This window comes from Sorex fumeus, unplaced genomic scaffold, assembly GCF_029834395.1.
Source record: "Sorex fumeus unplaced genomic scaffold, SorFum_2.1 ptg000082l, whole genome shotgun sequence".
Classification (NCBI taxonomy): domain Eukaryota; kingdom Metazoa; phylum Chordata; class Mammalia; order Eulipotyphla; family Soricidae; genus Sorex; species Sorex fumeus.
In genome coordinates, this window is record NW_026606139.1 from 218,953 (window position 1) to 329,647 (window position 110,695).

At 51.2% G+C, this 110,695-nt stretch overlaps 4 protein-coding genes across 5 annotated transcripts; 3 read left to right on the top strand and 1 right to left on the bottom strand.

Moving 5' to 3' along the window:
* Positions 1 to 4,714: 4,714 nt before the first annotated feature.
* CFAP144 (cilia and flagella associated protein 144) lies at positions 4,715 to 7,957 on the top strand. 2 transcript variants are annotated; one of them, XM_056130883.1, is made up of 4 exons: positions 4,715 to 5,410; positions 5,799 to 5,858; positions 6,886 to 6,986; positions 7,847 to 7,957. In XM_056130883.1, exons 1-4 carry the CDS (start codon positions 5,281 to 5,283, stop codon positions 7,955 to 7,957), a joined length of 402 nt encoding a protein of 133 aa, XP_055986858.1. In that variant the 5' UTR covers positions 4,715 to 5,280. The 2 variants fall into 2 exon arrangements, with proteins under 2 accessions (XP_055986858.1, XP_055986860.1); XM_056130885.1 differs by lacking the exon at positions 7,847 to 7,957 and adding an exon at positions 7,127 to 7,218.
* Positions 7,958 to 16,761: 8,804 nt separating this feature from the next.
* Positions 16,762 to 25,619, bottom strand: EBNA1BP2 (EBNA1 binding protein 2). Its single transcript, XM_056130881.1, has 9 exons — positions 25,484 to 25,619; positions 25,316 to 25,399; positions 24,972 to 25,141; positions 24,023 to 24,146; positions 22,464 to 22,553; positions 20,432 to 20,507; positions 20,106 to 20,199; positions 19,132 to 19,294; positions 16,762 to 19,008 (listed from the first exon to the last, which is right to left on the bottom strand). The coding sequence occupies exons 1-9, from the start codon at positions 25,547 to 25,549 to the stop codon at positions 18,958 to 18,960; spliced, it is 918 nt and encodes a 305-aa protein (XP_055986856.1). The 5' UTR covers positions 25,550 to 25,619; the 3' UTR covers positions 16,762 to 18,957.
* Positions 25,620 to 26,203: 584 nt separating this feature from the next.
* Positions 26,204 to 92,339, top strand: CFAP57 (cilia and flagella associated protein 57). Its single transcript, XM_056130892.1, has 22 exons — positions 26,204 to 26,360; positions 33,211 to 33,527; positions 36,664 to 36,950; positions 38,206 to 38,410; positions 40,571 to 40,723; positions 44,745 to 44,884; positions 45,703 to 45,868; positions 46,723 to 46,836; positions 51,822 to 52,034; positions 54,808 to 54,981; positions 58,252 to 58,413; positions 62,951 to 63,106; positions 64,635 to 64,728; positions 65,216 to 65,406; positions 66,480 to 66,653; positions 67,847 to 68,005; positions 70,091 to 70,234; positions 75,048 to 75,164; positions 76,415 to 76,549; positions 76,627 to 76,770; positions 83,775 to 83,907; positions 92,134 to 92,339. The coding sequence occupies exons 1-22, from the start codon at positions 26,204 to 26,206 to the stop codon at positions 92,337 to 92,339; spliced, it is 3,741 nt and encodes a 1,246-aa protein (XP_055986867.1).
* Positions 92,340 to 103,364: 11,025 nt separating this feature from the next.
* TMEM125 (transmembrane protein 125) lies at positions 103,365 to 104,120 on the top strand. The gene has a single exon (XM_056130882.1). It carries the CDS (start codon positions 103,402 to 103,404, stop codon positions 104,059 to 104,061), a length of 660 nt encoding a protein of 219 aa, XP_055986857.1. The 5' UTR covers positions 103,365 to 103,401; the 3' UTR covers positions 104,062 to 104,120.
* Positions 104,121 to 110,695: the final 6,575 nt, after the last annotated feature.

Consider the following 110,695-nt stretch of genomic DNA (forward strand, 5'->3'; position numbering starts at 1 on the left):
TAAGGGAACAGGAAGGAGTCACTGACTACTCCCAGGCCTATTCCTGCCTCAGCTGCCTTGCCTAGGTCCCACTTCTCCAAACATTTTTGGCCATAAATAACCTAGCCACCACCGAGGGACATAGAGAGAGCATCCCAACACACAGGGGCTCCGGTCCAGCCCCGCTTCTGCCCTCAGCCACTGCCTCTGCCCGCTTGAGCAGATACCCTAATCAGACCTGTCCTGGGAGCAGCAGAGGAAAGTCATAATGGACAATAGAGACACAGGATGATGTCACAGGGACAAAGGTACATCAAGCAGGTGCAGGGCCAGCTCGGGCTCATTCCCTCATTTGCACGAGAGGAGCCCCTAGCCAAAGCATTTCGTGGAAATGTCCAGGAAGCTCCCTCGCATTGTCCCCAATCTTCCCCGCCTTCTCCCGCCTCTTTTTGTTCCTACTGACACTCCTTCAACCCGCTGTCCTCCGCTTGGCCCCCAAACTGCGAAGCCTCAGCCTCAGCCTCAGCCTCAACCTCAACCTCAGCCTCAGCCTCGTCCCAAGACCCCCAAACCCCCTTCACCTACCCAGTCTACCCGCTTTCCTGAAATCTCCAAGACTTCCCTTTCCCAGGATCCTGGCCGCAGGACGGACCGTTCCAAAACTTCCTCCCATCTTCCCAAACCACCCTCTCGCCCGCCTACTCGTCTGCCTCCCCTTAAGCCTTACTCCCACGGATTGACCAGGAACCCTCGACCTCCCCCTCCTTACTACCGCCGCCCTAACTAGTTCCTCTCCCTCCATCCTCTGGAGACTGCTCATCCTCAACGAGACCAGGGTGAGTCAAACTGCAGGCCGAGAGCTACAGTGGGTGGGTGCGCGTGGCTGTTGCCAGAATCCCGGGTATCCAAGTGTGCACTGAGTTAGTGGTCCTAGTGTCGGCAGGCTGAGGCCAAACCAGCAAAGGCTGCGGCACACAGGCTCCCTATCAAGACCGACCCCTGACCACCTCACTCTTGGACCTCACGCTCCTTCCGTGCATCCTTTCTTGTCCCAGGACAGAGGCCGCGCCAGGTGCCAGTGACCCACGTGGAGCCGGTTCCTTAAAGCACCTGAGCTTTCTAGCTCCCGTCTACACCGTCGGCCCGAGGGAGCCACAGAGGACGCTGCTCCGACCATTCCTCAGCATCCCCCGAGAACATCACTGTGAGGGACAGGGGAGCGAGAGAAGTCGGAGGATTAGAAAGGTACGGCTCATGGGCTTCTGTGGATGGAAGCATGGCAGGTCACATGCTTCGGGTAAAGGAAGCACAGAGTAGCAGGGGCAGGGGAGGAGGAATCCCAGTGCTCCAGACACCCAGAGAGAGAATACATGGAAGCTGTGTGTGTGATTACCGGCTCCTCCATAATCAATTCCCCCTCTGCGCACTGTCTTCAAGGGCCTTGCCTGGGATTTTGTTGTCTCCTGCCCATAGAGAGAGGGGCCCTACTGTTGCCCCACCCAAGTCACGAAGCCCGAGCCCCTCGCAGACTGCTGCCAAACCAAGAGGACACTTAGACAAATGCGAAAGATAAAGGGGGTCATGTCCTGATCTACCCAGAGGTAGATACAGACCACCATCTCGCCCACCTACTTGTCTGCCTTCCCTTTCACCCTACTTCCAGGGATTAACTAGGAACCCTAGATCTCCCCCTCCTTACCAGTTCCTCTCCCTTCATCCTCTGCAGACTCTGCTGCTCACCCAGACCAACTGATTCCAGCTGCAACCACTCATACATAGATCAACCAGGTGTAGGTCGTTTGCCCAGATCTAGGGGAGGCAAGTTTTTAGTGACGTGGGGGTTATAGCTGTCAGCAGGCAGAGGCCAATATCACGGCAAAGGCTGCAGTATACCTGCCCCCCTCCCTTCTTTCCTGCTAACTACCTCATCTCTGATCTCAGCTTCTCAGGCCTGCTCTTCCAAGTCTGAGGCCGAACCAGGTGGCAGAGACTCCCCTTGATCTGCTTCCGTGAAGAGCTTTCCACTTTTCAGCTCCTGCTCGGCTGGCTCAAGGAAGCCACACAGGACTTTGCTCGGACCAGTCCTCAGTGTCCACCTGGAAGGACAGTATGAGGGACACGGGAGCGAGAGAAGTCGGAGGAGACAAACTGTTTATCTAATCTTCCTATGTGAAGGGTAAGTCCAGGACACATGCTCCACCTTAAGGGAGCACAGAATAGTGGGAGGAGCAGGGGAGGAGGAATCACAGTACTCCAGATGCCCAGGGCAAATGAAAGAGAGGAGCTCGAGGAGAAGAGGGGAGAGAGGAGAGAGGAGACATAGGCTTGTTTGTGTTTACCGGCTCCTCAAAGATATCCCCATCTGCACCATGACTTCAAGGTCAAATTTGAGGGTTAATTCCCTTGAGACTCCTTCAAAAAAGGGATGGGCCCTCCTTGATCCCATTTTATCCCTGAAGCTTGAGCCTCTCTGACTACTGCTATGCTAGGAAAATGACAGGTAGCTGAATTCAAAAGGACATGTCCTGATTCTCCCCAGCTGTGGCTTCTGAGGAAGAGGATGAATATTTAGGGTTCAAGGGCTCTCTAATTGATACCTAAGTACTCTCTACTGATACACAGATTTAATGCAATCTCAAAATCTTAACAGACTAGGGACAAAGCTCAAAAAGTTTGCTTTACTATGGTAAGACCCTACATTTGATCCACAACCCTTCCAAACAATTGAAACTCTAACCTTTTGAGAGAACCCTGATCATAAATAAATATTATAGCAAAGAGGCACTAATAACACAGGTTCTCTTAAGAGTTTCGGAATAATTTCTGCCTCATCTGAGAACATATTACAACAGTCACTGTAGTGAACATAATACTGGCAAACAAAGACTAATATGCAGGCATGACTAGAATCCAGGAAGGACAGTATGAGGGACACGGGAGCCTTAGTCTTTGAGTATCTAGGTTTCTTAGAATTATACACACCAATGGAAAAAATATTAAGCTTTTCTTAGACTACATCAAAAAACCAATTGTAGGATCAGGGAGTAATTACAAGGGGAGAGGCACCTCCTTTACATTTGGCCAACCATGGCCCCATGGTCCCTTGTCGTTGCTGGGAATTCACTGAACACCCCAGCACTACCAGGTCGCGTGGGTATCCTCAGCACCAAAATGTCCTAATAATACCACATCTTCAGGTCCTTGCATTGCATCTTCAGCCTGGTTAAAGATTGCCAAGTTTTCTGAGCATCTCTTGAGGTTCCCTATAATACCTCATAGTGACTTTAATGACCCTACTCTGAGACATAACAATTTTCACGGATTTTTTTTTTACTGAAGTATTTTTTAAATAGTTCCATTATCCAAATAAAATAATTTTGTGCCTGCTAAGGAGTCAGGCTTGGACCGGGGCGGGGGGGGGGGGGTGAGTCTTGGAAAACTGCAAGGTCACACTGGTGGTGGGATTGGTGTTATTGAATTGGTGCTATTGCTGTATTGAATACCTGTAATAACTATGAACAAATTTGTAAACCATGATGTTTAAGTTTGACAAAAGAAAAAGAGCGGGGGGTGAATATTTATTGCTCAGCCGTTCTAGTTTTTGCAACCCACAATATCTAAATGTGTGGCCTGGCTGTGATTTAACGTGCATTATGATGTCATAAGCACACTTCTGACAATATAATCTCACTAAGATCTTTGTAAGCTAAGAAAGTTTTAACTTTTTAATTTAAAAAATTAGGTGAATTTCATTAGGTGAATTTCTACATAATTCTTATTTGTTGTTACAAAATGTTTTTTTTATCTTGTTTTTTAAATAATTTCCATATTAGATAGGTAAAGGTAAAGGTAAAGGCCCTCCCGTTGATCGTCGATTTGCTCGAGCGGGCCCAGTAACGTCTCCATTGGAGACTTTGTTGTTACTGTGTCTGGCATCTGGCATTAGATGGGTATCTATATTGAAAAAAGTAATCCAGAAGTTTCAAGAAATATCTGCAACTCAGAAACTGGATGAGAAGCTAGTGGGACAGACCAGTAAGTTTTCCCGTGCTCCAGTATGTTTCCAAACAACTTTCATGGTGTTGTCTGAGGCCAACATGGCCTCAGGGTTTGGAAGAATGCAGATACCCTGGAATAATCAAAGGTGAGAAGAAGCAGAAGTAACTGGAAACCTAAGAATATGAAACTAGGTGGAGAGAAGGACCAGTTAAGGCAATTCTAGCCCCTTTCACTTTTGAACCTCCACCTCAGACTTGCCCTGTGGGGTCACTGAACTAGGTTGAAGAAAGATCAGTTTGACCAAATACTTAGATTCTTGCTAGTTGTCACAGTAATAATAGTGACACTCCTTTGAAAGCTGGTTCATTTTCTTTAAGTCTTAGGAAGGTAGTGAAGACATGGGGAGGCTGAGTCTTGGTAGGACCCAGCACAACCCATAGTGACACATAACAAAGGTGTTTCTCTAGCTTAATCGGTATGGAGAGTAGAGCTTGGTATCTGGTAGGTGCTTACTAAAACCAGCTGCTGCTCTACTTCACGAGGCTACTTTTAGGCTCCTTGGAATAACCACATGGGTACAGGTATCTAGTCACTTAAGAGAAAATGTTATGTGCCAGTGGTGGTGTCAGTCCTTGGGGCAGGAGAAATAAGTTGTTTTATGGATATGAAAATGTTGTGGAAATTGGCTTTGTGTGAAGTTAATTCATTGATGATAAAAATGTCTCAAGAAGTATATTCTATGCTGTCTTTGGCTCCTTAAAAAAAAATGTTCAAATGCTATGTCATCAAGTTAGGATGGAAAGGTGGTTTCTGTCTCTACTGCCATACAGATAGTATTAATTAAAATGTCTAATTTACTCTGAAAGCTCGGCTGCTGTAAGACACCTGGGACTTGGATCTGGGCCTCTAACACGGGAGACGTTTTGATCTTTCTGAATCTCTCATAGGAACTGAACGGCCACTGTGAGCTTCATCAACAATCCAGCACTTCCGGGCTGCCACCAGCCATTGTGTCCTTATTGGGCAGTGGAGGAGGGGTGTCCCAGTAACCAGGCAAGGTCTTGAGAAGCTTTGGGGGTCCTGGCGGTGGAGAGGCCTGCCAGGAGAAGTGAGCTCTCAGTGAGTTCAGATTTCTAGGACTTTGTTGCCTGCACACCACGTGGGTCTCTGTTGCCTAGAGACAACGTGGTACAAAGCAGCTACTTAGCAACATGGGACTTTGGAGAAGGCTTGAAGGCCTGGCACCAGCAAGCCTGGCCAGCAAGTGAGGGAGCAGGAACAGACAAAAGCGGGGACGAAGCCATGGCGGGACACCCGGGAAAGGTGGTCCAGGATGAGGTTAATAAGAATCAGATCTTGCGTGAACTTTACCTCAAGGAGCTCCGAACCCAGAAACTGTACACGGAGTATCATGTGAATCCTCTTCGCAAGGGTGAGGAGCTTGGCTGGGTTGTTCAGAGGTGAGAGTGGGGGAGCAGAGCGCCCTGGGAACAGGCAGTTACCTGGCTATGGGGCAGAGCACAGCGGAAGCCTCGCCATCACCCCATTTTCCTACTTTCGAGACTTTGGGAACTAGGGTTTACAGGGTGGGGGTGGTTCCACTCCCCACACGTTACATCAACTATGTTAGAGATGTTACAATAGACCCAGGTAGTGATTGTACGATTTTGTAATTGAAAAGTGTGTAGGTTTTTGGGAGGGGTTCCAGGAACTGAACCTGGGCCGACCACATAGAAGGCCAGTGCCCTGCCCATTATACCATCTCTCCAGCCCCAGGAGTTAGTGTTTAAATGGAATTTTGTGGTATTGTTGTTTTCCAGTTCACACAATTACTAGAAAGCCCATGTCTTGGCATGATGCGCAGGAGGAAGCAGCGGATGGTAAGTCCTGGGGATGAGAAAGATTTGATGGAAAAACCTAATCTATCCTCCAACCTCTCCTCTGCCCTGCTACCACCTTAGAGTAGAATCACTGGAAAAAGGGAGAGGTTTTCGGGTGCGGTGCTGGGGCCACAGTGCTCGGGGCTTACTCCTGGCTCTCTGCTCAGGGATCACTCCTGGTGGGCTCGAGGAACCTATGTGGTACCGGTGATCCTGCATGCAAGACAGTGCCTTACCACTGCACTCTCTTCTCAGCCTCAAACTTGTGAGGGCAAATGCTGAACTTAAGGCTTTTTCCAGTCCTTAATTTGTGAAGTTAAAGCCCTCTGGGCCGAGGCAGCTACACCTCTTCGAAGAGGGGTGCCCGCTCCATTCACCTGCTTCCTGTTCCTACTCCTGGGCAGAGCAGAACTCTGGTGGCTGAGCACTCTGGTGGCTCTTCCTGAGGGTGGCTCCTGGCTCCTGCTCAGTGTCCAGAAAGGCCCCTTCCCTCAGCCTCCTCAGCCCAGGCCACACGCCTCCACAGTTCCCTTCTCCCTCTGCCCGTAGAATCGAGGACAACACTTACAATTCAATCATGGAAAGGCTAGATCCGGCATGCTCACAGGCCCCCGATTATCTGAGCAGGGCAGGATGGGAGGAGCCTGTGAGGGATGCAGTATGTTCATTAAGTATACTCAGAACTCACAGGGTGGGGCCTTTTCAAAACACTTCAGACTTGTCAGTTGACTTATTAGTGTTTGTATACCAGGTTGGTTTGTATACTTGTACCCTCATGTACACACACACACACACACACACACACACACACACACACACAGAGGCCTCAAGCTCTCGAAGAGAAAGGCCTGTATCTGCCTGAGTTGAGTCTAACTCCAGGGCCCAGAATGAGGCTGTACAACAAAGTCTGTGTCCATTGGCCAGGGCACTCTGCCCCTGAAGAATAATGAGGCTGAGAAAAAAACCTAGCATTGTATTCTGGTGTCCCAAAGCCTGACTGGTACTAACTCACGCTCTTATCTCCCAGACATGTTTCTCCAGGTCATTCATGCCGCCCAGGAAGCAAGGAAGAAACACCAGGAGACGCGGACTGAAAGCCAAGAAATCGGGTGGGAGGCCAAGCCCTTGGTGAGTGGCTCCTTTACTGAGGCGGCTCAGAGTCATGACCCCTTGGCCTGGATTCCAGGAATCTCACCTAGAGAGTAATTTTCAAGTGTTCCTCTGTCCCACAATTGTCCTCATCTCTACACTTCTCTTCTCTGCCACAGGCCTTCCAGCCCATCTGCCCACCCCAGGCTGTGCCCCAGGGCTGCCTATGGAGACTGGAATAGAGGGCACAGAGCTTAGGTCTGACGGGGAAGAGAACATAGCCATTGCATCATCTGAAGAGGAGATTGCAGACAGAGGCAGGGAGTGGATGCCAGAAGGCGTCCCACCGCAGACAAAAGGAGGGGTGAATCCAAAGGGGAGACAGGCATGATGGGAGAGAAGAGGGACGGAGTCAAAAAAGAGAAGAGAGACGGGTTCTAAGTCAGCGAGTCGGGGAAGGGAGGAGAGCTTGAGAGGATGACCACGGCGAAGATGAAACGCATCCTTAGCAAACCGTTGTAAAACAGAAAAACTTCAACTGACTAGTCTTGAAGAGTTTCTTGAAGAGAAAAAGCCTGATGCTGTTTGCACTGGATCTGCTAGTTGAAAAATACTGCACGCTTCTGGCAGGCCCCTCCCGCCCTGCCCTGCTCAGATAACTGGGTGCCCCATCAGCATCATTATGAAATTGCAAAAGGTCGGTGAGCATGCCAGATCTGTCTTTTCTATTACTGAGTCGTAAAGGCTGTCCTCTGTTTCACAAATAAGGTTCCACAAGGAAAAATCCCTGGGAGTAGTCCCTGATTTGAGCACAAGTCCTTTCTTCAACCCCCAGTGCCCCTTCCCCTGCCCACCCCCTTCTCCACAAGTTACTTTCTGACACCAGTGTTCACCTCTAGGTCAACCCACATCGAGATGATCGCAGACTGAACCACTTCCGGGTCTACCAAGACATCACTCTTTACAAGGCTAAAATGTGGAGCCTAGGGGAAACTGATTACCACAAGTAGAATTGCTATCGGTGGTATCGACAGCAGCGGTGGACAATACATGTGTCCTGCCCAGAAAAATAAAGAGACTAGATCTGACTTCCTGAGTTTACATGTCTCGTGTCTGCACAAATCCACTAGTTATGCCTATTTGTTATAATTCAGAGAGATACCTTGGACACAGAAGGGGGAGCGAAGTCATAATGGGCCCGGGGATTACAGTGAACAGTGGGACTCTAACCCATTCAACAAATGATTCAAAACATGGGATTGCATTTACACTCTAAAACAGCATTCTAAAATGCCCATTGAAATTCCACAAGTTAATTTTTACTTATGTTTAAAATAAGATATAATTTACAGTGCTGGGGCGATAGCACAGCGGGTAGGGCGTTTGCCTTGCATGCAGCCAACATGGCCAACCCGAGTTCGATTCCTCTGCCCCCTCGGAGAGCCTGGCAAGCTACCGAGAGTATCTTGCCCGCACGGCAGAGCCTGGCAAGCTCCCCGTGACGTATTCGATATACCAGACACAGTAACAACAAAGTCTCCAACGGAGACGTTACTGGGCCCGCTCGAGCAAATCGATGATCAACAACGGGAGGGCCTTTACCTTTACCTTACAGTCATACATCAGAAAGGGAGACGAGGATATGGTGCCGCCAACAGGCCAACCTGTACGTGCGGGGCATGTGCATCAGCAGCCTGATGGTGCCTTCAGGTTTCCTGATACCCCAAAATTGCTGCTGTGCCTTTGTCCCGGCCCCAACAACTTGGGACCAAGCTTACCAAGAAATTAAAAGGTAAAAATTCAGGTCTGTGGGAGCCACACCCACCAACCACCTCCGGCTCAACTATGAAAGCTCATTTACTGGCCTTATTTCAGAGACCCACAGATAAGTCTCAAAAGAGACCAAAAGCTTCATGATACACTAACTCCAGCAGCTCTGCAGAGAAATGAGTTACGTCCCACTGCCCGCTGCCCTGCAGCTCCGCCATATTCTGTCGGGTCTGGTGATGGATCTGGATGGCCTCTCCCGATGGTCCTACGCAGACAAAAATCCACCTGAACATGGCTGAACAGACCAGGGTAAACTGGAGGGGGGGTGGGTTGGCCTGTGCCCGCCCAAGCAGAGCCCCTAGCAGCCACATGCTTCCCATAACCCAAAATCACTGCTATATCCCAGACCTGACTCCAGTGTCTCAGGACAGAGCTCGCCAAGATATAATCTGTTGAAAATTCTGGTATGTGGGTTTTGTGACTGAAATCTCCAAGCTTTCTCGGAGTTGAGATGGGCTACCTTCCCCCACTTCCTAAAACTCATGGAAGTACTGGCAGTCATCCCCACCCACACACACACACACCCGAACCAACTCCAGCACCACCGTGTAAGCTCTACTACCAGCCTTGCTTCAGAGACCTATAAAATCTCTCAAGAGATCAAAAGCCGCAGTTAATCTCAGACCCGCATGTGACTGAACAGACTGGGGTAAGTAGGATGGGGCAGGGTGGCCTGTGCCTGCCCAAGCAGATCCCCCAGCAGCCGCTTGCTTCCACAATCCAAAATCGCTGCCACACCCCTGGCCCGACTCCATCTCAGGATGGACCTCACCAAGACACCTGAACATGGCTGAACAGACCAGGGTAAACTGGAGGGGGGGTGGGTTGGCCTGTGCCCGCCCAAGCAGAGCCCCTAGCAGCCACTTGCTTCCATAACCCAAAATCACTGCTATATCCCAGACCTGACTCCAGTGTCTCAGGACGGAGCTCGACAAGATATAATCTGTTGAAAATTCCTCACCAATCTGCTGAAAATCTGGGTATGTGGGTTTTGTGACTGAAATCTCCAGGCTTCTTCGGGGTTGGGATGAACTACCTCCCCCCCTTCCCTGTACTTGGAAGCCTCAGCAGTCACAGCCATACCTCAAAGCTTCCACCCAGCTGAAGAGTTACTCCAGCCTTACCATTCCAATAAAAATATTGAATGCCCGGAACAAACACTATGACCTCTTAGCACCTGTGTTGCAAGCCATAAGGCACAAAAGGAAAAGGAGAGAGAGCAAGAAGGAAAGTGCCTCCCAAGGCACTGGGGACGGGGGTGGGAAATGTGCACTGATGGAAGGATGGGTGCTGGATCATTGTATGGCTGAAACCCATTTGTGAACAGCTTTGTAATGGTCTACCTCATGGATATCCAACTAAAAAAAGTTTTTTTTAAAGTAATGTGGAGTTCATGCCCAATTCAATTAGCTTAATCAATGGCTGAATAAATAGCAGTACTCCTACATTAAAAAAAAAAAGAAAAGAAGAAAGGGAGACAGATACATCACAAGGGAGCAAATTGTTTCTTTTCTTAGCTCAGGATCAGGGCACTTTCCTAGCATAGCAGATTGCTTTACATGAAACCCATGTAGTTAGGGAGCTGCAGAGTCAGCACAGATGGCTGCTCTTAAATTTCAGGGTCTGACACTGGCATTTTTTTTGGGGGGAGGGGGAGTCACACCCAAAAACACACACAGAAGTTACTCCTGACTCTTCACTCAGGAATTACTCCTGGCAGTGCTTGGGGGACCATGGGATGCTGGGAATCAAACCCAGGTCAGTCGGGTGCAAGGCAAAAGCCCTACCCGCTGTGCCATCGCTCCAGCCCCCGATACTGGCACTTTTAACGTTTACTTGGTCCATAAGTACATGGATGATGTTCTAAACTATTTTAAAAAAATAATAAATTCAAACCCTTACTCTTATAAACTGGTTTATATTATAAACTGGTTATAGCTCATAAACTGGAATTTCTTCAAAGATGGACGCTATTATCTTCTTTGCCTTTCCAAAGGATAATATGGGGTGGGGGGCAGAATCAGACAGGAACTCACAACAGAGATGAGAAACCTAGCAACCTAGAAGATGAAGGACATCTAGAAGAGCTGGTGGAAGGTGAAGAAACCAAAAGCTGCAAACGGAATGGTGAATATGTATCTCACCTGAGCTCTGGAAAGAGGTTCAGGATCTAAGAGCGGGCTGCATATCAGGAACCTGAGCACTCACTGGGAAGGTGATGAAGGGACCCCGCACCCTCACCCCGAGAGGCATCTGCAGATTTATTCATGGGCTAAGAAGAGAATTTGGGGACACTCAAATTGGGTAGGCCTAAGGTATCAAGTCAAAATAGAAAAACTCAAGAAACCTAGGTTGAATTGCTAGTGTCAACATGTCCCATTTTGTTCTGGGTTGGAAGCTGGACATTTCTCCCATGAAAAAAGTGGAAGTCCCCTCAAGACTCCCACACATACCAATTTAAAACTCCCCTCAGTGAAAGACAGAGGATGCTCTGGCTGGCGAGCATCTAAGTGCAAGGGAGAGCCACATGTGGACGAGACATGAAATGTAAGTGATCATGTAAGTGATCTGCTGCTCCCTGCCTAGCCAGTCTCCGAAGAGTCAGAGCGTCCAGCATCAACGTGCTGATGACTGCTAGTTCTCCTGTAACTGGACTTGCATTTTTTTCCAATTACTTTTCATCTCTTGGCCGCTTTTTGATCTTTGTTGGTCACTTTTAACTGTCCTCTCCAACCCCTCAACCCCTACACTGGGGATTCCAGTGGGGTGTCAGGATGGCCGCTGGGGAGTTGACTCTTAGTCTCACACTTTGCCGTGGGTGCTTTGTAAGCCACTGAACCATCAAACAAAACAAACACTGTCCTCCCGTTGAATGTTCATCGATTTGCTCGAGCGGGCCCAGTAACGTCTCCATTGGAGACTTTGTTGTTACTGTGTTTGGCATATCGAATACATCACGGGGAGCTTGCCAGGCTCTCCGAGAGGGGCGGAGGAATCGAACTCATGTCAGCCATGTTGGCTGCGTGCAAGGCAAACGCCCTACCGCTGTGCTATTGCTCCAGCCATGTGGATTATTCTTGCCTGGGATGTCAAACTGAAGGGCTGTCACGATCACCTCCCCTGAAATGGTGGCGGGCCTGGGGTTTGAATTCCTGCTTTGAGTTGGCCAGGTAGGCACTTTAAGCCACGGAACTGCCTTTCTAGGGCCCTCAAAAATCTATTTCGGTAATGCTCAGGTGAGGGCAACACAATTTCCCACTGATAACTATGTGAGCTGAGTAACGTTTAGAGAACACTTGGGGGCCGGGAAGGAAATTGGGGACACCAGTGGAGGGAAGTAGACACTGGCAATGCGAAGGCTTTGGAATATTGTACATCCGAAACTCAATGATGAATTACACTGCAACTCTGTATTCACAGTGACTCATTAACAATACTTAAAAAAAAAAAGTAAAATCACACATGCAGATAGATGTAAAGAATGACAGGTGCTGTTTAGGGAGCTGGGGTTTTCTCTTACCTTTCTTTGCATAAGCGGCTGGAGCGATAGCACAGCGGGTAGGGCGTTCGCCTTAAACGCGGCCAACAGGGCCGACCCGAGTTCGATTCCTCCGCCCCTCTCGGAGAGCCCGGCAAGCTAACGAGAGTATTCGATATGCCAGACACAGTAACAACAAAGTCTCCAATGGAGACGTTACTGGGCCCGCTCGAGCAAATCGACGATCAACGGGAGGGCCTTTACCTTTTCTTTGCATAAAATGATTCTTCTTTTAATTTTAGGCACCGTGGTTTACAAAACTGTTATTAGGAGAGTTTTATACATGAAACATTCTAGTACCGCACATTCCACTGTCCACTTCCCTCTCTCCCCCTGTCCACATGGTAAACTACTGAAGACCAGTCCTATTTCTGTTGTCTTTGGGCATTTGCTATTTTCCTGTTACTTTATGTATCATTTCTTTATATATCATGAGATCGTTCTGTCTCTCTTCTAACTTCATTCAACGTGATCCTCTCCAGATCCATCCCCGTGAAAGCAAATTGCATGATTTCTCCCTTTCTTATAGCCAAGTAGTATTCCATTGTACCGCAGTTTACATTGATTGACTTGTGTCTATTAAACTATCTTCACATCTCCAGGATGAATTCCACTTGGTTATTAGTGTATAATCATTTTGATGTGTAGCTGGATTCAGTTTGTTGATGTTTTGTTGAGGATCTTTGCATTTATGTTTATCAGGGATATAGGTCTACAGTTTTCCTCTTTTGTGATGTCTCTGCTTTTGGTAGCAGGGTAATGTCTGTCTCACAAACTGGGAGGATTCCTGTTTCTTCCGCTTCTGAAGAGGTTCATCAACTTCTAAAAGCCTGAAAAGGATCAGGAGCAGGTCTTCTTTAAAGGTCTGGAAGAACTCACAGTGGTATTTTATTTTATTTTTTGGCTTTTTGGGTCATACCCGGCGATGCACAGGGGTTACTACTGGCTTTGCACTCAGGAATCACTCCTGGCGGTGCTCAGGGGACCATATGGGATGCCGGGAATCGAACCCGGGTTGGCTGCATACAAGGCAAACGCCCTACCCCCTGTGCTATCACTCCAGCCCCACAGTGGTATTTTAAGTCACGTGAGGGGTAAGACTGCCAAAACCCTGACTGTGTCTTTCGTGGGCTGGAATGGTCAAGGAGAATGTTCTCGAGTTTTACATAGTATAACTGCAAAATTTTGTTTTGGGGCCACACCCAGCTGTGTTCGGGGTTTATTCTTGGCTTTATACTCAGGGATCACTCCTGACACGGTGTGCCAGGGATTAAGCCTGGGTTAGGCGTGTGCAAGGCAAGTGCCTTACCTGATGCACTCTCTCTCCAACCCTGTATCTATAAAATAAGTATTCCATTTGCTAATCTTTATGGACAAAAGGAAGGACTTGAAAAGCCCCAAATATTGCGTTCATAAACTAACTATAGCCTTATAGTGCTGCCAGTCTGCATTTTCTTGAAACTTATTGAAATTGGTGTCCTAAAACAAATTCCACATGAGGGTGTGGAGGCTTCCCCATACCGTCAATTTTTGGATATTAACAAGTTGCTGAAGGCAGGGACCTCATGGGAAGGGGGGCTTTGTGGGCCGTCCCCCACGCCCCACCGAGGTCGCCAGCTGCCCCCCACGAGCGGCTCTCCGGCACGGCCACGGCCCTGGAGGCACAAGGACTTAGCACAGAGAACCAGCCGCTTGGAGCAGAAAAGCAAATGGACTATGTGTTAAACCGCGCCACCAAGCCTGCCCGGAGGGGAAAGGGTGTTGACCGGCCCGCCCGCTCCTCTCTGGAAAGAAAGATGGCGGCCGCACGGGAGCCTTGTGGACAGCAGGTTTGAGCCGGGGTTGGCGGGAGCGGCAGGGACCTCACGGGAAGGGGGGCTTTGTGGGCTGTCCCCCACGCCCCACCGAGGTCGCCAGCTGCCCCCCACGAGCGGCTCTCCGGCACGGCCACGACTCCAGGGCACAGAAACCAATCTCTTAACTATCTAACTTTTAATAGAAATTCTTCCAGGGTCAATAAGTAAAATAGCAGAAATTCAAAACCGCGTGGCCGCTATTGCGGCCGCGCGGCATCATTTTATTCTTAAACCAAGTTGTAGAAAGCAAATCATTTCACAACGCTGTTTCAGCATGTCTGATGGGGGGGGGGGGGGTCGTAAACTCTAAACAATAATTGTGCATCTTCTATCGAAACAATCTATCTAGTCAAAGTAGATAGAGTATTAACTAGAACTCATCTGCCTCACAAGAATTGGGAGGGGTGGGAGGTGGGGGTCTATTGGGGTTCGGGGTTAAAAATAAGTATTAGTAAAGGGAAATGTGTTTGATATTTACATGACTGAGACCTAAACCCGAAAGCTCTGTAACTTTTCCCACAGTGATTCAATAAATAAATAAATTATAAAAAAAAAAAAAAGAAAAAAAAAAAAAACAAGTTGCTGAAGAATTCAACTCAATCCAAACACTGCTACTTGGAGATGCCATCAGATTTCACTTGCTGAGGGCTATCTCCCAAGACCACCCTCCACTCAGTCGCAAACCCAGTCTGTTAATTGTACTTCAGATATTGCCAGGAAATTCATGCTTGAGTTTGCTTTGGTTTTTGTTTTGATCAGGGAGATGGAAGGCTTGGGCCACACCTAGTGGTGATCAAGGATTACTCCTGGCCCTCTCAGGGTACCATATGGAGTGTCACAGATCAAACCTGGGTTGGCTATGTGCAAGGCAAACACCCTATGCACTAATAACTTTTCTAGAGTGGCTCACAGAATTCAGAAAGCCTATTCACAACCCCTTCAGCGAACCCACTTTGGCTACAACTGGGATCTGAAGGTGCTAGTAAATGACACTGGGGTACCGGGAATCCTGGCACTCCAGTGATGGGCAGGTTGGCAGCACCACCTATATTTAAAAAGGACAGTGTTAAGTCCTAGGCACTTCAGTGATAGCAAAGGTACAGTACATCGTACATCAAAACCACAAAAGTTAACACTATTTAACCATGTCACTGAACCACACAAGTAAAGCAGGTTTTCAACCATAAAACACAGCCTATTGGGAACAAAAGGTGTGGAAAAGGAGTGTGGAGTCTCTATCTTGTTTCCTCAAATCTTCACCTTCAAAAGCCCAGCTCCTAAAGGCCCTCCTTTTTCATTTTAGGGGCCTCATTATATAGGCACCCCTAATTCTATCACTCGCTATTAGTAACTGCCTTCAATCTCCAACCCCTCAGCAACCCCCCAGGTCTGAGGGCAGGAGTGGACACTGCACCCTTCAGTCACATGATTGTAATTGGGGAAACCAGCCCTGGTCCTGTGGAGTTTCCAAAAGTTCCTTCCTTACTCAAGACACCTTCCTCGGGCCTGGCACTGGACATTTCCAAGGTTTGGGGGTACTATGAACCAAGGAACTCCGGGTGACCAAACACATAACCTGTACATCAAAGTATCAAAGCTTTCTGCCACTGTGCAACCCTCTTCACCCCCAGACTTAGAACTCTCTGGAGTTCCAGAAGCAAAAGCAGACAAGCATGCGGCTTGCTATTTGGAGGCCGACAACCCCTTTACCGAAGGCACTTTGAAGCATTCTTTTAGCTTTGACTGGGCCAGGGAAGCATGTACTGATAAGGATCCCAGACTCCAAACTGGAAGCACTGGTCAGCGGGAGAATGTGCAAAAGAACCTCCTGGAAGCAACAAAATATATCGCTTCAAACCTGTGTTCATCAACAGTTGGCTAGATAAAAAAAATATATATATATATAGTAATGGGCCAGAGAGATAAAGTAAGGTTTTCGCATTGCATGAAGCCAACAAGAGCTTGCTAGGGCTTTAGGAGGGCTCACTATGGGTTGATCATTATACCACACTTGGCCTGGAGCACAGCCAAGAGTGATCCTAAGTGCAGAGTCAGAAGCAAAGCCCCAAACAAGCAAACAAAAAATAATGTAGTATCTATACATACTACAAACAAAAGATGATGCAGTAAATATATACAAAAGCATAAAAAGATGAAGCATAAAATGATTCATATTATGAATCATTCATAATATGAATGATTCTAGAGAGTATTATGTTTAATGAAATGTCAGAGGAAGACAAAAACGACATGATCTAACTCATATGTAACGTACATATAAATCCAACAAACATGAGCCAAATAAAACAAAAATAAACTTTTAGAGTACATGATTAAATCAGAGAGGGGGAATTGGGTGAGTAACCTGGGAAAACGGTCAACCACAGAGGCCAGAATGATAGTACAGCAGGTAGGATACTTGCCCTGCATGCAGCCAATCCGGGTTCAATCCCTGGCACCCCATAAGGTTCCCTTAGCATTCCACAAACTGCTGGGCACAGAGCCAGGAGTAAATCTTGAGCACTGCTGGGTGTGGCCCCAAAACCAGGGGGAGGGGAGTACCCGACATACACACAGTCAACCATATGACTAAGTACAGTATGGGATTTCATGGTGAAATTCATGTTGTCTAAATACATGGTTTATAATGACGCACACCTGTAATGCATGTTATACAGCACTGCTATTTTAATAAGAAAATTATTCAACAAACAGATTTCTCACTTTCTTAGAGTAAGAAACTGGAATGAAGAGGGTGTAGGTGAACGAACTTCCCACCCTAGCAACAAGAATGAAGTCCAATACATAATGTGACCAGCCAACTCACATCGCATTCCAGAAAACTGAGTACTTTTCAACTATGTCCCACCAACGCACATCAAACATTAAGGAAAGCCACCCCAGAAAATAAACAGACACAGACTCTGATGTGGTACACAATGTTCTATACAGCCAACTCAGGTTCAAACTCCAGCACCATACACGGTCCCCACCCCAGCCCCGTGTGGAGTGATCCCTGAGCACAGAGTCAGGAGCAAGCCCTGGAAACAGCTGGGCGTAACCTAAAAGCCCCCTTCCCCACTCACAAGAAAGGAAAACTTCCCTTGCCCGACATCAAATAGGAAGCGTACAGTAAGTGAGGTTTCCTGTGCGTCCCTGCCACTGTAATAGGCATGGCTCCTGTATCTTTGTTTTCATATTTCTAGGCAACTGTTAAAAAATAAAAAATGAAGAACAGGGTCAAATGCACAGAGTCTGGGGACATTCAAGGAAACAGGAGCTTTGGTTTTGTTTTGTTTTTTTTGAAAAAATAAACTGATTCATACTCTGGGAGAGATAGTTAGACTGGGCATCTAATAAGAGCATAAAAACGTGTAAGGCTCAGGATATAACTCAGCAGGGCACTGGAGATGCATTCCTGAAGGCCTGGTTTCAGAAAGAAAGAAGGGAAGAGTGGAAGGAGGGAGGAAAAAAGTAGAAAAGACAGAATAAAGAACGCACAGGAAAGAATGAGAAATGAGAACTAAAAAGTTTAATAAAATGACTAGAAAAAAAGAGATCTTTCTTAACTTAGAATATTATGAGATTCAAAATTTTACTAACACACATTTCAGAACTGCAGTAAATAACTAGGGGAGGGTTACCAACATCTGCCAGAAATGAAGAGCCTGGATCCTTCCAAATCCCCTAATAAAAGCAGATCTATTCCAAGGAGTATCTTGTAAAATTTGAGATTCCCTGGAAGACTGAAAGAGAGGCAAAATTTCAGAAAAAACTGAGAAATGGAATGGCACCAGCCTTACCAGTGGCCACCCTCTAAGCCACAAGGCCAAGTGGCACCTGTTGTCATTCTCAGAATATACATAGCAAAGTACAAGCAACTCCAAAATGCAAGATCAAAACATTCAACTATGTTCCTTTTCTTAGAAATATATTCGTGAATGGCACATAGCACCAAAAAAAAACACGACAAAAACAAAAAACCCAGTAAGTAAGGTAAGGCAGAAAAATATAGAATTTGACCCAAGTAATGGCATTAAAATTACACAGTGAATAAGACAATGGAAAGAAAAACAATGAAGAAAAAAATCATATATGCAAAAAAATACAAGGTGCTAAAGAAAATCTCATACTCTACCAAAAAGGTAAATTGATCAGAGTATTCATGATTCTGGGCGACAGCACAGATAGCACAGCGATAGCACAGTGGGTAAGGCATTTGCCTTACACGTGGCCGACCCAGGTTCGATTCCTCCGTCCCGCTCGGAGAGCCCGGCATGCTACCAAGAGTATCCCACCCGCACAGCAGAGCCTGGCAAGCTCCCCGTGGCGTATTTGATATGCCAAAAAGCAGTAACAAGTCTCACAATGGAGACATTACTGGTGCCCGCTTGAGCAAATCGATGAACAGTGCTACAGTGCTAGTCATAATTCTACATTATTTTCTACTTAAACAATCATGATATATACAGAATACTAACTTATCTACAATGCTTATACAACTATATGGAAGAATGAAGAAGAACAACTGTGGGGGTTACATGTCTAATATTCATTTGTCATTTGAAGGAGGCAATTTGGACTTAAAGTTTAAATTATTATTCAATAGAAACATTATTTCTAAATATTCAATTTTAAATTTTTAACCAACAGTGTAGTTTTTTGAAATCGTTATTTTTTGACAGTTAAAGAAAAAAAAGAAACCAATAAAATGGATGCCAACTATTACAGAATTCCAAGCCTTCATCTCTCTGTCTTGGTTCTTTATATACAAGATGCTGCTTACTCAGCGTGCTCTGCTCTTCATTTTTTCTCTTGTTCTTTTTCCAGGTCTCTTCTACAGAAAAAGAAAGGTCACATGTGGTCACAGAACACACTAGGCTTCTGCCCCAGGAGCAGGGTACAAGGAAAGGAAAAGGGAACAGAGTAAGAGCAGGGGGTCACCGAGCCCTTCACTTACATTGGATCCTTTCTTCCCAGGCCTCTTCAGGCCCTTGCCATGAGCTTTCTTGGCCCGGAAGCCGGATACATCATCATAACTCTCTCGCGTGTTCCACTTGGAGCCTTTCTTCTTTCCGCCAAAACCAAACTTTTGATTTTTATAGCGTCGTTTGGCATTGGGACTGCAAAAAAAGCGATCTTGCAGGTTAACCCAGTACCATAAACACCGAGGAAACTGAAAGACCAACAACATCCCTAGTCTTCCAAATACAGTTCCCAGAAGCTCACCCGTGGCCCTGTATTCTTAATCAACAAAGTCCCTAGGTGACATCGCCTTGTTACAGTCTTAAGCATTCGAGTAGGAAAACAAAGCTGAAACCAGGCAAGGATCCACATGTGGCCCATGCCTTCTGTCTTAACTTCAAAAAATATGACCTTATCTATTATTAGCACAGCGGGCAGGGCATTTGCCTTGCATGAAGCCGACCCGGCCTCGATTCCTCTGCCCCTCTCACAGAGCCCTGCAAGCTACCGAGAGTATCCCACCCGCACGTCAAAGCCTGGCAAGTTACCCGTGATGTATTCAATATGCCAAAAACAGTAACAACAAAGTCTCCAATGGAGACGTTACTGGGCCCACTCGAGCAAATCGATGAACAAGGGAGGACAGTGCAGTGCAATGCTAATCTTTAAAAGGCGCCTTCGGACTTCTCATTTTCATAGATGCAGAAACTAACTTGGGTCTCCTCACTTGCTCAAAGCCACCCTCTGAAGGAGTGGCAACTGCGGCCTGAAGTCCAGGCCAGTACTCGGCAACTTTTACTGAGCATCCACCTGAAATGTGCCTACTTCGGAAATCATCTTCCTTTAACTGTCTGCCTGATGCGGCTAAAAGGCACATGGCAGCTCTGGGAGTCCTGGAGGCAGACCCTGACATAACTATAGAATCGCCAGCCCTGCACACCCCCCGAATCAAACCCAAACCCTTCATACCCCTTCTTTGGCTGCTGGCCTTTAGTGCCCTCCTTCGGGTTCCGTGCGACAGGTTTCTGATCTCCCTCTAGGAAATCCAGTTTATCCGAGAAACCTGGGAGTGAAGAAGTTCTTGGATCAGTACCACCACGTTTAAAGAGCTTAAACCTCAAAAGAAGGCTGTTATGAAATACATCCATTTTAACAAGCAGGTTGTACTCCCCAGTCATTCCCAGAACCTAGGTCCAACTGTTCCAAACCAACAGGGTCCCAAGCCTTGCATCTGAATGAATTTTGAGGGAGTCTGTGCCAGCCAGTTCCCCCTGTGCTTGGAGAGACAAACTCACCTTTCTGGTATTTTTTAATGGTAGACATCATATGTGCTTTCTCCCGCTGCCTCTTCTGAAGGACCTCTGTTTGTACCTACGACAGAAACAGACTGTTGTTAGCACTCTCTAAGCGACAATACCGCCACTTAACACTCACTCTGTCCAACTATGCTAAGGCGCTAAGTACATTCTCTGTTCACCTTCACAGCAACCCACGAAGCAGAAATTCTCATTAGGGCCGAAAATGAAGCAGAGAGGCAAAGTATCACACCACTGTAACACAGGGACGAAGTATAGAACTGTGATGCTCACACAGACAGTTGGATTCCAAACTTGTACTCTGATTCCACTGCATAACCCTGCCACAAAACTGGAGCAAACCACGCCCAGTTCTGCATCCAATTCTCCTCCTCATCAGTGTGTGCACTGATACAACAGCTAATCTAGTGTTACAAGGCATGAAACTGCCAAGGGTTCTAGAGCTGCAATCCAGGATCAAAAAAATGTATTACGAAACAGACAGACAAAAATATGTATTAGATGGGGGCTGGAGCACAGGGGGTAGGAAGTTTGCCTTGCATGCGGCTGCCCCAGGTTCGATTCCCATAGGGTCTCCCAAGCACTGTTGGAGTAATTCCTGAGTGCATGAGCCAGGAGTAACCTCTGTGCATTGCCAGGTGTGACCCAAAAAGCCAAAGGAAAAAAGAAAAGTATTAGACAATTAGACCTGATGCCTGTGCCTGCTCTGAATACAAACTTTTTTTGGGTCATCACTGACTGCATAACATAGTATGACAACTACTTGCACAGTATTTACACTGTACTGGGCATTATAAGTAATCTAGAGATGACTCAAAGCACATTAACGGAACTCCCTGATTTATATGCAAAGCCTATGCCACTTTTAGGGACTTGAGAATCTGAGTATGCACTTATCTGGGGGGACTTGGAACCAATAATCAGACAACAAGAGCTATCTATATAAAAAAGACGACCTTCTTCCACCCCCGCCAAACAAAAACGGCTTTGACAACAAAAGATGACAAACATACTCTATGATAAGGTTCCTCTGTATCAACACTTCAAATAGGCAGCCCGATCCTCTATTGGGAAGTGCAGAACTTGTCCTGCACTTTAGAGGATATTCAACTGCTCTACCCACCCCCCACTCCCCCAACCCCCCCAATCTCCCCGCCACCCTACACCGTAAGCATCCTGCCTGCCAAGATACGACAACCGAAAATGTCTCCAGACGTTACCCAAGAACTAGTCACCTAAAGTTTCCTCAGATTAGAAGCAGTGGAAAGCAGGCCAAATTGAATTTATCTTTGCATCTGTTTAATAGGACGCCTAATCCAACCGCTCATGCCTTCAGGTTGATCTCAGTCACCCACCACGAGCCGGCCCTCTACAGAGCACAACATGCTCTCACTGCATTCTGCATGGAGCTCAGACAAAACTCCAACTGGGGACAGTAGCTCAACACCCCACATCAAGTTAAGCGTGATGGCCAAACTGCCAACGAAGTCGAGATGCCAAGCTGATCCTCCAAACTCGTTTCTTCCACAAAACCAAACTTTTCCTTGGATGTCCATAAAATAAACACAGAAACCAAGGAACATGTCACGGCCTGGCTCTCTGGTATCACAGGAGAACACAGGCAGTCAGAGCCCAGACACCAGGGGCATTCTCCTCTCAGGATCAGACAGCACGATGATCCTTCATCCTCAGCATCACTCCAGAAACCATGAGGAGGAAGGAAAGAGACAGACTCACAAAGATTCTAAAGCCCGGGAATCTGGGGACGGTACTGTGCTGTGAGGACAGATATGGAAGCCAGAGAACAGGCTTCGACTCTTCCGAAGTGTAAAGACGCAAACTAAAGGCAGAGTGGCGACTCACCTGTAGTGACCACAGTTCAGGGTTCACAAAGGTATTGAAGAAAAGACTGACACGTGATCCCCCAGAGCATGGAACCAGATCAGTGCACAGCAGTCTGGCCTGGCAAGCGCCCTCAGCCTTCTCTCCTCCCGTCCATCACCCTCCTCACCTTCTTTCCGTATTTCCGAAGTGCTCGCAGTTGCTTCGCCTTCTCGGATCTCTCCATGGCGACTTGCTTAGCCTGCAGCTTCAGTCGGATCTAAAACACAGGAAGGTCTGTTGGCGCATGTTATTTGAATCTGGGAAGGTCGCCCTTAAGGTAGGGTGCTACACTGCAGCTGGGGACAGAGAAACTCAGTTCTACAAACGGTGGTGGAAAACTTATGAATGGGCTTTACACCTGAGGACAACGCGCCCACAGGCTGAGCGCTTTGCACAAGACAGCAAGGGGACCAGCGTCACAGCTGGCACACCAAAGTCACCTTCCCTGCCTGTGGACTGTTAGCTCCTTTAGGTTTGTCTTTTTTGTTTTTGTTTTGGGGCCACATCTGGGCTCACTCCTGGCAGGGCTCAGGAGACCATATCTAGTGCCTGGGACAAAATCTGAGTCAGCTGCATGGAAGGCATCCTACCTGCGGGACTATCGCTCTGGCCCTGGACTGCTAGTTCTTTGAAACAAAAAGGTCTGTTTCAAAGCACAAATTAACTTCTGCAACTCTCAGTTCTCTTCTCCAAAAGGCCATAAACACAATCATAACCCAAATAGTGCCAGGAACCTTGCCTTTCCCCTCTCACATACATTTCAGTTACTGGACGAGCAAGTATGGGTTGAATGCATAGCTCGGCGCTAAAATAACTTCCCTAAATTCAACTGAGACCAGAGTTCACTACACTCTGAGATATTCAAATATATCTGGGATTTGATGCTGGCAATTATCAAATTCGGTGGAACTTGATTCCACAAATTCTTTTGTTTTCGGGGCGTTGTTTTGGTTTTGGGGCCACACCTGGCTATGGTCTGGGCTTAATCCTGGCTCTGTGTTCAGGAATCACTCCTGGCAGGGTTCGGGGGACAAAATGGGATGCCAGGACCAAGCAGATCGTGTGCAAAGCAAGTGATCTACCCTCTGTATTATCATTCTGTCCCCTAAACAACTCTAAACTACAGCTGAGATAGACGCGAACCTCTTGTTTTACTGCCGAGAAAACAGAAGTCAGCAGAAAATAACTGCCTACAAATTCTAAGTCTTCTACACAGCAGGTCACTAGGAAATGCAAAAGGCCATCCACAGTTCTAATAAAACATTCTCCCACTTGTTCAAATTAGGAAAAAGTCAACCTTACATTTATATGTATATAAGTGATACGTATATCACTTAGATACACATAAGTGATATGTGTATATAAGTATATATCACTTATACACTTGTATATATACTTGTTTATATACTTATACACTTATTATATAAGTATATACACTTGATATGTATATAAGCAACGTGTTTTTATGTATATAACTGAACTTACATTGTAAGTTCACTTACTGGTACTGACATATTTATGAAATTGACAGTGGAGAAAATAACTACCTTATTATTGTTCTAAATCCCTATTGAAAGGCTCACTTATACCTACTTCCTAAAAAGCACTCTAAGAGACAAACCAGATGAATCTACTTAAAAACAAAGTCTCAACTTTCCAGAGAAAGCCTTCACTGCTTCTTCTTACCTTCTGCATCTGCTGGTCAGTCTTGGCCATCTCCGCGAAATAATCAGTGGGCCGCTTGGTAGGAATTTTGAGCTGATGCAGACGGGGTAAGACTGCAAGCACTGCAGCTTGGGCCTGCCGGTAGCTGAAAACAAGGAGAGATGAGTCCTTACATTCCTTCTCTCTACCTCTCTCGAGTTATTATTCCAGGTCAGAAGGGCCTCAATAGCTGACCTCCACCAAGCACACGTAACATTGGAACAATTTCTCATTTATGTGGCATCCAGAAAACACAGAATTGCATATTCTTTTTTTAGAGGGGATGGGAGGATTCCTAAGAACAAATTAGCAGTTTGAGAGTCTGCCCAGAGATATAACTCTTTTTTTTTTTTTATGTAGGAGTATTGTTATTTATTCAACCATTGATTAGGCTGATTGAATTGGGCATGAACTCCACGAGACAGAACTCTTAACGTACAAACTAACACCAATTATGAATTTTAACACAGTCGCTCCAAGTCCATACAAAAACGCTTCCATCAGCAAATTTTTGTCCTAATAACTGGATGTGCACATCATACAAAAACCTAATTATTGGGGCTGGAGAGATAGCACAGCGGGTAGGGCGTCTGCTGTGCACGCCGCAGACCCGGGTTCAATTCCCAGCAATCCCATGTGAGCACCGCCAGGAGTAACTCCTGAGTGCAGAGCCAGAAGTAACCCTGCGCATTGCCAGGTGTGACCCAAAAAGCAAAAAAAAAAAAAAAAAAAAAAACCAAAACCACCAAAAACCTAATGATTTCAAAATCAACTGGATTCTGGCTTAGGACGATGGATCCAGGAGCTCTTCTCTTCACCAGGGCCAACGGATCCCGGCCCCTTCGAGGCCGCCTTCCTTCCTCCCGGGCTCGCTCTGCCCGGGCGGGCACGGGAGTCCCCAGACCCCTCTCCCACCCGGAGCCGAACACACAAGCTCATCTCCCGCTGGAAGTCGTCCTCTGGGTCAACAGCTTTCGGATCCTTGCTCTGCGGCGTCGACTGCGGCTCGCTGATTTCCGGCACCGGCCCCAGGGTCACGTCCAGCCTTTCGACCCACTCCAGATCCCGCTTGAATTCGGCCAGACAACGCTTCAGGCCGCTCTGGGGCAAGGAGACGGCGCTCTCAGAAGGGGGACACCGCCAGGCTCTCCCTCCAACGGGCAGACACCCGCCCCCAGCCAGCCCGAGCCCCCAACCCCCGCCGGTCCAGGGCCCCGGGCGCCCTCCCTGGGACACGTTCCTGGCGCGCAGCCCCCGTCTTCAGCCCGGGCTCACCACATCGTTCACCGCCTTCTTCGGCCCCTCCAGAACGACGTTGAGGCCGGGTTTCAGCAGTCCCTGGGAAAACGCATCCTGCAACTGCAGGACACGAGCCACGGTCAAGACCCAGCCCGTCCGGGCCCCTCGCCCGCGCCCGCGCCCGCGCGCTCGGCCCAGACCCACCTCTTGGTCCGCGACAAGAGACTCCTCGGACTCCGAGTCGGAGCCTGAGAGCGGGGGAGTGTCCATCACGCTGCCCGCTGCCCGCTGGCCGCCCCGCTGGGGCTCTCCTGGCCGCCGTTCGCGCACGTGGCGCACACCAACAGCCGCAAACTCCGGCGCTCTCAACGGTCCCGTCGGGACTTCCGCTTCCGGTCGGAGCCCCGCGCTTCCTGTTTGCGGTCGCCATAGCAACGGTGCCGGCGTGGAAAGCGTCCGGGTGGCTCCGGATCTGTAGGGGTTAGAGGCTCCGGATTAAGAGCGATCTGACTCCGAGAAAGGAAGCGAAGGGTGAGCAGGAATTCCTGGGACGGCGAGGGAGAGGCGGAACCGCAGGGAGTGGGAGCCTGGGTGGGGGGACGGCGCCGAAGGCGCGGGGGCGGGAGGAGGCGTGGCCCGGGGCGGAGCCAGGCAAGGAGGGGCGGGGCGGGCGGAGAGGGGCGGGGCCACGTGGGCGGGGCGGAGCCAGGCAGGGAGGGCGGGGCCAGAGAGGGGCGGGGCCACGAGGGTGGGGCGGGGCCGGGGCGGGGCCAGGCGGGCCGGGGCGGGGAGGAGAGGGGCGGGGCCACGAGGGTGGGGCGGGGCCGGGGCGGGGCAAGACCTTAGTGGCTCAGCCCAGGCGTTGCTCTTCCCCGCCCTCACCTGCAGCATCTTTCTCCGAGGAGAAGTCCTGGGCGCGGGACTATGTCGACCGTGGTAGCTCAGTCTCTGCATGTCTTTGGTCTTCGAGCCCATGTGACCAACAATGTCTTCTTCTTCGATGAGCAGATCGTTATATTTCCTTCAGGGAATTACTGTGTGAAGTACAATGTGGATCAGAAATGGCAAAAATTCATTCCAGGTAAAAACGAGCACTACGGAATACTTTTCATTACGACACACCCATATCAACCCAAATGTCAAGTAGAATCCCATAATCCCAAAGCAAAGATGGAAAAATAATGTTTTAGCTAATTCGAGTATACATGGAGATTTACAAATGCAGAGGAAATAAATGACTGCTTGTATTTTTTAATATATATGTATTAGCTCATCGTACATGCACAGTTATGAATCACAGGTAAAATGGAGCTTGTACGATAATACAGCGTTTAGGGTGCTTGCCTTGCACATGGTCAACCCGTGTTCAATTCCTGGTATCCCGTATGGTTCTTAGAGCGCCCCTGACATCCCATATGGTCCCCTGTGCACTGCCACGAGTGATCCCTGAATGCAGAATTAGGCATAAGCCCTGGACACTGTTGGGTGTGTTACAAAAACAAACAAGCAAAACACAGATAAAATAATGCTAGCTTAAAGGTAAATGTTTTTCCCAGGGTTGTCTAATAAGAAAAAAAAGGAGGTACTGTATTTTAATACTTCCTCAGTATCAGTGTCTTTTCCTCTTTGGGGTACTTTTTGAGTTAGACAGCACAGTTTTCCAGAATACATCGCCTTCATCATTGCATGTTTGGGGGAAAGGTGTAGATTTGGGCCATACCTAGGAAGTTGGGTTTACTCATGGCTCTGTGCTCAGAGATCACTCCTGGCTGAGCTCAGGGTACCATATGTAGTGCCAAGGACAGAATTAGGGGTGACTGCATGCAAAGCAATACCCTAACCCTTGTGCTATCTCTCCAGCCCTTATGATCACACATTTTTAATTCATGGAGCAATAGCACAGCAGGTAGGGCGTTTGCCTTGCACGCAGCCAACCCAGGTTCAATTTCTCCGTCCCTCTCGGAGAGCCTGGCAAGCTACCGAGAGTATCCCGCCCTCACGGCAGAGCCTAGCAAGTTCACCATGGCGTATTTGATATGCCAAAAACAGTAACAAGTCTCACAATGAAGATGTTACTGGTGCCCGCTTGAGCAAATTGATGAACAATGGGAAGACAGTGCTACAGTGTTGAAGATACGAGATTTTATCCCAGGTCACAATCACTTTTTGTATGCTAGACTTGCTTTGGTTCACATTAGTCCTATGATTACCACACGTAGTCACATTTTTTTTTTTGCCCACTTTTCATTGCCTTCACATGCTTTGTTGTGATAAAGTCATATAAAGTGAGATAATCTCCTCATCGGCCACCCTCCAGATCTCATGGCTGCTTCTCCCGGAAGGTAGCTAAAATGAGGCCCCCATAACCATGCCACCGGACTCCACGCCAGGCTGTTTTCACTCGGGATGCCCCAGAGGGGGGCAGGTGAGATCCCTCCCTGCCCCAAGGGAACAAGCCCCAGCAGCCGACCTCCACTACCCAACCAGCACCATGCTCCAGGCCACTTTCCACACACTTGGACCGAGGCTCACACATGAGTGAACATATTTCTGGACCGCGCAACACATCATAAGACACTCCCTATCCATTTTCCATAATTACCACACCATATCTGGTGGGGTTTAGACAGTAGACAACAAATCATATAGGGAAATATATATATATACATATATATATATATACACATATCTCGGAGAGCCCAGCAAGCTACTGAGAGTATCCCGCCCGCATGGCAGAGCCTGGCAAGCTACCCATGGCATATTTGATATGCCGAAAACAGTAACAGTAACAGGTCTCATTCCTTGACCCTGAAAGAGCCTCCAATACGGGAGCATTTGGAAAGATAGTAAGGAGAGGCTGCTAAAATCTCAGGGCTGGACTGAATGGAAACATTGCTGGTGCCTGCTCGAGTAAATCGATGAACAACGGGATGATAGTGATACAGTGATACTATATATAAAATATTTAAATACCAGTGATAAAATGAAGAAATATTAATCCATGCAGTTCAAGTAATCGCATATTAAAGATCCAGAGTTTCCACAACACCCAATAAGAGAGAAAGAACAAAAGTGAATGCCCTACCACAGAGGAAGGGTGGGATGCAGGGGATGGGGGTTGGGAGGGATACTGGGATCCATGGTGGTGGGAAATGGGCACTAGTGGAGGGATGGGCATTTGATCATTGTATAATTGAAACCCAAGCACAAAAATTTGTAAGTCTACAACTGTACCTCATGATGTCTCACTAATAAAAAAAACTATATCCATATATATATATGCATTTCCCAGTATGCATTGTTACATGGCAACCAATTAATTGATGTTCTTTAATATTTATTTTATATAAATCCTGCAGTATGTACAGTATTATTTCTATTTCATAATATAATATGACTCATAAAAGCTTAGAAAAAAAAGATCCAGGGTTTCTCCATGATTGCATTATTTTGTTTTGTTTTGGGATCACACTGGCAGTACTCAGGAGTTACTCCTGGGTCGGCCCTCAAGAATAATTACTGGTATCCTCCCAGGATGGGAGAAGCATGCTGAAAGTAGACTATAGAGCAAACATGATTGTCACCCATTGCCTCTTTTGCAAATCACAACACTCAATAAGAGAGAGAGAGAACAAAAGGGAATGCCCTGCCACAGAGGCAGGGTGGGTTAGGGGGTTGGGGGGTGGGAGGAATACTGGGATCCGTGGTGGTGGGAAATGGGCACTGGTGGAGGGATGGGTATTTGATCATTGTATAATTAAAACCCAAGCACAAAAATTTGTAAGTCTACAACTGTACCTCATGAAGTCTCACTAATAAAAAGAAAAAAAAAAGAATAATTCCTGGTGGGGCTCAGAGTACATATGGGGTGCCAGGTATCAAATCTGGTTGACTGTATCCAAGGCAAACACTCAACCCACTGTGTCATCTAATTTGGTCCAGGATTATTTTTATTAACACACATAGTTTAGGTAAGATGGTCACAATATACTGTTAAAGTATATGGTATTGATGTACAAAATACCTGATGTACAGTGTGTACAAACTACACCACCAAAGTTTCCAAGATCCTCTTACCACTGTTGCTATATGACCTCTAGCTCAATCTTCCTCCTCCCTGCCCCCAGTGGTTGGTAGTCAGTTTTATATTCCAAGACTGAAATTTGTCATTGTTCAACATCGTCTATTCCCTTGTTTTGACTCTATATTCCACACGTGAGGGAAATTATCCAGTGTTTGTCCTTCTTCCTTTGCCTTATTTCACTTAACATAATACTCTTCAATTCTATACATATTGCAGTGAAACTGCATGATTTCATCTTTTTTATAGCTGCCTAGTATTTCATCATGCGTATACCTACCACATCCTCTTTATCCATTTATGGGTCATTTGGATTGTTTCCATTTCCTAGCTATCATAAGAAGTGCTATGATATACATGAGTATACATATATCTTTTCAAATTAAGATTTTTTTCACTTTGAAAGAAGATGCCAAGACTTTATTTTTTTTATTAAAAATTTTTTAAATAGTGAGACATCATGAGGTACAGTTGCAGACTTACACATTTTTGTGCTTGGGTTTCAATTATACAATGATCAAACACTCATCCCTCCACCAGTGCCCATTTCCTACCACCATGGATCCCAGTATCCCTCCCATCCCCCATCCCCCCCATCCCACCCTGTCTCTGTGGCAGGGCATTCCCCTCTGTTCTCTCTCTCCTTTTGGGTGTTGTGGTTTGCAAAAGAAACATTGAGTGGCAATCATGTTTGGTCTAAAGTCTACTTTCAGAGATGCCAAGACTTTATATTGGAATTCTATTCTCACTTTTATGGGGGGAAAAATCTTCTTATTGCTTTCCATAAAGATTGAATCAACAAACATTCTCACCAAATGTAGATGAGGGTTCCTTTCTCATCACTTCCTGATTGTATCATTCACACACACACACACACACTCACACTCACGTTCACACACCCCTTCTTAACTTTGTCAAGCATTTTCTGACTTTCCCATATAGTTTGTTCCATATTCTTAACCTTATGTACCATTTAGGTTTTTTTCTTACAATTTACTACCTACATAAATGTAATCATATTACAGCTATTCCATGACTACTTTTGTCAGCTTCTTGCTTTTGAGATTTGTGCATTTGCTATAGGAAGTTCCACTGTGTGATTTTCACATCTCATATGTGTGTATTCATTTTGGTATTGATGGACATTTGGGAGAAAGCAGGTCCTTTATATTTTTTAGCACAATACAATGCCACTGAAAACCTTCTAGAATTCTGTGTGTTCTTCTATCTACAGATATTCCCCAGGTCACACAACTAGGACAAAAATGACTGGGTAATGTGGTCATACCAAGTCGTATTCCCACCAGGAAAACATGCCAGTTGATATTTCTGCACATTCTTGCAAGCCTTTGTCCAACTTCCTAACTTTTTTGCTAATCTAGCAGTTGAGAAAGACTCTCTCATTGTGGTTTTGGTATTTATTTCTCCACTGCTTGTGAGGATAAACATCTTTCTACATGTTTATAGCCTATTCCTGTTCAATCTTCTGTGAAATTATTTTCCTAATTGTTCAGTGGTTTTTGTTTGCTGGTAATTTTCCTTTTAATTTATGGGCATGTTTTTTAATATTCTGTATAATAATCTTTGGTCAGACCTGTATAGTGCAGGTATTTTTCCCCTAGTTTGGAAATTGTGTTTTCTCCTTATTTATGGGCAGAAATTATTTATTTAATGAAATCAGTGTGTCTTATTAAGGCATCGTTCCTACTCAGAGATTATTCCTATATTATCTATTATGCTTTGTTCTTTTGGGAGGCGTTGACTTAGGAGGGTGCTTAGTGTGTTAGGGAAATAGTGAGGGAGCCAAAGTGGCTGGAAAGACGTGGAACAGACTAGGGCATGTGGGAAGTAAGACAAAGACATCGTGAGAAGACACATCACTAGGACTTTGTGGGTATTGGGCTCCTTTTTGGTTTTGTTTTTATGTCTTTGTGGGTCACATCTAGCTCAGGGATCACTCCTGGCTCTGCACTCAGATCTTACTCCTGGCAGTGCTCAGGGGACCATATGGGATTCCAGGGGATCCAACCCAGGTCTGCCATGTGCCAGGGAAACGCCCTATCCTTGGTACTATTGCCCCAGTCCCTCTTGAGCTCTTACTCGGGATAAAAAGGGAAGGTATGGCGGGAGTCTGAGCAGAGTAAAAGGTCTGGCTTACATTTCAACAGGCCCGTTCCAGTTACTACACCTCTCCGAGGACAGGGAGGGAGAACAGAGACCTGTTCTAAGACTAATACTACAGTACAGCTGAGAAAAGGGGGTGGCATGGAGCAGAGTATCGGCAGGCAAAAGGGGTTTTACGAAATGTGTTCCAATTCCAAATGCATTTTGAGTTTAGAAGTGACGGTTTTCCTCCCACACAGGCTGATGTGGGGTGGAAGTAAAAGAGAGGCAGTGAGGCTTCTGACCTGCACACCAGGAAGGCTGGAGCTGCTATTCATGAAGATAAAAAAGAGACTGAAGAAGGAGCCAGGTTTGGGGGGAGTCTTAGGAGGTTCATCTGTGATGGAGTGAGACTGAGATGCCTGCTAGATAGCCAAAGGGAGATCTTAAGTAAGGAATTCAATTTCAGGCCTGGATTTGAGGGTGAGAGAAGTCCAAGCTGGTGATAGAAATGTGAGGGTCACCAACTGAAATAGAAAGTTTGGGGAAGAGGATTCCACACTTGGTTGTACTCAGGGCTTACTCCTGGCTGTGTGTGTACATAGTGATTACTCCTGACAGTGTTTTGGGAGATTTTATGGGATGGCAGGGATTGAACGAGGGTTGGCTGCATGCAAGACAAGCTTCTCACCGGCAGCGCTCTCTCTCTCTCTCTCTCTCTCTCTCTCTCTCTCTCTCTCTCTCTCTCTCTCTCTCTCTCTCCCCCCCGACCTCTCACATTTTAAAATAACCCACAAACTTTCTCTCCAGGATTATACTCCCTGCACACAAGAGGACTCTTTCCTGGGACCCTTCCTAAACTCTCTCTGAGCATGCAGAATAATGAGGTCTGGGTTGCAACAGAGGATTTAGTTTTCGCATCTGTCTCAACATCAATCACACATCAAACCCCCACATAGGTGCTGGAAAGCTTAAACATTTTTAACGGAGGAGTGCCCACTAAAATCATTACTCAGCCTACATTGAATATAGCCACTTGCCTTTTTGCCTCCTCTTCTACTTTTGAGAGGACCAAGGTTTTGTTCGCCTGCTGCTTGCCTCGTGGTTGCAAAATGACTGCTATAGCTCCAGACAGCACCTTTCCCTTCTAGTTAAAGAACTAGGGAAGCTGAATGAAAGCAGAAACTTTACCCTGTAGTCAGTGCAGCAGATCTCTGCATTATCTCATGGCCAAAGGGTCTTATGGGTCACCTAACTGTGAGGAAGAACATATTACCTGGAGTTAGCACGCCCGCCATGAAAGAGGAAGAAGGTCGAGCTGCAGCCCTGAAGGTCATAAAGGTCTTGGTTATCAGCTGCTCTGCCACTCCTCTAGGTGTCCAGCTTTGGCCATTCTGGTTCAGATGTGCTGCTCCAGCTGTGGTTTCCCACAATTGTCAGTTCTCCCACTTGCTCTACCCTTCCTTCTCTCCACCCCCAGGCTTTCCTGTAATCAGCCCAACCCACACCCTGTCCCAGAGGTCCTCCTTCCAGAATTGCCCCCGAACTCCTCCCCACACAAGATGGAGTTTTGTCCAAACCATTGTCATCAACACACAGCCTTAGAGTACTCAAGGCATCGCAGCGCCCAGCAGGTGCCCGTGAGCGTCAGGTATTCCTGATGTGCCAGCGGCACCAGGCCTGGCTTCTCTCAAATCGTGGTGCGCTGTGATCGACCCTCATTCTCCCTTTCCCCCTCTGTTTGCAGGCTCGGACAGGAGTCAGGGCATGTTGGCCCTGGCCATCAGTCCCAATCGGCGGTACCTGGCGATCTCCGAGATGGTGCAAGATAAACCCCTCATCACCATTTATGAGCTGTCGGCCGTTCCATGCCGGAAGCGTAAGATCCTCAATACGTTTGACTTCCCAGTTCAGAAATTTACGACCATGGCTTTTTCTCCAGACTCCAAGTACCTGTTGACTCAGACCTCGCCTCCAGAGTCCAACCTGGTCTACTGGCTGTGGGAGAAGCAGAAAGTAATGGCCATTCTTAGAGTTGATTCTCAGCACAACCCTGTCTACCAGGTACTGGAATAAACAACATCATGTCACTCAGCAGAATGCAGAAGTTCTCTGCACTTGCAGGAAGAGTGCCTTTTTTTCTTTTCTTTTTTTTTTTTGCAGGGGGGGTATGGAGCACAGACCTGGTGATGCTCAGGGCTTGTCCTGGCTCTGAGCTCAGGGATCACTCCTGGCAGGACTCTGGCACCATATGTAGTGTAGGGAATAGAACCCCGGTCAGCCGTATACGAGGCAAGTGCTCTATCTGCTGCACTCTCTCTCTCTCTCTCTGGCCCCAGAGTACTGATTTTTTTTTTTTTTTTGCTTTTTGGGTCACACCCGGCGATGCTCAGGGGTTACTCCTGACTCATGCACTCAGGAATTACTCCTGGCGGTGCTCGGGGGACCATATGGGATGCTGGGAATCGAACCTGGGTCGGCCATGTTGGCTGTGTGCAAGGCAAACACCCTACCCGGTGTGCTATCGCTTCAGCCCCTGTTTTTTTTTTTTTAACCAGGATTTCAGTTTTAATTTCTGTAAGAAGCACATGGGGAGTGTAGCATTTATTATTACCCCAATTTCACAGATGAGGGGTCTGAGGCCCTGGAAACTAAGTCATTTAGTCAAAATCACAGCTTGACTGGAGGCCCTGATTCCACTACCCCTTTTTCTTTACTTTGGTCCAGAACTGTTTTCTGATCGCAGGTTGAAACAGAGACGGATTGATCCAACGTGCTTCTGCCTGGTCCTGGCTGCATCCTCTCTGCCTTTCTGGGCAGTGCAAAGACTTCAGGAATGTAATGTGAAGAAGGGACAGACTTTAGGAAGCTGGTCATGACATTGCGGTTAAGCAGGGGGCAGGGTATTCTGCGGCAGCTTAAGAGCAAAGGGAGGGGCTAGGAGTGATGGCACAGTGGGTAGGGCATTTGCCTTGCACATGGCCGACCCGAATTTGATTCCTAGCATCCCATATGGTCCCCTGAGCACCACTAGGAATAATTCCTGAGTGCAGAGCCAGAAGTAACCGCTGTGCATCATTGCCGGGTGTGACCCAAAAAGAAAAAAAAAAAGAAGCAAAGGGAGTTGTTCCCATTACAAGGTTGATGGACCATGCAGCAGGGGCCAAGTCCAAGGGAAGCCCTGTCTTGGCCAGTCACACCAACCTGGGTTCCAGGACTCTGTTTTTTAAAAGGACTCAGTTCTAGTCATACACAGCAGTACTGCTAGTCAGTGTCTCAGGCACAAAGACACAAAAACACTCAGAAAAGGATACGATCAGCACATCACATCCAGAACACTCAGTTATCTTCCCCAGCGGCTTTCATTCCTTGCAAGCTTGAGGAGACATAAGCCATCAGACAGCTGATTGGTCTGGAGGCTGAACCAGAAGATCATTTCATCCAGCCCACACCAGAGCCGGACAAACATCCCTGCTCAGGGCAACTCTTTGCAGGCAGTATTCAGAACTCATGTCTGTATGCCCACCAGGAATCCAGCTCCAGGAAAGCAGAACTGGGAAGGTCACAGCCCCTTGAGGTGCTCACGGCCTAGGTGGCGGGGGGTGGGGGTGACAGGTTAACAGGTGCCTGTCACTGAACATCGGAATGAAGGGCCATGGACAGAAACTCAGCTGGGAGGAGAGACCATGTGCCGTGTCTGGCTTGTGTCTCCCCTGTTCCTGGAACACTCAGTGCACCCTCATTTCTCTGCATCTCTGTTATGACAAACGTGAATTGTCCTATGCTGCTGGGTTCTTAAGAATTGTATGAAAGATTTGCCTACAAAATTCAGAAGGTTAAGAAGTTAGAATTTATTTTATAGTTTAAGCGGGTGGATTCGGATTCCCTCCCCAGTGTCCAGGCCTCTCCTTTGACATGTCACTCTTCCTTGTCTCATGCTGTGCTTACCTTCCTTCTGCTTGTCCCTGGGTACTGTGGCCTCAACTTGTCCCTGTACCATTTCCTCTCCAGTGTATGCTGGGTACTGTGGCCTCAACTTGTCCCTGTACCATTTCCTCTCCAGTGTATGCTGGGTACTGTGGCCTCAACTTGTCCCTGTACCATTTCCTCTCCAGTGTATGCTTTCCTAGTCTGAACATTTGTCACTGGGCCTCTCTCGAACTGTACCTCAGTGGTTCCCTGACAGTCCCTGGCACATAGATGAGATCCGTGACATAGGAGCCTTGCCTGGTTCTGCTTCCTGCCCTGCTGTGCAAACCCTACCTGATTCTACAGTCTGGGCATAGGTGATGCAGGAATGTGGAGGAGGAGGGGGGAAGAGGGGGCGGAGCCTGGCCCTGGGCTTCCTTAATTGCTACTCCTCTCCCATCCCCAGCCATCCCATTTTCTGTTTTGACGGGATACCTTTGCACAGTGGTAGGGCATTTGCCTTGCATGCAGCCAATATGGCCGACCCGAGTTCGATTCCTCCGCCCCTCTCGGAGAGCCTGGCAAGCTCCCGAGAGTATCTCGCCCGCAGGGTAGAGCCTGGCAAGCTCCCCGTGATGTATTCGATATGCCAGACACAGTAACAACAAAGTCTCCAATGGAGACATTACTGGGCCCGCTCGAGCAAATTGATGAACAACAGGAGGACCGTGACCATGACCGTGACCTTTTCAGTGGGAGAGATTTAAAGTAACCAACTAAGTGAACTAGTTGCCTGGTGCTCCATCCTTCCACTCCAGACGGGTAGCCGTCTCCAGCTTTGTTCTATCTCCTGGATGTAGAGGGGTGCTGCTGTCCAGACCTGCACACCCTTTGTGGTCTTCAGAAGTTGGCTTTTGTAGGTTCCCTGGCTGAAGTCTCACCGGCTTTACAAATATAATGAAGTCATATCAGATCTCTCTCTACATTGATATCATGATGTTGAAAGACTCTTTTGAGCTACCTGAAATAAATAGTAATGAGTACAAATGGAACCAATTCGTCAAGATTCTTTATTTTGGGGGGTAGGGGTCCCCATGCCTGGAGATATTCAGGGGTTAGTCCTGGCTCTGCACTCAGGAATTACTCCTGGCATTGCTCAGGGAACCACAAAGGATGCTGGGGATGGAACCCGGGCCTACTGCATACAAGGCAGTCTCCCTACCTGCTGGACTAGTTCTACGGTCCCTCATCGTTTGTTTTTTTTTTTCATTTGCTATTGTATGTTTTGCAGGTGAGCTTCAGTCCCCAGGATAATACTCATTTGTGTGTCACTGGAACTGGGATATTTAAGACTCTACGTTTTGCTGAGGGACTTTTGAAGCAAACCAATTTTCAGAGGGGAGAACCTCAAAACTATCTAGCCCACGCCTGGGTGTCTGAGGACAAGATCATTGTGGGCACTGACACTGGCAAGGTCTTCCTCTTTGAATCTGGAGATCCACGCTGGGAGACCAACATCATGGTCAAGGAAGCCAGCCAAGACAGCAAGACCCTGAAGGTCGTCAAGGAATCAGAGAGGTAATCATGCTCTGGGGTGATGCCTGCACTTGTGAAAACATGCTCAGTGCACCATTAGCCTTACACGGAGAGCAACATTCTTTAAGAACCACTCTTAGGGCCATAGAGATAGTACAGGGGAAAGGCACTTGCCTTGCATGAGGTCAATCCTGGCTCAATCCCTGGCATCACTTATGATCCGCACCTCACACCCCTTGACCCAGTGTCCCTCTCCTCCCACCCTCTCTACATCTGGAGCACCCACCCTTGTCTCCTGCTGCCGTAGCTGTGTGACTTGTAGGCTGATCTTGATTCTGAGCTGAGTCAGGTGTAGCTTCCCTTGACCCCAGTCTCCCTGACCACCCGGTCTCTCTCCCTCTCTCTATCTCTATCTCTCTCTCCCTCTCTCTCCTCTCTCTCTTCTTCTCTCTGTCCCCCTCTCTCTTCTCTCTCTTTCTTTTCTCTCTCTCTCTCTCTCTCTCTCTCTCTCACACACACACACACACACACTTGCACAATGTTCTCCGAGACATACGCGAATCCCCACCGTCCTCCTGGTAGTTTTGACTGGGGCCTTGTCATCCTCATCCTCATCCCCATCCTCATCGTCTGGATCCTCATGGTCCTTGTGCCCCTGCAGTCCCATCCCAGACCCCCTAGATTCTAAGCTGCTGCTAAGGGCAGGAGAGAGCCGTCTCAGAGCTGTCAACACAGTCCAACCCGAGCAGATCTTTGCTTGATGGAAGTAGAGGGAGCCCCAGATTCAGATCGAAGCTCCGCTGCATGCTACCTGTGTCATCTTAGAAAACGCTTCCCTCCTATCACCGCTAATGTCTAGAGCAAATCCAGATGAAAGCAATCCTAAAGAAGCAGTAATAGGGGCTGGAGCAATAGCACAGCGGGTAGGGCGTTTGCCTTGCACGCAGCCAACATGGCCGACACAGGTTCGATTCCCAGCATCCCATATGGTCCCCCGAGCACCGCCAGGAGCAATTCCTGAGTGCATGAGCCAGGAGTAACCCCTGAGCATCACCGGGTGTGACCCAAAAAGCAAAAAAAAAAAAAAAAAAAAAAAAAAGCAGTAATAAGTGTGAAGCTCCGAGCTGTGAGCCGGCCCGATAAAGGCCTCGACCGCCCTCCTGCCCTTCGGTGCTTATGTCCCGAGGCAAAGGGCAGATCGGGGCCATGGGAAAGGGTCTCAGCAGGCCATCTCCCCACACATCTTCCTCCTCCCACGCAGAAGTCATCAAACCTTAAGTGCTCTCTTCTTTCCTAGCCTCATCCACTTTCCAGGCCTCAGCTCCCCGGAGGCTTCTGTGGAACAGGTGATACCCAGCTCCAGTACCCTGCAGTTGTCCCTGCCCCAGGTGTTTGCCGTGGCCTCCTACTCCAAGGGCTTTGCCTGCTCGGCGGGGCCGGGGAGGGTCCTGATGTTTGAGAAGACGGAGAAGAATTTTTATCGGGAGAGCAGGGAAATTCGGGTAAGGAGGGTGAGAAGAAGGAAACTTGGGGTCCTGCTGGCTGTTCCTTCGCAGAGCTCTGGGAAGGAGAGTGATGGGGACAAGAGGGCCCATGGACACGTCACCTGCTGTTGTCTCGGGGCGCTGGGGGTGGTCCCTGAGCAGTGGCCCCAAGACAGTGAAGCAGTCGGCAGTACAGGCGTTGTTGTTGTTGTTTGGTTTGGGTTTTGTTTTATTGTGTCCTCACACTTCGTGATGCTCAAGAGTTACTCCTGGCTCTGGACTCAGTGTGCTCAGGGCACCCTAGCTCAGGGGTGCCAGGGATCGACGCCGGGCAGCAGCGTGCAAGGCAGCAACGCCCTACCTGCGGTACTGGGGCTCCAGCCTCCACAAGCCATCCTGAGTCGGGGTGAGATGAGCGCGGGAGACAGACCAGACGCCCCCTCACCAGGCAGCGCCTGGCCGACGTCTGGCACAGGGCAGATGCTCACTTGTGCAGTTCCCCGGCTTTCTCATTGTGATTACTTCCCCTGCTGTTGTTTTCACTGAGACGTGGGAGGAGGTGCTTGCAGGAAGATAAGCGCGAGACATGGGGAGAAGGGAGCTGAGGACAAAGCGTTTCTCATTCAGAGGCTGTGACAGAATGAGGTCCCAAGAGAGCATCCCAGGACAGCGGGCTGTCACCCAGCTGACAACCTGGAGGCTGGACGGAGAGACCAGGCAGGCTGCTGCCCTCAAGAACTTTCTGGGGTTTCAGGGGTGGGGGACCTTGGGACTCACCCCCTAACTCACAGAATCTTGCTGCTGCCAGGCTCTGCTCTGAGCACTTGGGGGCAGCAGAGGGACAAAACAGACAGGAGCCCAGGGCGGACTGTCTCAGTGGGACAAATGTGACAGCAGAGAGCCAGCCTGGGTGCTGTGGGGTGAGCGGGCGGCCCCCTTCACTCCAGCCCATCCATCGGGGGTCCGAGCAGGCTTCCCGGAGCCCTCGCTGTCCTGGCAGAGAAGGAGTTAACTGGGTGATGATGAAGGTTTGGAAGACAGGGATCCTCGACCCCCACCCCGGGCAGAGCAGGCGATGTCCTGGAGCCCAGTGAGGCAGGCGGCTCATTGCTGTCCAGGGCTCCACGCTGTGGAGGCTACAGGTGGGCAAAGCCCCGCTTGGCGGGGAGTGAAGACGTGGAGGCAGTGACGGTGTGTGTGTCCTTGGCCAAGGAGAGGAGCCCCAGGACAAAGCCCCTCTAATGACGTCAGGCCCACTTGGGCACTGCAGGGCCTCCCAGAGAGTACGTGGCAGAAGGGCTCCCTTTTTCCTCTTTTCCCGAAGCACCAGGAATGTCTGGCACAGGTGGGCACTTGCACTGGACTCCAGGCACGTAGGCAGAAGGGGGCTCAGAGAAAAGCGAGTTTCTGCCTTTGGTCGTTTGCACCTGAACAATAAGACAGTCGTGATCACGATCACGACCATCCTGTTATTCGTCGATTGCCTCGAGCAGGCCCCAGTAACATCTCCTTCATCCTAGCCCTGAGATTTTTTAAGAAAGTACCATATTCAAGGCTCTTTAAGAGAATGAGACCCATCCTTGTTACTGGTATTTGGCATATTGGGTACGCCATGGGGAGTTTGCCAGACTCTGCCGTGTGGGCAGGTTGCAGTCGATAGCCTGCCAGTTTGTCCAAAGTAGGAATGAGATAATAAGATGTCGCTTCCGGGAGCTGGTTTTTATAGTCTCTGAGTCTTGGCCGTTGATGGGATTACAAGGCGCCAGGGAGCCAGTTGGTGGGTGTGACCCCCCGCCTACTGGAATTTGGAGGATCTGGGTGGAGGATTCTCAGCCCCGATCCGAGTAGGCTTGGAGATCTCAGCCCCGAGACCCTCATGCCTTTGTTCCTCTGCTGGGACCTTCATGTGTGCGGAGAGTGGTAGCCGAATAAGACGGTGTCAGATGCAAAACTGGATGAAGCCACACATCTGGGGCCCCCTAAGGATGCGTGGCTTCATCCAGTTTTGCATCTGCCACCGTCTTATTGTTCAGGTGCAAATGACCAAAGGCAGATACAAGCACTTACGTCCTGCTCTGTGCGGGTTGCAGCCAAGAGGACCCAGAAGAACCCTGAGCCTCCCAGGGACACGCTGACAGGGTGGGGACATCACTAATGGAGGTCTCCCATCCCGGGCAGATTCCCGTGGACCTTCAGAGCAATGACCCGAGTCAGTCTGACAAGCAGGATATCCTCTGTATGTGCTTCAGCCCGTCTGAGGAAACTCTGGTTGCCAGCACCAACAAGAACCAGCTCTACATCATCACCATGTCGCTGACGGAGATCAGCAAAGTGAGTCTTCCCGGCAGGCTCCCTCCTCCCCAGGGACTGCTCACCCAGGGCGCACCTACGATCCAACCAACTGAGCAGAGCTCCTCAAAGAGGGCAGTAAACTCCCTGCGGGGGTCAGAAGGATCCTTGATGGGAGTGCAATCGTGGCAGCCTCTTTGAAGCACACAGTTCAGCCATCTGTCTGCACCCTTTTCCAGGAGGGAGGGAGGGAGGAAGGGAGGGAGGAAAGGAGGGAAGGAAGGAGGGAGGGAAGGGGGAAGGAAGGACAGAAGGAGGAAAGGAAGGAGGAAAGGAAGAAGGGAAGGAACGAAGGAGGAAAGGAAGGAGGGAAGGAAGAAAGGGAGGGAGGGAGGGAGGGCATGATTCAGGAGTAACCCCTGTGCAATGCCGGATGTAACCCAAAAAGCAGGAAATAAATAGATAAAATAATAATTATTAATAAACAAACAGGAGTCAGAGAGATAACGCAAAGCTATCAACAGATTATCTTTGAAGCATAGGCTTTGTCCTCAGCACTTTGTGGGGACTGAGCACTGTTGGATGTAACCAAAAAGCAAAGCCATGATTTTCAGATAAATCATCTTCCACCCCTTTAACTATTATCTCCCCATTCTCCCAAGAGCTTCCTTCCTATTTCCTGGGCAACCACTTAGTTACTTTATATCCCTACAGATTTGTCTATTCTATTACCTGTAAATGGAATCATATCAATTTGTGGACTTTTTGACTGTTTTCTTTCACTTAATCTAAAGCTTTCAAGTTTCATTTAAGCTGGAGCATGAATCAGTGCTGTTTTTCCATATTCGTGTGTGTGTGTGTGTGTGTGTGTGTGTGTTGCCAACAGTGGAACCCATGTCTCACACATGTAGGTCACATAATTTGCCACTGAGCCACATCTCCAGCCCCACATTTTTTGCCTTATCTTAGTTGACTAATCATGTGGGTGGCTCTGAGTATTGTAAAGATTGCATCTCTGAACATTAGTGTACAATTTTTTTTTGCACACGCATATTTTAGTTTCCTCTGGATATAAAGCTAGGAACAAAATTAATGGGTTGTAAAGTAGCTCCATGTGTACCTAGTCAAGGAGCTTCCAGATTGTCTTCCAGAGAGGCGGCGCATCTAGTCTCATCAGCTGTGATAGGGGTTATGATTTCTCCATATCTTTGCCAAAGCTTATTATCTGACTTTTGGGGTGTGACCTGGTATCTCTTTGTGGCTTTAATTTTCATTCCTCTGGTGGATCATAATGTAGAATATATTTTCATGTGTCATTGGGCCATTCATGTATCTTCTTCGGGGGAAATGCCTAATAGGATCCTCTGCCCGTTGTTTTTAAATGTGTTGCCTTTTTGTTATTGAGTTGTAAGAGTTCTTTATGTATTCCTGATATAAGTTCCCTACCAACTATGCGGTGTACAGATATCTTCTCCCATCTTGTGGGCTGTCTTTTAACTTTCTTGATAGTGTCATTTAGTGCACAAAAGTTTTCTCTTTTGATAAAGTATAATTTATCTCTTTCGGCTGTTTGTGCTTTTGATGCTATATTTCAAATCTAAGGTAATGGTGATTTATCCTGTTTCTTCTAAGAGTTTTCTAATTTTTGCTCTGACACATACCTGTTTGATGCATTTTTAGTTGATTTGTGTGCTCATTCTGCGATGAGGCTCCAACAGCCTCCTTTTGCATGTGGTCTTCGCACCTTTGTTGAAAACCATTTGTAACATGGGTTTATTTCTGTATCATAATTGTATTTCATCAATATATTTCCTCTTATGATAGCATCATTATACGTGGTGAGCTTTGAAGTTGGGAAGTGTAGGTTCTTGAACTCTGATCTCTCTCTCTCTCTCTCTCTCTCTCTCAAATTTTGTTGTTGCTTTTGGACCACACCCCGCTGTGCTCAGGACTTACTCCTGGCTCTGTTCTCAGGGGTCACTCCTGGCAGTACTAGGGAACCATTTGGGCTGCTAGAGATCAAACATGGACCAGCCACATGCAAGGCCAACAGCACCCTACCCACTGTACTGTCTCTCAGGCCCAGGATCTGTTCTTTTCAAGGTGGTTTTTGGCTCTTCTGAGTCCCTTGCAGTTCCATTTGAATTTTAGAATCCATTTGTCGAGTTCTACAAAGAAGCCACCTGGGCTCCGAATGGAGATCGCACTACCTGGGCACGTTATCCCTTCCAGTCCTTGAACACGAGGTGTTTTTCCGTTAGTCATCTCTTATGCCTCATTAGACCCTCTTTCTCAAAGAAACTGGAGAAGGATGGGGTGAGTGCAGGTCGTTTTTAAAGGGGAGAGGACAGAATTTAAGGGAATTCCCATCAGTCTTGGCTTATGAAAACACCCATGGTATATTCATCTCATGACATTTCCTGCTATCACTCCTCCTTCAGGTCATTCCAGGCACAAAGTCTCTGCTAACAGAGCCTGGAGCCTGCACAGCCATGTAACTGAATCCATTTTCTGTTAAAATCACTCTTCCGATGCTCATGGCTGTTGGTGATAGACTAACGGATTCTTCTGCAGAGAAATGTGGCAGTTCTTATCAAGATCCTAAAACTCCTGCCATTTCCCCCATATCCCACCTCAGAAAGCAGACCTATTGTGTGGGTTCTGGCCTTTAATGATGCTGCCTTTTCTCTGGTCTGCATTCCCTGGAGAGAGCCCCCCTTGCCCCAGCTTTTGCCCACCAGCACTGCCTCTGTGTGAAGCCTTGTGTTTCTCCTTCCCATGGAAGTGTGCTCTTGGCCTGGAGTGATAGCATCAGTGGGTAAGACATTTGCCTTGCCCGCGGCTGACATGGCTGACCCGAGTTTGATTCCTCTGCCCCTCTTAGAAAGCCCAGCAAGCTACAGAGAGTATCTTGCCCACATGGCAAAGCCTGGCAAGCTCCCTGTGACATATTTGATATGCCAAGAACAGTAACAACAAGTCTCACAATTTGTTTTGAGACGTTACTGGGCCCGCTGGAGCAAATCGATGAACAATGGGAGGACAGTGGACAGTGGATGGAAGTGTGCTCTAGGCACCAACCACCAGCATTGTGGGGAGCAAACGTTGTCACTCACTGGTCCTGGAGGACACATGCCCAGGACCTCATGGGGAGGTCATAGACAAATAGAAGGTGCATCTGAGACTCTGCCTGTACTAGGGGTCAAGGGCTCTGCAAGTTCTCTCTGTGGACTCCTTGACAACCTAGATTGGGAAGTAGGGTGGGAAAGGGAGGACTGCTCAAGGTTCACTTATCTTCGCCAGGGTCACTTCTGATTTTTCCACTGGGATTCCCCTTTTGGCCAAGAAGTGCAGTGTGGATGAGCGCTGCCAGAAACATCTCAAATTCACATGACATGGTTGAGTTTGAATTCATTTGTGGTCATCATGTATTCAGACATCTCGTACCATTACCAAATTCCTCATCATGACCCCCACATTTGGTAACAACATATGAAGTTATGACCCCCCCAGTTTAAGAAAATAGATTGTACAGGGGTTTCCAAGAGAGAGGTCTTCAACAGTATGGGTGTAGGGGAGCCAGTGGCTCTAGGAGCTGTGTCAGGAAGTTGGCACTGTGCCCATTCAGGATGGGTGTCCTCTGAAATGGGGGCCTCGGCAGTCCAAAGGGTACACTTTGTCAAGCAGCTGGATGTCAGAGACGTGCTCTACAGGGTCCCAAGGAACTAATCGGAGAGCACCCCAAAGACTTTGAGGCAAGAATATCCAGTCTAGTGTTTTTCTTAAATAACAAAAATTGGTGCTCCCTTAAGCACTCAGCCCAGGAAAGGAATGACTGAAATAAATTCTGCTATATCCGCAGAGTGAAGTATTTTATATGGCCATTAAAGTAATGCTTCAAAATGACGGTGGCATAGGAAAATGTGCATACGAAGAAAACCATTTGCCCAGCCTGGCTTCTGTGCACCCAGGCCAATTAAGGTTCCTGGGTCTAATGAAAACTGAAGTGCAGGGCCAGTCTTTTGCTGACGCTGCTGGACCTCCTTCTGTGTGATTTCTCCAGGGGGAGCCTGCTCACTTTGAGTATCTGCTGTACCCGTTACACTCAGCATCCATCACCGGTCTTGCTACTTGCATCCGCAAACCCCTCATTGCTACCTGCTCCCTGGATCGATCTGTACGCATCTGGAATTATGACTCCAAGTAAGGAACGAAAGACTTTGCTGTCACAGTGTACAGGATCTCAGATGTTAAAGTTGTTCATGTGAATTACTTTAATTAGAGAGCTTTGCATTTTAATTACTTGGGAGATTTTCCTGGCAAAGGATTTTTTTTTTTAATCAAGTCAGTCAACCTACCTGTTTGCCTTCTCTTTCCACTCCTGCTTGGGCTAGAAAATTACTTGGAGCTTCATTTGTTATTAAATGCCTACTACACGCCACTCTGCTAGACGCTCAGGATGGAAAGATAGCACCCCAGTGACTCACTTCTTACATAACTCCCATGTCCTCCCAACACCCCTGTCCCTCCACTCTCGCCGGAGTGCTTTTTTGCCTCATGGATTTCACTCAACCATTTATTTCTTCTTTTTCTCCTCTTCCTCCTCACTGCCCTCAACTACCCCCCCCCACCCCCTAGTGCTTCATCCTCCTCTCACAGCTTTCCCCAAGCATCTCCAATCTCGATCAGCCGCATCCTATAATGTCTTTGCACTTATCTAAAATGGCTGGGATGGCCGGAAGCAAAGACTTGTGCCTTACTTCCAATTTGAAGACTCGAGCTGGAGCTGTGCCTTTAACATCACCGGACTGTCCCTTGATGATTCCCCTCATTTCCATCCTCATGGCTAGCTCCTGTCCTCACATTACCCAAATCTAGAAAAGAGGGGAAGCAGTCGTTGCAGACAATCATGAATCTCAAATGCTAGCATCAAAATATATGCCAACCACAATGAGGGGGGGGGGGGGGTCGCAATTGATTTAGAGTGCCAGTCCCCATCAAGTCTCTGATCTTCTTCACAGCACTCTGGAGCTCTACAGGGAGTACCAGGAAGAGGCATACGCCATCGGCCTCCACCCCTCGGGCCACTTCATCGTTGTCGGGTTTGCTGACAAACTGCGTCTCATGAACCTGCTTATTGATGACATCCGGTCTTTCAAAGAGTACTCTGTCCGAGGGTGCAGAGAGGTACGGGGATGCTCAGGGCAGCAGCAGGCGTTTTCTTGGGAAACAGTCAAGGCTGAAATGTTAATAACTCACTCATCCATTTGAAGTCGGTCCTAGAGAACGTTTCCTGCAAAGGAAAAAAAATACAACTTTTCTCCCTCCAAATTGAATAGAGAATCTGACTCTACCCCGTTTTTCCTTTTCTTTCTGTTTCATTTTATTTGGGGGCCACACCCACCAGGGCTCCAGGCTTACTCTTGGCTCTGGCTCAGGGATTACTTCCGGTGGGGGTTAGGGGATTTACTGTCATGCCTGGGATTGAACCTGGGTCAGCTTCATGCAAGTTAAATGCCCTCCCTGCAGTATTCTCTCTTTGTTCCTCTATTCTCCTCCTCCCCCCCCCTCTTTTTTTTTGGAAACCAAAACTCTTGTGATAGCCCACCTGTGACGGGCCCTCTCTGCTAATGGAGAGAAAGTGCCGAAAAGGAAACATTAGTCAAATTTAGAGTCACAAACCAGCCAGGGCCAGGACTGGAAGGGCAAGAGCTGAAACGAGATGATGCAGAAACAAGACCATGATCTCAGGGACTGTTTTTCCCCCTCGGAATTTTGCTTCTCTGCCAATACGAGATCTCTCCTCCACGATCCAAGCAGCTCAAACACAGCAGTGTCAGCCCCTGGGCCAGGATGGGATCCTGGCACCACACAAGTGCTGGAAGAGGGCAGCCAACCCTCCCTCCACTGCACCTTCCCACAGTTCTCCTCCTCCCCCACACCTTTCAGCCTGATCCCTTTAGGCAATGGTGCTGGTGCTGGCAACCTCCACCTGGATGGCTCGTTTCTCTCATGCCTCCTCTCACTGTGTTTCCTTCTAGTGTGCCTTCAGCAACGGCGGCCACCTGTTTGCCGCAGTCAGTGGAAATGTGATTCTCATTTTCACGACCACCAGCTTGGAGAACATCTCAAACCTGAAAGGACACACAGGGAAGGTGAGGAGAAATCAGAGAGCCGAGCATCGTGCGAGCCAGTGGGGTGCAGGGAACAAAAGGAAAGAGAGTCCTGTCTTCTTCAAGCCCACACGCTCCTGGGGGACAAAGGCAGTCAAACACACGCACAGACAAACCGGGGCTGCTAATTTGCCAGTCACGCGGTGAAAGAGAAACGGGAGATCTGCGAGGCCCTCTTGCAGGGGTTGGCATGACTAAGATGGCAGCGTTCACAAAGGCTTGCCCCTCAAGGAGCAAGGCAGAGTGAAGCAGATGGGGCTGGTGATGATCATTGCCGCGCCGGAGTTGCGTGTTTTGTTCTCAGAGTAGTTCAGTTGGTGCAGTCGGAATTCTGGATTCTTACCCTCCAGGTGATGGTGGTTTGGGGGTGGTTGGGGGGGGGGCATTGTTGAGGTTGGGTGATTGCTTTGATTGACAGGCATGGCTGAAAGAATCCCCCCCCCCTCACACATACCTCCACCCCCGCAGTCTGCAGCTTCCTACATCCCTGCTCAGATTTTTTTTCCCTTTTTTATCTTTCAGCCTGGCGACCACGCCGTTACCCCTGGGCTAACCTAAGCAGCTTATTCATCGTAGGCTGTGCTCAGGCTCACTTAGCCAGTTGGACTCTTACCCTTTCCTCTTGGATTTGTGTGTCGCTTGGAGGCTGCTGTCACACCTCATGGGATTCGCATTTTCTGCTCTCTGCCCAGCCCTACATGGAGTCGATCGAGGCTCTTTCTGCGAGAGGGCACGCAGCCCTTTGCAGGCACGCAGGCTTTGGGGCTGTCAGGCATGCGTGTGATTTGATTTCAGCCTGGCTTCCTTGGAGCTGCCCCTGGGTGAGAGATGCCTTCGTATGCAGTGTGTTTGGCCAGATGCTGTGTTTAAAGCCCCCGTGTGTGGCTTCTGTGTAACCTTAATGAGTCTTTGTGTAGCGTGGGAGATGATTTCCCCAACTTCTCGATCCTGCCCTGATTGCTCTCTTTCTTGCATTCCTGTTCTTGTTCTTTATTTTTTTTTAAATTTTCATAAAGTTGTTCACAATTATGGATCACATTCAATATTTCAACACCAGTCCCACCACCATTATTCTGAATTTTTCCCACCACCACTCAAACCTGCTGAAAAGGCAGATGCTAGGTAATTTATTTTGTGTTGCTTGTTATGAATAGCGTAAGATCTTGCGGCCACATGCTCCTGGGATTCTAAAATTTTAGATAATTAGGGTCTGGAGAAATCTCTGCGAGCTGCTGAGCGAGCTGCTCGGTTCTAAGATTCTTTAGTGTGTTTCTGGATCAGGGCCGATAAGGAGCTTAAATAGCAGTGGGAGGCAGTTCATGGGCATGACCTCCAGGGTCCCTTGGGGATGAGGAGATAAGAAGGACCAGTCCATTCCCTATCCCTTGAGGCCTGGAGTTTGCTGTCATCGCTCCTGTGTATCTGGACTTCTCATTGGGTTCTGGAAGATGGCAGCCGCCAGGATTCCTAGGGAGAAGTTGGAAGGACGATGCCTGCTCCCCTCTGAGGCACCCTGGGGAATTGGCCTGGTGCAAAGTCTGGAGGCATCTCTGCAGCAAGCTGCTTGGTTCCGAGTCTCTCCCCATTCTTATTCTTGTTGCCTTTGTTAGAGTGTGTGCTTGTGGGGGTGCGGAGGTGCGAGTCACATATGTGTTGCGTGGCCAAGGAGGACAGCAGCAACACAGGGAATTGCACTTGGCCATGTAGGGTGTGGGAGTAATGCCGGGGCACAGACTCTCGGCCTCACATGTACCATGCAGGCACTTTTCCATTGAGCTGCAGCCCAAGTCCAGGCCTGGCTGCTTTCCCCAGGGTGTAGCGCAGCACATCTGCAGCCTTCCCAGTCCTCAGAGGTGTCCCTGGCCTACAGAGGCCCCAGCTGTTGGTTTCTTCTGTTCTCTGGGAATATTCTGTGCTCTGCCGTTTTGCTGGTCCAATGGAGCTCCCAGCCTCTCTCAAGAGTGCCACCCCAAGATTGTCATTGTGTTAGACAGGGCTCCCTGGCTGAGCTGTGGAGCTCTTGTCTTAGGGCCCCTTTCTCCAATGCACGGAGGAGGAGAGGGGCTTCTCTTCCGGGAGTGGCCTCCCCACTCCATGAGGGCCGCATGCAGGGGCAGAGGGTGGGAATTCCCTGAGGGCATGAAGCATCTACCTTTTGAACAAATTGGGACAGAGTCTTTAGGGCCCCACTACCTCTTCCACCTGCGGGGGTTGCAGGGGTCTGATTGGGGAAGAGGAGGATAGGGCTTCTTGGTCATGGCTACCTGAATTGAGCTCCTGGTGAGGGACAGGAAACCTAAAGGCAGGAAAGGCACAGCCAAAGGCCAAGCGTGTCAGCCACTACAGCGGGCAAAGCCTCCCAGAGCCAGCGAGGGTAATGGTGGAGTGGTTCAGGCCTCAGCGGTACTTTCCCGCCTTCCTGTCATTATCGTGTATTCCATTTTCATATCACTTTCACCGTCACTGTCCTCCCATTGTTCATCGATTTGCTCAAGCAGGCCCAGTAACGTCTCCACTGTGACAATTGTTACTGTGTCTGGCATATCAAATACGTCAGGGGTAGCTTGCCAGGCTCTGCTGTGCAGGCGAGATACTCTCGGTAGCTTGCCAGGCTCTCCGAGAGGGGTGGAGGAATCGAACTCAGGTCGGCCATGTTGGCTACTTGCAAGGCAAACGCCTTACCCGCTGTGCTATCGCTCCAGTTCCATATAAGACTTAAAATAACAGCCAATGATAGTTTTCTGCATACCTCCATCTGACACCACACCTGGCACCAGACCGTTCCCCTTCTCTCTGGCATTGTTCCAGGGACCCCTCCCAACCGCCCCCCCCCCAGCTCAAGACCGCCTTCCCCAGGTAAGCTCGATTCTTAGACCACTCTACACTTCTGTTACCTTTGGCTGTTGGTTGTTCCCCTTGCTTATGTTCCTCTATCTCCCACAGATAGATTTTTCTGTGTCCGTCCCTCTTCTGACTGACCTCACTCAGCTAATTATACCCTCTGCTTCCATCCACAGAGTGGCAGCTTGCATTATTTCATCTTTTCTTATAGCCAAGTTGTAGCCCACTGTGTCATGAGTACCATCGTTTCTTTATCCACTCATCTGTTCTTAGGCGCTACGGTTGTTTCTGGATCTGGTGATTGAGAAGAGTGCTGTGATGAACAGAGGGCCACAGTGGAAATAGTGTTTGGGGCTAGTTAGCATAGAGGCCAAGAAGTGGAATTGCTGGGTCATGTGATGCTCAATTCTTAGTTCTATTGGTATGTCCGAACTGTTTCCCAGAGAGGCAGAACCAGTCAATATTGCCACCAGCAGTGGATAAGGATTCCTTTTTCCCCCCACATCCATATCTGCACAGATTGGTTTTTCATCTTGTGTTATATGTGCCAATCTCACACCAGTGAGTTATTTGTTTGTTTTGATTTGCATTTTTCCAATGAGAAGTGACAGCATGTTTTTCATATACCCATTGGTCATTTGGATATCTTTCCTTTTGCTAGTAGGTCAGTTTATATTTTTATCCTTGGGGAGGCGTGCACCTAAGTGTGCTCATGACTTATTCTTTGCTCTGTGCTCGGGGACCACTCCAGAGGTGCTGGGGATCTGTACCATCTGTACCCCATCACCATATGCAGTTCTCGGATCTGTACCAGCTGTCCAGCCCCTATACATCTTCTTTAAGGAAGTGGCTCAGACTGTTCTTACTGAAATTGAGGAGCTGCTTTGTGTGTGTGTGTGTGTGTGTGTGTGTGTGTGTGTGTTTGCAGGGATAGGAGAGCCACACCCTCTGGTGCTCAGGGCTTACTCCTGGCTCTGTGCTTAGGGATCACTGCTGTCTGTGGAAGATCATATATCATGCCAGGGATTGAACTGGACCCAGTCGTTTGCAGGGCAAAAATCTTAAGCCCTGTTCTCTCTCTCTCTCTCTCTCTCTCTCTCTCTCTCTCTCTCTCTCTCTCTCTCACACACACACATCCAGAGTAGATTTCCTTAGGATAACTTCTAGAGATTAGAAAGAAGTTTTATAATTTTTAATAGTTTGCATATTATGTGGAAAAGTTGTTACTGTGTCTGGCATATCGAATACTCTCGGTAGCTTGCTGGGCTCTCCGAGAGGGGCGGAGGAATCGAACTCGGGTTGGCCATGTTGGCTGCGTGCAAGGCAAACGCCCTACCACTGTGCTATCGCTCCAGCCCTCTCGGAGAGCCTCTCGGAGAGCCCGGCAAGCTACCGAGAGTATTCGATATGCCAGACACAGTAACAACAAAGTCTCCAACGGAGACGTTACTGGGCCCGCTCGAGCAAATCGACGATCAACAGGAGGGCCTTTACCTTTACCTTTGGACTGGAGTGATAGCACAGCGGGTAGGGCGTCTGCCTTGCACGCAGCCAACATGGCCGACGCAAGTTCGATTCCTCCGCCCCTCTCGGAGAGCCCGGCAAGCTACCGAGAGTATTCGATATGCCAGACACAGTAACAACAAAGTCTCCAATGGAGACGTTACTGGGCCCGCTCGAGCAAGTCGATGATCAACGGGAGGGCCTTTACATATTATGTGAAACAGTTAGCTAAGGTCCTTACTCTGCCAGTTCTCTTCATTCTAATTTTGCATCTTCTCACGAACATATAATCATTTCAAAATTAAGAGTCAAAAGCATGTCAATAATCATATAGGTAGCATATAGGGACCTTTACATTTCAGTCTTTCCATTCACAAAGTGGACGGGAAGTGGGAGTGTTTCATCTTCAGAATCTTCCAAGCATCTTGGAAGACAGTAAGATTCTCAAGAACCTGTGTTTGGTGCTTGCCTCCATCCAGGGGAAGGGGGGTTGGGATGAGGAATGCCCCCTCCTTTTACATGGTGTATTATGTGTGCGTGTGTGTGTGTGTGTGTGTGTGTGTGTGTGTGTGTGTGTGCACATGCATGCTCCTTTTGACCTGTCCCTTCTTCATCCTCCACAGGTCCGTTCAATCGCGTGGAGCACAGATGACAGCAAGCTGATTTCCTGCGGCACCGATGGCGCTGTCTATGAGTGGAACTTGTCCGCCGGGAAGAGAGAGACAGAATGTGTGCTCAAGTCCTGCAGCTACTACTCTGTCACCATCTCCCCTGATGGCAAGTGCATCTTCGCTGTCGGATCAGACCAGACCCTCAAGGAGATTGCCGATTCCTTGGTCAGTCTGCGCCTGCGCCACTGTGGGGCTGCCGCCCTCTTCCCAGCCTCCGCGTTCACAGTGGAAGGGGTGATGGGACCACAAAAGAGTGATGGGACCAGGGCCCCTGCTCCCATGGGACAGTACCTGGTTTCTCGTTCTTTTGGGGTCAACTCAGATTTCATCATTTGGGAACTTCCTTCCCTGGGTCCTTCAGGACTAGGTTAAATTGTGGTGCGGCCCTCAAGGTCCTCCAAGCTCTGCCAGGGTGACTCAGGTTTGAGCCCTGGCACTGAAGGGCTGAACAGCACCCACAGCCTCAGGCCTTCGCTTGGAACTCCCTGACTTGGCTGAGAGTTGCCAGAGAGGCTCCAGGGCTCCTGAGAAGACTTCTGGGGTGTAGAGTGGGGGGCTCTACAAAAAATTGTGGGGCTCTTTTTCACCTCTGTTTTGCTTGCTGCCTGTGACTTCCACCCTCCATGCCTGGAGGTCAGCAGCATTGCCCACCTGCCTCTCATCCTTATCTGCTCTCCCCTCCCTCCTCTAAAGACAAAGCCTGTCACCCAGGCTTGTCTCTGTCTGGAGAGTGGGGGCATGGCGGTGGGAGGGATTTCTGGGCTACCCTGGGTGGTGTTCAGTGGCTCTTCCTGGCTGTGTGCTCAGGAGTGATCCCTAGAATTGCTCAGGGAATCATATGCAGTGCCAGGGACTGCACCCAGATCAGTCTTTGGCTCTGGATGATCTCTCCAGCCCCATCTCTGCATCAGTTTAAATTCCCAAATTTGTTCAAACTCAGGGATGCTTCATTAGTAGCCACTCCGATAGGACAGCAAGTAGGACATTTGCCTTGCATACGGCCCACGGGGGTTCAATCCCTGGCACTCCATAAGGTTCCCTGAGCCCATCAGAGTGATCCCTGAGCGCAGAGCCAGGAATAAACTCTGAACGCTACCAGTTCTGGTCAAAACCAAAATTCGTAGGATCTCTGACACTTCGAGGTCCCCTAAGCACCACTGGGAGTGCCCCCCGCCACAAGCTTAGAGTCAGGAGTAGCCCCCAGCACCACTGGGTATGGCCCCAGCACACTTACAAGTTAAATAAATAACTTCTTAAATTCTGACACTTTACATTACATTTGATTCCAATTTTTTTTAATTAAATCATGGTGAGATACAGTTACAAAGTTGTTCATGATTGGGTTTCAGTCATATGATGTTCCAACACCCATCCCTTCAATAGTGTACATTCTCCAGCACCAGTGCCCCCAGTTTCATTCCACTGCCCCCTTCTCATTCTTTTTCTTCTCTCTCTCTTCATCTTTCTCTCCATCTCTCTCTCTTCTTCCCCACCCCTCTCTCTCTCTCCCTCCCTCCATTCCTCCTTCCCTCCCTCCCTCCCTCCCCTCAAAATTATTGAAGGAAGAAAGAACTCATCTGAGTCCTGCATCCTTGTCCTAGAGCCCCGGGCCCACTGAACTTGGCTGGTTTCCCTAGCTTTTCTCTTGGTGTTTGTCACTCCCCTGGACATGGTGCCGGGATGGGCAGAGCTGCCACAGCAGAAGACTAACCAGAGTAGGCTTCCCCATGACACAAACATATTAGAGAGTGATCTTTAGTATCTTCATTCTAAACATGGGCCAGGGGTGGCTTTTACTGTGCTATGACCAAACAAAGTTGCTTTAGGAAAATGCATCATTCACTGTTGCTACCAGCTTATCACCTGGCCCACAGCAAACATTCACTAAGTGTCTCACGGATAGGTGAATGGATAGGTGGACGGGTAGGTTGATAGGTAGGTGGATGGGTGGGTAGATGAGCAGATGGGTGGATGAGTGGGCAGGTGAGTGGATAGATGGGTAAATGGGTGGATGGATGGATAGATGGATGGATGGATGGATGGATGGATGGATGGATGGATGGTAGAAGGTAGAAGGGTAGGTGGGTGGCTAGATAGATGGCAGGTGATTGGGTAGGTGAATGGATGGATGGATTGGTAGAAGGGTGGGTGGATAGATGGATGTATGGAAGGATGGATGGATGGTAGAAGGGTAGGTGGGTGGATTGATGGAAAAATTGGTAGGTGGTTGGGTAGGCGATGGATGGATGGATGGATGGATAGGTAGGTGGGTGGATAGATAAATGATTGAATGGATGAATGAATGGGTGAGTGGGTAAATGGATGGATGGATGGATGGATGGATTCATGGATGAGTAGATGGGAGGGTGGGTGAATAATGGGATAATCAGATAAGAAAATCAATAGATAAGGAAGTGAAGGATTCTTGATAGCATAGTTCCTTTATTCAATGAACATTAATAAGATTTTGCTGAGTACATTTATGAGTCAATGTCCCATTTTCAGCCTGAGATAAATGGATGATTGGTAACATATAATCAGATGCTAGAGCCTGGCTACCACTTACTAGTTGGCAGAGTTGAGACAAATTGCTTACCTTCTCTATGACTTTCAGCAGCTTTAAAAGCAACTGCATCGCCAGACTCTTGTGAGAACCGAAGGAATAAGATGTGTAAAAGCTCCAGTAGGTGCTGCTCAAAGGTTTCCTTCTCAGCTGTGTCCTTCCCGACTTCTTGAACTGTTAATCAAACAGCCAGCCCAGAAACATCCAGTCTATTTTTCTGTGCAAGGTCCTCTTCCAGCTGCTGGAAGGAATAGAAAAGTGGTTTTAAGTCTAGACCTTGCCTTCCGGTTTCCAGTAGAGACGAGAAAGGGGGTGGCTGGGACCCCTGGGATCTCGCTCAACCCTTCCCCTTAAACAGAGCTGTCCATGCTGCAGGTCCTTCGAGAGATACCCGCATTTGACGTCACGTACACAGCCATTGCCATCTCCCATTCTGGCCGCATGATGTTTGTGGGCACCTCGGTGGGGACCATTCGTGCCATGAAGTACCCTCTGCCTTTGCAGAAAGAATTCAATGAGTACCAGGCCCACGCAGGATCCATCACCAAGGTGAGCGGGAAACCTCTTCCCAATGGCTGAGGCCCAGAACAAGCTCTGGAGAAAACTAATTGCTCCTTCATCGACCTTCATCCCGCCAACCCCCACAAGCATTTCTTTTCTCTCTTCTTTGTAATTATTCAGTCATCTGATCACTAAACATTCGTTAGCTACTGATATTTGCTGAAATGACTCCTAGGACTAAGCTAGCGAAGGACTTGTACCTAAAGACTGAAGTGCAAGGTCCCTCACCAAATATCCTGATAATGGGACATTTTAAAATGCCTGGGGGTGCCCTGCCCAGTCTCCTGGCTGCTCCACCCCCGTCCTCCCAGCTGCCAGTGAGTAGAGGTTGCCTAGGACTCCTGCCCTCCTCTTCACCCCAGACCCTTGAATCCAAGTTCTAGACTAGGAGATGAGCTTCTGCATGCTCTTAGGGATCTAAGAGACCTTACCTGAGGATAATAACATGAGCCCACATTTGTGAACTGTTCTTGTATGTCCCCCTTCCACAAATGTTGTGTCTGTTTGCGTGGAATCCCAGAGAATGGGCATTGGGTAAATGCATACCTCCTCTCCCTTTCTTCCGGTCTTATTCCACGTTGGATATCGCCAACACAGCCTTAATTATGTCCCTGACTCTTTCTTGGTTTGCCGGCTGACACTACCTTATTGCAAAAGGGATTATCAAAGTGAACCTGAACCTTCCTGTACTGAGGATCCTGTCTTGGATCTGAAGTAAATTATTATTACCTATTCTCTCTTTTCCCTTGAGTCTGCTAAGGTTTTGTGAATGTTTATTTTTCTGATTATAATAACAGTGTATATTTATTTAACAAATAGTTCTTGTAATAGCTTTGTCATTGATATTTTGATGCATTTTTCTTCTCTCAGATGTGTATGAATTCTCCTATGCAGGTTCCTTTTTTTTTTTTACACATAATGCTATTGTATACATTTCCCCCATCAAATTAAATATTCCCCCAGAGCATGGTTTTAGTACCTACACAGATATTTTATGATATGGTGAACAGTAACTGGTTTAACTCTTCCCTTGCAATCAGGGATTTAAGTTAATGTTCAAGCAATAATGAATACCCAAGTCTATAAGTTTACATGCACATCTCTGATTATTTTCTAAGGCTAAATTCCTAAATCAGCAGTTCCAGAGTGCAAAATCAATGCCATTTTTAGGGGGTTTATTTTTTTGTTTTTTATGGAGGAGTTGGATTTGGGGTGATACCAGGTAGTGCTCAGGGCTTGCTTCTTGCTCTGCACCCATCAGTCACATCTGGAAGTACTCAGGCACCATCTGGGGTACTGGGGATTGAATCCCGGTCCACCGCGTGGAAGGAAAGTGCCCTACCTGCTGTACTATTTGCTTTGTCCTCTGGATTTTTTGACACAGGACTGCTGTTTATGTCATTTTTTTAAAAAAAAATAGCTTCTCTCTTGTTTTCTCTTTTTTATTCTGAAGTAATTGGAGGATCACAGGAAAATTTAAAAACACAGAAGTCCTGAGCCTTCCCCCTGTTCTCCTGCCCCAACTTGTATCTGAAGTAGCTACAGTAGGTGTCAGACCAGAAAATGTTCCTTGGAACATGGTGTGTTTGTGGCTCTGTGTCCCTTTCCCATGTCCAACATCCCTTGGTGTGGCCAACATCACAGTCAGACACGGCCACTGCCGCAGCCCTACCGGGCACATGCTTTTGTTTTCCATTTCTACAGTTTTGTCATTTTAATCACGTTAAGTAGGACTTAGAGCAAGAGAACAGCAGGTAAGGAGCTTGCCTTGCACATGGCCAACCCAGGTTTGATCCCCAGCATTGCAGATGGTCCCCTGAGCCCTTCAGGAGTGATCCCTGAGCACAGAGCCAAGAGTAATCCCTGAGCACTGCCAGGTGTGATCTAAAACCCTCCCACCAAAACGTGTTTATATAAATGAAATTGTACATCATGTAACCTTCTAGTAATGGCTTTTTGACAGCTTTATTTTCTGTTAGGGCTTTAGTCAACCTAGACTTCGTGTTGCTGTCGTTGTCTGATTTCCTTACCTGGCTGTGCTTGTGGGCTACTCCCAGAAGTCACTGCTGGCGGGGCTGGGGGACTATACAGTGCCCAGAATCAAACTGGGGTCGTAGCATGAGGAGCCTATGTTGTAATCCGTTGAGCTTTCTGTCCAGTCCTGATACAGACAATTTTTTTCCTCAGCATTATCCCCTTGAGAGCCATCAAGGTTATTTCATGTGGCAGCATTTTATTCCTTTTCACTGCTTAGTAATATTCCCTGGTGAGGAGAGACCACAGGTTGTTTGCCTACTAGGGATTTTCATTCCCATCCCCCACTTGCGTTTTTGGCTCTTGCAGATAGAGCTATTGTCAGCAGTCAGCTGTAGGCTTTGTGCCAGCCTACATCTTTGTTTCTTTGGGATAAAAGCCCAGGAGTACAATTGCTAGCTCATGTGACAGGTGCATGTTGAAGTTTCTCTTTTAGAAACTGCTGACTTATTTCCCGTCCCACCAGCCATGCATGGGAGAGCCAGCTCCTCCACACTGTTGCCAGCAGTCAGCATTATCACGGCCATTTGTTTCAGCCCTTCTTACAGGTGTGTGGTGCCAGATCACCGGGATTCTGTTTCCCATCCCCAGCAGCTGTTACTGGCGGGCAGCTTTTCCTGAGCTGTTCTGCCATCTGTAGCTGCCTCTGTTGTCTTTTCCCGCTTTTTCATTCAATGCTCCATTTGTTGTTGCTGTTTTTTTTTTAACCATTGAGTTTTGAGATTTCCTTCTTTGGTCTGGATAAGAGTTAGATCCCAGAGGCCAGAGAGATAGTTCAGTGGGCAAGGTACCACATATGATCCCCTGAACGCCTCCAGGAGTGATCCCTGAGCACAGAGCCAGGAATAAGCCCTGAGCACCATCAGGTGTGGGTCCACCCCCCAAACCCCAAATAAAGGAATTCAGCTTGAATCGGGATGTACCTCAGTAGTAGAGCAGTTGCCTGGCACGTGTGAGGCTTTGGGTTTTCTCCCCAAAAGCACTGCAACAGTTGATGAATAAAATAACCCAGATAAGAGCTGAGCCTAAAGATTCTGGATGTACAGGATGGGATTGCACACGGCGGTCATTAACAGGGGGCTCAGGAGCTCCTGACCCCTTTCCCCGGGGTAGGCTGGGAGAGTCCTCTTCCCCAGGGTCATGTCCATGGACATCGAGCACAGCAGCTGACTCAGTCAGTCCCCCAGGGTCTCTTGAGAGCCTCCCCTGCATGGCCACCCACAGATGCTGCTCACCTTCGACGACCAGTTCCTGCTGACCACGGCCGAGGACGGCTGCCTCTTCACCTGGAAGGTCTTTGATAAAGAAGGCCGGGGCATCAAGCGAGAGAGGGAGGTGGGCTTTGCCGAAGAGGTGCTTGTGACGAAAACGGACATGGAAGAGAAGGTAAGAAAGGGACCCGATTAGGAGGGACCTTCCACCTGCTCTTTCTTGTCTTTTCATTATTTTTTTTTAAATTTTATTGAATCTCCGTGAGACAGTTATAAGCTTTCATGTTTGGGTCACAATCACACAATGATCAAACACCCGTCCCTCCACCAGTGCACACTTCCCACCACCAATATCCCCGGTATACCCCCTCTTCCCACCCTCCCCCTGCCTCCATGGCAGACATGATTCCCCATAATCTCTCTCTTCTTTGGGGCTCTGCTCTTTCAAGCCGTGCTCTCCCTTGAACACGTGTATCTCGCTTTCTCTCCCTCACATCTTTCCAAGCAAATTTCATTCAGTAAAAACTATCTTGGGGCTGGAGCGATAGCACAGCGGGTAGGGCGTTTGCCTTGCACGCAGCCAACATGGCCAACACAGGTTCGATTCCCAGCACCCCATATGGTCCCCTGAGCAGCGCCAGGAGCGATTCCTCAGTGCATGAGCCAGGAGGAACCCCTGAGCATCGCCAGGTGTGACCCAAAAAGCAAACAAAAACAAAAACAAAAAAACTATCTTGCTTTACTAAAAATAAATAAATAAATAAATAAAGAGGGGCACCCATCCCGACCAGGAGCATTGGAGACCTGTCCCCACCCCTTACCCCCATCCCCCACCCCCAGCAGCCCAGCTGGGCCCTATGCCCCTTGTGGAGACCTTCTTCGCCCACAGATTGGGCTACCTTGGCTGCCCCCTGCCCACCTGCCCATGCTTGCCCGCTCCCTTCCCACCTGCCCTCTGCCCACCAGCCCCCTGCCTGCCTGGGAATGGCTCCTTGCCCACTCTTTCAGGCAGGAAGCATGCCCATGATACTCCTGCAGGGCCCAGTGTCTAGCCCATGCTGGGCACGTGGAAGGCAATGGACAGTGACTCGTGAATTGCACTGGCCAATCTGCTGTCATACCGGGGAGAATTCGAGACTGCGAGTGTGTGGAGCCTGCTTGAAAAAGCAAAACGGAAACACTTCGAGCACATTCCTGAGGCCCATTCCTCTCAATGATAAGACAGTTAAAGTGATCGAGCCCGATACCAACACTTTTTCTTTTCTTTTCTTTTCTTTTAGGCTTGCCATGAACTCATTCTGTGCTCATTAATTAAGTATTTTCTCACTCAAGTCTCATGTCTCTAAAATGTTTCAAGAAAAGGTTGGTGACAGGTCTAAAATCATGAGCAAGTAAAGCCTGCGTTTTCGGATCCAGATTTAATCAAGAGGGATTTAATTGAACCGTTTTCATAGTCCCTGCTCAAAAGAGCTTTCCCCCACCTCCATTAGTGGAGCAAACACTGATTCATGCAGTAACTATTTAGAGGAAGAAACCAACTAGGAGACACCAAAGGCTGACTCCTGGCCCTAGTTCAGCCAATCCCCAAGCTGGAAATGTGTGCATGCACACACCTTTGTGTGTGTGTGTGAGTGTGTGTGCTGCTTCCTTCTGAAGCTCCCTTCCCCTCAGCCTCTGTGAGACCTTGCTCTCTTCTTTCCTTGTAAGCCTCTGACAGCTTCTCCCTCGCTCCCTTCCTCCACCGTCCTTTAAAAGTTGTGTTCCCAGGGGCCAGAATGACAGTGCATTGATGTGTGGGACATTTGCCTTAAACGTGGCAGACCCAGGTTCCATCCCCAGCACCCCATCTGATCCCCTGAGCACCACTAGGAGTGATCCCTGAGCACAGAGCCAGAAGTAAGCCCTGAGCACCACCAGGTGTGTCACCCTGCAAAAAAATTTAAAAGTATGTTCCTGTCAAGGGATGTAGCTTAGCCGTAACACACTTACCTTGCAAGTGTGAGGTCATAGGTTCAATTCCTGGATGTCAAGTGATCAAGAGATCAAGTAATAATAAAATAAATGTCACACACACCCCCACACACAGAGTCCTCTTTTCCTCTCTATTCTATGCCATCTGAAGAAACCGTCTCTCAGCCCATGATTTACCTGCATTCTATCTTGCATTTATTCCTTCACTCAGCTAGTGTGACAGAAAGGCCATGCCATGTGCTAGACCCTTTGCCCAGTCTGTGGTCAGGGGAGTGAAAGACACAGAAGATCCTTTAGGATGTAGCCTGGAAACAGACATGGGTAACATTAAAGGGGAACAGGGTGCAGGACAGGTGTGATGTCATAACGGTGCCAGGAGTTTGGGCAGAGAACCCTGACCCAGTCAGGTGGTGCAGGAGGAAGGGAGCCTTGTCAAACTTCTAGAACAATGAGAAAGGGAGGGGGTGTGTATTGCATAGGTATGAGAAAGGGTGCTCAGGGGAGGATGCCGAATAGGATGTGCTGGCAAGTGTGGACATGGAACTAGAGAGCGACCACAAGGTGCCTTCCGGGTCATGATCCAGACTGTGGGAGCATCTCTGGGGACCCACTGACACTTCCTGTTTGGACGTGGCTTGCTCCCTTGTCCCTCCACAGCAGCGTGGACAGTGAGTCAAGGAAGGATGATCATCCAGTGTCTCAAAGGCTCATTCTCTCAGTACCTGTATGGCAAACCATAGTGCCCAAAAGTAGAGAGAGAGTAAGAAGGAAATTGTCTGCCATAGAAGCAGGGGGTGGGGTGGGGCGGGGGTGGTGGGAGGGATACTGGGGACTTTAGTGGTGGGAAATATATACTGGTGGAGGGATGGGTGTCTGATCATGATGGGTATATGGCTGAAACTCAATCATGAAAGCTTTGTAAGTGTATCTCACAGTGATTCAAGAAAAAATAAAAAGAAAAGAAATGGTCTCGCTCCCCCAGTGAACCTATCCCTTAGGCCAAGGAGGACCCCCCAGGTCATGTATTCATCTAGTAGACACAGGTGCTTTCTGTGCCCAGGAAACAGCCATGGGGCAGAGGCCAGGGCTACAGCTCGCAGGGTAAAGCAGAATCTGGGTTTGCTCCCCGGCATGTTCAGGAATGACCCTACTGGTCCCCGAGCACTGCCAGCGTGGCTCACACAGCTATGAAATACAGCAGCAAAGCCATGCGGCCGACTGCAGGAAACAGCCCTCACCCCCAGCCCCAGCTGCCCCTCGCACCCAACCAGACTCCACATTCCCTCCACACCGTCTTGCTCTTCAATCCTGCTTTGCTCCACCTCTCCTCCTCCAGGAAGCCCTCACCACCCCCTCCCATACTCTGCAGTTCCCCTGGCCCAGCGCCCATTTTCTCTCCTTTCCTCATGCCACAGCAATTCACTCAGGTTAGCCGAGGACCCTGGTCCTCTGGAATAAACACCCTAATAACACTCAGCAGGCCCTCTGGGATAAACATCTAATGTCGGAGCATGGCCCACAAGGACCTGGAGGGTCCGAGTCGCTCCCGCCCTCCCAGCCACACCCCATCACAGGCAGTGCCCAGACTCTGTACTTGGGACTTGTGTTCACCCCTCCACTCAGCACTTCTGCGTGCCAGATTCATGCCAATCCTCTGACCTGTGATCCAGTCCTCTGCAAGACAGTAGGGGAGACGGGATGCCTGGGGTGGAACCACAGAAGAAAACACCTGTGTCCTCACCTACTCTGGCATCGACAGAAACTTTTTAGGAAATGAATTTTATCTTTTTTTACACAACTTATGAGGAAATGTTGGCATAAATGCATACGATTAATTGGAGGGAGAAGACATTAGACACGGAATTACACATTAGACACAGGTAGGCAGGAGGAGCTAGAATCTGAGTTAAAGTGACAACAGGAAAGCCAGGAGAAGCATGACAGACATGGAGGGGGACAGACTGACAGTCCTGGGATCTGCTGGCATTGGACACTAAGTGTAGCTTGTAATGGTAACCTTTGGCTGCCTCAGTAGACAGGGGCTCAGGAGGCAACGGTCAACAAATATTTTTCAAGTGCGTGCTATGCTTCAGGCTCCATTCTAGGTTCTTGGCTACCTTCGTAGCCCAAGTATGCAACACCCAACAAAAATCTCAGTTTCTCGGGAGAAGGAGCTGGAAGACAATAAATAAAATAATGAGTAAGTGATCAAATATGAGGTAATGTGTCCATATCTAAAGAAATAATAAAAAAAAGTAGGGGGGCAGAGTGACAGCACAGTGTTTGCTGGGCATGCAGCCAACCCAAGGTTCAATCCCCAACATCCCATTCAGTCCCCCAAGCATGGTCATTAGTCATTCCTGAGTGCAGAACCAGGAGTAACCCCTGAGCATCACTGGGTGTGGTCCCAAAACAGAACAAACAAACACAGAAAGAAATAATAAAAAGTAGAGCAGAGTGAGAGGAGCCGTAAGTGCTGGAAAATAGAAGCAGAAGGGGGTAGGAACCAGGCGGAGACCATGGACTGAGTTATAAGCATCCTACCTCATATCCTACCTATTACACTGATTCTATTTTGTGAGGCTGGAGGAAGAAGTGTGTAGGGAGAGGATAACAAGCTCTGGCTGAGATCCAGGAGGTTGAGCAGCTCCAGCTGGGCTCAGGGAGCTGAGGGCCTCGAGTTTAAACGCCGAGTTAACTCTGGTTAACTGATCTTGATTCTTGTCCTTCCCCCGCCAAAGGCCCAGGTTATGTTGGAGCTGAAGACTCGTGTGGAAGAATTAAAAATGGAGAGTGAGTATCAGCTGCGACTGAAGGATATGAACTACTCAGAGAAGATTAAGGAGCTCACAGACAAGTTCCTCCAGGAAATGGAGACCTTGAAAACGAAAAACCAGGTCTGTGCGTGAGATGAGCCAGCAACCACCACAGATACCACAGAACATGCAGTTCACTCAGGAATAGAACTGGCCGATGCGCAGGGAGACAAGGGCTAGACTACGGTTAGGGCTGGAGCGATAGCACAGCGGTAGGGCGTTCGCCTTACACGCGGCCAACATGGCCGACCCGAGTTCGATTCCTCCGCCCCTCTCGGAGAGCCCGGCAAGCTACCGAGAGTATTCGATATGCCAGACACAGTAACAACAAAGTCTCCAGTGGAGACGTTACTGGGCCCGCTCGAGCAAATCGATGATCAACGGGAGGGCCTTTACCTTTACCTTTACCTTTTACGGTTTCAAAGCATAGTTGGGACCCCTACCCCACAAATGCGAATAGCCAAACCTCATGTCTGCGAAGGAGAATAGGAAGCTATAATAAGTAATATTCTTTAGGTAAAAAACACACATGGGGCAATTTTTTAAAAAACTAATTTAGCTGCTAGTGTGATTATCTTAAGAAGTTGAGATTATGGGTCATTTAAATTCTGTGCCTTATGTTTATCTATAATTGACTAATTTTCTACTGTAATAATCTGACTGGCAAAGCCTGGCAAGCTACCCGTGACATATTTGATATGCCAGACACAATTGTCACAATGGAGACGTTACTGGGCCTGCTCGAGCAAGATCGATGAACAACGGGAGGACAGTGACAGTGCCAGTGTCAATAATCTGATACCCTTGTCATCAAAAAAAAAAAAACCTAATTTTAAAACAAAATTCAAAGGTAACAAGAAAACCAAAATCTAAAAAGGGAAGTGCTAGCGGAACATTGATCTCTGGATTGTCCAGAAGTTCAGTAAAATTCCTATAGTGATAGTCATTGGATTGGGCCCAAGGTGCTTTCAGAACAATTTCTTCTCTCTGCCCAGTTTCTACCTCACTTTCAACCAAAACCCCCAATTTTTTGCTCAAGAGGTGTTTGTTCTTTCATGCTATTTTCCTAAGTCAGTTAATTTGGCAAAAAAACCAAACCAACAAAAAAACCCCAACAAAACAAAAAAAACCTGATTGGTTGTATTAATGTTGGCTGTGTTATTTCATTTGTTTAATCAATGCTTACTCAGTAAGGCCCTTGCCTGCAGGCTTCCCTCTGTATTAAAGGAAGCACTTCTTGTGAAGCAGGCACAGAAACATTGCCAAGGGTTTTATTGACACCAGGTGAACATATGACAGAGGGTTGGGGAGAATTCTTTCTCTTCCGTCCCAAAGCGTCTTGGCTACAAAACTCCTCTCATTACTGACCAGACCCGGTGAGCAGAAAAGAATGTAACTAGAAAAAAAGTAGAACACATAGAGCTTTCAGAGCAGAGTAAGAGGTGAGTCAAGATGGATGGTGGCGTGGTACTGCCCACGGAGCAGTGCTCGGCGCAAACTAGGGTATGTTGGAGTGGCGGAGAGCACGGGTCCCTGGTACAGTCCCTCCTGGCCACAGCAGTGTCTGGGGCAGAGGGTGGAGATGAGAACGCTGGGCTGTGTTTTTCAGGTGTTAAGAACAGAGAAGGAAAGACAGGATGTGCTCCATCAGGAGCATATGGACGAGCTCTTGGAGAAGCAGAACCGGGAACTGCAGGACCTAGGTGAGCCCCACAGAGGCGCCTGGGTGGGCAGGGGTCAGGGGACTCTGGCCTAAACTCACCGCGGCTTTCCTTGCTGCATATTTGTTCGTGGAACTCCCGCTGCCTACCTGTAGGAGGCATGGGAAAGCCTTGGTTTGGAGGCTTAGATCCCAAACTCACCACATGCCGGTTGGGGGTGCCAGGGAGTGGCCACACGCAAGCCCTCACTCTACTCTTCTGAGCAATGGGTCCCTAATACTGGCTATCTGTTTTGCTCACCCAGGATCGTCTTCTTGGCCCTGCACCTGCAAACACCCCCTCTGCGCTTAGCGGGGAAACTTTTCCTCCAAAGGGCCAGCGGAAGCGGGTGGGGGGGGTGGTAAAGCATATGGGGTGCCAGGGGAGGAAGAAGAGTAAACATCCGAGAGCTGCTGGCTGCTTCTGGAAGGGGGCGCCCCTGCGTGAGTGCTCCTGCCCTCCCCCACTCACTCTCCTTGCTGCTCCGCAGAATGTTGCAACAACCAGAAGCTACTCCTGGAATACGAGAAGTACCAGGAATTGCAGCTCAAATCCCAGAGGATGCAGGAAGATTATGAGAAACAGCTCCGGGATACGGATGAGACCAAGAGCCAGGCCCTGGAGGAGCTCACGGAGTTTTACGAGGCCAAACTGCAAGAGAAAAGCACCCTCCTGGAAGAGGTATCGGAGGGCCACGCCTGTGCTGGGGTAGTCCAGAACACACCACCCTGCTTATTCCTTGTTGCCCTGTAGAGCGAGGCACTCACTGGACTGGGGCGCAGGCGGGGTGGACAGGGGCCTCCATTGCTGAGACGGACGATCCTTCGATAGACTAAGTTCATATCCGTCGTTCCAGCCCAACTGTACCCCCAGCTAGTCTCCACTGGAGAGACCTTTCCCATAGAGTCTGGCCAACTGTGCAATAAGCTCCCCTGGGCCAGGATATGGGAAGAAGGGGGACGTGTGGCCAGGGGAGAAAGAAGGGGGTGGCCTGGGCAGTGGTGGAGACTGGAGAGAGAGCTGACGCACAATATAGCGGGAGGTGAGGCACATTCCCGTGCCCGCAGGGAGGCCAGGGGTCCTCGGGGGGCTGATAGATAGGCACACATACAGCCACATAACTGCACAACAACACACACAAGACCACACTGTGTCCGGGGCAGTGAGGGGAAGACAGGAAGCCTCGGTGTCCCCCTAAGATACCCAGAGTCCCACCAGGTTCGGGGTGGTGGAGAGTGGGGACGGGGTGGGGGGCGTTGCAAGGGAGCCTTATGGGAGGGCAAGGTGGGAAGGTATGGAAGGCGGAAGAAAGCAAGGGGCCACAGGCCCCAGCCTTGGTTTCCAGCCCTGTAAAAACTGCCAGTCAGCCAACCCCAACACCCCAAGAAGTTCACGTCTGTGTGTGTGGGAGGGAGAGAGAGACAGAGAGAAAGAATGAGTGTGTCTAAGTGCATATGAGAGTGTGTGTGTTGGTGTATATGCTCTCATGCCAATAAGAGCACATGTGAGTGGGTCTGTGTGGGTCTGTGTGTGCGCATGCATGCGTGTGTGAGCAGTTGTGTGTGCATATACAGCAGTACGTGAGGGTATGTGAGCAGCTGTGTGTGCAGGAGTGTGTGTGGGCATGGGTGAGAGGGTACGTGAGTGTGTGCGTGTATATGTGAAGGACTGCGTGAGTGTGTGTGAATGTGTGTGTGTGTGTGTGTGTGTGCAGGTACATTCAGGAGCGCATGCTCTCCCTTCTTCCGAGCCAGGCCCAGGAGGATGTGAGGCAGCAGCTGCGGGAGTTTGAGGAGACCAAGAAGCAGATCGAAGAAGACGAAGACCGAGAAATCCAAGATATCAAAACCAAGTATGAGAAGAAGCTTCGAGATGAGAAGGAAGCAAATCTGCGACTCAAGGGGGAAACCGGCATCATGAGGAAGAAGGTAGCGGCCGCTGGAGCAGAGAGCTGGGCCGGGCAAGGGCAGCACTGCGGAGAGGGGTGGGCCCAGAGCCGCCCTCGGTGGTCCCCAGAGCCACGTCCCCAGGTTGACAGGCAGGGCCAGGAGGCAGAGTGGGGCGGGGGCTCTCCGCTCTTTCCTCCGTGGAGAGTGAGGGGCTCTATGACTCTCGGGGACTCTCTGCACTTTCTTTATCGGCTCAGAGAAACTAGTCCAAGTTGTCAGAGCGAAACTGCAAGGCAGAATGGAAAGGAGGACCGGAGAGATAGGACAGTGGACAGGTGCTTCCCTTGCACACGACTGACCTGAGGATCCAAGTTTGATCCCGGACATCCCATATGGTCCCCGGAGCCCACCAGGAATGACTCCTGAGTGCAGAGCCAGGAGAAACCCTGAGCATCATCAGACGTGCCCCCCACAACACCCCCACTCACACGCAAAGGAAATGAGATTTTCTGGAGAAAAAAAATGCACTTGTGTGTGTGTCTCTGGAGGTGTCCTCAGCCTCCTGGACAGGAGGGCAGGCAACTGGGGGTAGGCCGGTGTGAGGAGGTGATGGGGAGACACAGGAGGCAGCTGCTTGAGACGAGAAGGTGGCACAGATGCTTTTAGCTGCTGGTGGGTGGGGTGGGCAGGGATTTGATTCCTAGATCCTTGTAGAATGCCCCAATTTCCCCCAACGCAGCCTTAAAGGAGCCAAGTGCAAAGCAAGCTCGTGCCTTCCTGGCAGAAATCCTGTCTGGGAGATGTGGCTCAGTGGTCAAGCACGTGGCTTGCATGCACAGACCTGGGTTCCATCCCTGACACTCCCAAAAAAGAAGAAAAAAAAATAAAACACACTACTTTTGAACACAGCACAGATGGCTTGTCAGTTAGGGCCCCGTCTCAGTGACCTTGAGGGATCGTGAAAGCCAAGGCTACAAGGTCAGCGTGGCCTGGGGAACGCTGGGTCCTCCTATGTAGTTGTGCACTGGACCCTGTATGCAGACACTGTCCTCACATGGGGCGGGTGCTGTAACCTCCCCATCCTCCCCCAACACACACACACGCCTTTCCCAGCTGACCCGGGGAATCCTTGAACTGTCCCTGATCCCACCGGGCAGCTTGAGCACCTGACGCCAGCTGGGGGCCACGCTGTGCTCAGGAGTGTGTTCTGTGCTGTCCTCCTGCGTCTCTAGTTCAACACCCTGCAGAAGGAGATCGAGGAACGGACCAACGACATCGACCATATGAAGGGGGAGCAGGTGAAGCTGCAAGGGGTCATCAAGTCCCTGGAGAAGGACATCCTCAGCCTCAAGCGGGAGATCCAGGAGAGAGACGACACCATTCAGGAAAAGGTGGGGGCCCGTTCCCCAGGCCAGCACAGAGTGGGCTCCCCGCTCCCCAGGCTCCCCTGGCTGATCTCCTGGGCCCAGTGGGGGGTGGGGGTGAGCGTTTGGTGATGAGCCTGCAGGAAACCCCCCTGGTCTGTTTCCCCAGCAGTCCAGGCTGTGAGCAGCCCAGCTCAGAGGGGAGGGAGGGTCCAGCAGGCCAGATATTTGCCTAAGGTCAGCCGATCTAGAGATGACAGTTATGGGGGGGGTCAGAGAGATAGGTCAGTGGGTAGGGCACTTGCCTTGCATTTGCCAACCTGGGTTTGATTCCCCAGAACCCCATATGGTCCCCTGAACCCTGCCAGGAGTGATCTCTGAGCACAGAGTCAGGAGTAAGCCCTGAGCACTGTTGAGTGTGACTCCCACAAAAAAAAATAGGCGACTGGTTAAGAATGTGCAGATGGTTCACTGCAGCACTCTTTACAATAGCCAGAATCTGGAAAAAACCTGAGTGCCCAAGGACAGATGACTGGTTAAAGAAACTTTGGTACATCTACACAATGGAGTACTATGCAGCGGTTAGAAAAGACAAAGTCATGAAATTTACATACAAGTGGTACAATATGGAAAGTATCATGCTAAGCGAAATGAGTCAGAAAGAGAGGGATAGACATAGAAAGATTGCATTCATCTGGGGGACATAAAGTAACAAATAGGAGATTAATACCCAAGAATAGCCGAGATCAGTACCAGGAGGATTACTCCGTGGCTTAGAGGCCAGCCGGGCATTCTAGGGGAAAGGGAAGCTCAGATAGAGAAAGGAGCACCAAATGAAGGGTGTTTGGAGGATCCTCCCAGGAGGGGAGATGCATGCTGAAAGTAGACTATGGACTGAACATGATTGCCACTCAATGACTCTTTTGCAAACCACAGCACCCAAAAGGAGAGAGAGAACAAGGTGGAATGCCCTGCCACAGAGGCAAGGTGGGATGGGGGAGTGGGGGGTGGGAGGGATACTGGGATCCGTGGTGGTGGGAAATGGGCACTGGTGGAGGGATGGGCATTTGATCATTGTGTAATCGAAACCCAAGCACAAAAAATTGTAAATATACAACTGTACCTCATGGTGTTTCACTAATAAAAAATTTTTTAAAAATATTTTTTAAAAGAAGAATAAAAAACAATCACGCTTGAAAAAAAAAAAAAGAATGTGCAGGTGGCCGGAAGATGTCTGAGAAGTCTAGTGCACACGCAGGGCTCCATCCCTGACACCACACAGTCCCCCCCAAACAGTGTAAAAAGCAACCCCCAAGCACTGATCCGGGAGGAGAGTCTGTGCACTCCCAGCTGTGACCCCCAAAAGCAAAACAAACCAGCGCAGGGAATCTCCCTGGGGCCTGGCCGGGTCAGAGTTGCAGGGAACTCAGTCTTCCCTGCAGCTCCTTCCTTCCTGCACGTGGCCACTTGGTAGGCATGGCCAGCAGTAGTCAGGGCTCAGCTGCATCTGTGTGTCCACCCAGTGGCCTTCCAGCTAGCGAGCTCAGTGTCCTGGGGCTTCCCTCGGGACAGGTGGCACAGCAGCCCAAGCAGGGTGCTCAGCAGTGCTTGGCCAAGACGCCTTCTGTTCTGAGCCAGAACGGAGCCGTTTTCTCTGGGGGATGGAGGAGCCAGAGTCCAGGTGGAGGGGAACAGAAGAGTACACGGGCCAGGCGGTGGACGCCACAGTGAGTGGGTGAGTGAGTGAGTGAGTGAGTGGGTAGGTGAGTGAGTGGGTGAGTTGAGTGGGTAAGTGGGTGGGTGAGTGAGTGGGTGAGTGAGTGGATGAACAGGCCCCAGGATGGAGACTTCCTCGGCATAGTAGACTCAAAGCAGAGGTTGGGAACTTGTATTCTCCTCAGGGCCATTTGGTTATTTTTCATGTCCTTCGCGGGGCCAAGCGACAAGGGCAGCCTTCAGGAAACAGAGCGTCCGTCTGTCCTGTCATGGGCCAAGGCCAGGCCCCACAATTTTGCAGGCCTTAAAGGTCGCCGGTGCCTGACCTCCAGGAAGGCCCACGTCCCGGGGGGCCTCCCATTGTCCTGCTCACCTCCTCTCTCATCCCTCCCACAGGAGAAGCGGATCTACGAGCTGAAGAAGAAAAACCAAGAGCTGGAGAAATTCAAGTTTGTGCTGGACTACAAAATCAAGGAGCTGAAGAAGCAAATAGAACCTCGGGAGAATGAGATCAAAGTGATGAAGGACCAGATTCAGGAGGTGAGCGGCCGCCTGCCCCGCCCTGGAGCTCTCCCGGCAGGAGCCGCGTGCTCTGCCCCTTGGCCGGCGGCGCGGGGCCCCTGGGACTGGGCTGGGCCGGGCCCTCCCGCTCCGGCCACGTGTGCTGGGCGCGCCGGGGAGAAACTGCGGCTGTGCCGCGCGCGGCCGCCAGGGGGCGGTGTGTGCCCAGCCACGAGGCGGGTCCCCCACCCCTCCCCAGAGCCGGTTCAACCCTTTCTCTGGGACTGGAAATATTGGTTGGGGCCAGGCGAACTCTCGCCGTTTGGGCTCCATCTGATGAGGGGCGGAAAGTCATCAGAGGCTCTCAGGCAGGGGAGAGGCGTAATCGTGCCTTCTGGGAGGCAAACAGGATGCAACAGAGAGGAGAGCAAGTGCAGGAGGGCTTCTGGGAGTGCAGGAACCCTGGGGCGGTTCCCCATGCCCCCCTCCCTCCCTCTCTCTCACACACTCACACTCACACACATGCACACACGTGCACACACCACACACGTATGCACATGCATGCACACGCACGCGCGCGCACACACACGCGCACACAACACACACACCCTTCCCCCTGACACGTTTGCCCGTCAGCCTCCCCTGCAGAGGGCTGACCGGGTCCATGCTGGATCCAAAGCTGAATTCCCAATGCCTCCCCACCCCCGCCGCCAGACCCCAGCCAGGTGCTGAGGGGAGTGTCCTGTCTCTGAGGGTAGGGTGTCTCTGAGGGAGAAAGTTTCCTGTCTGAGGGTAGACTGTCCTGTCTCTTGAGGGTAGGGTAGAGTGTCCTATCTCTGAGAGGAGAGTTTTGTGTCTCTGAGGGGAGAGTTTTGTGTCTCTGGGGAGAGTTTCGTGTCTCTGAGGGGAGAGTTTTGTGTCTCTGGGGGGAGAGTTTTATGTCTCTGGGGGGAGAGTTTTATGTCTCTGGGGGGAGAGTTTTGTGCCTCTGTGAGGAGAATTTCGTGTCTCTGAGGGGAGAGTTTTATGTCTCTGGGGGGAGAGTTTTGTGCCTCTGTGAGGAGAATTTTGTGTCTCTGAGGGGAGAGTTTTATGTCTCTGGGGGGAGGGTTTTGTGTCTCTGAGGGGAGAGTTTCGTGTCTCTGAGGGGAGAGTTTTGTGTCTCTGGGGGGAGAGTTTCGTGTCTCTGAGGGGAGAGTTTTGTGTCTCTGAGGGGAGAGTTTCGTGTCTCTGAGGGGAGGGTTTTGTGTCTCTGAGGGGAGAGTTTCGTGTCTCTGTGGGGAGAGTTTCGTGTCTCTGAGGGGAGAGTTTTGTGTCTCTGAGGGGAGAGTTTTATGTCTCTGGGGGGAGAGTTTCATGTCTCTGAGGGGAGAGTGTCCTGTCTCTTTTCCCTTCTTTTTGGGGGAAGGTGCTAGGAGGTCCCCTCAGGGCTCCGCCTGGTGAGCTTGGCCCAGTGTGGCTGAGGCCCCTGCAGTCCAGGGCCCCCAGAGCCACACCTGGTGGTGCTCAGGAGACAGATGCTGCTGGAACCAATCCTGAGCCTGGAGCACGGTGGGCACTCTCAAGCCCAGTGAGCCTCTCCCTGGCCCCCAGCTGTCTCAATTTTCTAGAACTATCCCCCAACCCAACCTCTCTCCCTTCTGCCACTGTCACCTTATCCAAGACCCCGTCATCTTGTGGTGGACCATGACTCCAGTCTGATCTCTAGGCCAGAGCCACCCCCAAGACGTCCCGTCCCACTGGAATAAAACCCAAACTTCCCGCATGATTTGGCCTCCGCCTGCCTCTCCAGCCTCATCTTAAGACCCCTGCTGTTCAGCACACAGACTTTCAGAAGGTTCCAGAACCAGAACAAGCCCAAAGTTCCCCACGCTCTCTGCCCAGAAAGCTCCAGATCTCTTGGCATCTTCCAGCTCTCCCGGGACCCTGCCCTGACCACTCCGTCCATGCGGGCTCCTGCCCTCCTCCATCGCTCACCCTATGCTGAGCAAGGACAGTGAGACAAAGGCCAGCAGATGGCCCTGCTGTCCCCTGGCGCCATGGACCTCAGAGCAGGGGTGGCAGAAGACAAAACTCCTGAACTCCCGGCAGAGAGGCCAGGACGTGGCCCGCTTCCAGGAGCAGTGCCCGTAGCTGACGGCACAGCTGCTGCCTCCGGCCATTCCTGAATGACTCGAGGATTCAGAGAGAGAGAGAGAGAGAGAGAGAGAGAGAGAGAGAGAGCAGCCCCGCCCCCAAACCCTGAACCTGGGACTCCTGCCCATCCCTCCCTCTTCCTTGGCCCACTCACCCAGCCAGCCTGTGTTCCCGCATGCACTGAGGGGTCTCTCCCTCCTGGGTCAGTCACAGGCTGGCCCTGGCGCTCAGGGGACTGGAACATCTCAGAAGGATTCAGATAGGACCAGGCCTGGGGCCCACACTTCCAGGGCACGGCCTGGGCCTGATTCCTGGTAGAGAACGGAGGGGGGAGATCTCTGGCTGGGAGTCACCCCCAATCCACCCCAGTCTCCTGCTAAGGAAGCAGCCAGCACCATGGCAGCTGGGGCAGTAACCCCACCCCCCACCCCCAGACCCAATTTCCACCTGGCCTCTGTGATGAGGAACCGTCCTCTAGAAAGTGCTCTCTGGAGGGACACTTTCCAGAACGTCTCCTTTGACTTCACACCTTTCCACCCCGCGTGGGGTTTCTGGGCTCTGAGCAGGTTGAGGTGAGTGTCCTTGTGACAGTGGGTGGGGCCTGTCCTGGGCATGCAAGGGTGTTGAGCCGCATCCCCTGGCCTTGACCCCCTGGATGCCAATAAGCAACGTTCCAAGAGGAAGCTCATCCCCCCCATAAAAACGGTCGTCTAGGCATCACCCAATCCCCACCCCACCAACTGGGAGGCGGGGAGGGGGGGATGGGTGCTGCCTCTCTGCCGCCCTTCCGGTGAGTCACTGCGGGACTGGGGAAAGCCAGAGACAGCAGGTGGATGGCACACGCGGGAAACGGCCGCTCGCTCCGAGCTCGGCTGGGCTGCCCCAGCGTGACGCTCTTAGCCATCTCCCTGCAGAGTAGGTTATTCTGGGTCTCGGCCTGGTTCGAGGCTAGGCCTGTGGTGCTTCCTTTCTAGCCTAATTTGCCACGACTGATCTCGAGATTGTCAGGAGGTTTCTCGGGCAGCGGGTGTCCCGCCCCCGCCCTGCAGCCAATGTCTCTTGCAGCTGCTCCGATCTGGGACTTGGGCCTCTCGCTGAGCCCACAGGGCCAGTCGCCTGCCGTCCACCAGGCTTGCTCTCACTGGGGCCTTCGAAGGTCCAGGTCAGAGAGTGGCAGCCCTGGGGCCCCGCGGGTGGGTTTCCACTTAGGACCAGGTAGAGGCTGCGTTTCCCTGCCTACACGCCTCTGTCCCTGGCTCCTGCCTGAGCCAGCTCCACTGACCTCTGCAGCCCCTCCCCTCTGCAATGACACTGGACCCCTCCAAGCCTCAGAGGTGCCCCATGCTGCCCACGCCTGTGTCCCTCTCTGCCGACTTCGATGCAGGAATTCTCCTTCCGCGGTTTGCCCTCTGGTACCCGCCCCTCTGAGGGAGACGCTTCCCTGGCTCACCCCTGTGCAGGCAGGTGCAGAGACCTCTTCTTCCCCCTTGGCTACGCCCACCTTTCTCCCCCCCACCCCCCCTGGACATCTGACCGGCTTCTCATCCCCTAGACCAGGACAGGAGCTGCCTCTTTAACCCTTTGCTTCCCTTCCTCTTCCCTGGCCAGGAGTCTCGCACACTTGGCTGCAGAGCCTCAGAGACAGGACCCTTTGTTGTAATGCTGGGGGTCCCCAACAGCAGAGCCAGTGGGGTGGTGCCAGGGTTGAACTCAAGGCCTCGCGCTTGCAAGGCAGGTGCTCTGCCCTGAACCACCCTGAGACCACCTCTTTCTTTTCATTTCTCTCTGGTTGTCGATGTCCACCCCGTGCCCTCCGCCAGTCCCCCTCTAAGGTGGCTCAGCTGCTTGCCGTGCGTGTGTTGTGCACCCAGACAACGTCCTCGTCCCCAGGACTGACTGATCCCATCACGGCGCTGCTGTCCCTGCAGTGGAGCCAGCCATGGGGGCGGCAGCCACTGACAGCTGTCCCTTTGTGTCCAGAACATGGATGGATGCCCCTCATTTGGGCACCCCCAAAAGATAACCAAAGTCTTGAAAAATCTGACCAGAGGGGGTTACTCCAGCCAGCCATGGAGACCCCTTGTGGACTTTCCTATCTCCTGAGAGTCCTTGGACCACGGTGGACAGGCCAGTGCCCACCCAGTTTCGTGTGACAGATGTTACCCTTGCACCCAGGCAGCTGGGGTCTCGCCCCACTCGGTTGCTGCAAAGACCAAAAAGCTTACCTGGGTCATGGCAGGAGGCGAGGTCCCGTGTCCCATCCCCACAGCCTCCCTGCCTCTTGCGCCCTTCCACTGAGTGGGGGCAAGACCCCCTCCTCCTCCTCCGCTTTGCTTTTCTGTGCCTTAGACCCCAGAGAGGCAGGGTGTGGGATCCCCAAACTCTGCTGCACTGGAGTCGACTCTGAAGATGGGCAGAGTCTGGCCAACTCCCCTCGAGGAGACCAGCAGGCAGTGAGCCCGAGGGGCTGGTGGTTAGCAGTGCCAGAGGGATTCACGAGGAAGGTCAAGGGTGGGGCTGGAAGGGCTGGAGAGCATCCCAGAAACACGGGATGCAGGACCAGATGGGGAGAGGGCTGGAGCCTCGTCCCAGAGTGGGAGCTGGAGCCCAATGCCCTGGGGGCAGGGTCGCAGCAGCCCGCTCGGACTTCCGTTCTCAGCTGGCCGGGGCATCCCTCCCTTTCTCACTCCTGGCCCCTCTCCCTCACGCCCTGTAGATGGAAAACGAGCTGGAGCGTTTCCATAAGCAGAACACGCAACTGGGGCTGAACATCACGGAGCTGTGGCAGAAGTTAAAAGCCAGCAACAAGGAGCTGCGCGAGGAGCAGCAGAAGGTGGGAGACGCTCGGCGCCCAGCGGCAACTGGAGTCCCGGAGTCCCCGCCTGGTTTCCAAGGAACCCAGAGGTTGGCACTCCCAGCTCCACCTGCAGCCACGCACGGCTGGCTGGGTTCATCGGAAACCAGAGCCGTGACTCCGGGTACCGGGATGAAGGCGGGGGAGCCGGTATCCCAGGAACACCCAGCACTGTGCTCGGGCTGGGAACAGAAGCAGCCCAAGAAGTCATGGGTTGCCTGTGGTTACTTGAGCTCCCCAAATAATTGCTGGTTGGGGGGACCTCAGAGATGATCTATACCAGGCTCTGGGGGTTTACCAATGAGGGAAGTACCCACGCCCCCCTCCCCCGGCTGCTTAGTCCCTACAGAGCCAGTACCACTACACAGTCTTCTGGCACCAGCCAGGGCATGCCCACACCTTCAGCTCCTGGTACCGGGTACTCAGCTAGAATGTTCTTGTCCCCAACACAAAAAGCACTGAGTCTACATGAGCAGACACAGAGTCTGCTTTCCCCAGCGCCGGTGGATGCGGACATATGACGTGCCGTCATTGCCACAGGGGTTGCTCAAAGGACTCTGGGAGCCAAGAGGAAGGACTGGGCCCCAGGCAAAGCCTGAGGGGTTGTAGGAGGGAGCTTGCTCAAGTTGGCAGAAGAACCAATGTCACAATTTTGTCCTTTTTTTTTTCCCCCTCCGTAGTCAAAGCAGCCCCTTGGGTAGCCACCAGCTGAGCTTATAAGGGGAACAGGGAACTTGTGGCCCTAGGTAGTCCAGAGGGCGTGAGTGTGTCCCCTCTTGGCTCAGAAAAAAGGGGGGACTCATTGGTGTCCTCTTTCATCTTTAAGGCTTTTGGGTCCTAAAGGCAATTCAAAGTCAATAAAGAAGTCAGGCCAGGGGCCAAAGCCACAGTACTCCAGGCAAGGCACTTGCCTTGTAAGTGGCTGAGCCAGGCATCCCATACGGTTCCCCAAGAACCACCAGGAGTCATTCCAGAGTGCAGACCCAGGAACAAGCCAGGAGCATCACCAGGCATGACCCACAAAGAAAAGGGGAGGGGGGAGTCAGTTTGTGCCACCAGGTGAGGCTGTCAGGCTGGTGCACCCCCAGTCCCAGGTATCCGGGATTCTATCAGCTCCACTTCCTGGTGCCTGTTGGCTGTGGACAGTCGACAGTCAGGCTCCCGTGAGGAGTCTCTGTCCCTTCCTCCTGCCAGGAGCCCCTGCCTGCAGCCCTGACCTCTGCTTGCAGCAGCGGGACACAGAGGCGCTGGTCAGGCGGTTCAAGACGGACCTTCACAACTGCGTGGCCTACATCCAAGAGCCCCGTCTGCTGAAGGAGAAGGTCCGCGAGCTGTTTGAGATGTACGTGCAGCGGGCAGACATGGTGAGCCCCAGCTTCCTGCCCTCAGCCCCGGCCCGGCTGCAGGGTCCCCGCCCTCACAGGAACACCCCCCACCACAGGTGGAGATCGCGGGGCTGAATGCAGACCTGCATCAGGAGTACGCCCGGCAGCGGGAGCACCTGGAACGCAACCTGGCCACGCTCCGCAAGAAGGTGGCCAAGGAGAACGACCTGCACCGCTCCGACTACGTCCGCATCATGCAGGTACCAGGCATTGCACGGGCACACGGGCACTATGGCCACAGGGCCGTGGGTACCAGGCACCGCATAGGTGCACGAGCACTGTGTCACCTGGAAACAGGTACCAGGCACAAAAGGGTACATGGGCGCTGTGGCCACGGAACCACGGATACCAGGCATGGCACAGACTCATGTGCTTCACGTCCCCAGGCCTGAAGGCTCATCCAGTGTTCAGGGATCCACTCACTTTCCTAAAGCTTTCACACTCCATTTGCCCAGACACCCCCTTTCTTGGTTCTGCTCCATCTGAGTCCAGAGCCCTCCTGGGTTGACTTCCTCTTCTCACTGACCCTCGTTCCCCCCAGGATTGTTGTCCTGTGATTTGAGCTCTCTGGAGTCTCTCTCACCTTCGCTCCTCTCATCCGACTCTCTCTCACCTCCTCTGGTTCTGCTCTGTGTGTGGCATGGCCCCCGCGGGCTGAGTTCTCTCCTCCATCACACTCCCGTCTCCTCCGACTTTCCCTGCTACCTCAGGCCTCTGATCTCACCGCACCCACGGCAAGAGCCGCACTTAGCCTGATCAGCTGCCCACAGCCACTTCCTGGGATTCTGCATCTCCCAGACCCAAGAGCCTGGCCCCATTACCGCTGCCTCCACTTAAGCATGTCAGGACGGCCAGTCAGGATGCTGCTGCCAGACTTTTGTTTGGGTATCAGTGTCATCTGAGTGAGTTAATGGGAATTGCTGGAGCGATAGCACAGCGGTAGGGTGTTCGCCTTACAAGCGGCCAACATGGCCGACCCGAGTTCGATTCCTCCGCCCCTCTCGGAGAGCCCGGCAACCTACCGAGAGTATCTCGCCCGCACGGCAGAGCCTGGCAAGCTACCCGTGACGCATTCGATATGCCAAACACAGTAACAACAAGTCTCATGATGGAGATGTTACTGGGCCCGCTCGAGCCAATTGATGAACAACGGGAGGACCGTGATCCGAATATCAGAAAAGACCATCATCAGAACACCAAGTATAAAGCACATACCTTTTTGTGTTTATTTATTTGGTAGGAACATTGGGGCCACCCCTAGCAGTGCTCACACTTTCTTCTGGGCTCTACCCTCGAGGGTCACTCTTGGGGGACCCAAAGGGACCATATGTGAGGATCAAATCCAGCTTAGCCTCATGTAAAGCAAATGCCTTTCCTGTCGCACTTCACTCCAATCTTGACACGGTAGACACGGTCCTCCCGTTGTTCATCGATTTGCTCGAGTGGGCCCAGTAACGTCTCCATTGGAGACTTTGCTGTTACTGTGTTTGGCATATCGAATCCGTCACGGGGAGCTTGCCAGGCTCTGCCTTTTGGGCGAGATACTCTCGGTAGCTTGCCGGGCTCTCAGAGAGGGGCGGAGGAATCGAACTCGGATCGGCCATGTTGGCCGCTTGTAAGGCGAACGCCCTATCACTGTGCTATCGCTCCAGCCCAATCTTATGTCTGTATTGGGCTGGAGCGATGTCTGTATTTTCTTAATTCCATTATTTAAATACTTGAAGCGGGTGGAGTAATAGCACAGAGTGGGTAGAGCATTTGCCTTGTAAGCAGTGGACATGAGTTTGGTCCCAGCCACCCCATATGGTTCCCCAAAACCAACAGAGTAAGCCTGAGCACTGCCAGGTGTGCCCCATCACCACCACCCCCGCAAAAAAAAAAAAAAAAACCTCACTAAATAAATACTGGAAGGGGGTTGGGTTGTTGGTGGATTGAAACAAGTCGATTTCTACCTGGATCCCGCAGCCCAGAGGGCTGAGCAGAGCCAGTGTGCCTCAGATCAGACCCCAACTCAAGGGTCGCCTGCCTTCACCCCAGGCTCTGCTGGAAAACAGCTCTCAGGATCCAGCCCCTGCCCTTCTCCGGCAGCCTGAGGTCCAGAGGGAAAAGTGAAACCAGCTTCTGGGCCCCCAAGGGCCTGGCCGAGGGGTGAGGGCGGCACACAGGGCAAGGCGAGACGGCCCTGTGAGATTGCTGACTTTTGCAGCACTGCCCCCAGAACCTGGGCCCGTGGCAGCCTGCAGGGTCCAGGCACCTCCCTCCAGGCCGAGCAGACACCAGAGCAGAGAAGGAAAGAGAACGTGAAGACCACAGGCTCACGAAAAGGGCCAGGCCTGCACGTGGCTGCTGGGGCCAGGCGTGATGGTCTCTTTTGCATCCCCGCGCTCACCCCCAAGGTGGCAATGCCTTCCTGAGCGTGGGCAGGGAGAGGGAGCTGAGAGCCATGTGGAGCCCCCGAGAAGCAAGTTTTCCCATGGGCCGGGGATCCAGGGACGGGATGCCCAGGGGGACTCCTTGCTTCTGATCGTGGGCTTTGTTGGTGGGCAGTCTGGAATGGTTCAGAACACTTGGGAAAGCACTTCTCTAGACCCCGATGAGGGTTTCTTTCTTGGAGCTGCAGCTGAAGGTCAGGGCGGAAGCCCAGGCTGACTGTGCTCAGAACTTCAGAGTCTGGAAGAATCGGGGCTCTGTGGGCCCACTCTATCCTGCCGCTGCCTCTCCTTTCGGGGTGACCTTGAGGAGATTCCTGGCTTCCCCAGGAGTTACCCCTGGGGAGGAAACAGCAGCCTCAATCCACAGGTGCCCTGAGGACTGGGAGAGGAAGTGGAGGCCACGTGTCTGGCCTGGCTGCAGTGTGTGAGCCCCACCCTCCGTCCTCCTCCCTCATGAGCCACGGCACAAACACAGCCTGAGTGCTGGGGGCGTGAGAGGAAACGTGGCAGCAGGAGAGGCAGGTCCTGAGCGGTGAGGCCCTGGTGAGCCCATCCGGAATGCTGAGTGAGGTTAGCCGACAGAGGTGCCCTGGCAACAGCCCAGCCCTGCCAGGTTCTCAGAGGCATCAACTCAGGGAAGGCTGTGGGGGCGCTGTAAAGTTCCCGCAATCCTGAGTCCAGGCTTCTGGTGCTCCCCTAGGTCCCATGCATGGCCCACCCACCCCTGCGCCCCTCAACCCAAGGCTGTCTGGACTCAGGAGCTGGTTCGTGGGTGATCCTCATAAATAACAGAACAGAACAGGGAAGTGGGGCTTTGTTAAGTCCTCAGTCACACTCTGATGAGGCCCCTGGAGGTGTCCCATGGCATCGGAACTAGCGCTCACTCCAGGACCAGAGACAGAAGTCTTAATGGTGTCGGTGGGCCGTAAGTATTCAAGAGTGAGGGACAGGAGAAATGAGGGCAAGGGGTCCCCTCAGGGCCTTGATGGCAGAGGTGCTAAGAGCCGGTGAGGGGGAAGGTATTAATGAACTCAGGGGCTCCATGGCGGAGCAACCGAGACCACAATTTCAAGCCAGCACCACCCCAAGGTGGTCATCGAGGGCCTGGGATGAGGCTCAGCAGTCGAGCACCTGCCTCACAGTCCCTGGACTCAACCCTCAGTATGAAAAAGAAAAGTGAAAAGTGTGAAAACTTGACCCAGAGATGTGGCTCAGTGACAAAGTGCATGCATGAGATCTGGGCTCAATCCCAGACACCACACACACTCAAAAAAAATGTTTTTAATTAGAAAGTAAAAAAGAAGAAGAAGGAAAACAAAATACTACGTGATCTCCGGGGCACCTTAACTGAAGTGAGTAATAGAGTGTGCCGCCCTGGCCACAGTGATAGTTGGAGGAGGAGGAGGGATAGGGGGAGGGTTCTCAAGCTTTTAAAGATTTAAATAGTAAAAATGTGTATTTACTTTTACGTTAGTTCCTCGGCACCCCTAGGACCGAACCTTCTGGCCCAATTGACTGAGCAGAGCCAGGAATGGCCCCCTGGACCCCTGAGAAGTGCTTGAGAGTCCCTCACCCTCCACCCAAGCTAATTCAGACACCAAATTGACAGGACTTGGTGACAAAGTCGGTGACCAAAAAAAAAATTAGGATGCTGGCAGAGAGGTCTGGTACTCTGGAGAAATGGCACTTTGGGTCTCGTATCTTTTTTTTTTTTTAATTTTTGGGGCCACACTGGGGGTGCTGAGGTGCTCAGTCCCTGTGGTGCTACTGGGGTCACTGAGTGCCTGAAGTAAACCCGGGGCTCGAATTCCAGCTCTCTGTGCCAGCTCCCTGCCCAGCCCCATCCTTGTGCCCATGACTTCCCTTATTGACAGAGCCAGGCTGCGTGCACAAAGTGCACGGTGTAGAGGAGCCCTGGGGAACAGCCTTGCCCGTTCTGGTTCTGTTCTGGCTCTTCCGGGAGTGACCCTTAACCCCTGGGCTGGTCACTTCCTCATAGCAAGATTCCGATCTTTGACAGGTCTACATCCACAGCATTAGTTACCGTGGGCTTATCTGTCCATCAGAAACATATCAAGGCTGGGTCCAAGACCTTAGAACCCTAGTGACTAGGCATGTAATTCATTGTACCCTGTGGTCCAGAGAAGCTGGGAGAGGCTATGGGAAAAAGTTGGCAGAGTTTGGCTAGGGTGCACACGGAAAGGCAGTGTGGGAGATTTGGTGCCAAAGCCAGTGTGGGCACAAGGGTGAAAGGTCAGATGGAAGCAGCTGCTGACTTAGAGAAAAGCAGACACAAAACCTGGTCTAAGAAGGAGGCCGGGCCGAAGAGATCGCACAGCGGGGGCAGCACTTGCCTTGCATGAAGCCAGCCCAGGTTCCATCCCCAGCACGCCATGCGGTCTTTAATCTCTGCCAGGAGTCATCCCTGAGCAGAGAGCCAGGAGCAAGCCCCACGCACAGCCTAATGTGGTCTAACTCCCTCCCCACAAACAAATATTTCAGTTTTCGGAACAAGGAGGAGAACTGGACAGCTATTACTGGGCATTTCATCCAGGAGAGACTCTTTGGATAATGACGACTTGCGAAGTCAGCGGAGAGTAAGCCTGACCCTGGTGGTGTGGCCTGTTAGGTGCAGAGGGTCTGAGGGGCGACTTCTCTTGGGGCGCCTCACGCATCCTCTCCCTGTGCCGGGGCTGGGTGAGAAGAGCTTGTGGGGCTGTCCTGTTCTGGGATGCTAATCCCACACTCACCCACTGGTCGAGTGCCCCAAGGCACAGCACACGCTGTTCCTGGCCCTGGTCCCAGGTGCTTCACGTGGCCAACTCTGCATTTGCCGTTGGTGAGACTCACCTCAAGGGCAACGCGACCTGCTGCGGGTCAGAGTAGCGACAGCTTGTCCTGGGAGAAGTCCTAGAAAGGCAGAACCGTGGGCTGGGGAGATGGGTGAAAGGGTTGGGGCCCAGGCTCGGCAGGTGGGAACCCCAGGTGCGGTACCTGGCACTGCATGTCCTCTGAGCACTGCCAGAGGTGGCCCAGAAATACAGACTCGCAGACCCGGCTGCACCGGGTCCTCTGGTGGATTTGATTGTTCCGTCCAATGAGAGGCTCAGTTGTCCACCGGCTGAGCGCCAAGATTGTGGGCTCTGGAGCGTGGTGGCTGCTCCCTTGGCAGCCTGTGGTGATGGGAACACCCGGCAGTTCGCTTGTGCTGCGTGGGACACGGAAGGCAGTGAGGCGCTGTGGGAAGAGAAGCAAGAGCTCAGTCCAGGACTCCACGCCGGCCTGCTGTCTCCAGGGCCTTGCTGCCACCTGCCTCTCCAGGGGTGCCGCAGAGGACACAGCCACTGGAAGTCCCGCCAGCACCAACAGTAGCAGCCGGGTCTATTCCCGCTGTCTGGATGGCATCCCCCTTCACCCTCAAACCCCGTCCTTGGCTCTTCATCCCAGGGCTCAATTTTAAGGGATCTCCCCATGCCATTTGGCCAGGACTAAGTACCCTCCCCCTGGACCTACCCCTCCCTGCCCAAACCGCACTCTGCCCAGAGCCCCCCAAGCTCGAACCCCCTCAAAGAGCAGAATCCAGGTTCTGCTTTGTACGGAGCTCGGGAGATCATATCCCACTGTGGTGTGCCCCGGTACCCTGGTGCCTCTTAAGCGCTGAGTACCGGCCGGAAGGGTGTGTGGACAGCCTCTGTCGGACATAACGAAGAGAAATGAATTTCCGTTTGGCAGGAGTAATCACCGATGATCCATCTCCTCTTCCATGGTCCTCACTAGAGTTTGCCTTTGGGGAAGAAATCCTGCATTCTTTTTTTTTTTTTTTAATAAGGGATGAATCTTTATTTTTTTTCTTTTTTTTTCTTTTTGGGTCACACCCGGAAATGCACAGGGGTTACTCCTGACTCCGCACTCAAGAATTACCCCTGGCAGTGCTCAGGGGACCATATGGGATGCTGGGAACCGAACCCAGGTTGGCCGCGTGCAAGGCAAGCGCCCTACCCGCTGTGCTATTGCTCCAGCCTCCCTGTCTTCTTTTTAACTGCATCCCTTGGACCGAGGATCTCCCCTATTCATGTCAGTCCAACGAGTGAAGGAAAGTATTGACTAGAGGACAGCACAGGATTTAAGTGCCCAGAGACCAGGCGGCAAACTGCCAGCATCAGAATGCTGGTTCCGACTCTTGCTCTACAATCTGGGCAAGGTCCACAGCTTCCCCGGGCCTCTGTGTCCTGCTCTGTACAATTGTGGCTGTGATAGCATCTACTCACAGCTTTAGGGTGCTGCTTCAAGGCATTAGGTTCACAGAGGACTCCGAAAAGTGGTGTTACTGTTGATACTGGAAAGCACCTGAGCGGATGGGAATGGAGGTTATCATATCTTGCAAGGGCAGAGGCACCTGAAGGTATGTTACCTGGAAAGTACCTGGAGGGGCTGAGCCATGAGCCAGGTAAAGATGCTCCCCCAGGAGGGTTACCCTGGGTGCAGGTCCAGCCCCACCCATTCCCGAGTCTCGGCCCCCAGCCAGACCCTGTTCCCACCCACCATTTATTCATCGGTACCCATTCATTTGTCCTTTTTTTTTTTTTTTGCTTTTTGGGTCACAGCCAGCGATGCACAGGGGTTATTCCTGACTCTGCGCTCAGGAATTACCTCTGGCGGTGCTCAGGGGACCATATGGGATGCTGGGAATTGAACCCGGGTCGGCCGCGTGCAAGGCAAACGCCCTACCCGCTGTGCTATCGCTCCAGCCCCTCATTTGTCCTTTCCTGCAGGAAAATGTCTCCCTGATCAAGGAGATTAATGAGCTCCGCAGGGAGCTAAAGTTGACTCGATCCCAAGTCTATGATCTTGAAGCTGCTCTGAAACTAACCAAGAAGCTGAGACCACCCGAGGTCCCAGAGGCAGGTAAGATCGATCACCTGGTTTCCTCCAGTACCTGGGCACACCTACCCTCTGGTCTGTGGCGGTACACCTGGTCACCAAAGGACCTCAGAAGGCCTTCCTGCATCCAGTATGTCTCAGCTCTTAAAAATACTTGGGATCTGCTGTGGTTTCAGAATCCAGGCAGATTCCAGAAAGAGCATCCTTAAGTACTATGTGTTACATAACATGGAAGAGTGTTTTGGGGATTGATTTTAGAATTTAGAGCCAGGAAAGTAACACACTTGCTTCATCAGTATTCCTGCCCTCCAACTATTTTTTTTCCCACACCCACCATGGGTTATTCTGAGGCAAACCAAACCTCATACCACTTGTCTGAAATAATTTTACTGAAGGAAAGTTATTTCATTTGTAACCATTGATGCCGGGTTTTACCAACCATCTTTCTTCATCACGCACAATCTAAGCCTCATCTTTGATAACCAAGAGTGATAAGTGCAAAATATGTACCCTAAAATTGTTCTGGAAAATCCGCCCATTTATTTGGCTTTTTATTTTATTTTATTTTATTACTCTCGCTCCCCTCCCCTTCATTATTTTTGGAGTTGGGGTTGGTATGATGACTGGGCAGCCCATGCGCACACCTGGCTATGGTCTTTGCACACATTTTTCATTAGTTATATTTTGAAATTATTTACCTGAACAGGAGAGGTTGCTATATCCAACCTTGTATTTTAGTTTTCGCATCACTTATATATTATATGTTCATTCACACAATTAATTAACAGCTCTAATAGACACAGCTGCTTTTTTCAATTATTTAAATTATATCACTACAACTTCTCATGAAGATAGCTAATTAAAATCCTACCAAAGCAGCATAAATCAACCATGAGATTAAAGGAAATAAGAAACACAAAAATTTGAAAGCTAAAAAAATGGATAGATGAGTGATGAATAAGAATTGAGTTCAAAGACCCAAGAAACCCAAACCCCAAGCAACAGTAGGCAACCTAGAAGAATCTCAAGTGTACCCCGGAAGCCTCAGAAGCCTCTGGAGGGCTGGGGAGCTCACCTGCCAGGCTAAGCACATGCTCTGCGTGGAGGAGGTCCTGGTTCCATCCCACACACAGTTCCCTGAACACTGCCAGGAGTGACCACTCAGCACTAAGTAGAAAAATAGCTGCAGCATGGCTGCGGTATATCCCTCCCCACCCCCAAATCCAAAGGTTTGGGAATTAGCAAAAGAAGAAATCTTTGGAAGTGGGGGGAAGGTGGAGCTGAAAAAGGGAAAGCCTTGGGCCAAAAAGATAATACAGCGGGTAAGGCACTCGCCTGGCACCAGCCATCCCTGGTTTGATTCCCAGTAATGCATATGGTTCCCTGAGCATTGCCAGGAGTAAGCCCCGAGCACAGGTGGTGTGCCACACACACACTCACACCACTACAATTTTTAAAAAAAAATTTTAAAGAGAAAAAGTTTTAAGAATCTAGTGGGTCTACCTACTATCCAGTAGAATGTTAAATATATCTAAATCAGATCTGTCCTTGTGGAAGGGCACAGCACCTGCATCTAAAGTGTTCTCCCAAGCTGCCGGTGGAGATGGTGGAGATTTTGTGCAAATGATAGGAAGTTTCAATGGCAGGACACAAATCCACATCAAAAAATCAATCTTAAACATTTACAATGAACACTCTGGAAAGGAAATTAAGAAAGCAACTCCATTTTACAAGGGCATCAAAAAAGAATGATGTGCTTAAGGATAGAGTTAATCAGGGAGGCAAGAGACTTGTGAATCAAAGACTATGAAACATTGCTGAAAGAAATAAAAAAGAGTCTCCAATAGTGAAAACACAACTTGTATTCATGAATCGGAAGACAGTATTGTCAGTTCAATGCAATCCCTGCCAACATTAAATTATTTTTTTTTTTCAGAAATAGAAAATCTTCCCTAAACTTATGGGATCTCAAATCTTAGTAGCCTGAGTAGCCAGAACAATATCTGTGGTGGTGAGGGGCCAGAGGAGGTACAAAATTGGAGGACTCACACGACTTGATTTTTCTTTCTCTTTGGGGTCACACCCGGCAATGCTCAGGGGTTACTTCTAACTCTGTACTCAGGAATTACTCCTGGAAGGGCTCAGGGGACCATATGGGATGCTGGAGATTGAACCCAGATGAGCTGCGTGCAAGGGAAATGCCCTACCCACTGTACTATTGCCCCAGTCCTTCACACTACTTTATTTTATTTTTTTATTAATTAATTTATTTATTTTGAATACCCATCCCTCCACCAGTGACCATTTCCCACCACCACGGATCCCAGTATCCCTCCCACCCCCTATCCCCCATCCCACCCTGCCTCTGTAGCAGGGCATTTCCTTTTGTTCTCTCTCTCCTGTTGGGTGTTGTGGTTTGTATAAGAGTTAAGCCTGATTTTCAGAGAGAAACGTTGGATGATTTACTTTCCATTGATCACTTTGTATATAGGGAGATGTCACACAGCCGCTTATGCGGCTGTGCGGTTTGAAGTAAAAGTCCTGGTTCCCGCATACTCGAGCTATGCTTGTAGAGGCTCATGGTCACCAGGGTTCCATCTGGAGGAGGCGGGATGCGGCACCTACCCTATATGGGGCTTCCCGGTGATCTCGGCTCTTTTTGGGACCTGGTGCATTCTCCGGGAGCTCACACTACTTGATTTTAAAACTTACTACAAAGCTGTAATAATCTAAACAGCATAATACTGGCATTAAGATAGATATTTAGACAAATGTGGTCAACCAGAGAGCCCAGGAGAAAACAAAATAATAGACAGATGGCATTCAACCTGAGTACCCTGGTTGAATCCTAAGCACCCCACAGTGTCACCCAAGCACTGCCAGACATGATCCCTGGAGCAGAGTCAGGAGTGCTCCTGACATATTCCACACATCATTGAGAGAAAAATATTTGTGAGTCATATCATAAATATAAGAGAGGACTAATATCTAGAATAAAGAACTTCTACAACTCAACAACCAACCAAAACTTATCAAAACACACACAAAAACATAGTGTGTGTGGGGGGGGGATGTGTGGATGTGTGTGTGTTGGAGTCGTACCCAGCAGTGCTCAGGGATTTCTCCTGGCAGGGCTCCAGGCCAGGGATTGAACTTTAATTGCTTTGTTCAAGTTATCTCTGCACCATCTCTCCAGCCTTCAATAAACATATTTTTAATTATTAAAAGACTTAGACATTTATGCAAAGAAAATATGCAAATTTCTAAAAAACATAAAAACTGTCATCATTAGAAGTTATTAGACCTATGCAACTTTAACCAGTGAGATAGGACTCCATACTCATTGTGATGTTTATTATAGAAAAATAAATAGTATTGGTGAGGAAGGAAGGGAGGGAGGGAGGGAGGGACGGAGGGAGGGAGGGAGGGAGGGAGAGTAGGAGGCTGGGTATGCCTTTAAACTAGTAAGAGGAAAAATTCAAAAATTGTTAAAAGCAAAAAAGAAAGAAAGAAAGAAGGAAGGAAGGAAGAAAGAAAGAAAGAAAGAAAGAAAGAAGTTACCCAAACCGGAAATGCAAATAACAAGCAGAAATGAATCCATGGGTGACAGAAGTCACAGGCTTGCTTTCCATCACCTAAAGTCAGAACTTAAGTCATGGCTGCAGACAGGATGCAGTGAGGGAGACTAATGACCTCTTGAAGCTGGCAGAGGGTAGGGTGAGGAGCAAGAGGAGGAGAGCACAGAGGAGAGAGATGAGGCGTGGGGGCAGGAGGTGGGACCCGGCTGTGCACATGTAGAGTGAGGTGGATGGGAGTGTAGCACAGCTCAGGAAGAAGGGCCAGCGGCAGCAGCCACACGCCAGGCTGAGCCCAGCCATGACCAGCGATCAGGTAGCCATCAGTGGGGTGGGAAGATAAGGAAGAAGCAGAGGGAAATGCCACCCACCGCCTCAAGATGCTCCCAGCTGGGAGAGAGCGACAGAGCAGATGATCAGGACAGCGACCTCCCTATCAGGCCCCTGGACCATCTTCCACATGTCTCCCAGGAGGCAGAGCTGTAGTCTGACAGTGTCACCAAGCCAGGCAGTTTCCCGAGAGTGGCCAGCCTCCGCGGCCTCACCTGCATCCTGCTGCAGCCTACAGGGAGACTTCACATCACGGGGCAAGGCTCCTGGGCAGAGAGTCAGCGGGGTGGCCCATCCTTTAGCGTCAGGGCAGAGAAAGGAAACTTCCACTTGTTGGAATATTCCAGGCTCCGTTCCAGTGGATACCTGCAGGGTCGTGGCCTTCCAAACACAGGTTGGGCGCCCCAGGGGCAGCCAGCTGGGGACTGGGTTTGTAGTTGTGTGTAACAGTCCATCGAGAGGGCCAGAGTGCAGGCAGGCTATGCGGGAGTCGTGAGGGAGTGCTGGAGCCTTAGCCCTAACCGCAAAGGACGGGCAGGGCCAACAGTGCCCGTGCCAGGACCCCACGCCAGGCCACAGCTTGACTGCCAGGCAGCCTGCAGCAGAGGGAGCACGGAGAGCCTAGGAAGTGCAGCAAAAGGGACAAGTCAAAGACAAAGGCAGGGTGAGAAGGACCCAGACTCAGCGGGGATGGTTGGCATGAGTCAAGCTCTGAGGCTGCCCCCATCGGGCCGGCCAATCAGAGGCCCAAGGCAGGACCGGCTTCAGTTGCTGCTGACCACATCCTCTTTGAGCCTCTCCTTCCCTTCACCTCCAACCTCAGGCTCTTCCAGTATTTTCCTCCTGGGAGAGGCTGGAAAGATCTGCCAGTAGAGCATTTGCTTTACTGGCAGCCGACCCGGGCTTGATACCCAATACGACCCGGGGTCCCCTGAGCAATGCCAGGGTGATCCCTGAGCATAGAGCCAAGGGTAAGCCCTGAGCACTGCTGGGTGTGGCCCATGCCTCCCCCTACAAGTTCAAACAACAAGTGTTCCAAAAGGACCGGGCAGTGGCTGGGGAAAAGGCGGTCCCCCTGGGAGGGGGCTGCGCGTGGGGAGGGAGCCAGCGACAGTTCTCAGGGAAGAGGGTGCCAATGGCAGCTATTAAAAGCACATCAGAGGATGGATTTGGAAATCATTTTGGGATTGACTCCAAAGGCAACAAAAGAAAAAAAAATTAGGCAGATTGGCTAAAGAAAGAAGACAGGAGATATTTTTCTTTTGTTGCCTTGCTTGCAGCTGACCAGAGTTTAAATGCGATCTGCCAAGCACAGCCAAAGGTCACTCCTGAGCACAGAAACAGCCCCCAAGCATCACCTGGTGTGGCCCAACCCAGTCCCAGTAAAAGAAAATAGGAAAGAAAAATAGACAAATCTGACTCCACAAAATTTTTAAATTTCCAGGGGAGGAGGAAACAGACTAGATGAGGCACATGAATGGTGCTGAAGGATCTGGGGCATTTTGGTGTGAAGCTGCAGTGATTTTTTTCATCAAAACCATGAAAGCCAAAGGGTTAGAGGGATAGTACAGTGGGGAGGGCGTTTGCCTTGCACACAGCCTAACCAGGTTTGATCCCCAGCATCCCATATGGTCCCCTGAGAACTGCCAGGAATAATTTCTGAGTGCAGAGCCAGGAGTTACCCCTGAGCATTGCCTGTGTGGCCCAAAAACAAACCAAATAAAAACCCCAAAACCATGAAAGTTAATACTATTGTAACTATGTCTCTAAACTACCATACAAATAAAGAGAAATAAATAAAATACAGTTTTAAAAAAATGTGTCCTAAAGGACACAGTCAGAGTGAAAGGGCAGCCTATAGAATGGGAGAAAATATTTATGAAGACTTCATCTGAGAGGGCTTATGTCTGGAATGTCTAAAGAACCCCACAACTCAGCAATCAAGAACCTAACAAACTTTCTTAAAAACAGGCAAGGGACTTGAACAGAAATTTCTCCAAAGCAGAGTCACGAAGGGCCAACAAGCACATGGACAGATGCTCACCACTAATGTTTAACAAAATGAAACCAAAACCACAGTGAGATTCTTCCTTATCTCCATTGGGATGACTGCTGTACAATTACACACACACACACACACACACACACACACACACAGAAAATGTCATCAAGACAGTGTAGTGAAAGCAGTCCTGACACCGTCAAACAGTGCTACCTTTCTGGAAAACTCTATGTCAGTGCCTCCGAAAACTAAAACTAGAGGGGCCAGTTGATAGTACAACAGGTGGGGTGTTTGTCTTGCACCTGGATGACCCAGGTTCAATCCCCGGCATCCTATATGGTCCCCCAAGCCCACCAGGAGTGATTCCTGAGTGTGGAGTCAGGAGTAACCCCTGAGCACTGCTGGGTGTGGCCCTCAAACAAAAACTAAGACTAAAACTAGAATCACCATGTAAACCAGAAATTTCACTTCTGGGTAACCCTAAAGAATTGAAAGCTGAGTTGAGTGTGTAGGACACTTGCCTGGAATGCAGCTCACTGGAATCCGATTCTTTGGCATCCCACATGGTCCCCAAACCCTACCAGCACTGACCCCTGGGCACAGAGCCAGGAGTATGCCCTGTGCACCTGGGTGTGGACCAACCCCCCTTCCACCACTACCACCACCACAAAAGAAGGGAGAAAAGGAGGGAGGGAGGGAGGAAGGAAAAGAGGGAGGAAGGGAGCGAGGGAAGACATGGGGCTTTGTGGTGGAGGTCCTGTCTCATAAATGTGCATCCCTGAGTTTGAATTCATTTCCCTTCACTGCTGTTGTTACTGTTGTTGTCGGGATAACAGGATAGCCAGGGCCTGGTGCATGTGCTGGCCGTGGTGCTCACACATTTCAGCCGTGGTGCTGACTGGGGTCCATACCAGGTTGGCACATCTGACCATGGTGCTTAACAATTTTCAGTTGTAGCAATCGACTTCCAGCCCTCGGTGTCATTCACCCTCAGCTGTCTAGAGTTTGGCCAGAAACTGCCTGTGACACGGGGGACCTGAGACGGCAGAGCTGCCAAGCATCTTGCTTGATACATGCGGGACACCAAGGATTTGAACTCATGCCCATATGCTTGCAGGATTCTGAAACCCTGTGGCACAACTTGGGCCTTATGTTACATGTCTTTTCACCACAATTTTCAGAGGAGGTAGAATTTGAAACCACTGCTATGGGAGCTGAATATTTGCCCGAGAAGAAGTCCATCTGGGAGTTGGAAATCAAGAATTCTAATGTCACATGTTGCAAGGCCTATAGCAGGCCTGCTGTTGAAATGGAGACACTGGGTGGTTGGGTGATCTGGGGTTTGGACTGCACAGGTTTCATGGGGCAGAGGAGACGGGAACGAGAAAATTCGGGGTGCCCATGAAGAAAGTGACTGGAGGAAACCCCTGGGGTATGCTGCATGCACAGAGGGGGTCGTGAGTCTCCCAGGTGAGTTAAGGTTTAAAAATCAATGACGTGTAGGTATCTGGGGGCCGGAGTGAGAGCACATCAGGGAGGCGCCTCACCTGGGTTCAATCCCTGGCACTGCATCTGGTCCCTGAGCCCTGCCAGGGGCCAGAGCCAGGAGTGCTTCCAGATGTGGCCCCAACTCAAACGGAAGAGCAGGTGTCTTGAGAAGAAGAAAGTAAAAGAGGTGATTGGAGACTAGAAATGAGGGGAATGATTTCCTGAAGGAGCATCCCAGGTGTGGCCCAAGAGGGGCCGCCTCAGGAGCAGGTGGCAACATGGCACAGGGTCCAGGAACATTTGCTGGAGCGAGTTCAACCCGAACGGGCCAGGGAATAGGGTGGCCCCTGGGAGAGGTACTGACCTCAGGCACTCTGAAAACAGAAGTGTGTGCATGTGTGTGTACGTGTTGCATGTGCATGTGTGTGCATGTGTATGTGTGTGGTGTGTGTGCACTGTGTGTGCATATGTGCATGTGTGTGCGTGTGTGCATGTGTGTGTGTCCTCGTGTGTGTGTGCAGGAGCAGGGGACCGGGTAGAGGGAAGGCAACAAGGCTGACAGGAGGGACTCACCAGGCTCTGGGTTTATGGAACGGGAAGACAGTGGCCCCACAGGTTCCTTGGGGACAGACAGAGCTGAGGTCATGCCCAGCTTCCATCTTCTTGCTCTGCAATGCCCCTTAGGGTGTTTCCTGTGCTGCTCAGTGAAATACATGGTGTCTCTCCCCTCCCCCCCCCCCATCCCCTGCAGGGGATGCTCACGCAGCCTCTGAGTGGCAGGCAGGGAGGGCGGGCAGAGAGAATAACCCGGCAGACCTCAGTGACCGCCCGCATGGGCTGCTCTGTCCCTCACAGGGCCCAGCGAGGAGGTGCCCAGCATGCCGCCCACTAAGAGACTGAATGAGCAGGAAGAAACAGGGAGAATCATCGAGATGCAGCGCCTTGAAATCCGCCGCCTGCGAGACCAGATCCAAGAGCAGGAGCAGGTCCCGGGCTTTCAAGCCATCTCGGGCATCCGGCTCCCCTCCATTGGCAGCACCAAACAGGACAGTGAGGACTGAGAAGCGACCCTGCGGGCGGGTGGCCGGCCCTCGCCTCCCTAGCCCCGGGCAGGGGTCCTGCAGCACTGACCACACGCAGCCTGCAGAACTCGATCAGAATAAAGGTGTTTGGGCACAACCTCACCCACCTCTGAGCAAGGGAGCCCCCAGGGGAAGACACACGTGGAGGTCTCTCAGACCAGAGATAGTGCAGCAGGCAGGGCATTCGCCTTGCACGCAGCTGACCTGAGTTCGATCCCCAACATCCCATAGGGTCCCCTAAGTCCGGCCAAGACTGATCCCTGAGCACAGAGCCAGGAGTAAGCCCTGAGCAGTGCTGACTGTGGTCCCCGAACAACAACAAAATGTTGAGGTCTCTCCAGTTCATCCGAAGCCATGGTGCTTGTGTTGCAGGGGTCAGGCAGACCGGACCCTGGCCCCCTGCTGCACTGCTTCCCCCTCTGGGCCTCAGGAAAGGGCTCCCTACCCCCAACCCCCTACCACCTTCGAGACTCAGTACCTTGTCGATTCCAACCTGACTTCCAACCCCTGCCTTTGCCTTTCTGAACAAGGACTGTTCCCCCCGGGAAAGCCAGGGGCAAAGGCAGAGCAAACACTGAGCACCAAAGCGAGAGAAACACCCAGCTCCACCCACCGTGGCCCCACTGGGGCTGGAAGCTGACAGCGACCTAATCCTCGACTCTGCAATGCCCCCTTCTCCGCCCCCAGACTGGTCCTCTTGGCCCTGAGTCTCACCTGCTCCGCCATTTCTGGACGCCCCTCTGCCTCTGAGCCCTGTACCAAGTCACCTGCCACCCTCACCACAGCGCACAGAACTGGCACAGGTGCCCGTGCTCCTGCTCACGGGGACAGATGGCCCCCAGCACACACACACACAGCCTCCCCCACATCCCCACACACACAGCTGCCACACAAAGCCCCCCACATACAACCCCCCACAGCCTCCCTCACATCCCCACACACAGCCCCCACAGCCCCTACATACAGCCCCCCACATCCCCAGACACACACGTCCCCCACACACAACCCCTACCTACAGCCCCCCACATACAATCCGCCCACAGCCTCCCCCACATTCCCACACACATATAGCCCCCCACAGCCCACCACAAGTCCTCCACATAGCCCACACAGCCACACACAGTCCCCCCTACACAGTGCCCACATACATATGGTCCCACACAGCCCCCCCACACAGCCTCCTCCACAGTAGCTCTCCACACACAGAGCCCCCACACATACACAGCCTCCACAGTCCCCCATAGTACCACCCATCACACACACACACACACACACACACACACACACACACAGAACCAAAGCACAGATATTCCAGCCCTGAGTCTTGCCATCCCCGCGGAGTATCAACCCTGGCACCTCCCAATGGCCCCCAGTCAGCTTCACCCTACTCAGGGCACTGCTCTTGAACAGAGAGAGCTACGATGTGGCGGGCATCTTGGCATCCCAGCCAGGTGCTACGGAAGGCTGGGGGTAATGCCACAAGTCCACGTGAGGTCTCCACACCACCCACTCTATCAGAGCCCCCAGCAGAGCCCCCAGACTGCGCTGTTCTCTGCACATCCTCTGCCCTTTGGGGGGCCAGGCTCAGAGAAGAGGAAAGAGACCCCACACAGCCGTGGCCCTCACCTGGTCAGCCTGTACCCTGAGCCCCTCTTGGGGCACAGGACTCAGACGTCTTCTGGCTTTACCTCTGCGGAAAGTGACTGGAAATAAAGTTGAGGTGGGCTGGGGGTGGCACATTAAAGCCAGGAACTCGCCAAAGAGCCACTGTCCCCACTCTATACTTCCCAAGCTCTTATACACGGCCTAGCTTCAGGGACAATGAAAGGCTGACTGATTCCCACCCCCCCACCCCCAGCAATTCTTGGTCACCGCACCCACGGTCCAATGGGGGAGGCCCAAGGATGTCATGTTGCCTGAACTTGGCAGTGCCCGGGATCAGTTGGGCCTCCCTGGCCATGCGCAGGGACCTTCAGGCACGCCCGTGTGTTCGTGTGTGGGTGTGCGCGTGCGTGTGAGTGCGTGCATGCGTGCATATGTGGGTACGTGTGCGCGTGAGTACATGTGTGGTGTGTGTGTGTGTGTGTGTGTGTGTGTGTGTGTGTGTGTGTATTTGCCAGGGATCAAACAGGACCTCAGACAAATGGTAGAGCCAGTGTTCTACTCGAGTTAAACCGCTGCCTCCCCACCTCACGAGTTTTCACATCACCTTCGCCTCATGCCTCAGTTAATGAACTTTGTCCTCAGCTATTAGCTGAATACCACTTTCTTGGCACGCGGCTCTCACTCCTGACCCCAAAACTAACAGCGCTGTTTGGAATCTGCCCTCTCAGGAAGCTTGCAGAAGGCACTGGAGCTGTTCTCAAAGTGACTTGGTTGTCCAGGTAGAGAATTGAGGGAGGCCACCCGTAGTGGAAGCGTGTGGGCCTGTTTGCAGAACAACGCGACTCACAGGGACCAAGGCGGTGACCGTGGAGACACGGAGACGTGGATTCTTCTTCCGACATAGGATGGGGGAGAGGGAATTGGCCGAGCAAAGAGGGAGGGAGAGGCCCGAGGAAGCCAGAGCAGCAGAAGCAGCGGGCTCTTCCATCGGGACCCACTGTGAACAGCTCAGAGGGGTCAGTGTTCCCAGTGCGGTTTCCGAAGTGGGCCTGCCTTAGACTCAGGCCAGGTGGGCCTGCCTCACAGAGAGGACCCAAGTCCAAGGAGGAGTGAGGCAATGGGGCTCTAGGGTGGTCCCAGATTGCAGCTTCTTCTCCCACCCCGCCATCATCCAAAGGCCTCCAGCATGCTTCCACTCCAGGGATCCTGCAGTACAGAGGCCGCCCCCCCCCCCCGCACCTCCCCCCAGCCCCGTGGAAAACCAGGTGAGGTGGGGGAGGGTATAGGAGCGATACCAGAAGTCTCAACCGGGAGTCAAAGGAGCTGACAACATGCACGCTGGGCGCACCTGAGCCCATGGCTGGCTGACATCCAGCTCGAGAAAGCCACAGGGGAGGGTGCCTGGCGCGTCAGCCGCAGGTCACAGGGCGCAGCAGAGCCTCTCCAAACAGACCAGTGTTGCGACCTTGTTTCCCCTCGCCAATGTCTAACTGCTCCTACGTGCTCCCACCTGCCTCCTGAGTCCTTGGGGGTGCCACTGCCACCTGCATCAGGGCCCTCAGCCCATCACAGTTCTGCAGCAGCCGTGGAGGCTCTGCTGGCCACCCCAGTGGATGGGAATTGACCTCCACACGCCATGCTTGTTCTTCTAGTTGCTGTCCACTGTTGTCCCCCCGGGATTCCTTCAGTCCTGGTGTGACAGCTGCAGCAGGGCAAGCACCCTCTATGCTAGATTATGTCTCCACTGAAATTCAAGAAGGACCGGAAGGAGGGCCCAGACAATGTTGGAATTCTCTCCAGTTCCTGCCCTTGCCCCTCAGAGACTGTCACGGGGGACTCCGCCTTTCTCATCAGCAGGAATCCCAAGACTGAAATGCAATCTCTACTCCAGCGTTAAATTGTCAAGACTATTTTTGTCCTAGCTAGAATCAGGGCTCACCTCTTACCCTGGACAGGGTGGGCCAGTGACACTGTGGGTGATCTTTGGGGAGAGACTCCAAAAGTCGAATCTCTGGGGAGTAGGAGCATGGGGTAGCCACCTGCCCAGTGTTCTCCTGGACAGCCCTGCTGAGAGACTGGATGGCGCCCCCGTTACTCACACCGTCCCCAGCGCCACCAACTCCGGTGCAGTGAGCGTTGTTGGGTACATGACGCTCCGCGCCCCCACCCCTCTGAGCCCTCTGACCACCCCAGGCTCTCCTTTGGGGACAGAGTTCATCTCTCCTCAGAGGAGGCTGCTTATACACTTGAACTCCCGGGTATTTGATAAGATTCAGAAGCAGAACAAAGACTCACCTAATCAATGTTTAAATCCTGGATGCTTTTTTTAAAATATAATTTATTTATTTATTGAATCACTGTGGGAAAAGTTACAAAGCTTTCAGGTTTAGGTCTCAGTCATGCAAATATCAAACACCTTTCCCTTTACCATTACTTATTTTTTACCACGAAGAACCCCAATAAAACCCCACCCCCACCCCTCCCAATGCCTGCGAGGCAGATGAATTCTAGTTGATGCTCCATCTGCTTTGATTAGATTCATTGTTGCAATAAAAGATGAACCACTATTATTTAGAGTTTACCCCCTCCCCCCAAATCAGACATGCTGAGAAAGCATTGTGAGGTGATTCGCTTTCTACAGCTGGGTTCAAGAATTAAATGTTGGTTTTGGATTTCCGCTATTTTGCTAATTAACCCTGGAAGTATTTCTACTGAGAGTCAGATAATTAAGAGATTGGTTTCTGTGCTCTGGAGTCGTGGCCGTGCTGGAGAGCTGCTCGTGGGGGGCAACTGGTGGCCTCGGTAGGGCGTGAAGGACGGACCGGAACGCCCCCCTTCCCATGAGGTTTTAGTCGCCCCCACACCCCCAGCTCACACCTGCTCTCCACAAGGCACCCATGTGGCCGCCATCTTTCTTTCCAGGGAGGAAAGGGCGAATGGGGCAACACCCTTTCCCCTCCGGACAGACATGATGGCCTGGATTAACGCATAGTCTGTTCACTTTTCTGCTCCAAGCTGCTGGGTTCTGCATTAAGTCCTTGTGCTTCTGGGGCCGTGGCCGTGCTGGAGAGCCGCTCGTGGGGGGCAAATGGTGACCTCGGTAGGGCGTGAAGGACTGACCAGAATGCCCCTCTTCCCATGAGGTTTTTGTCGCCCCCACACCCCCGGCTCACACCTGCTCTCCACAAGGCACCCATGTGGCCGCCATCTTCTTTCCAGAGAGGAGAGGGCGAATGGGGCAACACCCTTTCCCCTCCAGGCAGACATGATGGCCTTAAATCCTGGATGCTTTTAACTCTGGTTTCTCCACACCCAAAAAGTTCCTTTCATATCCCCCCCCCCCCCCCCCCACACACACACACACACTGGGGAATGAGGAAGGAAGACCTTCATTTCCGGAACCAGACTGAGTCAAGAGACCTGGGTTATGGGTCTGCCTGGGACTGGCCCTTCCCCAGGACCAGGAGGAAAAATAGATGTGAGACATCTATAGGGGAAACAGAGCCTGCGGACCCTGCCGGGCCCCCCCAACACGAACCCCAGAGCAGGGGATCCTTTATGATGCTTTGCAGAGCGGCAAACCCACAGCTATCCCAGAGCCACGGCAGTTGGGGACAGCTGAGCTGTACAGAGAAGGTTCTTCCAGTCAGGCATGAGAGCATTTGAAATGAGACGCAGTTAACAGGGTTGCACTGGAAGTTTATTTATTATTCTATTTTTTTGCTTTTTGGGTCACACCCGGCGATACACAGGGGTTACTCCTGGCTCATGCACTCAGGAATTGCTCCTGGCGGTGCTCGGGGGACCATATGGGATGCTGAGAATTGAACCCGGGTTGACTTTGTGCAAGGCAAACACCCTACCCGCCGTGCTATCGCTCCAGCCCCTGCACTGGAAGTTTAAAACAAATGCCCAAGAGCGAAATACATGTGAATTTAGTTGTCATAGTTATATAAAAAATATTTAAAGAAAATAAATAAAATTTTAACAGATTCATCTCACCTGTTTCTTTGCCCTTTTTTAAAATGGGGCTATCAGAAAATTGTATATTGGGCCAGAAATAGTACAGCAGGTAAGGCATCTGTCTTGGATGCAGTCAACCTGGGTTCAATCCCCAGCATCCCATATGCTCCCCTGAGTACCACTAGGAATGCAGAATAGCCCAACTCTCAGCTCTCCTGAGCATTGCTGGGTGGGACCCAAAAAGCAAAAATTAATTAATTAATTAGTTTTTTTTATACAAAGCTTTAAGAAAATTGCATATTACGGTTCTTATCACATTTCCATCAGACATCTCTGCCCTGGAATCACAACGGAGTCTCCTCAGCCCTGAGTCCCCACTCTCCTCTGACTGCCCACTCACTTGAGATCCCACTCACCCGAGTCCCCACTCTATGGAGTCCCCACTTGCCCAAGTCCCCACTCGAATGAATCTGCACTCAGCCCTGAGTCCCCACTCACCTCCGAGTCCTCAAACACCTGAGTCCCCACTGAATCATGCAGGTATACTCCCTACTGAGGCCCCACTCTCCCGAGGCCCCACTGTCCTGAGCCCCCCTCTCCTGTGTCCCCACTTGCTTAAGTTCACACTTGCATGAGTTCCCACTAGCTAGTTCCCCGAGTCCCCACGGCAGAGTCGCCACTGAGTTCCCCACTCGATCCCAGTCACTTCACCCACAGACGACACAGGCAGGCCAAGCATGATTCTTTTGTGAGTTGATCATAGAAAGACAAATTTGATTTTGTTTCTTGTGTCTAGAGCCCACACCTTAGGAGAGAGCACAAAGGCGTGACAAAGGATTCGATCCTGGAACAGGTACCAACTATAATCACAGCGCTCAAGGTACCCCATGCACCACAAGCCCAATTTGTCTTTCTGTGGCAAGGGGGCAAGCATTAGAGACCCCATCCTGTTTTCTCACAAGTGTATTTCTTATTTGTTTCGTCTGTTTGTTTGGAGGGGTTCACACCTGGCTCTGTTCAGGGCTTACTCCAGGTTCTGTGCTCAGGGATCAGTCCTGGAGGTGGCTCAGGTGACCATATGGAGTTCTAGAAATCAAATGAGGGTTGACCACATGCAAGGCTCTCTAGCTATATATATGGTTAGGGGTTACTTCTGGCTCTGCACTCAGGGATAACTCCTGGCAAGCTCAGGGAACAAGGTGGGATGCCAGGGATTGAACCCAGGTTGGCTGCATGCAAGGCAAGCACCCTATCTGCTGTACTATCACTCTGGCCCCACAAATATATTTCTTGTCATCTCTTTCCCTCTGGGTCTTTTCCCAGCCACTCGGCCCTACAGTTCTCCTGCTCTGTTTGAGGTTGAATCCGATTCAGTTAGGGATAGGGTTCTTCCCCTGGACAAGAATATCAACAGCAGGCTGTCTGGAAGGGCTCGGGAAGGTTCTCTGGAGCTGGAGCATTGCTTAACCTTGTCTGGAGGACCCATCCTCATCCTCCTGGGATCTGTGAACCACTGACATCAGCCCAAAGAGCTCCCCACTCTAACCATCACCATCAACTTCTGACTTTAACAACCAGCGCTATGGAAACCTCTGGCCTAACCTAAGACAAGGTGGTGTTTTGTTTTGTTCTTGAGGATGGTAGACACACCAACTTCTCAGCACCTGAATGAACCTATCTTTTTTTTCTCACATCAACCCTTGTCTCTTAAGTAGCTGGCCTCTGAGAGGCAAGAACCGGAATCTGGATTCAGTAACAGAACTTGGTGAAGCTTCTCAGGATGGCCTGGCCTTCTCCCTGGTTCCCACAGATAAAAGCAGCTGCCTACAGGCAGCCCACCTGGACTTCCTGGATTCAGTTTTCTGGGAAGAAACCTCGTCAATTGACTTATGTGTGGTGCCAGCTGCACAGTGAGCTGACCCAACGTGGGGAGTGTTCGACCCCCAGCAGCTGCTGAGATCCTATTTCATTCATCTCTGGACCTTTCATCAGGACATTTCATTCATCTCTTGCTCCTACGACACCAGCTGCCCTAGGCTGTTTAAGGAGAAGAAAGGTTTGAAAGGAACCAAATGACTCCAAAAACTAACATAGTCCTCAGTTGCACAACCAGAAGTCCCCTGTTTTCACTGTTCTGGGCTCTTGGCCATCTGGAACCCTTGATTCATTTGCAGACCTACAAATGAATTAACAAGACTTGGTCACCTCTTTTCCTTTTCTCCAAAGTATGTATCTGAAGGAACATCATGGTGTTTTGCTCTGTTCGTGCCTATGTTTGAAATTCGGTTCTATTCAACTTTGACTTTATGTTTGGAATTGGGTTTTGTTCTTTATTTTGTTTCTCAAGGGGGGGGAGGGTTGGCTTCAATACCTTCTAGAAGCACCCCCTGGGGTAGGTTCTAGCAGGCTGAACCAGTTTCGGGGATGTGTCCTGAGTAAAAAGGCAATTCTTTTCTATGGTAACGCTGGCCTGGATCTGTGCTAGAATTTGGAGACATGGCCCCTAAACGGGTCTCTCAGTGGCTCTACTCTGCAGCCATTTAAATTGTTTTGGCAAAGATCTGGTAAATAAGTGAAATATCCGATGTCCAGGCTTGTATGTTCACTGCAGAACAAGAACTCCTCTCAGAAGGGGACCCTGTAATGATGATGGGGGGAGAGTGAAGCCCGGGAAGAAACGGATGCGAAGGACAGAAACCTTATGGCTGTCTTCTTTCCACTTTCCTGCATCCACCATCTGCCTTTATCAGCTGTTCTGCAAGCACCAGGGCTGTGTCCACCGGCCCTGCCTGTTCTGTGCCAGCAACAACGTCCCAGCCGCTGAGCAATGTGTTGACCGGCTCCCTCCTAGGTACAAGGGAGCTGGGATCGCTCTCCCTACATTGCTTACCGCTTTGAAATTAGGAAATGGAATCTTAAAATATCTCTTGAGTACCAGAAGAATAAAACATGCACTTATTTTAAGTAAGCAAGGAGCTGGAAACATTTTGTTAGCAGAGTTCTTGTCTGGGGGTAAAATTGGTTCTTTCTAAAATGGAGAGAGAGAGAGAGAGAGAGAGAGAGAGAGAGAGAGAGAGAGAGAGAGAGAGAGAGAGAGAAAGATAGGTCTGAATGTTGAACCATTAAAGCAACAGCTGACCGTCCCCTCCCACCTCGGAAGCCTTCGCCCCTCGGCCCTCAAGTGTATGTTTCCAAAGACTGTTTCAAAGACGCAAGCTAGAAGTGAACCTCGACTTTGTTTGGACTAGCGTCGCTGACTGAATATAGCAAAAACTCTTCAAGTTTGGCGAAGAGAATATTCTTACTCTTTCTCTTGCAGCCGAACGAAATAAAGTCTAACTCTGGCAACGTGGAGGATGCGAAACCCAGCTCTGGAGTGGGGAAGGGGGTGAGAACCGTCATCGACTTAGAACACAGGCTGCTAGACAATCTGGCTTACTTTTCGTGCTCATTGGGAATGAGGAGTGGGCGAAAACGAAGGGAAATGTACGTGCATAAAAATAGAAAAAGAAGTGCGTGGTTTCTGTGGGGAGGGGGGCGTGGAGCTGAGGCTGGAATTAGATTTGGAATGGGGTGGGAGTGGGATGGGGGGCTCGGGGTAGGGGGGCCTGCATTGGGCGAGTAGTGGCCTTCTCCGTCCAGGTGTGAAGCTGGAGCTGGGGTTGCAGCTCGGGCCGGAGCTGGGGGTTCGGCTAAGACCCCCGCAGGCCAACTGCAGACCACCACCGCAGACCAGCTCGGCGCGGGTCTGGGAATGTGCCTGGGCCCTGAGCGCAGCTGACAGCTGCCCCGCCCTGCCCAGGAATGCCTCTGCCCAACGGAAGGGACAGGCCACGTCAGCCAATCGGCTGCAGCCCTGCCTGGGAAACACCTGTCGGCCGGCCGCGCCTTCCCTCCCCCGCCCCCGCCGGCTCACCTGGGTGCAGGTTCGGCAGGTGAAGCGCCTCCCCCCGGAAGCGGAGCTGGAGCGCCCCACCTGCCCGCCCGGCCCGCTCGGGCCGGATCCAGCTCCTCCAGGCTCCTTGTAAGTGCTCCGCCGTCGCCCTCCCTGCTCCAGCGGCGCCCCCTCCTCGGCGCCTCTCCCCGGCCCGGCCCCCAGTCCAGCACACCTGTGCGGGCACCTTCCCGCAGTGAGGTCACAGCCCTAAGGAACGCCGGGACCCGCTGCAGGGCCCCGCCCCTGGCCCCCGCCTCCCCGGGGGTCTGGGGCCCCGCTTGGCCGGCTCGGCTCCCTGGAGGGGGTGCGGGGCCTCCTCGGGCCTGGGGCCCACCTGCGCCCCCCGCCTCCTCCGCCGCTGAGTCCCAGGCACAAAGCCAGATGCCGCCTCCCGGTGCGGGCCTGGCAAATCCCCCTGCAAGGCTCTGCCGCTGGAGCCCAGTGACTCCCCCGCCCCGCCCCGCCCCGCCCCGCCCCCCAGAGACAGGTTCCTGCCCGCCCTCCTCAGACTGGGGGTGCATTCGCAGGTGTCCTCTGACCCTCCCTCAAACACCTCTCTGACTAACCCCACGAACCCACACCCAGAGTCCTTTCCAGGAAGGGAGCTTGGGGTTCCTGCAGGGCACGTCCATGAGTAACCACCAGGAGGGTCCTCACCCCCGCGCCCCTCCCTTTCCCCAGGGGGCTTGGCAAGGAAATGGGCCACTGACAGAGGCCAGGGGGTGGCTGAGGCCAGGGAGGAGATGGGGGCGGGGAGGTGACAGTCAGGGTGGCTCCCCCAGGATGTGGAAGTGAGGCACAGGAGGAGCAGGTTTGGAGTACGGTGACAGGCTGGGCTGGGGGCCTGTTGCATCAGCGGTGACTGTGGGACAGCCCAGGGACAATTGTTTACGGAGGAGGGAGACCCAGCTTGGGGGAGGGCTGCAGAGGCCACTGTCTGGGCGGGCAGAGGGGCTGGCACCGGAGGGTGGAGGGTGTTAGGGGTCTGCTAACCCCACAGAGGAGAGGCCACCCACCCCCAGAGTGAGGGCCGGGGAGCAGGCTGCCGGGGCCAGAAGAGTTAAGCCAGAGCCCCCCTCCCCCGCCCGCTGCCCTAGGAGCCAGCGGTGACAGCTGACAGCTGAGGCCCTGTCAGTGGCTCCTGAATGAGGCTTTATCTCTGCCTCCCCGACCAGTCCCTTCGTCCACCCTGGCCCAGCACCGCCGGACAGCCAGGATGGGACCAGCAACCGAGAGAGCCAGAGAGGTCAGTGGTTGGGCGAGGGGGTCCCCGGAAGCAGGGGGGACTCTTTCCCAGGGGTGGTAGGGGAAGAGGCTTCCCCGGGGAGCGTTCCTGGGGTCCCCGCGAAGACCCTGGGAGGTGTGTGCGGGCCAGGAGGTAACGCGTGGTTCTGCCCCTACAGATGATGGTCTCTGTACCCCGGACTGTGCGAGGAGCGGGACTGGGGGCTGGTGCCTGCCGAGCAGGCGTGGGGGGACTCCAGGCCCTGACCCCCACCCTCTAAGGCCTCGCCCCGGTCGCCACCAGCTGCTGCCATGCCTGCGGGAGAGCCTCGAGGCTCCCCGGGCCTGGCACTGCCCCCCGAAGTGCTGGCCGAGCAGGTGGAGCTCTGGTGGTCCCTGCAGCCCCGGCGCTCGGCGCTCTGCTTCGCCATGGCCGTGGCCCTGGTGGCGGGCTGTGGGGCGGGCGGCGTGGCCCTGCTCTCCTCCACCAGCAGCCGCTCCGGAGAGTGGCGGCTGGCGGTGGGCACGGTGCTCTGCCTGCTGGCCCTGCTGGTCCTGGTGAAGCAGCTGATGAGCTCGGCCGTGCAGGACATGAACTGCCTCCGCCAGCCCCACCACGTGGCCCTGCTGCGCAGTGGCGGGGGCGCCGACGCCCTCGTGGTGCTGCTCAGTGGCCTGGTGCTGCTGGTCACCGGCCTGACCCTGGCCGGGCTGGCCGCTGCCCCCGCCCCTGCCCGGCCGCTGACGGCCATGCTGTCCGTGGGCATTGCCCTGACGGCCTCCGGCTCACTCTTACTGCTGGGCTTGCTGCTGTACCAGTTGGGCATGAGTGGACACTGCCCCCACATCTGCACCACCACCCCCTCCACCCTCAGCGACCGCAGCGGCAATGGCAGCGTCTTCAGTGTCTCAGGACAGTTGTCTTCGGGCCGGCGTCAGGAGACCACCTCCAGCATCGCCAGCCTCATCTGACCGAGCCACACTGCCCGCCTCGGCACCCGAATTGTGCCAGGGCATGAGCGTACGTGTGGAGTGTGTGTCTGCGTGCACGAGTGTTGGGCCATGAGTGAGTGGGTGTGCGTGTGTGTGTGTGAGAGCACATGTGTGTGCATGTGTTGTGAGTGCATGTGAGTGTGTAAGTGTATGAGTGCGTGTGAGTGTTCATAAGTGTGTATGTGCGCGTGTGTGAGTGTGTGTATGTGCATGAACGTGTAAGTAAGTGCATGCGTGTGTGCTCATGAGTGTGAGTATTTTAGTGTGTCTGAGTATGTGTGCATTAGTGTGTGTATGCAGGAGTGTGTGAGTCTGACTGCATAAGTGTGAGTGCATGTGTATGTTCGTGAGTGTGTGCATACGTGTGTGTGCACGTGAGTATGTGAGTGCATGTCTATGAGTGAGTAAATGGGTGCATTCATGAATGAGTGTGTGAGTACATGTATGTGCATGAGTATATGTGAGTGCACGTGCATGCGTGTGTGTGTGCATGAGTATCTGTGTGTGTGTGTGTGAATGAGGAGTGTGAGTCCTGGGGAGTGTGTGCATGTCCCCAGACTGCCCGCCCCTCCTGTAGACTGTAACGTGTTTGTACCCAACCACCCCTCATGGGAGAGTGAAGGCATCTCTTCAGAACCGGATGTCTGCGGCCATGCAACTGCTGGAAAATGCCTGGCAGTATCTGGGGCCTCCGGGCGGAGCAGTTTTGGGGATCCCTGAAGATGACGGCCCATACCCCCAGCAGCCCCTCAAAGCCAGCCCTGCCGGTACCACCATCGGGGACTTTACAGAAGCAATGGCTGCTACAGAGACTGCACCCATGGGAGCCTGCCCCAAGGAGAGAGGAAACATTGGAGTGAAGCGCCCCATTGCCACGGGAGGGGTGGGGGGAGAGGGGCTTGGACCAGCAACTCGTCTCCTCAGCCTGTTTCTTGAGGGTGCTGCTGATGGCTGTGGGGAGCAGTTGAAACGAGGGACATGCATAGAAGTTGGGCCTGTGAACAAAAATGGTGGCTGCCGTCTCGTCACTGCCTTCACCTCGTCCTTTTCCCCAGAGACCCTTCTCCCCTCCCCGCACCCCTTCTCACACTCCCACTTGGTGCCCACTCAGGCTGACCCCAGCCTCAGCCCTGTGGCATCTTTACTCTGTGCTAAGAAGCTGGCACCGAGCAGGGGAGAGGGTGTGCCAGCTCCCGGAGGTGGTGGGTGGCGGGTCCCAGGGTGCAGCTGGGAGCTTGAGGATTTCCACTTGTGTGGGTGCTGCTTCCTGGGGAGACCTTCCCCAGCAGAGCAGATCAGCCACCTCCTCTGGGGGCTGCGGCGCCCAACTGCGCCTCCAAAGCCCAAACATCCTGGTCTGTGGAGTCTTTCCACCCACTGGCCTGCCTCTGGGAGGGGTGTTTGAAACCCCCGTGGGCGTAAGAGTCACTTCCTGTTCCAGGCTGCCCCAGGGTGCAGGGGTACTTCCTGGGAGGCAGCGGGGAAAGTTCCTCTGGAAGAGGCACCTCCCAAGAGGTGTTGGACTCGGGCTCAGGGGCTCACCTGCTGACCCCCCGCCTCCTGCAGGATCACTGAGTGGTGGCAGGGGGAAGGGAGTGGCAGCCGAGGGCAGGAGGGCCGTGGGCAGAGAGAAACGGGCTTATCTAGGAGCACCAGGTATTTCGCGGACATCTCAGGCCCAACGTGTTCGGAATGACACCCCAACTTTGTCCCTCCTCCCACTGGTTGTTCCGCCTCTTTGTTCCTGTGGCATCCGGATCAGCACCTCCGTGCGGTTCCACACGGCCCTCCAGGCTACCTCCTCACCCCGCGTCCAATAAACACATTGACTTCCAGGGCTCCTCTCCTCTGCCTGGGTGTTACAGGACTCGCCACCTCCAGCGTCCCCTTCATCTTGTGTGAACTGCGCAATGGCTGGCTCCCTTCGCTCTCCTCCCCACCCCCACATCCCCGCCCCACCCCCGCCCCCACCCCCACCTCCAAAAACAATGCTTGAGCCTTGAACCAGAAGTGGACCTGGAACCCCACAGAGTGTGGCACCAACATCATTTAAAAAAAAAAATCTTTCTGTAGGGGCTGGAGCAATAGCACAGCAGGTAGGGTGTTTGCCTTGCACGCGGCTGACCCGGGTTCGATTCCCAGCATCCCATATGGTCCCCTAAGCACCGCCAGGGGTAATTCCTGAGTGCAGAGCCAGGAGGAACCTCTGTGCATCACCAGGTGTGGTTTAAGGCTGGAGCGATAGCACAGCGGGTAGGGCGTCTGCCTTGCACACAGCCAACATGGCCGACCCGAGTTCGATTCCTCCGCCCCTCTCGGAGAGCCCGGTAAGCTACCGAGAGTATTTGATATGCCAGACACAGTAACAACAAAGTCTCCAATGGAGACGTTACTGGGCCCGCTCGAGCAAATCGATGATCAATGGGAGGGCCTTTACTTTTTATTTTTTTAATAAATAAATAAATAAATAAATAAATAAAATCTTTTTTGTAGTCCCTCCTGCAGACTAAAACCCAGATTCCTAACATGACTTGTTCCCACCCCCACCCCCTCAGTGCACCCAATACTGGCCCTGTGGAAGGACCATGACCTCTCCCAGGCTCCTTTTGCCTCCTTCTCATCTTTCAAGAGCCAGGCCTGTAGGGAGCCACGTTCTCTGGAAATCTCCTTCACTCTGCCCTGCAGCCCAAGAGTTGATCCTTGGCCAGGCCCAGGGCCCCCAGAGTAGAGCCCCTGTGTGTATCCCGGGCCCCCAGCACAGACACTGACACAAAGGAGGGGCTTGGCTTGGTGGGGTAACTGATTGTTGGCGGAGGGGATTCAGGAAGAGATTCGCCTAGATTTGGAAGGGGAGAACGCAAGGTCACAGCTCACTGCTGGCCCTGAATCTTGCCCTACTGAGGCCCTGTGCTGTCTGCTTCAGGAATCCTCCCTCTCCCTGTGCTCTCCAGAGGGAGTAGCAGTATCCCAGCTCTAGACCAGCCCTGTGGCCAGCACACCTCTCCTCCCCGAGGCGGGGGGGGGGGGGATCCTGTGTGCTTTCTGCTTAGATGGGGCTCAATGCTCCCACGTTTCTCCTAAAAAGAGAAACGGAGGTTCACGCTGGTCGGAATAGGCTGTGGATGCTGTGGGCTGTGTGGCTGGGATTGGCTTTACAGGGAAAGGAGGGAGAAAAAATGGCTGGGTGACCTAGGAGATGAGTCACTTCAGCGGCCCCCTGGGCTGAGATGTCACTGGGTCAGCCACAGACTAAGAAGAATATTCTGGGAGCTGGAGCAATAGCATAGCAGGTAGGGCGTTTGCCTTGCATGCACCCGAGTCCCAGCATCCCATATGATCCCCTGAGCACCACCAGGGTAATTCCTGAGTGCAGGGCAAAGAGTAACCCCTGTGTATTGCCGCGTGTGACTCAAAAAGCAAAAAAAAGAGAATATTCTGGAAGGAACAGCACAAAGAGATGGGGGAGCCTGGCTTCCACGAGAAACCACACAGAGTTTGTGCAAATTCTCTAAGGCAGGTGGAACGTGTGCACTTAGGAAGGAACCCTCTAACTCCAGGGCTTCGGACCCCCCTTAACAGGGGGGTTTGGCTTCTGGGGTGGGGGTGCGAACCCAGTTGATGCTCAGGGTCCATGCTGTGCCAGGAGTCAGTGCCAGGATGGAACCCAGAGCCTCTGCATGCCAAGCACATGCTCCAGCCCTTTGAGCAGTCTCCCCAGTTTGGGCATGACCTCGTAGGGCCAACAGGAAGCCCGTGAAAGATTGTAAACCTAGACAGCAGGGCAGACATCATGCTGCCTGCAGCATAGTTCGTTGGAGGAACGGCAATGAGGAGAGAATGTGCTGACCGCTGTTTGCATTCCCAGACACGAGACGGGGATCAGACTGGGAGGCGGGTACTGTGACAGTCTGAAACTGAACAGATGGAAAGGATGTTCAGAAGATGGGACCCAAAGGTCTTTTACGGGACAGCTCGGGAAGAGGCGAGAGATGTTACTGTTTAATGTTGATGGAGAAGGAATGGTGGGACTGAGCGTTCCTCCTGGCTCTGTGCTCTGGGGTTCTCCCCGCCAGCACTGTTCTGGGAACCACGCAGTGCCAGGTATTGAATCTGATGCATCTTTATGCAAAGCATGCGCTCAGCCTTTGAGCTCTTTCTCCAGCCCATGAAAGAGAAATTTAAAGCAGGGATGTGGCTCCATGGTAGAGCACATGCTTCATAGGTGGGAGACCCTAAGTTCAATCCCCCTCACACCAGGCACACACGCGTGCCTGCACGCACACACACGGAGTCCTGGCTATCAGATGGAAAATACAGCCATTTTTAAAACTCCCTGAGCAGGGAGGAAGGGAGTGGAGATCCAGGCACAAGACAGCTTGAGCTTCTGAGGTACAGCAGGGAGGTGCTTGCCTTACACACAGCTAACCCTGGGCATTACCAGGTGTGCCCCCAAACAACACAAAGCATAAAAAGATAGATTGGGCTTCCAAACCCATTTTTATGGGCAAGAAGGGAGCGTGGACACAGGTACACACCTGGGTTTTGTCATAAAAAAAAAAAACTTAAGGGGGGGACACCCAAAACGATTCCATCTTTGAGACAAGACTTTTAAAAATCTGCCTCAGAGAATGAGAGAGGGGTGTGGTAGATAGTCAGAAGGCTCGAGTCCAGTGAACCACACAGACTAGCCGTTAGGAGAGGCCAGGCCTTGTCATTCTCAGTACACACAGAGGCCAAGAGGAAGGTCTCAGAAGGAGTGTCACCTAGAGTGGGCAAAGCTGAGACGATGGGGTAGAACATAAGGGCAGGAGAGTGGCTGGCATCATGGGCCCTGAACATGTGTATTGGGTGAAGGGAAAAGGCCAGAAGTTTCCAGTGGTGTTAGTGCCTGAAGGCAGACTCTGTCAGCAGGGAAAGTAGAGAGAGAGAGAGAGAGACAGAGAGACAGAGAGAGAGACAGAGACAGAGAGACAGAGACAGAGACAGAGAGAGAAAGGGAGAGAGGGGGAGAGAGAGAGAGAGAGAGAGAGAGAGAGAGAGAGAGAGAGAGAGAGAGAGAGAGAGAGAGTGGCCATGTGTGCCTCCTAGACTCAAGTCAGGCTCTAGGTTTTCCGCTATGCCTCCTCCCTGGATCCTGCAGGAATGCGTTCCGGAAATTTCCAAATCTGTTCCAGTACAGGCCATCATTCCAGAAACCGCCACATCCCACATGAGACCTCAAGCCTTCTGGGACACTCAAGTTTCCCTCAAGTTGCTTCTCCAGGCCTCAGGAGACCGAGATGTGTGGGATCACGCTCCATTCAGATGTTCCCGACTCTTGCGCCTCCAGGGGGCTGAGCCCTGGAAGTCAACCCCGGGCCTGGGGATGCCAGACCAGGGACAGCGCATGCCACTCTGCCCTCCCAGCCATGCCCCCAAACCAGGGGTGGTCCCCAAAACTGTTGGCTCCCCACTCAGGAGGGGACATGCCGAACCTGGCAGGATGGGAGCGAGTCCAGAAACAAGTGCTTTCTCCTCAGGGTCACTGGAGTCCTCATCTGGAGGTGAGGTGGGGAGATGGAACTGCGGACACAGTCCCTTGCCGGAGCCTCAACTTTTCAGCCCGTGAATGGGGGTGCGTGTCCTGCTAGCAGGGCTGTTGTCAGCAGGCAGCGGGACAGCAGTGATGCCTTATCGTGTACTATCGTGCACCGAAGAATCTAACTCAAGACCTTTCCTCTCCGGGCCAGACAATCCCACCAGAGTCCTGCGGAGAAACAGAGATGGTGATTGGGAGGGAAGGGGCCTGGCAAGGCCCTCAGTCAGGGCTGAGACCTACCCCTGTTTGGAGCGTTGCTCTGTGGATGCCGAGGGAAGAGCACTAAGCCTTGCAGACGTGGTCTCTTCCTCTTTCTATGTGTCTCATTTGATTCTGCCAACACCTATACAAGGCAAGTACTATTAGGATCTCCATTGTTATTCGTCGATTGCCTTGAGCAGGCCCCAGTAACGTCTCCTTCATCCTAGCCCTGAGATTATATTCAAGGCTCTTTAGGAGAATGAGACCCATCATTGTTACTGGTATTTGGCATATTGGGTACGCCACGTGGAGTTTGCCAGACTCTGCTGTGTGGGCAGGTTACATTCAGTAGCCTGCCAGTTTGTCCAAAGTAGGAATTAGATAATAAGATGTCATAATAAGATGTCACGCAGCCGCAAATGCAGCCACACGGTTCCGGGAGCTGGGTTTTATAGTCTCTGAGTCTTGGCCATTGATGGGATTACACGGCGCCAGGGGGCCAGTTGGTGGGTGTGACCCCCACCTACTGGAATTCGGAGGATCTGGGTGGAGGATGCTCAGCCCCGATCCGAGTAGGCTTGGAGATCTCAGCCCCGGGACCCGCTTGCCTTTGTTCCTCTGCCGGTACCTTCATGTGTGCGGAGAGTGGTCTCAGCATGGTGGTGGCTGGTTCTGGAGGTCTTTGGCTGCCGGAGCCCTGGTCGGGGTGGGGAGGAAAGCTCAACCCGCTCCCCTTCAAGGGGCCCTGGCGAGGACAGCCAGGCGTGGGGGCAGGAGACTGCGCTGTTCTCTTCCAGGAGCTGGGTTTGGCCATTGATGGGATTACACGGCGCC

What these genes read in the sequence shown, in the direction of transcription:
- CFAP144 (XM_056130883.1), top strand. Translation starts at nt 5,281, where the DNA reads ATGGCGGGACACCCGGGAAAGGTGGTCCAGGATGAGGTTAATAAGAAT. An exon ending in TGTGAATCCTCTTCGCAAGG is followed by an intron (nt 5,411 to 5,798) that starts GTGAGGAGCTTG and finishes GTTGTTTTCCAG; the next exon opens with TTCACACAATTACTAGAAAG. An exon ending in GCAGGAGGAAGCAGCGGATG is followed by an intron (nt 5,859 to 6,885) that starts GTAAGTCCTGGG and finishes CTTATCTCCCAG; the next exon opens with ACATGTTTCTCCAGGTCATT.
- EBNA1BP2 (XM_056130881.1), bottom strand. Translation starts at nt 25,549, where the DNA reads ATGGACACTCCCCCGCTCTCAGGCTCCGACTCGGAGTCCGAGGAGTCT. An exon ending in AGAAGGCGGTGAACGATGTG is followed by an intron (nt 25,142 to 25,315) that starts GTGAGCCCGGGC and finishes TCCTTGCCCCAG; the next exon opens with AGCGGCCTGAAGCGTTGTCT. An exon ending in CTGGGAAGAAAGGATCCAAT is followed by an intron (nt 19,009 to 19,131) that starts GTAAGTGAAGGG and finishes CTTTTTCTGTAG; the next exon opens with AAGAGACCTGGAAAAAGAAC.
- CFAP57 (XM_056130892.1), top strand. Translation starts at nt 26,204, where the DNA reads ATGTCGACCGTGGTAGCTCAGTCTCTGCATGTCTTTGGTCTTCGAGCC. An exon ending in CCGGGAACTGCAGGACCTAG is followed by an intron (nt 64,729 to 65,215) that starts GTGAGCCCCACA and finishes GCTGCTCCGCAG; the next exon opens with AATGTTGCAACAACCAGAAG. An exon ending in ACCCGAGGTCCCAGAGGCAG is followed by an intron (nt 83,908 to 92,133) that starts GTAAGATCGATC and finishes TGTCCCTCACAG; the next exon opens with GGCCCAGCGAGGAGGTGCCC.
- TMEM125 (XM_056130882.1), top strand. Translation starts at nt 103,402, where the DNA reads ATGCCTGCGGGAGAGCCTCGAGGCTCCCCGGGCCTGGCACTGCCCCCC.